A 121,896-nucleotide genomic window follows, 5' to 3' on the forward strand; every position below is an offset into this window, starting at 1 on the left:
AGGATTCCAGCTTGAAACTGATAGACAAATGGTCAAGGAATACCTATTAACTTGGATTGAGTTCAAATCTCCAGGGCCAGATGAACTGCATCCTAGAGTATTGAAGGAACTGGCTGAAGAACTATTGGAACCACTGTCTATTATCTTTGTGTAATTGTGGCGGATGGGTGAAATGCCAGATGATTGGAGGAGGGCTAATGTCCTTATCTTCAAACAGGAGGAACCTGGGAACTACACACCAGTCAGCCTGACATCAATCCCTGGGAAAATTCTGCAGCAGAGTATAAACCTGTCAATCTGTACACGCCTTGAAAACAATGCAGTGATTACTAGAAGCAAACATGGATTTATCAAGAACAAATCCTGCAAAACTAATCTTATTTCATTTTTTGATCAGGTAACCTCCCTGGTAGACTGTAGGAATGCTGTGGACATAATATATCTCGACTTCAGCAAAACCTTTGACAAAGTGCCCCATGATATTCTGATTAGCAAGCTAACTAAATGTGGGCTGGATGGAACAGCTATCAGGTGGATCCACAGTTGGCAGCAGAATCGTACTCAAAGAGTGCTTATCAATGGTTCCTTCTCAAATTGGAGGAGGTAACGAGCGGGGTACTGCAGGGCTCGGTCCTGGGCCCAGTGCTCTTCAGCATTTTTATTAATGACTTGGATGAGGAAGTGCAGGGAATACTTATCAAATTTGCAGACGATACAAAATTAGGAGGGATAACTGATACCCTGGAAGACAGAAACAAAATTCAAAAGGATCTTGATAGACTGGAGCATTGGGCTGAAAACAACAGAATGAAATTTAACAGGGATAAGTGCAAAATTCTACACTTAGGAAAAAGAAACCAAATGCACAGTTATAAGATAGGGGATATTTGGCTCAGCAATACTGTACGCAAGAAAGATCTTGGGATTGTTGTTGATTACACGCTGAATATGAGTGAACAGTGCGATGTGGCTGCAAAAAAGGTAAATGCTATTTTAGGCTTCATTAACAGAAGTATAGTTTCCAAATCATGTGAAGTATTAGTTCCCCTCTATTCGGCACTGGTTAGGCCTCATATTCAGTACTGCATCCAGTTCTGACCACACTTCAAGAAGGATGCAGAGAAACTGGAACAGGTTCAGAGGAGGGTAACAAGAATGGTCAGAGCACTGGAAACAAAGCCCTATGAGGAGAGAATGAAAGGACTAGGGGAGATATCCTCAGTCTTCTTTTCAAGTACTTGAAAGATTGCCACATGGAGGAGGGTCAGGATCTCTTCTCAATCGTCCCAGAGTGCAGGACATGGAATAATTGACTCAAGTTGTAGGAATCCAAATTTCAACTGAACATGAGGAAAAACTTCCTGTTAGAGCAGAACAATGGAACCAATTACCAAAAGTGGAGGCCTTCAAGAGGCAGCTGGACAGGCACGTGTCAGGTATGCTTTAATTTGGATTCCTGCATTGAGTAGGGGGTTGGACTCCATGGCCTCATAGGCCCATTCCAACTCTATGATTCTGTGATTCTTTGTGAAGTGCAGTTCTGTTACCTCTTCACATCTTTGGGTAGCTGGGAAAAACTCTATAACCCCACTGAACAGAGTACAGTTCTTTTCCACACTCTTCAGATTTGGGGAAGTTCCTGTCTTGCATCTCTAATGTCCAGTTCTGTTATTGCTGTTAAACCTCCATTGTTGAGCACATGAGTTTTGTATGTACTATGGGGACTATCTGGAAGAAAGTGGTCTCATCATTTAGAGGGTTTGGGGCACTCTGACTTTGGCCAGTTTATATGCCATATTTTTGGATCCTCAATAATGCCCATGCCTGTATAACATGCAGATTATTCATATGAATGAGCAGCGCATACTACTTGCATAATATATATGCAAAAAGAGCAGCAGTTCTTACTCAAACTCACAAAAAACATAGACTGAAGGAGGTAGTGGGTTGGGAAAGAAGTGCAGTTTTACTGAGAATTGTCCCTTGTTACCAGTCCTCCAAGGCTGGGGATGGGCAACCTTTTTCAGCCCAAGAGCCGCATTCCATCATGTGGAACCTTTTGGAAGTCTGCATACCACTGGTGGGTGTGGCCAGAAACAAAGATGCATGGAGCAAGGGATGTGCCTTGGGACATTTGTACAGTAGGCCACAGTCCAGCCATGCAAGATTTAAAAGTATCTTCTACACCCATATTTAAGGATGGACAAATCTGTCAATTTTGGTTTGTTTCAGTTTCTAATTTTTCCAGTCTTAAGTTCAGTTCTCCACATTTCCATATCAGTTTGTGGTTTTTGTAAAACAACAAAACTATCCTCATCAGCATTTTAGTGTGAATTTCTCAGTACAGGCATACCCCTCTTTAACATATGCAATGGGACCAGAGAGTATACTTCAAGCGAAAATAACCTTTAAGTGAAGCAATTGTCTTCACTTGTACTGCACGCAATCACCACTAGATGGCAGTGGCGTCATGTCAATAAAGTATACGTTATTGCAAAGCGCGCAAACGTTAAGCAGGGTATGGGGACGAATGGAGCATGTACGTTATAGCGAGGCAACGTTAAGCGGGGCAACATTAAGCGGGGTATGCCTGTATACACATTTTTGTATGCAATTTTGCCTAGTGTATGTGTTTTTCCAAAGCAATTTTCCATAACAGTGATTTTTTTCTATGCTGTTTTCACAAATATGTGCATTTTTAAGTACCGCTGTATGTGCATTTTTGTACACATCACTTACCTAGAAAACTGCATTTCAAAATTCAGAGAAGTGTGAATTTTGAAGGGTGCCTGCATGTCGGTTTGTACTGTTTTGGAAAGTGCAAATTAGGTAAGTTTGCCTTCAAATGCCAACTGAATGGCATTTCCCCCTCATCAGCACCCATACAGCATCCAGGCATGCAAGAGGCATGCTCACAGATGAAAGAAACATTCCAGCCAGGCAAAAGCACCTGAGGAAGGCTCAGAGCAGGGCTGGTGATGGGCAAGGCCTAGGGAAAGTCTGGAGAGCTGTATTTGGCCCCTGGCACTAAGGTTTCCCCATCCATGACCTGAGAAACTCATAAACAATAAACAACTTCTGAGAAACCATGCACATTTAGGGTTGCCAGATCAGAAGCATCCCAAAACCTGAGATTTTAGGGGCGGGCCCGAGTGATGTCACGGGGCGGGCCTGAGTGATGTCATGGGGCGGGCCCAAGTGATGTCATTAAGCTTCAATCACAGTTGCTTGGAGTGTACAATTAAAAAAAAATCTGACTGGAAATTAAGCTAGACATCTTAGCTAAAAGATGGAGCCTGGGGTGGGAACATTTAATCTAGCCTACTTGCTTTCTGCAAGAAGGGTTTAAGTGCCTTCAGGCCAGGCCAGTCACCAGAAGGCCACTGTAGGAAGAAAGGAGCCTAGTGTTGTGGAGATGTTAGATGGGAGCATTTGGGAGTAAAGATGGATGCCCCTGAAGGCTGGATTCTAAACACATGTACTAAGGGACTAAGTGCCCATAGAACTCAACAGGACTTACTTCTGAGCAGATATGGTTTGGATTGTGCTGTTGGTAAAGCTTGACTAGGGATCCTCTGCAAAGACATCCATATCCAAGCAGGGTTGGCAACCTTTTCTTTTAATGTGGCTGCTCCAAACCTCTTTACAGATTTGACCCTTCACTTCAGAAAGAGGTCTGAGAAATGATGCCCTCATCCTTCCCCTGTGCCCAGCAGAAGCTCTGGGCCAGGCAGGACACAGTGGCATCTCATAGAGGACACCCTCCCCTTTCATGGGGTGTATGATTTGTGCTGCCCCAGAGCAGATTTTGGGGTGGGTACCCCCGGTTACTTATTTTTTTCTATGTGTTTTTGTCCATTTTGATTTTGCATTGATGCACCCGTGCATGCCCAGTGCCCAACAGAAGCTTTGGGCCGGATGGGATGCATTGGCATCTCATAGAGGACACCCTCTCCTTTCCTGGGTTATATGATTTGTCCTGGCCCAGAACAGATTTTGGGGCGGGCACCCCCAGTTACCTATTTTTCCTGTATGTTTTGGTCTGTTTGATTTTGCATAGATGCCCTCCTCTGTGCCTTGCACCCAGCAGAAGCTCTGGGCCAGGTGGGATACAGTGGCATCTCATAGAGGACACCCTCCCCTTTCCTGGGGTATATGATTTGTCCTGGCCCAGAGCAGATTTTGGGGTGGGCACACCTAGTTACTTTTTTTTTCTACGTGTTTTTGTCCATTTTGATTTTCATAGATGCCCTCCTCCGTGCCCTGCACCCAGCAGAAGCTCTGGGCCAGGTGGGATGCAGTGGCATCTCATAGAGGACACCCTCCCCTTTCCTGGGGTATATGATTTGACCTGGCCCAGAGCAGAATTTGGGGTGGGCACCCCCAGTTACCTATTTTTCCTGTATGTTTTGGTCTGCTTTGATTTTGCATAGATGCCCTCCTCTGTGCCTTGCACCCAACAGAAGCTGTGTACCAGGCGGGACGCAGTGGCATCACGTAGAGGACACCCTCCCCTTTCCTGGGGTATATGATCTGTCCTGTCCCAGAGCAGAGTTTGGGATGGGCACCCCCAGTTACTAATTTTTTTCTACATGTTTTTGTCCATTTTGATTTTGCATAGATGCCCTCCTCTGTGCCCTGTGCCCAGCAGAAGCTCTGGGCCAGGCAGGACGCAGTGGCATCTCATAGAGGACACCCTCCCCTTTCCTGGGGTATATGATCTGTCCTGTCCCAGAGCAGAGGAAGGGAAAGAAGTGGTAAAATGTGAGTAGAAGTTGGAAGAAGATGAATGGGGAGGAATTTTGCAGTTAAAGAAATGAGGTAAAGTGGACAAGGGAAGCTGTGAATTTTCCTTGCCGAATGCACACTTTCTGACCCAGACTCTGCTTCCCCAATGCTATTTCATTATTGCTGTCTGAAGGTGCTATACCGCAACAAAACTGGGACAAAAAGACCCACAGAACATTTGTGATATGAAAGTTATGGAATTTCAGCAGGAACTTATAGGATATGCAAAGACTGAAAATGAAGCATCATCATCATCATCATCATCATTATTTTCCAAAGGAGCCCAGGGTGGCAGTATGACTGCACCTAAACTTTTGGCAGGTACAAATAGTACTGTACGCAGAATTGTATATGGCTACGCTGATAGCATCATGAACACAAATAATCATAAAGGATGGCTAGAGGAGTCTGTGATGTTCCTGTATTAATGTATATATGGTAAGTGCTGTTTGTATAGAAGATACATGGTAAGTGGAATGAAAGAGGAGGGGGGAGTAAATGAGCAGTAGAATGCTGGATGATTGGCTGAGTGTTAGGATAGCTGAGAGTATAAATGGAAGGATGACAGTTGAATCTGGGTGGACGTTGGTGGGTTTTAGAAGTGTTTGAGAGATGTTTGGAGCTGGGTGTTTGGAGGTGGATGTGAGGAGAGTGTGGAGTTCGGATTAATACTAAGACAAGTATCACAGGAATAGATGAAACCATATGCTTATGTGCCTTTATAAAGTAATCTTGTTATTTCTAATATTTAATAAATACTATTTTGGTTTACCGGTGGCCTGATCCTTGGCTGGGGAATATACAGACCAGAAGGGAGGGCAAGGTGCTTACCAAGGCTGAAGGGAAACTGTAACAATTGGTGGCAGCGGTGAAGGGAAGAATATAACACCACAAGTATCCAGAGCAACCCAGAGTTGTATGTTTTTTATATAAAGATCAAAGGGATTGGGTACAGCTTAAGCACACAGTCACAGAGGTAACCTGATAGAGAGACTCAGGCAGAGTCTCTGGGAATACTGGTTATAGGACGTGACTGGTGGTGCTGCCTAGCAGGGGGATCTGGTGAGGTCTGTGCTAGAGTGGAGAGAGAAACCATAAAAAAGGACAGTCCGGACTGGTGGAGTCCCTGGTGGTGCCTAGTGACAGGCAGTAGCCACGAGCAGGTAGGAACCTGACAGGGAGAGCCAGGGAAGGGCGTCACAGAGTCCAAGGAAATAATAATCCCCAATAAGGCAGACTTCAGCATGGGACTGGGGCATGTTAACTGATCTTGGGCTTGGGTCCCAACTTGAGTGTTAGGAAAAGAGACAAGTGAAGGAATAGTTTGGACACAGGAATGCATAGAATACATAGCCTGCAACTGCTTTGTTACTGATACTGACAAAATTGCTTTTAAATAACCCTATCCTTTCTCCATCTGTATGTGTTGAAACATGTTATTCCTTACAGAGACGCCCTAATTGCACATGCTCCAACTGTCCCTATTCTCCCCCCTCCCCAATATTTTCTGGTCTCCTTGGCAAAACACTGTCCATATTATCCCTTTTGGAAAGACTTCAGAGGTGCCTTTTAACATTGTTGTTAACAAATATCCATGATATTCTCTGCTCATTCCCCAAAGTATATGCAGGTTAAGGCTGAGCATCTGATCTCAATACTAGGAAAATATGCATTATATCATTATAGTTGTAGACCCTTCCCATTTTGTTTGTTGTCCAAACGTTTGTCCCTAGAGGAACTCTGTAGGAAGTAGAGGTAGAAAAAGCAGTAGAAAACAAAAGGGGAATAAAGAAATTGATTTTTTTTACACCAAAGGTTTTTATGCAAGTGCTGCCCTCCTTACTAGGAACAAGATTTATAAAAACATGTCTAGGATCATGCTGCGTAGGGTTTTGTGGGGTGGCAGTACGATCTTAACTCTCATGTGCATTTATGCACATGGACAAAAATATTCGATCCCTGCTTCCCACCCTCCGCAATTATTTAGATTGCAAATGTTTCTGGATATGGTTGAGTTGCAGCTGTTCTGACATGCATACAAACATAGTTATTGTTTAATCACACATTCTTAAGTTTAAAGGGGTGGGGGATTGTCATGGGAAGTGACATGGAAAGATTAAAGCACCCTGCTTCAGAAAGCAGTTCAGGGTGGATTGTTGCAGATTTAATGATTGTGACATGCAGCTAGTAGAGACGGGTTATGGAAGAGGAGAAGAGGAGTGTAGAACATACACAAGACTATCTCTAGCATTTCAGCAATGAAATGTAGGATATTATTTTATGAGACCTTACATTTTCTTTTCACAGAAGAAAATGTGTTCATTTAAATTCTACAAAATCACCAAAATGTTTGTTCACTGCTAAGGAATAGGGAGAAAAACTTTATAATGTATGTATTATAATTTATAGAAGTCACAAGACACAGAGTATGCTGGAGCTGTGTAAGGGACCTAAGTTGAATGGAAATGGACTGCCTTCAAATCGATCCTGACTTACGGCGACCCTATAAATAGGGTTTTCATGGTAAGCAGTATTCAGTGGGGGTTTACCAGCCTCTGAAGCTGAGAGGCAGTAACTGGCCCAAGATCACCCAGTGAGCTTCGTGGCTGTGTGGGGATTCAAACCCTGGTCTCCCAGGTCATAGTCCAGCACCTTAACCACTACACCACACTGGATCTCTTAGGGACCTAAGTTACTAATGTCTATTAATTTCAACAGGTGTACTCTGAGTAAGACTAATGCTCACTACAACCTTATACACTTAGCATTTACATCACACACCAATTGAGCATCCAAAGTGTTTTATGTGCATGATTTCAGAAGCCTTTGCAAGAATTATGCAAGGTCGGTCTATGTTACCCCATTTGGAGAGGCAAGATTGAAGCTGGGAGTGGTTTGCCAAAAGCCAGCTACTGAGCTTACAACCAAGGTGAGATGTGAACAAGGGGCTTCCTAGTTCGTAACCCTTAGGCATGACACTACACACCTCTAGTGCAATCTGTATAAATAATAGAGAATACAGGACAACAGCAGCAGTAGCAGTTATTTATACACATCAGTTAGGAGAAAGGAACCAACATGCTGCAGTAACTAAATGTATTCTGGGAAAACATGCAGGGCTTACACTGCTTCTTTTCACTGTAAACAGGGTTGTTGTTTTTCCAGAAAACGTGCAAACAATGCCATCTTTATGCAAAAGCAAAAACAATTTACTTACAAAATCTCTGTTTTAGAAATCATGCCAGGTAAGCAGTTAATAAAGAAAGAATTGCTCAAGTTGGCTTCTAGGAGTGCATTGCAACATAAATATTGCATTAGCCAAAATACTCCATATGGGATCATCATCTAGTCCAACGTTTTCCACCTCCATTTGCAACCCTATGCACAGTTTTATATGCAACACTTCTGAGTAAATATGCAAAGGATCAGGCTATAAATGAAAATAAGGTATGGTGGAAAATGGAAGCATTCCTTAGAGATAAATTGAGAATAGTGCTGTAGGCTGAGGGGAAACTAGATGTGATGGAAGCAGATCTGCTTATTACATCAGCCCATTGCTGAAGTTCTATAAAATTGAAAGCAAGGGGATGGGAAAAAGGAAGGAAAGGATGACTCCTTCCTTTCCACATGTTCCCCCAGAAATTTTTCTTTTATTCTTGATTCTGGATATGCCCTCAAACTTGCTAGGAGAAAACATCTGGAGGAAATTCTAAATGCATTAGTCTTGCCATCCTGGTGTTGATAGTTTTACTTTCTCCTGCCCTTGCTTTCTTAGTGCCACTTATCCCACCACTTCCTCCCATCCCTTTTGACTCTGCATCTAGCCTCGGCCACATGCAATGCTAAATCAAACTATGGATTAGTGTGAACAAGCTAGTGTGCTGGTGCACTCTTCCTCTGCTACTGCCATGTCACTGACAGCTAAGCCACAGTTTGGCTTAGTGTTATGGCTGAACCTGGTCTCATATTTTGTTTTTACCCCAAAAAACAAAAAGAAGTAGCAAGGCAGGAACAAACCTTGGCTGTAGCCTATGTTCAGATATAACACTAAGCCGAACCATGACTTACCTCTTGGTAGTATGACAGGAGCAGGGAAGAAGCAAAGTGGCTGAGATTTTCTCTGCTGCACCAGCACACTTGCTTGTTCACACTAAGCCATAGTTTGGCTTAGAATTATGCGCAAACTAGTCCACTGTCTTATTGGCCTTCCACTGCCTCCATTTTTCCCACTTGATGCATTTCTCCTTCATCCCTAAAGCCCACAGCTCTCTTTGCCCTCTCCACACACCCATCTTCTCTTTCTCATGTAACTTTTTCTACTTAATACATCTCCTGTTTCTTTTATGGGCACATTAGGTTTCTTTTCAATGATTTAGAAAAAAAAAATTTTTTTAAGTCCCACTTATAGTACATAATGGTAAAACATAGTTTATGGCTACATGCATCGTGATTTAAAACAAACTCAGGGTAATTAAACAAGCCGGCTTTACAACCCATGGTTTGAATGTGGCTTGTTTTGAACTGGCCAAAGTTTGTTTTAAAGCATCATCTCTAGTTAGCACACAATGACACACCAGGATTCTTTGATAGTAAAACTAAACACTATAGAAGAACTTCTCCGGACTGCGACTGTGTCCACATGAGGGCATTAATGTAAACATAGGCCAGTTTTTTCATGAGCACATTGGACACTGGTGGCTCCAATGTCAGTGGAACAATGAATCCACTCCAGCTTTTAATCCAAGCTTTCATGGAGCTGTCCGAGACATATAAGGTATATAATACATTTTATGTTATTTAATATATTCATTTTATTGTCATTTCCCCTTAATATATGCATTTTTTTGTATACACTGTTTGGGTGGTGAACTACTTCACAAAATTCAGAGAAGGGTGGTTATGTTTCAGTTCCCATATTGTTTTGGAAAGTGTGCATTAAGTAGTTTTGCCTTTAAATGCAAACTGAATCCAGTTTCTTCCGCATCCTTAGGGGGAATGCACCAAGGGTAATGTCTGTGGGTTCTGCCCCTCTTGGGCTTTTTAGGCATGGGCAAGCATAGATAGGACCACCTCAAGCCCCTAGTGACCACAACAGAGTGACCTGCCCTTTTAATCCCCTGCCGCCAATGTTCTGCCATAGCATTGCTCTTTTGGGGAAGCTGGAGAGGGATTAAAATGATTGCTTGCTTCCTCACTGCACACACCTGGCTCAGTAGGCATTTTGCCAATGGATGCCACCTGCTTGTGCCAGACCTGATTGTAATCTTGTTCAATGATGCACTTCCAGCCAAACTAGAAAAAAAGTTGCTTTAGATTATAGGAACTGGCCTTCTTGAGGTTATTGGGCAATGCAGTTTCTCATCTCTTCTTTCTTTGCGTCTCCCGCCAGATTTCCACTGCTCACATGCAGGGACTGCACTGCAGATGATAGAGGCTGCCAACCTTTTCTGCAAAAACAAATCTAGCTCGCTGACTTGTGGCCTGTTTGAAAGTTATGCCAAGCGCCTGTGGTTTTGAAAGCATAGAGTATCTAAACCTGTTATCTCATGAGATGCAAACCTTCATGCATTCCTGTTTGTTCCTACATACCCTCTATAACAAAGGTCTTATGGTCAGTTTTCCAGAACTAAACTGATCTTGGCTGTTACTGTCCATTTTGGACATGACTGCTGTAAACAAACAAAAAAGTATTAAGCTATGCATGTTTTTGGGCAGTATTCTCCACACAAAGTGGAAGTTTCACAAAAGCCAGTAGATTTTACATAGGTGTGTACATTATGGAAGAATGTTGAAATTCTCAGTCTCCTTGCCTTTAGTACTTTCCTGCTGGCAAGACTAATTCTCCTGTTAGGAGCTTAACCTTTGCAGCCAGAAATGTTTTATCAGTCCCCAAAACTCCAGCAGTTCCACACAGTGCTGATGAGAAGAGAAATAGCCTTTGCTAACTCATTATAATCTCTTGCCAAGTTAAACAAACACTGGCATGTGCAACGTGCCTCACAACCTTGAAGGGACCTCTCACGTGGATGACCCATGAACTTGTGACTCATTTCCATAAGGCTTTGGGGATCATCAGCTTATCCCTAGCACACATTGTAATAATCGCATATTACATATTTCCCATGAATGTGGCTTCTCCCCAAAAATATTCTTCTAACCACTTTGGAATATTTGTTATTTTCAAAGGACAAGACCTGAATGCATTCAGAAATTTTATAACGTGGCTGCTGCTGTACTGCATACTTAGTGGAGAGAAATTAGTGGTGTTCTTTTTTTGCCAATGATAATACTGGTAGGTAACTGTACAAAACTGTAAACATGTACTTAACTCCGTTTTCTGTCACACTATATAGACAGCATTTTTACCACTGAAAAACTGTAGAAATAGATTAGAGCAGAGCCTTAGAATGTCAAGTGCTATTGCTAAATATGGAATTTTATATTTCCTTTCCAGCAAGTAAGCCACATATATCAAACAAGTCATGTTAGCCTGTGCTTGCCTCATGCTTTTAATATTTTCCTTAACTGCATATTATAATTTATTTTGTTTCTCCTCTGCCATTCCTCCCATGACAGTCCAGGGTGATGAACAGTAAAGCAATACAGTGTTGTAGGCAAGCCTGACTATATGTACTCAGATGTAAGTCCTATGGAGTTCAGTGGCAGCCTGCCCTGGACCCTGGCACATGCACACCCCACCCAGCTACCTACCTAGTGGGCAGGTGGGTGGAGGGGCAAGCGAGACTGCTGGCAAGCAAGCAAGATGGTGGGCGAGCAAGCGAGCAGGCGGTGGGGGGCGAGCGAGATGGCGGGCAAGCAAGCAGGCAAGCAAATGGGGCAGGGGAAGGTCAGCGGGCGGGCAGGTGAGCAAGCAGGGGGAAGGCCAACGAGCAGGTGTAGGCAGGCGAGCGAGCAGCTCCCTCCCTGCACTACTCCCCCACCCTAACCCTTCAGGGGCCCCTATGGGCTGCAGGGCCCTTAGCCAGGGCCCCACCTGGCCACCCTTTCATGCCAGCCCTGTTCAGTGGGGCTTACTCACAGGTTGGAACGGGAGAGAAATTAACACTTATCTGAATTTTGTGATGCAGTTCTTCAACCAACCAATATTTATAAAAATGCATATATTGGGGGGAATTGTACATAAAAATGAATATATAGATAACATACACAATCATATTAGGAGAATTTTCTTGCAAATATGTGTACATTGCATACAAATATGTGTTTTGGAGGAGAAATTTGCACTAAATTTCATGAAGTTTTTTTTATAAAAAACGCAAATTGCTGCAGAAATGTGGAGAACTGAATTTAAGATTGGAAAAATGAGAAATGGAGAAAACTGAAACTGGCATGTTCCCATCCCTTCTCCATATATTACAATTGCAGCCTCGGTCACATGGGTTTCCTTTGAAATCAGTGAACTAAAGTTAGATACAACACACCGTATCTACAATAAGAGTATCTAAGAAATAAGTTTATAAAATAAAACATACAAAATAATACCAGCTGCTCAGGTACATTTTTAATAGCTGTCTAAGTGTAAACAACCGAGTGCATGTAGGTGTTGGCCATGTGGAAAGGTAACCATTAGTATGTCTTCAGTTTCCTCAGTGGAGTGTATAATGGCTGCAGAGGACACGTTTCCCATGCTAGGAGTACCTTTTTAAGCAAGCAACGTGCTTCAACTATGATCTGAGCCCACCTTAGAAAAGGAGTGGACAAGACTGGGACAAAAAAAGGGGGCAGGAAGGAGCATAAATCAGGGAAGAAGTTAAGCAAACTTATGAAATGTATGTAAGAGAATCATAGGCATACCAAAAATACCTTTTATCTATGGTAGGGAGGAAGGTGTCCATGTGGGCCTTCTCTGCTTTAAGAACCCAGATAATGTCCCAAAACAAAAATAGCATGGTTCAGTGGATGGAAGTAGATAGGGGTTCAAGTTGACTCCCTTGGTTATCAAAGTCATCCATGCCCTTGAGTAAGTCATAGAGGTTTATGAAATGAACTACCTTGCAAGGCCATTGTGATGGAAAGCCAATATTCAGTATTGTGCTAATTAAAACTTTTGTCATTTTTAAATGAAACAGTTAATGAAACTTAACCTTAAAATTAGATGAATATGAACGCAATTGTATGATGCAAGTGACTACCCCCCCAAATATTGTGACGTGCAGATCTCATCATAAACAGATTTTTAAATACACTGCTCAAAAGATGATAAAAAGGACTATTTTGCAAAAATATGACCAATCTTGTTTGATATCACTGTTACCAATTTCTTTCTTAGACATTAAGTAACCAGAAGAGGCCGAGTCACTGCATAAAGGCAAGTTTCTCCACTAAATAAACTGAAGAATTCACATTGTACAAATGCATCTCCTCCTATGTGGGCAGTGCACTATGTCAGGCCTCACTAATGTTTCTTTCCTCCAGCTCTCCTACCTAAACACAAACACTCCTTTCAAAGTCAAGTGCTGAACTCTCTCAGCAGTCGGCAGCTTTCTATTTTTAAAACCAATGTCACAGAGCAACGTAGGTGGTTGCGGAGTTGGATTGTATTAAATATTAAGACATGGCTTCAGCTGCTTGTGTTACAGCTATCATGCCACTGAAATAAAGAACTGTAGAAGCAAAAGAAGCAGAACACCTGTGCCCTCTCCCACAGTCTTCAGGGTTCGAATGTGTATATTTGAAGTTGGGTGGCCAGGACAGAATAGGGATTCTGTTGGTGTACCGCCCACCCCACTGCTCAACAGTCTCCCTTCCTGAGCTAGCTGGGGTAGTCTCAGGGTTGGTGTTGGAGTCCCCTCGGCTTGTGGTATTGGGTGACTTCAACATTCATGCCGAGACTGCTCTGTTGAGAGTGGCTCAGGATTTCATGGCCTCCATGGCAACCATGGGTCTGTCCCAAGTATTATCTGGCCCCACTCATGTCGCTGGTCACACTTTGGACCTTGTTTTCTGTGTTCAATGGGATGATGGTGATCTTGGTGTGGAGGAACTTTCTATAGTTCCGTTGTCATGGACAGATCACTACCTGGTTGGGTTTAGACTTACTGGGACTCAGAACCTCTGCAGGGGTGGGGGACCAATTAGGATGGTCTGCCCCAGGAGGCTGATGGATCTGGATGGTTTTCTGATGGCTCTTGGAGATTTTCCTGTCACCGTGGCAGGTGATTCTGTCGAAGCCCTGGTTGACCTCTGGAATGGGGAAATGACCAGGGCGGTGGACACGATTGCTCCTGAGCATCCCCTCTTACGGAGTGGAGCCAAACCAGCTCCCTGGTTTACCAGGGAGCTGGCGGCAATGAAACGAATAAGATGGGGACTTGAGCGACGTTGGCGGAAGACTTGGTGCAAGTCTGACCGAACACGGGCTAGAGCCTATCTGAAGGCCTACTCCGTGGCAGTGCGGGCTAAGAAGAAACTTTTCTTTTCTGCCACCATTGCGTCTGCTGGGAGCCGTCCAGCGGAGCTGTTTCGAGTGGTCAGGGGTCTTTTAAACTCTGCCCCCCAGGAGGGTAATATAGACCACTCAACAGCCCGCTGCCCGCTGTCAAGAATTTGCACGGCACTTTGCAGATAAAGTCGCTCAGATTCGCTCCGACTTGGACGCTAAAATTGATACAGTCTCAGGGGATGTAACTTTGGCCCATGCTTGTCCAATAATAATGGATTCCTTTCAATTTGTACAGCCCGAGGATGTGGACAAGATCCTTGGACAGGCGAGAGCCACCACATGTCTGCTGGATCCTTGCCCTTCCTGGCTTATCAAAAGTGCCAGAGGGGGACTGGCCGAGTGGGTGAGGGGAGTAGTTAATGCCTCTTTACAACAAGGCAGAATTCCATCACGCCTAAAAGAGGCAGTTGTACGACCTTTGTTGAAAAAGCCCTCCCTGGATCCCTCCATAATGGGAAATTATCGGCCAGTCTCCAACATTCCGTTTTTGGGCAAGGTAATAGAGCGTGTGGTGGCCGCCCAGCTCCAGAGATTCTTGGATGAAATGGATTATCTGGATCCATTTCAGTCTGGTTTCAGGCCTGGTTACGGGACAGAGACAGCTTTGGTTGCCTTGGTGGATGACCTTCGCAGAGAGCTGGACAGGGGGAGTGTGTCCCTGTTAGTTCTACTGGACCTCTCAGCGGCTTTCCATACCATCGACCATGGTATCCTTCTGGACCGCCTTGCTGGGATGGGACTTGGGGGCACCGTGTTACGATGGCTCCATTCCTTTCTGGAGGGACGAACTCAGAAGGTGGTGCTGGGGGACTCCTGTTTGACTCCTTGGCTGTTGACCTATGGGGTCCCTCAGGGTTCAGTTTTGTCCCCCATGTTATTCAACATCTATATGAAACCGCTGGGAGAGGTTGTCCGGGGGTTTGGGGTTCAGTGCCATCAGTATGCGGATGATACTCAACTCTATTTCCCCTTTCCACCTAAAGCCAAGGAAGCTGTCCTGGTCCTGAACCAGTGCCTGGCATCAGTGATGGACTGGATGAGGGCGAACAAATTGAAACTAAATCCAGACAAGACAGAGGTGCTCCTGGTCAGTCAAAGGGCAGATCAGAGAATAGGGATTCAACCTGTGCTGGATGGGGTTACACTCCTCCTGAAGACACAGGTTCGCAGTTTGGGTGTGCTCCTGGACTCAGCTCTGAACTTGGAGGCCCAGGTCTCGGCCGTGGCCAGGAGCTCCTTTGCCCATTTGAGACTGGTGCGCCAGCTGCGCCCATTTCTGCAAATGCCTGATTTGACTATGGTGATGCATGCCTTAGTTACATCCCGTTTAGACTACCGTAACGCGCTCTACGTGGGGCTGCCTTTGAAAACTGTTCGGAAACTTAAACTGGTACAAAGAGCTGCAGCCTGAGTGTTAACAGGGGCTGGTTACAGGGACCATACAACTCCCTTGTTACAACAGCTCCACTGGCTGCCAGTTTGTTTCCTGTCACAATTCAAAGTGCTGGTTTTGACCTTTAAAGCCCTATACGGCCCAGGTCCAGGCTATTTGTCAGACCGTATCTCTCTGTATGAACCTGCCCGGGCCCTGAGATCTTCAGGAGAGGCCCTTCTCTCAGTCCCAACACCCTCGCAAGTGTGATTGGTGGGGACGCGAGATAGGGCCTTCTCAGTGGCTGCTCCTAGGTTCTGGAACTCCCTTCCTAGGGAGGCACGAATGGCCCCCTCCTTGCCATCCTTCCGTCGGCAAGTAAAGACTTTTTTATTCCGACAGGCTTTTGGGATACGTGTTTAGGATTGGGCTTTACAAGGCTTGTTTTGTTGTTTTATATTATTATTTGTATTATTTTAAATTGTTTTTAGATTTTTAAGTGCTTTTTAAGGTTTTAAGGTTGTGCATTGTTTAATTGTATGTTTTTCTATGTTTTTAACTACATGTAGTTTTATTTGTAAGCCGCCCTGAGTTCCAGTTTGGAAAAAAGGCGGGGTAAAAATAAAGTTTCATTCATTCAACACCTTAGCACTGAGCCATAGGGTAAAGGGTAAACTGTAAACTAAATATTTCCCCCCTTTCTACTGTGGATCTTCTGTAATTGGTGCTTTTTACCAAGTTTTTTTCTTACATTTTGCTTATAATGCTAATTTGCCACAAGGTGGAAAGTGAGGCTTCATCTTCACTACACACTTAAAGGGGTATCATAACACTTTAAACAGTCATGGCGTCTCGCAAAGAACCCTGGAAACTGACGTTTGTAAAGGGTGCGGAGTTGTTATTCGACTCACAGAGCTACAATTCTCAAAGTGGTTTAACAATCAATCCCTCCTCTCAGTGAACTCTAGGAATTGTAGCTATCGGGGTAATAGGGGTCTCCTAACAACTCTCAACACCCTTAACAAACTTCAATTCCCAAGATTCCTTGGGGGAAGCTATGACCATTTAAAATTGTATGATACTGCTTTAAATGCATAGCGCAGATAGACTGGGCCCTAATCAGAAGCAGTATGACATGGAATGACTTGGCATCAATGCCAGTCTAGACGCTATGGAAATACAATACCAGTCACAAAGTTCAGTCATACAGTGGTGTTCACCTGGTAGAAAACTGACCTTTGGCACCCAATACTGGTCTGTAGTGCCTCCATTGTTAAAGTACTGATGGGACTCGTGCTCATATTTTAGAAACATTTTTTTCTGTACAACTATAGTGGATTTTACTTAATAATCTTGATATTTTCATAAAGATCAGAGGCAGAACAAAAGGTAACTTCCAGATCATAATGTAATGGCAGTGGTACCAAAGAATCCTTTCCACATCATATTCTTTTGAAGAACATATACACACAGTTGACATGGGGCTCTCTGTGTAGGTTTCCTTTTAGGCCATGTTCTAGGATGCAATAACCATGCCTCACCACCTTCCAAAAGGATCAGATATTGCACACTAGAATGTGCCCAGCATTCCCGTGGCTGTGAATTGCAAGAGAAGATTGTGGACGGACTGCTTTTCAGGGAAACTTGTTTGCCACTAGTTGTTGGAACACAGTTTGAAAACCAGTCTTTACTTGTGTTAAAAACTAACTCACCTCAGCATATGAAGTGGACAACTCAGTTTAGTTGGGCAGCACAAAATGTCAGACATCACATTCAGAAGCCTGAGGCCACATCTGCACCTTAAATTTAAAGCAGTATCATACCACTTTAAACAGTCATTTCTCCCACGCCCAGGAATCCTGGAATTGTAGCTCTGTCAGTGGAATAGCACCCTTAAAACTACAGCTCCCAGGATTCTTTAGTAACGTGCAGATGCAGCCTGAATTGCATAGTTAATAAGAAAAGAGAAAAAACTGGGCAACAGTGTAGGTATAATTCTGTTTACAGGAGCTAAAAACAACTTTATCTGTGATGGTTTGTCAATTTAGAGCTAATAGTCATACAAAAGGAGATCCTTTCTTTAAAACAGATATTTATAGACAAAATAAGCAGAGGAAGGAGAGAAAGAACTCTTACGATTTAAAATGTTTGCCTTGGTTCCTCACTTAAACCCATAATGTCAGGAGAAAGGAGGGTGGCTTACATTGAGTTCTATGTGTGGCCCTTACACAGATCTTACAGAACAGCTTGGAGAGAGGGGAGGGGGTTGTCTCTTTTAAACACCTTAATTTAACAAGTTGGCTTTCAAGGGAGAAAAACACACATATTGGAAGAAAGTGTTTTGATTTCCTTCTCAAAGAGTAAAGCTTTCCATTTCTGCCATCTGTTTCCTGACTTGGCAGAAAGTTTGCTGCTCCTTTTTTTCCTACCTGAACCTGCACAAAATGCTATTTTTAAATCATGGTTATAAAGGAGGAAACAGAATGGTAATTCATTTCCTAAACTCTGAAGAATACACTTGTATAAATTGCTGTTGCTGGCTAGAATTGACATGAAAACTTGTCCTTCTAAAACAAACTTCTATATCCCTTAAAAGTTTTTGCATCCTCTACTTTGCAAGAATTAACAGAAAGCTCCTGGTTCCTGTTAGGTAAGAGATACACCGCTATTGCCAGTGTCCCAACTTGCTTTCTCAGCTGACAAGAAAAGCCTTTCTGCAAGTATCTATACAGCCCATGTTCTGCAACTCAAATGCTGCAATTATAGGCACACTTACTTCCATAAGAGTTCCAGTGAACTCTGTGATACCTACTTTCCATGCATATAATTGGGCTACACCTAACACAATATCATATCCTTTCTGGCCAGGTTAGTTTCACACATTTGTGTAGAATGGACTAGGTGAAAACAGGTGAGAGAGAAAGGCTCTTTTACATATTCCTTTTCAGATGAAGCTTGATGCACAACAGACCTCCGGTAAAATAGGCAAGACCAGACATGGTATTCCAAAAAGCAGGATGATTTTTTTTTAAGGGTGGCAAAAGAATTTTCTGTCTTCCAGCAGCTTTTGCTACAAGCAGAGGGGGGGAAAAGAGCTGAAGGCGAATTCAAGATACCCACTTGAGATAATTTACTCTTCAAAAGGTGTGGCATAAAACCAAATCCCCTAGCAGAAGAAATGAGAAATGATTGTGCAATAAAGTTAATGATCTCTTAATATCTTTATTATGGAAAGAACTCTTCCACTAGAACTCACCAAGTTTCCAATTTAATAGGATACTGCCAAGCTTAATTTGAAAAGATCCACTTTATATATCTTGCTTGCATATTTAGAAAGCTTTGCTGGAGGGGAAAAATATTTGCTTAGGAACTCTAATCCAAGTTCTTCCCCCCAAGAGTTTCTGGCAATTTCAGCTTTGTAGAGCACTTCAGTGCACATTTTCAGAATCAGTTTTTGCTAAATGAAATCCTGTAGTCTTTTTCTGTAGCCTTTCACATGGAGCAGGAAACACCAAGTTTCCTTGCATTTATGTGTTAACCACTAAGGATACATGTAGGGCTATGCTAAATGTATTGTATTATATGCAGGCTGTAGAAATTCTAAGAGCAGAAGAATTTGGCAACTTGTATTAATCATGCAAATCTTTACATTAAGGGGGTCACCAAAGTTTCTGGGCAGATTTCAAATTTGAACTCCTCAGGGTCACACTTCCCAGCACACCTCCAACAAAGAGAAAAGGTGCTCACGCACACACACACTATATAGAGATACACACACTTTGTATTTTCATAAAGTCTGGGTAAAAGTCAGATCCTGTAGAATTAAAATGGATCCTCTTGAATTAGCATAATTTCACACAAGCATATTTTGGCAGGCTTAAAGGTAAAAGCTTGTTTTGCTTTTTTAAATAAAAATGGATAGTCAGGCAGTTAAATTCTGGACATAATACCTCATTTTGCCCTTCCAAAGTCCTGGATATTAGGAGTGATATACTGGTAAATTAGAACAATAGTTTTTTTAACTTATTCTGGTCTCCATAATGGGCAATGAGACTGACAGGAATAGTTCCCGAATCCTGTCTTCAGTGTTCCAGGAAATGGGAGTCAAAGACATGAAATCTTACACAAGATGTAGCCAAAGTGGCACCCTCGAGATGTTGGACTTCATTTCCCATCAGCTCTAGTAAACATGGCTGATGGTAAGATGGGACCTACAGTCCAATTTTTGGAGGGCATCATGTTGGCTACTCCTGCCTTACACAGAAATTGTGCTAACAATGAATCATAGAATAGTAGAGTTGGAAGAAGCCTATAAGGCCATCATGTCCAACCCCCTGCTCAATGCAGGAATCCAAATCAAAGCATTCCCAACAGATAGCTGTCCAGCTGCCTCTTGAATGCCTCCAGTGTCAGAGAGCCCACTAGGTAATTGGTTCCATTGTCGTATTGCTCTAACAGTTAGGAAGTTTTTTCTGATGTTCAGTCGGAATCTGGCTTCCTGCAACTTGAGCCCATTATTCCGTGTCCTGCACTCTGGGATGGTCGAGAAGAGATCCCAGCCCTCCTCTGTGTGACAACCTTTGATGTACTTGAAGAGTGCTATCCTATCTCCTCTCAGTCTTCTTTTGTCCAGGCTAAACATGCCCAGTTCTTTCAGTCTCTCCTCATAGGGCTTTGTTTCCAGTCCCCTGGTCATCCTTGTTGCCCTCCTCTGAACCTGTTCCAGTTTGTCTGCATCCTTCTTGAAGTGCGGAGACCAGAACTCGATGCAGTACTCAAGATGAGGCCTAACCAGTGCTGAATAGAGGGGAACTAATACTTCACGCGATTTGGAAACTATACTTCTGTTAATGCAGCCTAATATAGCATTTGCCTTTTTTGAAGCCACATCGCACTGTTGGCTCATGTTCAGCTTGTGATCAATGACAATTCAAAGATCCTTCTTACATGTCATATTGCTGAGCCAAGTATCCCCCATCTTATAACTGTGCATTTGGTTTATTTTTCCTAAGTGTAGAACTTTGCATTTATCCCTGTTGAATTTCATTTTGTTGTTTTCAGCCCAATTCAGCCTATCAAGGTCCCTTTGAATTTTGTTTCTGTCTTCCACGGTATTAGCTGTGCCCACCAATTTTGTATCATCTGCCAATTTGATAAGCGTGCTCTGTACCTCCTCATCCAAGTCGTTAATAAAAATATTGAAGAGTACCGGGCCCACGACCGAGCCCTGTGGTACCCCACTCATTACTTCCACCCAGTTCGAGAAGGAACCATTGATAAGCACTCTTTGAGTACGATTCTGGAGCCAACTGTGGATCCACCTGATAGTTGTTCCATCCAGCCCACATTTAGCTAGCTTGCCAATCAGAATATCATGGGGCACTTGTCAAAATCTTTGCTGAAGTCAAGATATATAATGTCCACAGCATTTCCACAGTCTACAAGAGAGGTTACCCAATCAAAAACCGAGATTAGTTCTTGATAAATCCATGTTTGCTTCTAGTAATCACTGCATTGTTCTCAAGGTGCTTACAGATTGACTGCTTTATAATCTGCTGCAGAGTTTTTCCAGGGATTGATGTTAGGCTGACTGGTCTGTAGTTCCCCGGTTCCTCCTTTTTGAAGATAGGGACAACATTAGCTCTCCTCCAGTCATCCGGCACTTCACCAGTCCTCCATGATTTTGCAAAGATAATAAACAGCAGCTCTGAGAGTTCTTCAGCCAGTTCCTTCAATACTCTAGGATGCAGTTTATTGGGCCCTGCCAATCAGAACTTGTTCAAAGTGATTAGGTATTCATTGACCGTTTGTCTATCAATCTCAAGCTCCAATCCTGCCCCTTCTACTTCATGTTTCCCGGAAGGGTCATAGACTCTTTTTTGGGAGAAGACTGAGCCAAAGTAGAAATTGAGCACTTCTGCCTTTTCTTTGTCATCTGTTGTCAGGGGTGATAGAAACTTCTCCCTGATTATTGCTCATGCCTTTCCCTAGGATAGTGGCCTACTGCTTTTGAGAATTCTTCAAAAAAAATCACAAAAATCAGAATCAAAGCCTGCCATGGTACTTTGGATTAACTGCATATTAGGAGTGGCAAATATTACATGTACATGAAGTAAAAAATATATCCGGTATTATTTTAGCCTTGCAGAAAGAGGACTGAGGCTGACAGATATTAGTTTACCTAAGGCGACTGAGTCAGTTCATGGCTGGCAAGATTTGAAGCTAGGGCTTCCTGGTTCACAGGTCAGTCTCATAGCCACCCTCTCTCGTGTGAAATAGATTCAACCAGTTCTTGCGGCATTTTCCAGCTTGGTTAACAAGACAATTAATTAAAGGCAGGCATGAAAATATTCCTTCTTTCCTGAGAACAGAGGTTATAGCCTGAACTGGTCCAAGAAATTTTAGGCTTGATTAAAGATGTGCTTCAAAATGAAGTTTTACCTCCCAATTTGTTAAAAAAGAGAGCGAGGAAGGATTTTCCTAGCTACATTTTCACTATTATTTGATAGATTTAGCTTATATTAGAACTCTACACAATACACCTCACTTTCTCCATCATACTTCTGCCTAGATCTTCATAGAAATGACAACTGACATTTCAATTACATTTGGTTTTTTCCCCTCCCCCTTTTTAACTGAATCTACAACGTTTTAAATACTATGGAAAAACATAATCAAAACGCAGATTGGCTATACCAACATTGGTGAAGTTACCAGTAGCCAGCTGGGTTTGAAAGACAGATAATTCATGCTATGTCATTGTTTGCTCTTGTCTGTGAAGAACAGGGTATGTAACCTTCAATGGTAAAAATTAGTGCAAATCCCTTGAAGATAATATAATTGTGTCTGTTTCCTACATAGTGTTAATTTAACATCTCTCTCCAAGCCTGTTATAAACTGCCCAAGAAAGCTGGCAGAAATAACGTTTATCATGTTAGACAGCAATGTAAAATCTGGTGAATCCCTTTATTAAAAACCCATCACTATCTTGAGACCATCCAAATTACCAATTTGGCTGCTAATTTAACAGGGGTGGGTGAGACAGTAGGCTTGTGCCCTGGAAGATTAGTGTCCAGTGATGTCAGAAAGGGATGTAAAACTGCATAAAAGATTAAGAGTTAAAAAAGAAAGCACAATTTAAAGTCTTTTAAATTATTTTAAACAAGATGCTCTTTGTGGAACTCTACAAAAACACTCTTTCCTACATTTGTTTTTTTTAAAAAAACAAATTACTTGCATCCAAAGACCCCAAATCTCACCCAATGTTACTAATTTAATGAGGGCAAACAGTTTTTCCACCAATGTGTTGAAAGAGCAAACTGCCTTACAAAAATGTAATTAATCATAAGTCAGTTTTTAAAGCACAAATAATACCAAACCAGTTCAACCTTGAACCACTGTGGATGCTCCAGAAGCCTGCAGAGTTACTTTTCAGAAGAATACTTTGGTTAACAGCTATTCAGTCTTAATCTTTAAAAAGAAAAGAAAGCAGTAAGATATATTCATTTTTACCAATATCACTAGAGATGCATTTCCTTGGCATATTGTAGGAATCCATATCTTAATTGGATGAGTGCTGCAGCTATTCAGGGAAGATTAGTACTAAAATCTGTACTAAGATTTTAGTAGCGGGAGCATGAGCCAGAATAGCCTCATTTTTGTGATGAATCAGGAAGAAGCTGCCTTTTATTCTTTACAAGAGTTGAGTCTTCTCCAGTCTCTTGCAGTGCCACCACGTTTTTAAAAGGGGGGGGATTCTCCCCTTTTGTTTCTTTCTTGTTAAGGATTGCAGATCAGGAATTAATTTTTTGCTGAGCGCTAGATAGTCTGCAGATCCAGTAGTTGCATGGCATCAGTGCATTGTAGGAAATGGAAGTGCCACCAGGCCTCATTACAAAGCAGCGATTGCTTCTGTACAGGCCATGTGGATTTCAGGTCAGCAATGACCTCTGAATTGCCTGAGCCCGATCAGTTTCTCCATAGGGCTGAATTCGCCTCCACCCTTGGGCAGGTAGAAAATGCTACATTTTGTGATCTCTTTCTCTCTCTCCCACCCCCACCCTCAAAATTAAACAGACACTCTTCCCCAACTCCAGTGAATCTGAAACAGCAACACTGGGAAAAGAACAAACTTCTCCAGGGGAGAAAATAAAAAAAACACGTAAAACCGTTCAGTAACTCTGTAGGTAATGCAGAACCATTTGACGGTGGAGGGGAAGAGAAAGGCACTTAGTAAAATATCCTAAATATCCCAATCCAGTCAGTTAACTCAGTGAGTCAATAACTTCAGTCTCGTGATCCAACTAACCAGCAGGGAGGGCTCTGTGGAGGAGGCTTTAGTGGAGGAGGTCACAGGTGGCTTTTTGGCTCCATCCCCCTGGAAAGGGATTGTCGCACTGTTGTGAAGATCCACGTTAACAAAGCACCTGCTCCCCCTGATGTAGTCTGCACCTCTCACTAACTGCCTTTCTGCCACAGGCCGTGAAAACTGACGCTGAAGTGGGGAACTCTCTTCAATAATGGGTGGGATTCTTTCATTGCTGAAGTACCGGCAGAGAACATTTTCACCTGTAATAACACAAAACAAACAAAAAGTAGGTATTTGTAAAACCTCATATTTATCAAACTTCACAGAGCCTGCTGTAGAACATGCGGAAAGGAGCATTTCAACACTGTCCTCCCTACATTTAGCCAAGTCCTTTCCTGTGGCCTGCATTTCAGGTGAATACTGTCTAACTGCCCCTCACAGATTTCATCCACCATCACACCTCTCTAAGGTTACTACAGCTTGCATCCTGCTCTTACCTCCTGTTTTACATACTGCTGTGCAAGCTGAGGATTCGTGTTTTGCTTCAGGGCCAAATTATAAGCTACATGCATTAAAATCCTGATGGTTGCCTCTCTGAGGAGCAAAGCAAGGACTTCGGGAAGGGGTGATTTAGGGCAGGGAAGTGGGTAGGGCTGAAGGGGATTGGTCAACCTTCACCCACCACTTCCCCCCAAAACCTCCCCCAGCTGCTTTCTGGGTATGTATCTTTTTCATAAACATCCCTCTGAAGCCCCATGGGAGAGAAATCAGTATGTCTGTATAGAGGGTTGCAGTGGCAGCAGAAAAGTAACTGTCAAAAGATTAAGTGTTGCCCTCTCCTCCACTCAAAATCACCCCTATCCCTAGAAGTTGAATCTATTGCATTTTCAATGCCCGATATTGGCACTTATAGCATAGATTGTTCCTCACTTGCTTCAAATATTTTAAAAAGTATTTTTAACAATCCTTCATCTGCTTCCGAAGATGTACACTGAATAATATATATTTGAGTGGCTTACCACTACATCCATGGATTTGTGGCATTCTGGAAGCCATTCAGAAGCTCCATGTGTCATCCATTCTTACAATGTGTGCATACATTTTTGTCAAGTCAGATATTAGCTCACATCTTGAAGGATAGATAAGTAGGATTGTGGCACAGCGGCAAGTAAACCAACTTGTACTGCAACCCAGGCTCAGGCTTCAAGCAATAGTCTCATTCCGTGGATAAAAGCAAACCAGTAGTTGCTACAGTCTTAGAAAGAAATCAGCTGGCCCATTGGTTTTTAAAAAACCAATGGTGGAATGGATCAGAAGAAAATAGGAGGCAAAAGATACACAGTACCTTGATGCTGTGCTTTGAAGTTCAAATAACAAATCTTTTGTTCGAGACAATTTGCTGGTCCTGGCCAAAGGTTCAGAGGAGCTCATAATAAGAACAATTTCACAGCCCAACAAGGGATGCAGTGACACTATAACCAGGAGCATCCTCCAAATACTTCTACTAGACCATGTTAATATAAAAATTATAATATAAAAATTGACCAACTAACACTTGCTGAGAAAAAACACTTATCGATCCAGGTGGGCCACCTGTTTACATGAAAAAAAGGACCAAAGCCTCAACAACTAGGATCCCCATTTCCAATTTTACAGGTACTCACACATAGCAAACACACAGGTGGATGATCAGCACCCATCAGGGTTTAATTGCACAGTGGGCCCTTTGCTACGAACATGAGCCCACATTGAGAAGTGCATTTAATGAAGCAGCTGTCCAACAGCACAGTTTCCTTACCTTTTCTCCCCATTGCTCGGGGCTTAGAGAAAGTTTCTACGGCTCCCAGCCAGTTACCATCTGCAGGCATGGACAATGGGCGAGGCTTTCCTAAAGACAATACAGAAGATGTTCCAAGAATACAGTACTACTGGGAAAGGTTATTAACGCAGCATTAACATTAAATTAGCTGATCTCAACAGTGGCAAAAATCATGAGAAGACTTTAACACAAGCTACTCAAGCAGGAAGAGGGTAAGTAAGAGCCAGTGTGGTGTAGAGGTTAAGGTGGTGGATTACGACCTGGGAGACCAGGATTCCCCACATAGCCATGAAGCTCACTGGGTGACCTTGGGCCAGTCACTGCCTCTCAGCCTCAGAGGGAGGCAATGGTAAACCCCCTCTGAATACCGCTTACCATGAAAACCCTATTCATAGGGTTGCCATAAGTCGGGATCGACTTGAAGGCAGTCCATTTCCATTTTTCAAGTAAGAGACACATTTACAATGCTAGCAAGCAAACAGGATGCCTAATAAGAACCACACCTTACTGGATCAAGTCAAGATCCTGATCTAGTTTTCAGCAGCTATCAACCAGATGCTTCTGAGTGCTCACAATCAGGAATGAAGGTGATGGTCTTTCCCCATCATATGCCCCCAGTGGCTGGTATTTGGAGGTAGACTACTTCCATTCATGGATGTTCCATTTAGCTGTCATAGCTAATAGACACTGGTATACGTGCCACTGGGTATAAATGTACTATTATGAAGGAGAAGGTGGTACTACTCCTCATCTTAAGCTCCACTAACTGTACAGTCCAATACATAGATACTTGTCCAATACATGTCCTATTAAGCCTAAATGTTAAGTCTTTTCTTTTTTATCTCTTCATTAGAGGTTTCTAATGATACATACTTTGACAACTAATATTAGCCAACTGGGCATTTGATATGTATCATTAAAAACTGATGACTTAATGGATTTCAACATTGCAAATAGTAATAATTAGTTACAGACATAAAATGCCATTGAAAGCAACAAATTCCAGCCCCCTTTTAAAAAAAGAGGGATGGCAAGAGTTCAAATCAGGGGAAGCTAGCTTTTTCTGGCCCAAGGGCAACTTTCACCCTTAGCTAACCCTCCGGGGACCACATACCACCTCATACTCTCTCATGCACACAGCCCCTCCCCCTCAGCTGACCTGGGCAGATAAGCTGGGGGGGGCTAATTTCCCCCCTCTCTGTTCAAATGACAGATCTGATTAATGGGGAGGGGGGAGAATTACATCCCTCCCCTGAAATCAGGGTACTGGCCTTTGCCCAATCCATCTTTGAAGTGTCTACTTTAATTTTTCTTTTTTTGCTTCTGTCACCAAAATTGTTGCGTCTTGGGTGAGGTAAGAAAAAATTGCTTGTGGGGTTGGAACAGACCCCTAAACTAGGGGTTAGCCACATTGATAGATGCAGCAATTTACTCACCATACGACTGTGTTTTTTCCCTCATCTTTGCAGGTAAAATATTTGTTTCCATGGAATAGCCAGGCAATGGATCAGAATCAGTAACTGTAAACCTTTGCCTCCTACATTCCTGATCCAGGAAAGAATTTGGAGATTCTGCACCTTTGGAACGAGGTAGGGGTTGCTTAGGTTTATTGCCTCCTCCACAAACAAAACTCCCCTTCTCATCCCTGCAAAAATATTGGATTCGATTAGCAATGTAAATATAAGGCACTGTAATTCTAGACCCATGAACAATCCTTAATACGATTTGCAAGTAGTGGCATTTTTTAGCAGTTCCCAAAATTTGGCAGAAAATACAATAAAGAAAAGAAAAAGAAATGAAGGCATCAGCAGCATTGTATGTATGCTGCAATTCTGCACAATTTCAGAAAAGGCATCAAATGTGGTACTAGGCCAAGAATTCAACTAGAATTTCACCTTTTTTTTTAAAGCAAGCTCCTAGACCTTATGATTGCAAGCAACAAAATGCCTGAAAGCATGTGGGCAATGCAGTGCCTTCACAGATGCCAGAGAGGTGGCTGAACAAGATTACTGTGACCAGAAGTGACTCATAAGCATTCTGCAGTTCACATTGTTCCTTCCCTAATAAATCATTGTAAAACAGTTGCAATTAGCAAATAAATTATGCAAACTAAAAGAAGTTATGCACTTTTGTTTAATTTCCATAATTTAACACGACACAGGATTCAGCTTTTGTTTGTCAAACATATTTGTCTCACAGAATTTCAAATATATATATTTTTAAAAAGCAAAGAATACAGAGAAGAGTTGTTTCAATCAGATGCAGATCAATCCTGACTCTGAATAGTACTAGCGTTTCCTATAGAATTTAGCTGAATGGATAGATGAGAATATCACTATTCAGGGACACAAAGAAATATATTTTTTCCAGAGGTGTAACTGAGTAAGGAATGAAAAAGTGATTTTAAAATCACACGCAGACATACACTCTCCAGATATTTAATAAGCCTATATTGAAACAACAGCTCTCAAGGATTGGGTGTCTGGATCATAGAGGGGGGAAAGGGGGATGAGAGCAAGCAAGCAAGTGAGGCCTCAAAGATGTTGAACTTCAATAAAGTGGTAAAATTTTCAACACCTTTTGTTCTCCAGAGGCCTGGGAATTCAATTCAATTTATTCAATATTTCTCGTAAGGCAACCATCACTCTTGAGGGGTGCAAGAATCCTAGACCAGCATGTGGCAGGGAAGGGTCAGCTATAGACATTCTGGACAACATTCTATGAACGATTCAAGAGCCAGGACAGCAAATGGGGATACAGCTGGATGTAAACTACTCTGGAAAATTGTAATTGAAGAGTTGTAAAGAAATGTTATTTACAAAAGGGGTGTGGGTGGGTGCATGTTCTGCCACCACTAGCCAAGCACGTTTAGGCCACTTCAGATATCAAGGTTCAAATATCGAAGAGCAGGACAGCCTCCCTCAAAGAGGATCAGGCAGATGATTGTAGACTACAGGTGCTTGAAGATATACCATCACCAAACCCTGTCACTTTGCTCCTGTTGTACAAAAGCTCTTGGCTTATAGTCATCTTACCACACACATGTGGAATTACCATCATTTTCTATCAACCAATTTCAGAGCAGGGTTTCTTTTTCTATTATATACCAAATTCTAAACTAGTAAGAACGGAAAGGCAAGGAGAGAATACAGAAACAATTAAAAGGTTTTTATTTTTGCCACACTTGGTACGTTCAAAAGATAGCCCTCAGTTAATGGCTTTCTGTGGTCATTCTGGTGTTTGCAGCACACAGCACATTCTTCTGGTGTGTGTGTCTGTTTTTCCCAACCAGCAGTAACACTGTTATATGCTTTCTGGCTGAAAAACTTATTAAGGTTAAAGTAAATCTGTGTAATCTTTAGTTTTTTCAAGCTAATTTGCACAAAGACTGTAAGCAAGCAAGCCCAGAGAAGGCTTTTTCTTTGAATCAGGTGAGGCCATGGAAGTCTTAAACTAGTACCTAGATGCTGTAGCAGACTGGATGGGGAGAATAAACTGAAGTTAAATCCTTAATAGGACAGAACCCTTGTGGGTGAGAAGTTCCCAGGTCGAGAACACAGATCAGTTTCCTGTTCTGGATGGGGTTGCCCTCCCTTTGAAGGATCAGATCATTGATGGGTGCTCCTGGATCCATCTTTGTCACTACAGCCCCAAATATCCTCAGTGGCTTGGTACACCAGCTACAACCTTTCATGGCCAGGCACAGGTTGTTCACAATGATCCATTTACTAGTAACCTTGAGACTGGATTATTACCACTCTATGAGGGACTTCCCTGTGTCTGCGTCTGTGTTAGCATTGCTTTTTAAAATAATATGTTTTTAACCCTTTTAAAAAAGATTTTTTAAAGCTTTTTTTAAAAATGTTTTTAACGTTTTGTTTTAATGTATTTTAAGGTCTGTTTTTATGATGTTTTAAAGTGTTTTTAGCATTTGCCGCCGTGGGCTCCTGCTGGGAGGAAGGGCAGGATATAAATATAAATATAATAATAATAATAATAATAATAATAATACCCTTAAAGATGGCCCAGAAACTGCAACTGTCACAGAATGCTGTTAGGAGTGACCTTCTGCCAGTATGTAACACTACTGTTAGAGGATCTGCACTGATAGCCAAAGTAGCTACTGGGCCAAGTTTATGTTTTAGGGTCGGTGTATAAAGCCCTGAACAGTCTAGGAATTGTTTACCCGAAAGACTGCCTTATCTTATATCATCCTGCTTGAACCTTAGGTCATGAAGTGAGCCCCTCTTGTGGATGCCACTCACCTTGGAATTTGTTTGATGTGTATCTGGGGCAGTGCTTTAGGGTGATGGCATCTGCATTTAGGAATATACCCCCCATGGAAATTAGGATGGCACCAACAATTAAGCTTTTTAAAAAATTCAACCAGGCTTTTTCAGGGTAGCATTACTGAATATTGTTCATGTTGGTTTTACAGATGGATTGAATTTATTTTTATGGTTTAAATTTTGTAATTTTTTTAATATACCACCACAATACGTCCAAGTGGTGAGCCGTTTATAAATTCTTTAAATAAATAAATAAATGGCGGGTGGTATATAAATCATATAAACAAGTAAGTCCAACATTATGAAACTGTTTGTTAAAGAATTAGGTAACTATTGGCATACCTAGGAGCATATGGAATAGTTGGCGGTGGAGGTATATAAAGATCCAGAATGGCTGGCTTCTCTTTCTTTAGTGAAGTCTCCATGGTGCTTTCAGGTGACTGGGTGGTAGTTGAGGATGAGCTGGTCTGCAATAAGGAAAAAAAATAGCTAATTGTTTATGTGACTCAGATGTACACTGTACAAGACACCCTTCACATCTACAATATGACACCATTGCTCATTTTCATCTTTCACTTGATTCATTGCATTGTTTCTTATTTTATTATTGTTTTATTTTGTCTACAGTTATTGAAAATAAGGCTTTATATAACACCTTAGGATGAATGGGGCCACACAGCTCAACTCTTGAGGAAACCAGTTATCTGCATCTATACCTATCTGGATTCAGGCCTGGGTTTGGGACTGAATCAGCCTTGGTCACCCTAACTGATGACCTTCATCAGGAGAGAGACAGGGAGATTATGACCCTGTTAATCTTACTCAGTATCTCAGTGGTTTTTGATGCCATTGACTATGGTATCTTGCTGAGCCAGCTCTGTGGGTTGGAAGTAGGGGGCACTGTCTTATAGTGGTTCTGCTCCTACCTAGGATCAGTTTCAGAGGTGGGAATGAGTGACCATACCTCAGAATCTTGGCTGTTTGATTATGGGGTGCCACAGGGGTCCATCCTGTCCCAAATGCTGTTTCACATCAATATGAAACCATTGGAGGATTTAAGATACAGTACCATCAATACGCAGATGACACCCAACTCTGTTTTTCCATTACACAGAATCAAGTGTGCCTATGCAAGTCCTGGACAGTGCCTGGTGGGTTGGCTGATGGCCTGTAACTTAAAAATGAATTCTGATAAGATAGAGGCATTGTAGGTAGGCTGTACCTGGGTCCAGGAAGGTTGCCCATACTGGATGGGGTACATAGTCTGGGGGTGCTCCTGGATATACTGCCCAGGTAGCAACAGTGGCTAGGAGTGCCCTTTTCTAGCTTTCGCTGATGCACCAGCTATGGCCTTTCCTCAGCTGGGATAACCTGACCCCATTGATCTATGCCAGGTGTGATGAACCTTTGGTCCTCCAGATGTTGCTGAACTACAACACCAGCAAGCATGGTCAGTGGCCAGGGATGATGGGAGCTGTAGTTCAGCAACATCTGGAGAGTCAAGGTTTCCCACACCAGATCTACGTGTTGATAACCTCAAAACTGAATTACTGCAATGTACTCTATGTGTTCTTCCTGTTGGTCTGAAAGCTGCAGCTTGTGCAGAGGGCTGAAAAAAAGGTTCCCACCCATGCTTTAATGCCACTGCAATGTCTGTCTCTGTCTCTCTGTCTCTCTGTCTCTCTCTCTCTCAAGGAAGCCTCAGACTCTATTCTGCAGTACCATGGTACATTGGCTAAGGAAAAGCAGATATCGTGTCTTAGGTCATTCTTGGTGAACTGGTGAATTTTTAGGATGTGGCCTCCAGATTATGGCCTAACACATTCATCATCCAGCTAATGTTTACTGGTATTATTTCTTAATGGCCTTCCACATATGTCCCAAGGTTAAGTACAAAATTCACTAATAGACAAAAAATCCTTGTGGTTTAAGAATGTACATATAGCCAACAGATATTTCTATCAAACTTTAAAAAGCAGGGAAATTGGGCAACTATAGTGAATGCACCAGGGGAACAGGAGACCAGACCTCTCTGAAATACTGTACTGCCCTACAAATTTGTAAAACTGAAAACACAATTTGGGTTGGTCTTTCACAGTTCAATCCACTTCCTATGTAGTTTGAAAGAATTTGGTAACATGTGCCCCTGAGCACATAGTGAGTGGTGGCCACACCTGCCATCTCTAAAGATGAAAAATTAGTTTTGTATGTTTGTTGGTGTTCTTCTTACTTTGCCTTTTTCCTGTGTTACTACTGTTTTTACAGATAATCTAACCTAGAAAATTATATTTCTTTTATTATTCATCCTAGAAATCTGTGTCAAATCTGTGTCAAATTTATTTTTATTAATTTCAATTGATTTTATTGATCAATGTCATATGATAGTGAAGACACGCTTTTGTGTTTTAAACTGGAGGTTATATTCTATTTCTATTTTGGGTACATTAACAGTTGAATCTGAAACTGCAGTTTGATGTAAAATCAAAAACTGCAGTTTGATGTATTACAGTAAGTTGCTACATAAGCAACAACTTTAGCTATGGAAAAAACAAACTTGGCCTGCCCAAGATGCATGTTTTCAGCCAGCCATGCTTAAACCACTTCACTTAAGGAAAGGTGGGCACGGTCAATTAAACACAAAGAGCACACCTAGAATTTTGCTAGAATATATTTCACCTCCCACTGGTTTATCTTGTGCAAACTGAGACACTCCCTCATGTCCACTGGAGGCTATTCTGTAGAATATTCCACAATTGGTTTTGGAGCTTTTTTAGTGTAAATTTTTCAAAGTGCTGCTGTACTTCACATATTCACAGAAACAAGCAAAAGAAAATGATTTACTATAGGAAACTTCACTAACATTGCAAAGTAAATCAACATATTTAAAGTGACTATCTGAAATCTATCGTCTTAATAATGTTGCGTCCTCCTACTAAAATAAGATCAGCACAGCACATGTCTTGTCTCTGTTATTTGGACTGATTGCTGGTGTTGCCACCACTCACCATATGCTCAGAGGCACATGTTACCAAATACTTCCAAGCTACACAGGAGGTGGATTGGACTGTGAAAGGCCAACCCAAATTGTGTTTGCATTTTGACAAATTTGTAGGGCAGTACAGTATCTCAGAGAGGAGGTCAGGTCTCTGTTCCCCTGGTGCATTCACTATAGCTCCCTGCTTTTTAAAGTTTGATAGAAATATCTGTGGGCGATAGGTATGTTCTGCAAGGTGTGTTTTTTTACCTATTAGTGAATTTCTCTGCTTTTTAATCCAGGAGGTAAGAAATGGGATCCTGTGCAAGTTTGCTGAGAATGGACTGATCATTTGCATGCTTATTGAGTTCAGTGGGATTTACTCCCCTGCAATCATGATTACGTGAAACTGACTACGGGTGGGGAAAGGAGGAGGAGGAAGCACATGGAGAGGGGAGCAGGGGGAAGGGGAGAGGAGAAAGAAGGCAGAAAGAGGGCAGATTTGATCATTTGCATGCTTAATGAGTTCATTGGGGCTTACTCCGGTGCAATCATGCTTAGGATAGGTGAAACTGACATTGGGGGGAGGGGAAGGAAGAGGGAGGGCTGGATTGGGCAGGGGAGGAGGAAGAAAGAAGAGGGGAGGGGAGGAAGAAGGAAGGAGGAAGGGAGAGGGCAAGGAGGGGAGGGGGAGGGAAAGGCACATCTGATAATTTGCATGCTTATTCGGTTCAATTGTATTTACTCCCCTGCAATCATGCTTAGGATAGGTGAAACTCACCACGGGGGGGATGGGAAGGGGAGCAGGTGGTAGGGGAGGAGGAGGGCAGGTGTGATAATTTGCTTGCATTCAGTTCAGTGGGATTTACTCCCGTGCAATCATGCTTAGAATAGGTAAAACTGACCATGAAGGAGAAGGAGGGGACAGAACAAGGAAGGAGTAAAGGAGGGGGAAGGAGGGGGAGGGTTTGATAATTTGCATGCTTTTTGAGTTCAGTGGGATTTACTGTACAATCATGCTTAGTATAGGTGAAACTGACTTGGGGGAGGGGATGGGAGGGGAGAGGGGAGGAGATTGGGTGGGCAGGCATTGGACAGGGAAAGCCCCTTTCTTCTTCATAAGGAAAACATTGTGAACAGTATCATTGTTTTTCAACATTCCCCCCCTCCTTTTATTCTACCGCAGGCACATGTAGTCTCCCACTCAAATTTAAACCAAAGCTGTCCCTGGCCACATCCACACCAGACCTTTATTTCACTTTGGACAGTCATGGCTTCCCCCAAAGAATCCTGGGAAGTGTAGTTTGTGAAAGATGTTGAGAGTTGCTAGGAGATGCCCTGTTCCCCTCACAGAGCTGAAATCCCCAGGAAAGGGGCTGACTGTTAAACCACTCTAGCCACTGTAGCTATGTGAGGGGAATAGGAGTCTCCTCTCAGCACCCTTCACAAACAACACTTCCCAGGCTTCTTTGGGGGAAGCCATGACTGTCTAAAGTGAAATAAAGGTCTGGCATGGGTGGGTAATAGAGTTTAATGTTAAATTTCTTAAATTAATTAAAATCAGTCAGGGATTTTTTTTTTACTTTTAAACTGCAGAAGATGAAGGTCAGATTATGGGGCAAGGACAGTAATAGGATTACAGGAACTGAACATGTCTGATTTTTAATTAATTTCAACAAATTATGAGACTACTGACAAAAAAAGACCAGCAGGGGTCTGGATTTTTTTTCTCGTTTTACACTTTGAACTCTTGATTCTTTCTGCCTGTTGTGTGTATTGCCATGAAAACATAGAGAGTTGTAAAGGAAGCATTTCTGAGTTCAGGACTATAAGTTTTGTAAGGTTTTGTTCTAAAATCTGCTTATGGGAAGCATCCAAATGGCATGGGGGGTATTTTCAATCTAACATTGCAGAATGCAAAAAATCCATGCTGGCTATAGTATACAGCCACTCTAAAGGACAGTTAAAAGCAGCAGCAGCAGCAGCAGAAGAATTCACAAACAATACAATATGGACAACTATGACAGAGACTGGGAAAGCTTGTCTCACATAGCTAGTCATCATGGAGAGACCTGCTAGCATGTTCTGGCAGAGCAACAATTTAAAAGTATACAGAAAGAAGTGATGAGAACTGAACCTGGGCTTATAAGCATTTATTAGTCAGCTTCCTCAAGGCATCAAACTACTCTCTCCCTTGACATTACCTGCCTGACCTCAAAAATCATCACCTTCTTCAAGCAACAATCCTCTTTTCCACACCCTGCACCTCTTCAACACAGAGATTTCACAACATTCCAATCCTGCTGATGTTGGCAACTGGCAAATGTAAACACCCCCATAAATGCAAAGCAAAATAATAACAACAAACCACACATTTCAGCTAGGCTACAAAAGAACACCCTGCTCTGTTTCAACAAACATAATCTCTCACAATTAGTTTTCTAGTCCAGCAAGAATTTACTGTTTACTTCCAAAATTCATCAGTCCAAAAGATTATAAGCAACTCAGCCCCAAATGGCCTTACTATATCTGCCCTGATCAACAGCATCCTTCAGGGATTAAAAGCATCACACGCTCTCTTCCTCCACCCACCCATTTTGTTCTGTTGGTATGTTAAAAAGGGGAGATTATTTTATGGAAGATTTCACAGATTCTTCCTCAACATTTACCCTTTCTATCCTACAAAGTAGTGGCTTCAAAACAATTTAAATTAATCAATGCAAAATTATGAGAATATATTACCACTGAAATTTGAGCTCCAGTGCTTTCACAGCAGCAATTTATATACATACATTACACCAGAACTCTAGTGCAAACACTGGCTCCCTATCATTTGCCAAACTCAATTAAATGTGACGATGCAAACTAATAAAGGCCTAAACCAGTTGGGCCCAAGAGACCATGTCCATTCCATATCCCATTACAATCTCTAAGATATGAACAAGAACACCTTCTTGGATTTGCCATCCATGGTCCAAGTTAAGTCTGCAAGGGCACATTCTAAGTAGCTGCTCCTCAATTGTGGATTTCTCTTCCTTGCCAAACTCTGAGCTTCTTCAAGCACAAAAACTGGTTTAAACCATACAGAAAAGGCATGCATAGTCCTTTCTGGAGTAAACCACTTCAGACAGAAAGGGGAGGGGGGAAATCACTAGGTATCATGTCAGGGACAAAGCTAAGCTAAAACCCAGTTTCCCAACATGCTTATTTACCATGTGCTTATCTACCACCTTTTAAATGGAAGATCATTAAAATGTGTGACCACTTATTTGCAGTCTCAACAGGTACCGTCCATCAAGGATGTTTGCATGTTTAATCAACTCAGACATTTGGGGTGCCTTTCTCAAGACCAGAAATACAGCAATGCATATTCCTACATTTTAAGTGGTTTTTTAAAAAAAGATATATATTTTTAAAAATATTTGAGATGGGAAAGAATACTCATTCAATAAATAAGTAAACAAAAGGGGACTGGTGTAAAGGATGTGGAGGAGAGCTTAGTATAACTGTATGTTACCTGAACAAGTGGTGGTTTCCACCGTAGGTTTTTAAGTGGAGCAGGAGTGAAATTAAAAGAACCTGTATGACGTTTCTTCACTAGTAGAGTAACTCCAGAAGGATTCTCACGGAGCTTCCTCACAAGGTTTTTCAGCTGCCACCCCACCTTCAAAATCAAGCAAGCAAACAAACATTTAAAGAGTGTCTGCTGCCCTAAATCAGAGGCATGTAGATCAAATCATCTTCCATGTAACACTGGTGAGGAAATAACTTTTCACTGCAGACTCGTGAGGTCTAGGTCTGAGCATGATCTAGAAGCTGTACAAGACTTCTCTGTTTGAGTAGGCTTTTGAGGTCACGGGTGGAGCAGTGCAGGCTGGTGGCTCCATGTCAGTGGGGCAGTGAAATCCTGCAAGTTTCAGCACCTTGGACAGCTTCTGGAAAAACCCAGGGTGGGTTCAACTGCCCCACTGACTGGAGTCAGTAGCCTCCACTGCATAAAACTGATATAAAAATATACCACCCCAGCTTCTGTGGAGGATGTTGCTATAGATGTGTGGAGGGTATGCAAAGAGAAAAATGGAGAGTCTTTTCTACCAATACACCTCGACCTGACCTCTTCCATCCGCCATAAATTGGTTCTACCTGTAGAAATTGGTAGTATGTTCCACATACATTTATTTAGTAGATTTTTATTTGACTAGACATGTGAAGACCTACCCTTAAATACCTCAGTATTCAATATTCCCTAATTCAATAGCATTTCTCAGGAATGTTTAAAAATTAAGCTTAAGGTTTTGATTGGGAATGTTGTTATGTGCCTCCAAGTAGACTGCGACTTATGGCGACCCTATGAATCAGTGACCTCCAAGAGCATCTGTCATGAAACACCCTGTTCAGATATTGTAAGTTCAGGTCTGTGGCTTCCTTTATGGAATCAATCCAACTCTTGTTTGGCTTTCCTCTTTTTCTACTCTCTTCTGTTTTTCCCAGCATTATTATCTTTTCCAATGAATTATGTCTTCTCATTATGTGTCCAACGTATGATAACCTCAGTTTCATCATTTTAGCTTCTAGTGATAGTTCTGGTTTAATTTGTTCTAACACCCAATTATCTGTCTTTTTTGAAGTCCATGGTATCCGCAAAGCTCTCCTCCAACACATTTCAAATGAGTTGATTTTTCTCTTATCCGCGCTTTCACTTTCGTACATAGAGATCCAATATACCATGGTCTGAATGATCCTGACTATAGTGTTCAGCGATACATCTTTGCATTTGAGGATCTTTTCTAGTTCTCTGACAGCTGCCCTACCCAGTCCTAGCCTTCTTCTGATTTCTTGACTATTGTCTCCATTTGGGTTAATGACTGTGCCGAGGTATTGATAATCCTTGACAAGTTCAATGTCCTCATTGTCAACTGTAAAGTTACATAAATCGTCTGTTGTCATTACTTTAGTCTTTTTGACATTCAGCTGTAGTCCTGCTTTTGTGCTTTCCTCTTTAACTTTCATCAGCATTCGTTTCAAATAATTATTGGTTTCTGCTAGTAGTATGGTATCGTCTGCATATCTTAAATTATTGATATTTCTCCCTCCAATTTTCACACCTCCTTCATCTTGGTCCAATCCTGCTTTCTGTATATGTTCTGTGTATAGATTAAATAAAAAGGGTGAAAAAATACAACCCAATCTCGCACCCTTTCCAATGGGGAACCAATTGGTTTCGCCATATTCTGTCCTTACAGTAGCCTCTTGTCCAGAGTATAGGTTGCACATCAGGACAATCAGATGCTGTGGCACCCCCATTTCTTTTAAAGCATTCCATAGTTTTTCATGATTTACACAGTCAAAGGCTTTGCTGTAATCTATAAAGCACAGAGTGATTTTCTTCTGAAATTCCTTGCTCCGTTCCATTATCCAACGTATGTTTGCGATACGATCTCTGGTGCCTCTTCCCTTTCTAAATCCAGCTTGGATGTCTGGCATTTCTCGCTCCATATATGGTAAGAGCCTTTGTTGTAGAATCTTCAGCATTATTTTACTTGCATGGGATATTAAGGCAATTGTTCGATAATTACTGCATTCCCTGGGATCCCCTTTCTTGGGAATTGGGATGTATATTGAATGTTTCCAGTCTGTGGGCCATTGTTTAGCTTTCCATATTTCTTGACAGATTTTTGTCAAAATTTGGACAGATTTAGTCTCAGTAGCTTGTAGCAACGCTATTTGTATGCCATCTGTTGCTGGTGATTTGTTTCTTCCAAGTATTTTAAGAGCAGCTTTTACCTCGCATTCTAAAATTTCTGGTTCTTCATCATATGGTTCCTCCATGAATGAATCTGTCATCCTGGCATCTCTTTTATAGAGTTCTTCAGTGTATTGCTTCCATCTTTTATTTCATCTCGGTCAGTCGGTGTATTCCCCTGTGGATTATTCAACATCCCTACTCTTGGTTTAAATTTCCCTTTCATTTCTCTAATCTTTTGGAACAGGGCTCTTGTTCTACCCTTTTTGTTGTAATAGTTCTCCTTGTCCCCATGTACTAGTCGCTGTATTGTTGCATTTAGAGTTCTGACTGTGCTTCTATCTCCTTTTGCTTTTGGTTTCCTTCTCTCTTTAACCATTTAAAGAGTTTCTTCAGTCATCCATTGAGGTCTTTCTCTCTTTTTAACTAGAGGTATTGTCTTTTTGCATTCTTCCCTGATAATGTCTCTGACTTCATTCCATAGTTCTTCTGGTTTTCTGTCAACTAAGTTTAAAGTCTCAAACCTGTTCCTTATTTGATCTTTACTGTTCAAATTTTAACTTTAACCAATGTGATTTATGACCAACCTTTTATAAATGTTCTAGCTGCCTTTAAAACATGATCTTGCTATTCTAGTGATGATTCCATTACAAAGTAAGCATCACTCCAACATAAAAAAAAAAAAATTAATTGAAAGAATCAGTCACTGGTAAATCAAGATAAAATCTGTCTTGCAAGCTGCTCCCACTCCAAAAATTGCTTGGCTAAAAATAAAGAAAAGGGAAATAAGAAATGCCCTTTACTCACCACAGTCTGGTGATTCACCTGGATTACTTCATCGCTAGCGTGAATTTTCTGAGACCTATCAGCAGGAGACTACAGAAGAAAAAAACAGGAACACTGCAGTTTTCAGTGCTTTGCCACTTAAAAACTACCCAACAGATGCCTACTTGTTTAAAACCAGGATGACCTTGTCAGAAAAGTAGCCTGTGACATTTCTGTATGAGTAACAGCTGCCACCTCCATCACTAGACAGTGCAACTATCGGTTAAACTAGCAAAATTATCTGTCACTGTGACAGGTAAAAGTGTGAGAGTACAAAGGGTTTGTCTAATACATAGTACCCAGATGATGGTGGGTCTGCGTCATGATATGTGGGTCACTAAAGAACAGTTTGCCTAGGTTTTTTTGATGGAGGGTAGGTTTTGCTATCAGCTCAACAATGTCTCAAAGGGCCACTTTTTGCTGTTTGCTCCTTTAGACAACTAACCACTTCCTTATATTGGAGATCATCACTGAGAGCAGCTAGTGGCGACCCCACTAACTGAGAATAATGCCTGTTTCTGTCAACATAAACTCACCTTTATATTTGCATAGCTATACCTTAGGTTCTATTTCAAGTGTTGCTCTATAGCAGCAAGTGAATGTCTGGAACTGGCATATTATTTTTATGTAAAACAAAAGCAATAGCAGGTCCCCAAAACTGTTGCAGACCAAACTGAGATCTTAATCAAAGAACCCTTAATCAGAGTTTAGATACTGAGTAAATAAAAGTTTGATCAAGGTCTTTGAGCTCACAAGAGCTCACACTATGCTGTGACTGTCTGCTACCAAAAGCAAAAGGTCAAGTTTTATAAACCTGGCCTGATGCAAGAGATCAAGCTGAACTGCAGTGTGGGCAGTTTCTGTATCATAACAAGGGTGAGTGATGAAACGCTTACTGAATTGCTCCTTTTCCCCACAGATGATAAAGGCACAGGAGTAATAGGAAAGCAATACAAGAAGCTGCTTCAGTTATACCATACATGGCTGTTTGTCCAACTAGACCAGGACTGTCCACTCTGACTGGGTTGTAAACAGACGCCTTTCCTATGACCTGCTACCAATACCAGCAATTGAACTTGGGACCTTTTGGGTGCAAAACATGTGTCCCACTACCACTGAACAACAGCCCCTCTATTAAATCTCTTTGTCAGGAACCAGCAAGTTTATTTAAAGGGCCAGAAGCTGGGAACAAAGACAAAACTCAAAAACTCAAAACATGGAATAGGCCATGTGGGGTGCTATTACAAGCTGCCAAGCCATCAAGCAAGGCAAAAACCACATAGCAAACCTTTTTTTTCTTTCACACTATCTCTCACATGCATGCGCACACACAACCAGTTTCAGACACTCTGAAATCCACAATGCTTTCCATAATTTTTATGTACATTGCTTAGAAACTTTGGTAATTAAGCAGTAAATAAATAAACAAAACTTATTTTAGACAACTTGCTATATTTAAAATATAATATAGAACAATTTGCTCACTGAGAACTTTGGGCAAGTTGCTGTTCCTGCCCCCCACCCCCACCCCAATGGCTCATAACTACTAGCAGCTGTGCATTCACTGTTGTGGGCCCAAGCCTGTGGAACTCCCTTCTAACTGAGATTAGACAGGCACGTGACTAAGACAGCAGGCATTTTAAGGTAGTGTATGGTTTTATGACCATTTTTTGTGTGTGATTTGTTAATGTATTTTATTGGATGTTGTAACTGTTGCTTTTTGTAAATTGCATTGTTTTTATTGATGTATTTTTATATTTGTGTGTGTGTGTGTTTTGTAAGCCGCCTTGAGGGCCTTTGAGCCAAAAGGCGAGGTAGAAATAAACAACAATAATAAATAATATTGTTTTATTTCCTGTATGGTTTATTTTTATGCACACCGCTTAGAAATGCTAATGATTAAGGGTATACAAATGTCTTAAGTAAAAGTAAATTAAAATAAATATATATTAGGAATTCCACGTTTTTTTTAAAAAATGTTACTGACGGATACAATCACTGTACATCACTTGTGTCTAAGGAAAAGGAAGATGTGTTACATGTTCATGGTCAGTTGATGATGGGTGTAATCAAGTGACAACATGCATGGGTGTAATCAAGTGACAACATGCATGGATTAAAACATGGATGGGGAACCTGAGGTCTTCCAGGTGTTCCCTGGATTAAACTGTTCTCACAGATCCAATAGCATTTTAATATGTAGTACCACTCCCTCTAATTGCAAACTCAGGTGGCAAGTGCCAAAAGCTACCTAGCCAAAATGGGGGCCCTGAGAAACAAGAGAGAGAGATAGCAGTATGCTTGGGAGAACAAGGATTGCAAAAGGGCAACCCAGCATGTTCAGCGGCCACAGAATACTGAGCGTTAGCTAGAAAAAAAACAGGAGGGTGAGAATGGAATGGAATATCTGTGAGGTGGGCATGGCTGGCTGTTTCCCTGACCAGAAGCATTCCAAACAGCAACATGTTGTTGTAGCCTTTTGTCATCTCAGATTTCAAGGGAAGCAATTTACATATTTCAGTTGTGAGTCCTTGGATAATAAATGGGAGCAATGGAAATGAGGCTTGGTCTGGGTTGCAAAAGAGTGGCAGACTATTTCGACAGAGTAAAAGGAACTGTTGCAAAGAGTTTTCTAATGCACTGTCATATTTCATTACTTGTTGAGGCACAGCTAGATGGCTACATGACACAGCCTGGGTCATGCTGAATCCCTATCAAATTGAGGGAAGAGATTCAAGGCACTGCATAGGCTGGGCAGGGATAGGGAGCTGATCCCTTATCCACCTGAGTTTTTCCTTCCGAAGTTGCTTCTTCTCAGTCTTTTCTTCCAGCAGGGGTGACCTCCAAAACACAGGCCGCACCAGAGGAGTGTGGAGATTCAGATGATGCCATTTCAGAAAAGTATAGGTGGGGGAGAAGGGCTTGGTTTCTCCTTCCCATTCATACTTTCAATCTACACAAACATACTGTACTTTATATAGGCAATCAACAGTTATCCCACATGGTCTATTGCTGCTTTGTCTAGTCTGGCCCTTACAAACCAAAAACACTAAGCTAGCCTTTCCCAACCTAGTGCCTCCAGATGTTGTTGGACTCCAAAATCCACCAGCCCCAGCCATCACTGCCAACAGTCAGGGATGATGGGAGTTGTAGTCCAACATCATCTCAAGAGAACCAATTTGGGGAAGGCTGCACTAAACCCACTAGGAGTTTTAGCAGAAAAAATAACATTTTGAAACCATTAAGAACAGTAGATGTTAAGACACATAATTTTAGGTATTTCTGCTGCTATCCCACTGAACACCGTACTAAAAAAACCAACCCTGCCCCGAGTACACATGAAACATTTCAGTTTGCATGTTCTTTACTGTTTTACTCATCTAATAAAAAGCTTGCAAATATAACTAGACATGTCTGAATCCCAGAGAAAACACTACATGCTCACTTCTGTGTATTGGAAGAGAGAGGTGCTAATAATCAGAGCTTGGAAAAGTTACTTTTTTGAATTACAACTCCCATCAGCCCAATCCAGTGGCCATGCTGGCTGGGGCTGATGGGAGTTGTAGTTCAAAAAAGTAACTTTTCCAAGCTCTGCTAATAATATTATATCCTAACAAGATGGTCAACTGGCTTAGTAACTTATCGGCAAGCAGCAGTTTGGCACCTAAATATTTACTTGGTTCTGTCCAGCACAGGGCACAGCCCTGCAGTTGTTTAAAACATCTCCCCTGCCATAAGACCACATTTATTTATTTATTTATTTATTTTATTTAATTTATATACCGCCCTAAGCCCGAAGGCTCTCTGGGCGGTGTACATAAAATAAAAACAAGTACAATATATAAATACAATAAGTACAATGAATCAAAAACCAAAAACAGACAAACAATACAAGAACCAAACGACGTCAAAATACAAAATAATGCTAAAATACTGTAAAATACACTTTAAAATGCCTGGGAGTATAAAAAGGTTTTCACCTGGCGCCGAAAAGATAGCAGCGTCGGCGCCAGGCACACCTCATCAGGGAGACCATTCCATAGTTCGGGAGCCACAACTGAAAAGGCCCTATTTCTAGTCACCACCCTCCGAGCTTCTCGATGAGATGGAACTCGGAGGAGGGCCTTAGATGAGATCACATGAGAGGAAAAGGTAGTAAGCTGATGTGCGACTCATACAATTGAAACAAATGCCTCATTTCCCCTGTTCCCTTATCAAGTGCAACGGAGGACAGGACAATCCCTTTGGGCTACCTGGGATGAGAACTGAAAGCTTCATGAGGAAAGACTCCCTCACCTGTCACCGTCTGACGGGTCTGACACATTCCTATCACGTGGAGTCAGAATCCGGAGGCAAAAACTACAGAAGCAGCCGCTTCATAAAAGGAATGAGAAATGGGGAAAGTGAGGCAAGATGTCTGGGAAGGCAGAGAATCTCCAGCCATAGCGAGCAACTCCCTTTTTTTTGACACAGAAACACCATTTGTCAAAGAATCCGGCTGATTGTCCAAGTCTAAAAAAGCATGTTGCACATACCAAGGAATATATTTCAGGATTATCAAAATCTGCTTGTAAAAGCTCACAAAGAACCAAAACAAAACAACCCATACAGCCCTCCAAGCTTGCATCATGGACATTTGGAAGATGACCGGAAAGTTCTTTTTGGGTCAGAACATTCCCACAAAAAGCAGGAAATCACACATCGTTAAAAACAACTTGGAAATCCTGTCACCTGATTGGAATCAGACACATCTCACTCCTCTTGAATAACTTTATTAGAGCTTTCGTATCTGCCATCTCAGGCTTTCCTTTACCTACACTATTGGAGAGATAGTGAATGAGAAGCAGCAACATATGATGTCTAGTCTCTCTACATCTCAATCAATGCTACTAATTGTCGATCACTTACTCCTCTGTATATATGCACTCTCCAAGAAAGGAAGTCAGGAATTTTCAGTTTCAAGTAGGCTCCAACAGACATCCAAATGTTTATGACTGCTAACATGTTATGTTCCCTTTAGAGGGCAAGAAATCTACAAATCTAACCCTTAAGCTGTATGTGCGAAGCAATCTAGGAACTATTATTTAAACTGTACTCAAAGTCACTGTCAACAGACATTCTGACAGATTTAAGTATTTGCCTGTGTAAAAGTTGTCAAATCTCTATGATCAGCTGCACAATCCATGTTTTATTCTCAACTCTGCCAAGTACAAGAGAGAGTCACTGTCTTTCAGTTCAGGACAAATTGTGTCTTCACTGTGCCTACAATTATTTTCCACATCCCAATCAACACATCCAACAAGCCTTTTCCTTTTGACCCTGGAGAGGCTTTGCAATTAAAAAGATCTGTTTCTGTTATCTTGAAAAAATGCATTTGTCCCAGGAAGCAAGTAGAATCTTACATTCTATTACTAGTCTAAACATCCTGCTGTTGCTTTTATGAAGGAGAGAGCACATTATGGAAGTACATATTTGCTCAGCCAGCATTTACATTAGAGCAAACACCATAAGCGCTTTACTCAACAATAAGTTCTGGTAATTCCAGTTATTTCAAACCCCAGTGGCATTCTGAAACACTCTTTTCTATTTGCATGCCGCAAACTGAACTAATGGGTTGATATTAGACAGGCAGACACCGCCAGACAAGCACTTGCTTAATTATTGCATTCAAGGATAAGTTAATGAAAATGTTGCAAAACCCAAATAAATAAATATATGACAACTTCAGAACCTGCTTTTAATCAAGTTTCTTGGATCCCATCTTATCTAAAATAGCTTTTATTATTCTGTTTTGACAAAAATACTTACATTTTCTGTTGTTCCAGTAACAACATGCAATCCATCATAAGTGGATTTTATGTACATTCCCTAAGACAGATAGTTGAAAAGATAAATTAAGTACAACAGTAATTATAACTAATTCACAATTATAGCAAGGTTCTGTGCTGACAATTATTTCTGAAGAGCAACTTTTCCCCATAATCCCACCTTGGCATCAGCCCCAATCATACACTGTTTTAACTGTGTAAACCAGAGGTCACCAACATTTTTTGGGCCCACAGGCACATTTGCAAAATGGAGAAACTGCTGTGAGCACCAGACATACTGCAACCAAGCACACACCACAAACTATTTTGTTGACTACAATAGAATGCTTCTTTCAAGTCTAATTTTAGTGGGGGGAGAAGCGGGGGAGGGGGCTATGGGGACCAGAAAAGTGCTCTGGGGGCACATGTGTGTCTGCAGGCATCACACTGAGGACTCTGGTATAAAAGAATCAGTGAGGAGGAGTCTCGCTGTGGAGAAGGGAAAAAGTCCATCAATTCCCATCTTATTTTCTAATGGGAATCGTGCAACTTAGTTGAATGGCAAAACTGACTTAATCAGGATCACAAGCAGGGTGTGGTCTAGACAATTTCACTTCTAAGAGAACCTGGAAAAAGGAACATTCTTGAATTGCAAGGTTTGAGCAGAGCAATCTTTTTGGATTTCCCCCCTTTGAAAGAACTGCTTTGGAATATATGGTTGATAAGAATGCATCCTTTCATATACTTAAAGCCAACTCTCTCCCACCACACATAGCTTGAAGTCACTGGGGAAGTGTACTATCCAATAGGTCTCTATGACTGTAATATCAAAAAATACACACTTGTTACTGGAAGTTACTTGTAGCTTTTTCCTGTGAGCAACACAAAGTGCTAGAGAAACTGGCAAAAATAGTTTGACCAGAGACCATGATCATGGAAGGGACAGACAGACACATAAAGTGTAAATGTGTACCTTTAGAAATGACCACATTACAATAATGTCTCTCAAAAACCTGCAGTCTTGGCTACAGACTAAGCAACCCTTCATAACAAATGTGTGACACACACAGGCTGCAGAATTCAGCTCTTTGTGGTGCTGAACATTTTGTAAGGGAGTACAAACCACTCTGAGGTTTGCAGAGTCGTTCAACAAGAGGAATTTCTTTATTATTGCCTAGTTTTCACCTTATTTATCTAAACAAACAAGTCTTTTAGGTTGAGACCTAGCCCAGTCTGCGTCTGTGTTAGAATTGCTTAATATGTTTTTTTAATAATGTTTTAAACCCTTTTTTAAAGTTGGTAGTTTTTTTAGAATGTTTTTAACGCTGTTTTGTTTTAATGTATTTTAAGATCTGTTTTTATGATGTTTTAAAGTGTTTTTAGCGCTTTGTTTGCCGCCCTGGGCTCCTGCTGGGAGCAAGGGTGGGATACAAATTAATTAAATAAATAAATAAATAAATACGATGATCCCTTTGTCAATTAGCATCTTGACATTTGCATCCTTGAAAATGTTTATTTTTATTAAATTTATTAGTTGTTCTTCATAAAATGAACACAAAGAGACATACCAAAAAAAGATTCAAACCAATATAAAACTAACAAAAATAAAAAGTAAAAAAACCAACAACGGATAAGATAGTGGAACACCCCACCCTGTAAAAGAGGCTACAATGTCAAAAGCCCCCCAAAAACCCTCCAAAAAATTAAGAGCCGAATGCCTGGGAGAAGAGGAGTGTTTTGCATAATGATGGTGCCAGGCGTGTTTCTGTGGGGAAAGTGTTCTATAAGCGGGGGCCACCACTGAGAAGGCCTGTTCTTGTTTTAACATTGTACTCCACCCTAATATTTTATTATACAACAATACAGAAACACTTTTATAAATAAAAATAATGGTACAGTAGGGCCCTGCTTATCGGCGCTTCACATTCCGGCATTCCGCTAATGCAGCGGCTTTCAATTACGGGAAATCCCCCATTTTAAAGCCGTTTTTACGCTTTTGCGGCATTTTCGCGTGACGCACCCCATTATACTCAATGGGTTCCGGTTTACAGCCATTTCTGCTTCACGGCGGCAGTCCGGAACGGAACCTGCCATATAACCGGGGCCCGCCTGTAGATCTTTACATTAGAAGTAATAGTTTCCATGCAGAGGTATCAATCTGGTACTAAGCTTCCCACTGTAAAAGTCTCTCCACTCTTCTAGGTATATAGGAATGTTCAAGGTGGGGGGATCCCCTGTTCTTCTTTGTAGAAGAAAAGGAAAGCTCCCGTGCACATGTGTACTTCAAACTACATATTTATTTTAACACAGAATGCTTGTTTGCACACCAACTTCATAGCATTAGCCTCCAAGGACTAGGCCACTTTAAAAGTATTTGGAAGATGATGAAAATGGAAGTGGGCTGCCTTCAAATTGATTCTGACTTATGGAGGCCCTATGAATAGGGTTTTCATGGTAAGCGGTATTCAGAGGGGGGTTACCATTGCCTTCCTCTGAGGCTGAGAGGCAGTGACTGGCCCAAGGTCACCCAGTGGGCTTCATGGCTGTGTGGAGATTCGAACCTTGGTCTCCCAGGTCATAGTCCAACACTCTAACCACTACACCACACTGGCTCTCATTGAAAGATGACAGCAGGCAGCAATTCAGTATTCTAAAGGAGAATTCTTACCAGGCCTTCTCCAGGTTTGATGTTGGTTAAATGAACCTCCTCAAGACATGCCCCCTGGCTCATCAAAGGATCAGTTGTTGATCGGATTGTCTTATCACAGATGCCATTTAGAACCTTGGACTAAAACAAAATAAGAGTGTGAGCTACAGGATTAACTTTTCTAATAGTTTTGTGTTACAAATCATAACCTCTGCGCCCTCCTCCAAATAAGGGGGTCACTGCATGCAGATTTCATAGGCCGCAGCAGCTGCCAGAAGTACCTTTCATCAACTTCATCTGGTAAGAAAGTTCTGGTCCTTTGTGACATATTCAAATCCTGCATCTGTAATTCAGGCCTTTGTAACTTGAAGCAAGGCCACTAATGAGCTCTACCCTTGTTTACAGCTGGGGAGCTTTGGATACTGAAGAACACAATGGCCTACTCCCTAAAGGGAGAAGATCAGAGCATCACATGCACCAACTCCTTGTTCTGAGTCCAGTTGTACATGACCTTTAAAGCCCTAAATAGCTGAGATTCTTGAAAACTGTATCCTCTCTTAAATCCTATGACTTTCATCTTCACTGAACAAGAATGTAGTCTTGATTTTTATCACTTATGCAACAAATCAGAAAAAAGGGAATACGTATGCATATGTTCTTATTGGCTGCTCTTCAATAAAATTCTTTCTCCCTGGAATCTCACAACAGTCCACATTAACAATTTTTTCAAAAGCATTTAAAGACCTTTCTGTTTTGAGGGGTTTAACAATCCATCCTTCTTCCCATGGAACTCTGAGAGTTGTAGCTCTGTGAAGGAAATAGGGGTCCTCCTAACCACTCTCAGCATCCTTTACAAACTACAGTTCCCAGGATTCTTTGGGGGAAGCCATGACTGTTTAAAGAGGTATGATACTGCTTTAAACGTATAGTGCAGATAGGGCCATATTTACTAAGGACTATGTCCCACTGAAATCAGTAGGAATTTAATAAGTTCAGAATCATGCTTTGAGATTCTGAGGACAAAAAGGAGAAATAGCGGTTGTGTAGTTCAGTACTGGAGCAGACACTTTGCATCTAGAGGGTCCCTAGCAAAAATGGAAGGCAAGCAGCAGATTTGTGAGAAAGATCCCCAAGACCATAGGCAACCACTGCCAAAGAAAGAATAGGCAGTGGTGGGATGAATCAGACTAGTAGTCTGACTCAGTATGCCAACACACACACGCATGCACACATAACCTTGTTGACAGTGTAAAAAAAATTAAAATCTCAATATTGCAGCAAAACTAAAAGTGCAATAACCACCACAATGCATACATAGAAGGAATATGGAAAATGGAAAAAATAGAATACTCCTTAATTGTTCTCCCTCTATTTGTGTGTGTGTGTGTGTGTATTTTTAGCTATTGTGAATTCCTAAGCATTTATCAGCAGCGGAAGACCTTATCAAAGAACACAGACCGATTCATGCCAAAAGCAGGAAGCGATGATTAACCGTTGCAAAATATAAAAAGCATGTCACTGAATCTCTCTTCCAGTCACAAGACTACTACACAAATATTTGGGAAAACTCCCCTTTCAAACCAAGCGTAATTAGAAACCGTAAGTGGTTTAGGTCTTCTGTAAGAACAAGGTGCATTTGCTGCCATGTTGATAGCTTTACTGTTCATGTCATGGGAGTACTTGGGCATTGATAGTTTGGGTGTTGTGACTTTTTCATGTGTCAGAATTCTAAGATATGCTTGCACAATAAAATTTGAGGAATTAATGGCAACTGTTTAGGTGAGCAGCAATGTCCACAACTGTAACTTTATTAATTCAGCAGAAAATTATAAAAAGTCCCATGTCTTGTTATATTATATAGAAGATATGAAACTGCAACAAAAAGCTTCAATGCACTTATTCTGTGTGTCACGCTACAAGTGGCTTCAGATCTCTTGCACTTCCTGATTCCCATGATTCTCTATCATCCAATAGGGAGCTTGTGCTCCTTCGCACAAGAGGCAGTGCATAAGTTCCATTTTGAATGACAGACAAGCATGGGATGCAGACATCACAGGGTACTGGTGCCTGCCATTCTTCCTGAACTCTGTTAATACACAAAGCTGCTTTCAAATCATTATATTATTTGATGAAAGAACGGTTTCGAACAGGAAGGAATTTTTAAACACAAACTTTTAGACTTACTACACTGAGAACTTTATCTTCCATTTCAGTCACAGGACAGTCCTTTAAAAAAAAGAAAACAAGCAAATATTCTATTAGCGGAAGATCCTTATGCAACAGTAAACCGACACTGTGACACTGCTGACTTGTACATCAAGTAAAAGATGTGTGGAATACATATGGCATTTAAATGCCTTTGACAATGATCCAGAGAAGTTTGCTCTCCATGCAGAAACAGGCTTGCTCACATGCAGCAACTATTCCATTTATGCAAACAGATAATCTGTTTGCAGGAATCTTATAGAAAAAGAGTCAAGCAGCATCCTGGAATCAGTTTTACATGCACACAATAATTCAGTTTGTTTTGGCAATACATCCCCATCTTCCACAATTGTTTCTGTTAATGAGAAATACAAATGGTATCACTTCTTGCATGTGTGGCTTTCTCAACCACAGCCTTTGCTCACAAGAGGTTAAATGATTTGCTAAAGAAACGGTGTCAAACCATTGGCCCATCTAGCTCTGTACTGCCAACACTGACCAGCAGCAGCTGTCGAGGGTATCAGACAGGAGGTAGGAGTCTTACTCAGACTTACCTGGAGATGGCAGGGTTTAAACCTGGGACCTTTGGCATGCAATGCCTGTGGTCTCCCACTGTGATTCAACCCTCTACCATCAACATATACTTTGAAAATAGTTGTTTTAAAAACACAACCACGTGGAACTAGACAGTGCCTTGCAAGAACAGAACACACTTCTGCTCACACAATGGAGACAGAGAGCTCTCATTTATGCCAGTTTCCCCCTCCAACAGCAGACTCCAGAATCAAATCCCACTCTGTTCTTGAAGGTCTTCAAGATTGACTTTTCAGTGGGGAGGGCGATGATCAGAAGCAACAGGCAGGAAAGCACTATTGCATGAGCAAAACTCCACTGTACTTCTTGACTCAGAATATTAAAAGCATTTCGTTGTGTGTGCTTTTTGAACAAAAAACAAAAAATCCTGGTGTTCTCAAGCCAAAGTATTATTTACTCAGCAAAACATACGGGGAAGACTTTGAAGTAAAAGAAGCTCATTTAGAAGATTATAGTGTTTTCTCTACATTTGAAGAAATGCCTAAGGAGAAATTTCAAAACAGGCAGTCTAGCTTAAATGTACTGAAGCCTTTAAATATTTATTATTCAAATCCAAGATGGGAAAGAGTATGGTCATGCTGTTAAATTCTGGGAAAAATAAAAGCCTCAAAAGTACTGCAGTGCCATTAGTATGGTTGCAGCTGAAGATACTCATTCACCTCTCAATTCACACACACACACACCCTTAGAGTAACTGGGTGACTGAAAGATGTGGAATTAATAGAATGACCAAGTAAATAATTCCAGAAAACAACACTAAATAATACTAACAACAACAAGCTGTGGGAGCAACAAAACCTGGCAAGAGCCTCCACAAACCTGTTGCTCTAATGATTTCTAAAAATCCCCAGGACTCCAATTTGTTTCTGTTACCAGGCTACATATAAAATTATATTACGCTTCCTTCCACACATCCAACTTTTTGCCCTCATTTTTGGAAATGTGGAAGGAACAAGGTCATAGGCAGACTGGAGGAGAGAGAATCTCACACACGCACACACTAACAACTGACCTTCTGAACAGTGGTGGTAAGATCCAAGCAGAGCTGAATGATTTTGTTCTTTGTCATAGAAAAGTCAGCTATCCCTGTAAATGGAGTCCTGTGGTAAGACAAGAATGTGCCTTTAAGGAAAAAAGAGGCCACACAACAGTAGTCATTACCACAAGCTTAGAAAATATAATAATAGGCCTACTATATGCTCCCATGTTTGATTGTCATTAAAAAAACCCTTTTAGTTAGATCTTAACTCTTTTCATGAGCGCCCTAGGCCAAAAGTGGTGGTTGCCACAGAGTCCTCCTCTCACCCAAGTCTTCTGATCACAGGAAAGGCAGGGTCCGTCTCACTTTTGTGGTGTAAAAATGGAAATGGACTGCCTTCAAGTTGATTCCGACTTATGGCAACCCTATGAATAGGGTTTTCATGGTAAGCAGTATGCAGAGGGGGTTTACCATTGCCTTCCTCTGAGGCTGAGAGGCAGTGACTGGCCCAAGGTAGCCCAGTGAGCTTCATGGCTGTGTGGGGATTTGAACCCTGGTCTCCCAGGTCGTAGTGCAACACCTTAACCACTTTGCCAAAAATGCAGAATCTTCTGCCTTCTGCAGAAGCCCTGAATAGCCGACTTTGAGGAGGACAAGTCGATTACTCTTTGAAGTAATTACTCCTTTTTGGAGAACCATAGGAAAGGGAACACAAGTCTCTCTTGCTGTTTCCCCCTCTCAGATGCCTCCCAAGGCATCAGGGAAGGCAGAATCAGTCAGAGCAACTTGCCCTGCTTTTTTCATTGCTCCAAAGCCCAGCATTAAAGGAGAAAGATGGCCCTACCTCCGCTACACTGTCCTTACTAGTGTAGCAGAGGACTCAGAGGAGGGGCTACACTTTGGTTTACTTTGCACAGGCCTTTTTCAGAAGGCAGGCAGCTGCACAAGTCTGCCTCTCGCAAAGTCGGTGCAAACTGAGAGACCAATCCCTTCCCAAAGGGAATTTATTCCACAAAGAATAAATAAATAAAATAGCCTCCTGATTCCCATATAAAGTTCCCTAACATAACCTAAAATGTTCTATAATGGTTTAACCCAATATTAACACAGTTTTCACAGACACACATCAAAATTACCTTGATATTTAAAAGGATAATTATGGCCTTCTTTAAAATGCAGGAGCTTTGGCCCCTGCCGACAAATTTTACAGGGGCTGATAAGGAGGAAGCAAACCAGGATGGGTCACAACAGATATTAGCACTGAAAATGAGTAATTGGTCCACGGAATTTAAAAATGATGTGTGATGGAATTATCATCATTGTTTCATATATTTACATACCTCGTAATATTAAGGCAGTCTCTAAATGGTTTACAAAACAACAGATGCAATAGATATAGATACACACACACACACACCAACGAAACTGAAAAATGACAATACAATACGGAAGAAGAAAGAATGAACAGAACAATCAACAGTTCCAAGGCCTGGTTCAAAACCAAAATCTGTTTCAGAAATTCAACTCATCCTGTCATGTCCACAATCACTCTTGTGGCATCTCTTCCTGTTACACTGTCACAGTTCTTAGGACAGTTAGCAGGACACAGAGATTTTGTGTTTATTTCTGAACCTCAAACAGTGGCATTATCTGCTCAGATACTTGTCATCTTTCAAGGCAACTGTCTCCAGATCAACCTTTGCCAACCTGGTGTCCTCCAGCTGTTTTGGACTACAACTCATATCAGCCCCAGCCAACACAGTCATGCTGGTTGAGGATGATGGGAGTTGTAGTCCAAACCAGCTGGAGGGCACCAGGTTGATAAAGGCTGCCATAGATTGCCAACATTAGCTAGGAAACAAAAGGTATATTCCTTGACTCCAAGCCCCTCTTTTCTCTGGGCTGCTACCCCCAATTCTCTTTTATTCATAAAGTGGGAAAATGCAGGCTGCAATCCTATGCGCACTTACTTGGGAGTAAGCCACATTGAACTCAATGGGATTTACTTCTAAGCGGACATACATATGATCACACTGTCAGTCATAGATTGACTGTATTGCATTGTTTTAATCTGGGTCATGAATGGCTGTACAAAGTGGCACACTTCTATGCAATCTATTACTAGGGCAGCATATGGGAATACAGTAGGGCCCCATTCATATGGCAGGTTCTGCTCCAGGCCCCCGCCGGAAAGTGGGGCCCTACTCAACTGTAGCATGCGAGCTCCCCACCCTACAGCTGATCGCGCGGGGAGCTCACGTGCTACAGCTGATCCCTGTCAGCTGGAGTGTGGTGGCTGGAGCTTCCCGCGTACAGCTGATCGCCCCGCTGGTGCCACCGTATTAGCGGAGCACCGACAAGCGGGACCCTACTGTACCAATTTGAAGCACAAGATAAAGGGTAGTTGTAAAAAAAGGGGGGAAAAGAAACCCAAGGAAGCATGCAAGGAGAAATGTGTAGTTGCTGGAAATTACAACGGGAACAATGTTGATGTATTCAGGTCCTGCTTGTGGGCATCTCATAGGCATCTGGTTGGCCACTGTGAAACCAGGATGCTAGCCTAGATGGGCCACTGGCCTGATCCAGCAGGCTCTTATGTTCTCATATGCATCCGGCAGGAAGAGGTATGAGGGAAGGCAGAGGAAGGCAGATATAGATCATAAAATATATGGATAGTCTTCCTGTTGTTTACGTTTAAAATTATACAAGATCGCATACCTGTCCAGCCACGTCAGCAAAGCCTTAGCAGCACCAATGAGCTCTACCACTGAGGTAAGGAATTCGTTAGGTGGTTTACGTGAGGTATTTCCATCATAATTTGAACTCTTCCTCCGGCTGCCAATGTAGTTTTGCAGATTGTTGGAAGAAGCGCGTAACTTAAGAACTAAGTTCTTCATGCTGTCCGTTTCAAGACCATAATTCTGTAGAAAGGATTTTAATGTTTAATTTATTTAAATGACCATAAATAGTTTCAAGCATGAGGTAGGCCATTGCATGAAGGTGTTGGTGGTTCCTCCATTTTCAATTCTTTGAACACAGTCACTGGGCCAATTGGTGGTGTCCTCGTCATTTGACATCTTGACAGATGATGTTTGAAACTCAAATGGCAATTCCTGGTGTTTTATAGCTCCTCACCCCACCCACATTCCCTGCAGAACTTAAAACATAGCACCCATCTCTTTTTTTCCTTCCCCCTTTTGAGCAGTTTGCTCAAGACCCCGAAAAGGAGATATACAGAACCAGCTTAGCTATTTTACTTTTGATTTGGTTCACTGAGAGTTGCTCAAAGTGTTGACTAAAGAAGACACGTTATGACAAAGTTAGAGTACTCCTCATCTAAAATGATTACACAGCAAGGTCAACACAATAAGGATTCTTCAATGAACACTTAGGTACATTAAAATATTTTCTGATGGATTGGTAAAGGCCCAGAGAAAACAAGCCAAGTCCCAATAAAGGCACTGAAAGCATTTAATCTTTTACAAGTAGGTGCTCAAAAACCCATATTCATTCATTATCATTGTATTCAAGGTGGATTGATAAGGCAATTTAAATCAGCAAGTTAAAATCAACAAGTTAAAATCAACAAGGGGGGGAAAAGGCCAGTTGATTTATTTATTAAACAAAGCTTTTATATTACCCATATATCTTTTGCACTACACAATTACATTTGATTAGAGACAAGGCTGGCAACTGTAAAAATTGTGACGGTCACATGCACAGCCACTAAGCAAGAACATTTACTGGAAGGCAAGGGCCACAATATAGTTCAGAGTTATGCATCCTGGGTTGTGGCCAAGTGCCCAGAGCTATTCATATGCAAGGATATGAATCAGTGGACAAAAGTACTTTATGACAAGGGTAGCCAATATGGTGCCCTGCAGATATTGTTGGATTCTAACTCTCCTCTGCGCCAGCCTGCATGCCTAATAGTCAGGGATTATGGGAGTTGGGCCCAACATCTGGAAAGCACCTCTTTGGCTTCCCTGGCTCTACGAGAAGGAAAGTAAATGCCCACACTGTTAGGATGATAGTCAATAAAATATTTAATCTATTGTGAAATGATATATTTATAATTCCAGTTTCACAAGTGAAATACTTTCCCTTTTCAAACAATAACATAAAAAGCAGCTTTTAATTTAGGATGTTTGTTATGTGATAAGGTGAGAAATGGAGTTTTAAGATATGACAGTAGAATTTAACATGCATTTTTGTATTACCCTCAGACTCCATTTTAAACCAACTTATTTTTTAAAAGGTGATACAATATAACTTTCACTACAGAGTCACATTTTATTTGTTTTTTAAATATATACCGCTTGATGGTAAAAAAAAAACCACCCTCTAAGTGGTTTACAAACGACAGTTAAAGACAATTAGAAACATTTTTCAGACAAATCAAGAACAGCAACAGAAAAAAAAATTAAACCACTTCAACATCTATGCATCTGGACAGGCTTGCCTAAACAAAAATGTTTTAAGCAGGCGCCAAAAAGAATACAGCAAAGGCACCTGCCTGATGTCAACAGGTGGGGAGTTCCAAAGAGTTGGTGCTGCCACACTAAAAGAACAATTTCTTACAAGTGCAGATGGATATTATGTGGCACCTGTAATAGTGCCTGTTCTGCAGATCAAAGTGCTCGAGTGGGCACATATGGGGTGGGCACATGTGGGATCAGGCGGTCCCGCAAGTTTTGTTTTTTAACCAATTTATTTGGTCCACTTCTTTATATTAATTCAGCTGCAATTAATTTATCATAGTTTATATGGTATCGCTAATTGACAACCACAAAAAGTGACAAAAGGATATAATTGCATTCGTTGGATATCATCTCCAACACAGCACTAAGAAAGGTTTGTCCTAAAGATACGTGTCTCAAACCACAAGACAAGCCTCTATGAAGAATAAAATAAAACAAAAGCCACACACAATAAAATGTTCTTGAACAAGCAGACATTGCTGAGAGAAAGTGGTAACATTGCACTTTTCTTTTTAAAGGGTTTCTTGTGCATATGTATATATTCTTCAAAACACTTTTTTTTAAAAAAAAGACAGCAACCTTAAACACACATTCAAAACTGCTCTGGGCATGAGAAAAAAGCAGGTTACTAATCATTGGCCTTCTCCAACTAGTGACCTTCACACAAAGAAAAACACTGGAACCATGATTTGACATTACATGCCCAAGTAGGCATGTCCTCCTCTCCCTCCCCTTCTATGCTGCATTTCTTTACTGACACATTTGATCCTAGTTTACAGTCCTAATTTTGCAATCCAAAGTTAATCAGGTTCGGATGAAATGGTAAACTATGGTTTGCCAAGAACAAAGTAGCAAGTTTTTCATGAGATAGTTCAAGAGCTATGAAAACATCAAACCTGAATGGAGCTGAGACCATAGTCAGATATGGAACCAGGGACTTGGGGAACTCTGAGTGCCTGTCCATTTTATAGTGTTAACATATGAACTTTAAAACCCTCAAATGTAATATAGCTGCTAATGGATAAGGGTTTCCCTCTCTCATCATCCTCTCTAAGAAAGGGTGAAAATGTTCAAAAGTAAGTTACTGTTTGGTCAAGCAAGTTGCAACAATCATATGGAATGGAAGAAAGTTTTCTCAGTTGCTGAATTCTCAGTGTCTGCATTCCAAATAATTAGGCATGCTATTATAGTTATAAAATGAGGATGTAATTGCATGATGAACTCATGTGCACAAGGATCAAAACTGAGAGAAACAACCCATTATTCTGCTCTATGGCTGCATTTGAAAATCATGCTAAACCATGGTCTAATGCGCTGTGATTGGGCCACAGTATGACTTGGGCTTATGTGTTCCCCCCTCTTCCCCCAATATGACTGGGAGGAGGAATTCAGAGTTTCTGTTTCTGCTTACCTAACCACACCTTGCCATGTCATCCAAACTTGGAGCTGTCAAGTTAACATTAACTATGATTTAGTTCAAGCTCACTTTGAAACTGGCTGGAAAAATACATGTTTCAAACCAGGGGGAGGGGGACTGGATCTGGTCAGCAGGCCAGACTGTTATCTTCCCCACCTCCCCAAGTTTGACAGGGCCATCCACCTGTCAGTCACCTGATGTTACAATCAAACCATGCAGGCTAAGGTAGAGCCTATGAATGATCAGCTGATTGTCAGGCCTTATAGAGTGGTTTGGAAGGGGCTTTGCAAGACCAACTTAGCACAGGACACCACAGACACCTGCACAACCCCTTTCAGCTGAGCCAGATCTTTGCCTGCCCCACTCCTATAAGGCCTTGCAAGCAAAATGGGGACCCCCACAGCTGTTTTAAGTTAACTATAGTTGATGTTAATAACGATTTTTCAATCCAGATGACATGGCAAGCCATGCAGAAACAAACGTTGAGGCAAAAGCTTCTGAACTCCTTCTCTCTGCAGCATCAGAGGAAGAGAAGGAGGGGAAGTGAGAGCCTAAGGCTCACTGCAGCTCATCTACATTTTGCTAATTCAATAGTTTATTTTTTTTTTCAATAATTTTTATTCAGATTTTCATAAAACATACAAGACGAAATCATAAAACATTCAAAGACAAAAAACAAAATCAAAAATAGTTAAACAAAAAAAAAAAAAAGAAAAAAAAAAACAAAAAAAAAAAATAAAGAGTAAAATATTGACTTCCCATTTGTCAAAGATCAAATCAGTTATAAGTCTATAATATATAACAATCCTGTCTCTTAAGTCATATTATAAAATCACTTTCCTCCAGTAGTTATCTTACTTAATCATCAAATCTCATAAACATTACTTTATTCTTTCCACAAAAAGTCAAAGAGAGGTTTCAATTCTTTAAGAAATATATCTATCAATTTTTTTTTTCCAGATAAGCATATCGATTAATCCATCTCATTACTAATTATGATAATCTTATTGTCATAACCATAGTCAAAATAAACATTTCAATTAATCCATCACATCAGAATCTGTTAGGTTCAGTAATTTCAGTAGCCATTGTTCTATTATCCCTATTAGTTCTATTTTCCATCTTCCATCTTCAGTAGTCTTGTTAAGTCCAGTAATTTCAGTATCCAATCTTCCATTATCAGTATTCCATAATAATCTTGCTGTCAAAGCCATAGTCATATAGTAAGAGTCTGATGGGAATTACCTCTATCCCAAATATTTTCTTGCCATCCATTCTGAATAGGTTGCTGAAATACTGCTGTAAAATCATATCTCTGTTCTTTTTTTCAAAATACACTGGGTCATCTCTTGAAAGTTTTTCCATTGTCACATGGCTGCAGTTAATTCCATAGATTTTCTCTATATTGGGCTCCATCACATCATTCCAGTCCAGAAGATTATCCATGCCATTGATAACTTTATCTCTAGAATCTTCATTAATTTCTTCAGAGATAACATTGAGTTCCAAACAATAGATTTTATTTCTAAAGTCCATAGACTCCAAATCTTGTTCCTGTTCCACGTTTGTTCCAATCTCCGGGATCTCCTCTCTCACAGGGACCCCTGTTCCAGTCTCCAGGGTCTCCTCTCTCACAGGGACCCCTGTTCCAGTCTCCAGGGTCTCCTCTCTCACAAGGACCCCTATGTCTTTAATCTCCTGTGTCTCCAAACAATAGATTTTGTTTCTAAAGTCCATAGACTCCAAATCTTTTTCCTGTTCCACGTTTGTTCCAATCTCCGGGGTCTCCTCTCTCACAGGGACCCCTTCCAGGGTCACCTCTCTCACAGGGACCCCTATATCTTTAATCTCCTGCTTCATTTTACTCAATTCAATTTTCAGCTCCTTACAACCCTGTCGCAGGTTTTGTTTCGTTATCTCAATCTCATCCATTATTTTCTGAAACATAGTTATTTCCAGATTCTCAGCCACTTTCTTAATTGCCATTTTAAAAGAAAAATATAGGAAAACCACTTCTTATTTCAGCAACAATTGGGTTAATACTCCAAACTTGGTGACATCACAGTATAAACAGAGCAGACAGCCTTATCTCTCCATGCTTAAGTAAACAAAATGCAGTTCCCAGGATCGAAACAATTAATGGCGGTCGTCAGGAAACAGATTCGTCAAAATAAAATAGACCAAAAAGAGAGTAGTCTCAGACAATATAATATTCTTCAAAATAAAAATCTGGAATAGAAATCCCTCTTCTGTGTATATCTTTAGAATGCAAATCCAGGACAGCTTTTTGCAACAAAAACAGAGATAAGCTATTAATTAGTGAGTAGCAGAGAGAAGTTATGGCTCCCCAGTGAGATGTCAAAAACCGATCAATCTGGCAAATCTCTTTTAAACAGCAACAATTTAAGTCAAGTAAAAGAAAAATATAGAAAGAAGGGTGCTTGCCTGTTAGTGCGTTCTCTCTTAGAAGATAAGATGAACGTTCGCTTTATCAGATAGAGCTTGTTGTTGAAAATCCGTCCCACCTTCGTCGGCTGGACCTCGTCCCATAAATTAATGAGATCTGGTCGTCCCAACAAAAATAGGCTTTGAGGTTAATCTCTTCGTTTCTCCCTACCCGGGAGAAGTTTAATCAGTCAAAAAAAAAAAAATCTGACTGATATATCTGAATAAGCTTCTTTTGAGGCAGGAGCCCGTCTCAAAAGCAGGCACAGGCTAAGTCACCCTTCCCGGAAGTTCCCTAATTCAATAGTTTAGTGCGACAATGGAATACTGCTTATATCATTTTGAAAAAGTGAACAGTTAAACTGTTCCATTCATTTCGATCTTGGTCATTCACATACATATAAGGGAACCATGCTTTTTTTTAACAGTGAACACTGCAAAGACAAGCTACCACTGAATCCTTAAAAACACACACCTCTTCAACTGACACAGCTTAAGTACTAACAACTACAAAGATACCTACACCATTTGCTCGCGTGTGTGTGTGTGTGCGTGTGTGTGTGTCCCCACAACTCCTTTAGATTTGGCTGAAGAGCAATCAAAAAGAGATGAAGGGTAGTATAAAAATGTTTTAATAAACAACAACCCTTTTCTCCAGTCAGAGAGGATGTCTTTAGATCGATGCTCATTAATCAGCATTATATGCTGAATATGGGTATGGGCTGCTTTTGCTATGAGAAGACTACGCCCTTCTCAAGTCTTTATTCCTCACATGTACGTGGGCTCAAAATGAATGTGGATTGTTGCCCCTCTGTATCTGCTCAAACATTTATTTGAAGCATCGTTTTTCTTTTACTTTTTTACATATACAAATATGATCCAAGAAGTTCGGGGCGGGAGGTAGAAGGCTCATGACAGACATCAAGGCAGGTGAATGCACATTGTCCACAAGTGACTTCTGCTGAATATCAGAAAAACCAGTTCAGTTCTGGGAAGTAGATGGCATATGTGTCTGAAGTGCAGCAGATATACTCTGTAGCATGTTTCCTTCTGAAAATGAGTGGAATCCAATGAGTGTTGCTCTGAGGCATCCATCAGTGGAACATAGAGGGAGGCAACAATCAGCAATTCTTCCACCTCCTTACAGCTCTCCCATCTCAGAATCTGTTCAGAGACTTGGGAGACATCCCTTAGCAGATGGGGGGGAGGAGGATGGGGGGTTTCAGGAGGAAGAGAAGGAACCACAAAAAATTGCCTCCCTCCCTGTTCTGCTGATGGATGCCTTTCATCAGCGGAGCAACGCCTGTTGGGTTCCACCCAATATGTACATCTAAGTATGTGTGTGTGTGTCTGTGTATGCACATGCATGCATGTGCGTGTGTATGTGAGAGAGAATGAATGAGCGAATGAATGAATATGGATGTAAGAGTTAGGTACACATATCCATAGCAGCAGCACTTTCAGGGACTTGTACATGTCCCAGCAGGCAGGCTAAAATAAGGTTGTCATGAGCATGACTGCCCAAGAACAACGCATCTAAAAATTTTGTGGAAATCCAATTCAGTCAGGAGGAATGATGGCCACAATGCACTCATGCAAGGAATGCTGTTGGACCACTTCCTTATTTTAATTTGAAAGAAATCCAAATAAGTCAGAAGGAAATTGGATTCCTGCATTGAGCAGAGTATTGGACTCAATGGCCTTACAGGCCTCTTCCAACTCTACGATTCTATGATTCAATGAAAACGAAGGACAGAAATATTTGTAATACCATTACAGTCAGGAAGTTACTGCCTTTCATTTAAAAGTTTAGAGACTACCATGCAATCTTAGAAACTTATTTCTATAAATAGGCTTTGTAAAAAAATCAACATGTTCTGAATCACTTTACAAGAATTCATTCTCACAACGCTACTTGGTCTTCAGAACTGTGTCTTCAGTTCACAAATAAGAAAACCTGAGATGGAGCAAAACAGGATATAGGATGTGAGTTGTGAATAGTCACCCAGCTGAGTTAAGCGTCATTTATTAGCACTGAGTACCCACTACTTTCTCAATCTACACTATTCAGGGAAACTGAATATTTCTAATCAAATTTCCAAGGATCTATAGCAAAATATACTAAATCATATGTTCTTAAAGAATTATCTCATGCAAAATGTGTGGCCAGGATTACTTTAAAAATATTATTTGCATAGGCAATTATATAAAACATCTCTAAAGCCCCTTTTCAGCTCAACACACCCTTTCATCACAGAGAGAACTGCACACATCACTGGGAACATACTGAGGTCAAACATTCCTGCCTTGTTAATCATTAATCTGAGAAGCTGTGGATCAAGTTGCCTTTGACAAGGTTTCCTAAAAGCTTATTATAGTTTACACAGACAGAATGCTGAGTGCAGTAACTCATGTATCCTCAACATGAGTCAAAACAGGAGACAGAAAAATTAATATTGTCCCCATGCATTTAAAATGTGGCACTGAAATAATATATTTTTTTAAAAACAACCATGCCCAACTCAATTATTGACTACCTGCAAAGCACTTCAGAACAGCAGCAGTACTTCGCCATTTTTTTTATTCAACTTTACAGCAGTTTGTCGCTCACTAATATATTATATTGGTCCATGGAATTAGAGAGTGAAACTGATCTGCCTTAGGGCTATCCAGCAAATTCATGGGTAAATAGGGATTAACCAGGTTCAACTCCAATCCTGTTCTTCCCCTTGCCAGCAACTATTAAAATACCACGAACGACACTTTAAAATTGGATGGAGGGTGACCTTGACCTCTTCCCACACAAGCACAAAGTGACCTCCATGACAGTTCTGATGCTACTCACTCCAGACCCCACTTTTATCCTGCGGTGCTACCCCTGTGGGGGCAGACTTGGTTTTACTGTTACTCTAGTCAGAGAACGAAATGGGATTTGCTTTCTTTTCCATCTCACAAAACTGCTTTCTGATACTGTTTACCCTCATGTGGCATCCTGGTTATGGAGTGCTTCCCCAAGAGACATTTGCCCAGCACTAAAGCCATCTTCAGATATTCTTAATGCATGTGAAGTAAACATACTGGGGGAGGGGTCACGAGTGCACTGTCTCCATCCATCCCCCACCCCACTGCTCATGGAGGAAGATAGTCTCAAGCAGGGAGACTTCTGTACTCGCAGAGCGTTAGAACCCTGACTTTCCACATCTCTAAAAGAGGCAGGAGCCTCCACAAGTACAGCAGGCTTCCCACAGCAGACAGCTGCCCTCCAACATGGCAACAGTGAGGCAGAGTTAACACACTCATTTCCCCCCACCCCCCACATATTAACATTAGTAGCACCTGAAGAAAGCTTTTGCCACAGCTTACCAGCACCAGGTGAAGACATTTTTTATTTGCCCAGTCCAATTAGAGCTTGTTATTTATGCCTCCCTTTTCCCTATTTTCCTTTCCTTTTCTTCTTTTTTAATATTGATGCTGTTTTTGTACTACTGTTCTTTTTGTAACTTCTGCTTGGGTCTATTCGTTGCATTTTTAGACTTGTCAGCCACACTGAAAAAGGTCTTTTGGACTCAAGAAGGAAATATAAGTCTAAGGTACAAGTACTGCTGTGTTGTGTAGGTATGTATATATGTGTACATACACGTTTGGGGTTGTATTTTAATAACCTGTTGCTTGTCAGCTGCCTTGAGAATAATTTCATTGAAAGGTGTAATATAACTTTTCTAAATAAATTAATTGTAATAAGCATTGGTCATGTTCAGATGTAACACTAAACCAGCGTCTCCCAACTAGTGGGCCACCAGATGTTGTTGGACCACAATTCCCATCTTTCCTGACCATTGGCAATGCTGGCTGAGGCTGATGGGAGTTGTGGTCCAACAACATCTGGTGGCCCACTAGTTGGGAAAGGCTGCACTAAACCATAATATTTAGTGCTCACACACATCCCCCTCCTCTGGCATGGTCACCTGAAGGATTGCTGAAGTTTCTGCTAGAATTCTATTTTAGCTTACCTGCAGCTTACCATGTTATCTGAACCAGGACAAACTCTGGTTAATCTTAACTAAGTTTAGTGAAAACAAGCCAACTTCAAATAAGAACATAAGAAGAGCCTGCTGGATCAGGCCAGTGGCCCATCTAGTCCAGCATCCTGTTCTCACAGTGGCCAATCAGGTGCCTGGGGGAAGCCCGCAAGCAGGACCCGAGTGCAAGAACACTCTCCCCTCCTGAGGCTTCCGGCAACTGGTTTTCAGAAGCATGCTGCCTCTGACTAGGGTGGCACAGCACAGCCATCATGGCTAGTAGCCATTGATAGCCCTGTCCTCCATGAATTTGTCTAATCTTCTTTTAAAGCCATCCAAGCTGGTGGCCAGTACTCCATCTTGTGGGAGCAAATTCCATAGTTTAACTATGCGCTGAGTAAAGAAGTACTTCCTTTTGTCTGTCCTGAATCTTCCAACATTCAGCTTCTTTGAATGTCCACGAGTTCTAGTATTATGAGAGAGGGAGAAGAACTTTTCTCTATCCACTTTCTCAATGCCATGCATAATTTTATACACTTCTATCATGTCTCCTCTGACCCGCCTTTTCTCTAAACTAAAAAGCCCCAAATGCTGCAACCTTTCCTCGTAAGGGAGTCGCTCCATCCCCTTGATCATTCTGGTTGCCCTCTTCCGAACCTTTCCCAACTCTATAATATCCTTTTTGAGATGAGGCGACCAGAACTGTACACAGTATTCCAAATGCGGCCGCACCATAGATTTATACAACGGCATGATGATATCGGCTGTTTTATTTTCAATACCTTTCCTAATTATTGCTAGCATGGAATTTGCCTTTTTCACAGCTGCCGCACACTGGGTCGACATTTTCATCGTGCTGTCCACTACAACCCTGAGGTCTCTCTCCTGGTCGGTCACCGCCAGTTCAGACCCCATGAGCGTATATGTGAAATTAAGATTTTTTGCTCCAATATGCATAATTTTACACTTGTTTATATTGAATTGCATTTGCCATTTTTCCGCCCATTCACTCAGTTTGGAGAGGTCTTTTTGGAGCTCTTCGCAATCCCTTTTTGTTTTAACAACCCTGAACAATTTAGTGTCGTCAGCAAACTTGGCCACTTCACTGCTCACTCCTAATTCTAGGTCATTAATGAACAAGTGGAAAAGTACAGGTCCCAATACTGATCCTTGAGGGACTCCACTTTCTACAGCCCTCCATTGGGAGAACTGTCCATTTATTCCTACTCTCTGCTTTCTGCTTCTTAACCAATTCCTTATCCACAAGAGGACCTCTCCTCTTATTCCATGACTGCTAAGCTTCCTCAGAAGCCTTTGGTGAGGTACCTTGTCAAACGCTTTTTGAAAGTCTAAGTACACTATGTCCACTGGATCACCTCTATCTATATGCTTGTTGACACTCTCAAAGAATTCTAATAGGTTACTGAGACAGGACTTTCCCTTGCAGAAGCCATGCTGGCTCTGCTTCAGCAAGGCTTGTTCTTCTATGTGCTTGGTTAATCTAGCTTTAATAATACTTTCTACCAGTTTTCCAGGGACAGAAGTTAAGCTAACTGGCCTGTAATTTCCGGGATCCCCTCTGGATCCCTTTTTGAAGATTGGTGTTACATTTGCCACTTTCCAGTCCTCAGGCACGGAGGAGGACCCGAGGGACAAGTTACATATTTTAGTTAGCAGATCAGCAATTTCACATTTGAGTTCTTTGAGAACTCTCGGGTGGATGCCATCCGGGCCCGGTGATTTGTCAGTTTTTATATTGTCCATTAAGCTTAGAACTTCCTCTCTCGTTACCACTATTTGTCTTAGTTCCTCAGAATCCCTTCCTGCAAATGTTAGTTCAGGTTCAGGGATCTGCCCTATATCTTCCACTGTGAAGACAGATGCAAAGAATTCATTTAGCTTCTCTGCAATCTCCTTATCGTTCTTTAGTACACCTTTGACTCCCTTATCATCCAAGGGTCCAATTGTCTCCCTAGATGGTCTCCTGCTTTGAATGTATTTATAGAATTTTTTGTTGTTGGTTTTTATGTTCTTAGCAATGTGCTCCTCAAATTCTTTTTTAGCATCCCTTATTGTCTTCTTGCATTTCTTTTGCCAGAGTTTGTGTTCTTTTTTATTTTCTTCATTTGGACAAGACTTCCATTTTCTGAAGGAAGACTTTTTGCCTCTAAGAGCTTCCTTGACTTTGCTCGTTAACCATGCTGGCATCTTCTTGGCCCTGGCGGTACCTTTTCTGATCTGCGGTATGCACTCCAGTTGAGCTTCTAATATAGTGTTTTTAAACAACTTCCAAGCATTTTCGAGTGATGTGACCCTCTGGACTTTGTTTTTCAGCTTTCTTTTTACCAATCCCCTCATTTTTGTGAAGTTTCCTCTTTTGAAGTCAAATGTGACCGTGTTGGATTTTCTTGGCAATTGGCCAGTTACATGTATGTTGAATTTAATAGCACTGTGGTCACTGCTCCCAATCAGTTCAACAACACTTACATCTCGCACCAGGTCCCGGTCCCCACTGAGGATTAAGTCCAGGGTTGCCGTCCCTCTGGTCGGTTCCATGACCAACTGATCTAGGGAATAGTCATTTAGAATATCTAGAAACTTTGCTTCTTTGTCATGACTGGAACACATATGCAGCCAGTCTATGTCCGGGTAGTTGAAGTCACCCATTACTACCACATTTCCTAGTTTGGATGCTTCCTCAATTTCATATCTCATCTCAAGGTCTCCCTGAGCATTTTGATCAGGGGGACGATAGATCGTTCCCAGTATTAAGTCCCTCCTGGGGCACGGTATCACCACCCACAATGATTCTGTGGAGGAGCCTGCCTCTTTTCGGGTTTCAAGCTTGCTGGATTCAATGCCTTCTTTCACGTATAGAGCGACTCCGCCACCAATACGTCCTTCCCTGTCCTTCCGATATAGTTTATATCCAGGGATAACCGTATCCCACTGGTTTTCTCCATTCCACCAGGTCTCCGTTATGCTCACTATATCAATGCTCTTCTCTAAGACCAAGCACTCCAGTTCTCCCATCTTGGTTCGCAGGCTCCTAGCATTAGCGTACAGGCACTTGTAAGCAGTGTCTCTCTTCAAGTGTCTTTGGCACTTGTGGTTAGGCCTGTGGTAATTTTGCTCTTCTGAATTTATATCCTGTGCCCCTGCTCTCACAATGCCTACTTCTAGGCCTACCCCTTTTAAAATTTCATCATTTCTTTGGTTTTTATCCCAGGGGGGAGGTTTATTCCGAACCGGACCTTTCTCAGCTCCTGTCGGGTTTCCCCCCTCAGTCACTTTAAAAGCTGCTCTGCTACCTTTTTAATTTTAAGTGCCAGCAGTCTGGTTCCATTCTGGTTCAAGTGGAGCCCGTCCCTTTTGTACAGGCCCGGCTTGTCCCAAAATGTTCCCCAGTGCCTAACAAATCCAAACCCTTCCACCCGACACCATCGTCTCATCCATGCATTGAGACTGCAAAGCTGGGCCTGTCTGGCTGGTCCTGCGCGTGGAACCGGTAGCATTTCAGAGAAAGCCACCTTGGAGGTCCTGGCTTTCAGCATCCTACCTAGCAACCTAAATTTTGCTTCCAGGACCTCACGGCTGCATTTCCCCATGTCGTTGGTGCCAACGTGCACCACGACCACTGACTCCTTCCCAGCACTGTCTACCAAACTATCTAAACGACGGGCGATATCCGCAACCTTCGCACCAGGCAGGCAAATCACCTTGCGGTCTACACGCCCATCACACACCCCACTGTCTATGTTCCTAATGATCGAATCACCCACTACAAGGATCCCTCCACCCCCTGGAGATATATCCTCGGCACGAGAGGATAGCTGCTCATCCCCCAAGGAATGGGTCCCTTCTAAGGGATCGTTTCCCTCTTCCTCAGCTGGATGCTCTCCTTCCCCGAGACCATCGTTCTCCATGATAGCAGGAGAGCTATCATCGTTGGAGTGGGACACAGCTATAACGTCCCTGAAGGCCTCCTCCACACACCTCTCTGCCTCTCTCAGCTTTTCCAGGTCCGCCACCTTGGCCTCAAGGAAATGAAGTTGTTCCCGGAGAGCCAGGAGCTCATTGCACCGAGAGCACACCCACGACTTCTGTCCAACAGGCAGATAGTCGTACATGCTGCAGGCAGTGCAAAACACTGGAAAGCCCCCACACCCCTGCTGGCTTCTTACCTGCATAGTTTTGTTTAAGGTTTATTACGTTAATGGGTTGGAGACTGCGGTTTAGTTGAGGTCAGGGAACAGACGGGCAGAGTGGGGGCCCTGGCCTCCTCGCCCTGCTGCCGAACTCGCTCTGCTGCTTAACTCGCCTTGACGCTTTGTCAGCTGGGGCTCCCTCTAGCTCGTGGAGCAGGCTCCCTCGCTAGGGTGCTCTGACTTTATATGTGTGGCTGGTTCCTCCCAGCTACTGCTGCCAGCCAATGATGTGTTACTTGAGGCTGATGGCTATCAGCTGGGGCTTAACACTTTAGTATTCTCTCAGGCTTCCTTCCTTCCTGAGCGAGGGGCGGGGCTGTTTAAGCTTTTGGCTGCTTTTAATCTAATCAAGGGGCTGCGCCTTCCAGGCAAGTCTTTTGTGTTTGTTGTTTTCCCACCTAGAACAGCCTGACCTTTCTTTCTAGGGAAACAGAGCTTGTGGTTGTGTTTCAGGAAGGCTGAAGCTGCCCTTTTTAGCAAGGACTGAGCTGACTCTCTCCCTGTATGTGTCGGTGGAGTTTCCTTTTCCCCCTTCTCTCCGACTGGAATTTAGCCTTGTTTACAGTGTCCCCTGAAGCTTTCCTGAAGCTTTCCAAATCATAGTTTGCGGTTCATAGTTTATGAACCATAATGTATCAAGGCACAACTATTGGGCGATGTAGGCATTACATGCCTTATCACTTTCTAAACACTCCCAAAAGGAGCATTAAGATGACAATAAAGGAGACATGGTAACCCTTCATATTCTCCCCTACACCCTGCCTCCAATGTAGGGTGGGATGTCATTTCCACTAGAACGTTTTGCCTAATGCATTAACCAAGAAAGATCTGGTTCCAAGGTCAAAACTCGCATTTATGAAGGAAATTAGGAGGAAATTGAAGAAGAGAGAACACATCTTTGAGTTCTGGCAGGCATCCAGCTCTGTTCATTTTATCCCCATGTTTTTTTTAAGTAGAATGACCTCAGGTGGCTGTCATAGCCATTATTTCAAGCAAGAGAGTATTCAGTAAGCTCGCCATTTTACCAGATGTGCTCTGCTTGCATGACACTAGAACCGTAAACCTAGCATGGAGGACTGCACTGACAGTTGCTTAGTTAAAACAGGCTCTCTTAGCACCCTTTTTAAAAGGTTATGTTTGCCACTGAAGAACTGAAGAGATGGGCAAGGTATTTAGGTCAGTTGTTCAAAACGTAACAGCTGATTTGTTACAGATCACCTAATCCCCACCAACACTCCCACTAGTTTATCAAGCACAAATTATTTCTGTTTCCCCACTTCTGAAAGAAGAGCACATTTTATACCAGGAGTTAAAGGCTCTGCCCATTTTAAGAACACACTCAAATACAAGAAGTGTTACATAATGGACGGAATGTAGCCGAGTAAAGGCAAAAGAGTGACAGAGAATTCTTTCCCACCATTCTCACTGATGAAACTCTAGACACTTTTGGCAATGGTTCATAGACTTTGAACAAACACATAGCCCAAGTGTATCATGGTCATAAAGTAAACTGTATTCAACACAATATCACTAATGCAACAAGAATTAATGGGGGGAGGGAGAGAAAGAGAGAAAATATCCTGGCTGATTCATAAACAACCTGTAATACAATTCTTCATATAGAAAAAAGGAGCCACCCGTATTATGAAATATTAGTTTTTCAATTACTGTATGTTGTTCTGTCATAACAGTAGTGTTGCCCCCAAATTAAGGGGCAGGAAGCTTCTCTTCTAAAATACTCATAATTCACATTCACCATGTAAGTATCACGTCACACAGAGGAACTAGGCCTCAAAAATACACTTAACTACTTTTAAAAGTAATTTAAAATCCATTCCCTCACAACAGGTATAGGGATCCTTTGACCCTCCAGATATTGCTGAACTACAACTCCCATCAGCCCCAGCAAGCATGGCCAATGGTCAGAGATGATGGGAGTTGTAGTTCAGAAACACATGGAGGGGCAAAAGTTCCTCATGCCTACCTTACAAGACTGGAAAAGCTTTGAGAGTATAACTTAAGACAGTGATGGAAAGCTTGCCACAAGTCAGCCCCAAAATATGAGATAGGACCACTCTAATGTACAGTTACTGCACATTATCTAGTCACCTTGTGCCTTGGGATGCTGTATCCCAAGGATTGTGAGCCTTTGGCCTTCCAGATGTTGGTAGACTCCAGCTTCCATTATCTTTATCCATTGGCCATAATTGCTGAGGCAATGGGAATCTGAAGACAATGGGGGCCACAGATCCCCTCTTCCTGGTGTACCTATAGTCTCTAAGCCATGGAGCAGACATAGGCCTAATTCTATGACTGGTGGAATTATGTCTCTGTCAGGCTCATGGGCTTCTCCTGCTCTTTTCCACACATTCCCACTGCCAATGCCACGGTCCACCCAACCGCAGCTTAGGTCATCTTAATATAGAGAGTTCTCAGACACTGCCATATTGGGCCTCCTCAATTCAAGTAAGAAAGGGTGGCAGGGAAGCAAAGAAAGTTAAGAATCTCCCCAACACTTCTCCTCCTGAACATCAGTAACCGCAGCCGTTGCTCAACTTGCATGTTAAAAATAAATACTGCAAGTTGTTCATCCTCATGATTACAATGATAGGCTTAAAAGTGTGTAGGCAATCTTGGAATGTAGAAGAAGAGCTAAAAGGATTCAGGGTATATGGCTACCAACCCTCCATCATCCCTTGCTAAGTCTCATAACCAACAGAAACAGGATGACATCATCATCATCATCACTTATTTATATAGTGCCATCAGATGCACATGGCACTATACATAAAATAAAACAATAAAACAAGTCCCTGCCCCAAAAGGAATAAATCTAAATAAGATAAAATGAGGACAACAAGGGAGGGGAAACAAAGAGAGGTCTTCAAAATACACATACTCTAGATATTCCAGTTATAGAAAATAAAAAACCTATACACATTTCTATCATTTAGATAGGTCAAAGAACAAACCTTTTTCTTAGCACAAATTTTGTGTTTTCATTCTGGATTTTTTAAAAAATGAGACAAAGTTAATACAGGGCATGGACTACAGATCTGACCATTTCAACTCAATCCATATATGAACCATTATTAACAGTCATTCCAGTAGGTCTCATTTGCTTTTGTTTATTAAACTATTTCTGTGCCTGTAGCCACTTACAAAAATTAACAGAATTGATTAAACACGAAGCACAAAATTAAAAATAAACATGGCAATCCGCAACAGAACAAATAGAAACAATCAAATAAAATTAAGCACAAAATGAAAAAAGCCAGGACTTTACTGGACAACAAAAAATTGCTGGTGAGAAACCCTGGTTCAGCCCCACAAGGAAGAAAGTTCCATAACGTGAATGCCACTACAGAGTAAGCCCAACCTCTGCCCACACAGCCTCACCTGTGCAGAAGATGGGACATCACACAGGAGCTTGTCCACAAGTCCAAGGACACAGGACGGAGGCATCCCTAAGGCAGGGATGGCTGAAGGGGAGCAGTTCGGCCTCATAAGCCAAGTTTTCTGCCCTCACCAAGATCCCACCAATGTTGGCCACAGTGGCCAAATGAAAAAAATTGAAGGAGACATGATGCTGGGGTGAGTGGAGATTTTCAAACATCTCCATTCAGCCCAGCACTCTGAAGGGGATGTAAATCATATCATTTCATGTGCAAGGAGGGGGAGATAATCCCATCCTCAACTGATCTGTATGGATCAGCTGAGGATGGGAGCTGCATGCATGTGTGTGCAAGCAAGAATGTGAGGTGGCCGCACCTACCACTGGCATGCACCCCTCGGAGGGTTGGCAAATTGTTATTGTGGTTCTTGGGCCACAAAGAGTTAGCTGATCCTGCTATACAGGGCCTAGAAAGTTTGGAGCTTTAAAAAAGATAATCATGAGATCTTTACCTGAGTGTAGAAGCATACAGGGAAACAGCAGAGGTGAGCTAAGAATGGTGCAACACACTTTTTGCAATTCATCCCATCCCACCTGCACAGACATGAGTTGCAGCATTATGCGCTAACTGAAGCTTCACAGCAGTATTCACAGGTTCCTCCTCATTAAGCCCACATAGAGCGCTTGGGAGTAGACTAAAACAGAAGGTTGCCAAAGCATGGGCACCTATGCTAAACCTCATCTGAGAGGACATGCCCAGCAGCTCACCAGCCTAAGCACCAGCAGTTCTAACCATCAGAGAATCTAGCAGAAACAAAGAACCAAGAGAATATCTGAGATGCCAAACCTTGTCCATAGAGAAGTGTGCATGTGACCCTGTCTAAGACAGTGAAAGCCAACATCCCACCAGATACTGTTTGGCTCATTTTCATCACTCATTGTCTCGTCTCAATTCAACTTGTTAACCCTCATCCAGTCCCAAACAGCATTCATGGATTCATTCCAGGAATCCACCGCATCATCACGAATATTCACCATAAAGGCAGCATGATTTCAAATTAGTATCACCAGCTGAACAGTTGTCCCTTGCAGAACTGCAAACTGCATTTCTGTACCAACTTTCCTTCCCTTCTGCTGTAAAGAGACTTGCAGCCCGATACTGGTCTGCATTATTACTCAACATCACTACTGATATAATCTGCTGTACAGCCCAGAGGATATGGTATATCCCTTTTAACTAATAATTCCATTAGTCAAGGTGAGAAAAGTGGGGGAGGATTTCAACACCACACATTTACATTCATTCTATAAACTGACCAGTGCACAGAGGAGATCCACAGCCTCTAAAACGAGCTCCTGATGTCCAATGCGGGTGATACCCAACTCTTCAAGATCCTGGTGAGAAATCTGTAACAGCTGAGCACCATTTATCTTCTCACGTTCAATTTTTTGTATATACTGCTGCAGGCAATCATCCAACCCTAAATAAGAAAGAAAATCATTATAATTGTACTTCTTTTACTATTATTTTTCCATTAGAAAACTTCAAACATCCAGCACATCTATTCTCTAGCTTAGTTATGCTTAAATAAAATGCTGAAAAATATGTCCCATATCCCATGCCCATCCATCATTATAAATGTTCTTCTGCCCTGGCTGCAAGCTTAACAGGGATTAGGAAGTGGCATTTCCTCCACCCCAATCCCCGTTTCCAAATCTGACCCCCACAGCATTGCTCTATTGCATATTTACCTGGGAGTAATCACATTGAATGCAATGGGCTTACTTCTGAGCAAATCTGCAAAGGATGGTGCTGTAAGGTGATATCTAGTGCATCTCATTAGGCCCATTTATTATTTCACAGAGCAGCATCTTAAAACAGACAGTTCTCAAACACTGCCATACCAGGCCTCCTCAATTCAAGTATAAGAAAGGGTGGCAGGGGAGCAGAGAAAGTTAAGAATCTCCCCAACATTCTCCTGCTGAACACTTAAGGACTGAAGGAAACTGAAAAACCTTAATATCTCATTTTCCAGAGTTCACCAGCAATAAAGTTTAACCACTTCACCACTGCCACAACAGTGTTACCTTCGGAATGACACCTTGTTAGTGCAGATAGATGAGCAGCAAATATCCCCTGCTTTTTTCTTGTGGGTGGGGAAAGACTAGAAAATCTGTGTCATTATACTTCTATTACACCCTTCTCCCACAACTTTAAAGACCCTATCCCAGATTTGTGAACAGAAATATTTTGTAGAAATTTGCATCCTTCCATTTCCTAGTTTTGGAACAGCTGGTAAAAGTCTTAAGGAACATTAGTAATTAAATAAAGTAGTATACAACTTTACCCCTGAAATACAACATAAATCTTGGCTAGCTTTAGATGGTGAAACATCATTAAATGCCTCCTAAACAGCACAAGAATCCTATTTAAGTGTGCAAAAGCAGGGGAAGGGCTACAGCTTAGAGGTAAAGCACATGGTTTGCATACAGAAGGCCCCAGGTTCAATCCTCAATGTCTCCACAGCTGAAGCTCTGGGAGGCTGAGGCTTATCAATGTGGACAATAATGACCTAGAGGAGCCAATAATCTTATCTGCAACGTGTTTGGGGCAAGTACAAACGCTTCATCTCAAACCTGTTATTAGCAAGTTACAGACATGTGCAACAAATTTATAAAAATTCTGGATTCTCCTATCTAAAATAATCCTCCACTAGTCCACTCAACAGGCTACAGAACAACTGGTACTTAACACCCATGCAAGAAAATTAAAATAGTTGAGTTTACTACTCAATTCTGGCAATAGGCTTCAGATCATAAGACCATAGGAAGCTGCCTTATAACCAAGTAAGACTATTTGCCCATCTCTCCTAGGTCTGATTACTCTTCCTGAGAGCCAGTCAGTCAAAGGCTTTTACCAACTGCTACCTGATCTTTTTAGCTGCCTATATTTGGGACCTTTGGCATGTAAAGCATAATGTACTTAACATTAAGCTACAGTTAATACCTATTTCCAGTCTCAGTAAAGGAGGCAATTCTGAACAAGAAATCCAGTGCTCTGTTTAAAAGAAATTACAAACTTGAGTCCAAACCGCAGCTATCACCTCCAAGCAGAACTTGGTATCTATTCATGCAGTTGTAAGAGATATCACAGTATCAGGAACACACTGAAACACTGGAATGCTAAGGAAAACAATGTGAGTGTTATTAATCCACTAGTTCAACATGAAAATGCTTCTTTGTTTGAATAAATTCCTCTGCAGGACAGCAATCAGATAATCAGAACCGGGACACCTAACAAAGAAACTCGTAACAGATCACTTTAGCAGAAACAACTTTAATTATTAGGCAAGTTGTACAATGTGCTGAAGACATTAAGATCCAGACAGACTACAGTCCATTATTAGGATGCATCTACTCCTTTACAACTTCACCAAGCAGATGCTTTACACCTGCCAAGTTTTATCCATTTCCTTGTCACTCCCATTAAAATACATGTAAAAAAATTGCTTGTGACTCCTGAATTCCTGCTAGGTTAAAGGCACAACAGAATGCTCAAGTTCCTGATGAGCAAGTAACATAACAATTTCTTGGCAACTTTAAGGAAAATTACATGCCTCCTTCCAAAAAAGCAGACTTTCCTAGCCTCCCAGAAGATTACACCCTTGCACTCAAGATTAATTAAACTCAGAATACTACTGCTTCCAGGCCTATATTTACTCACTATACTGGATTAGAGCCACCACTTTTCATATAAAACATACATCAAAAGAATGGAGAGAAAGAAGTCAATTTTAAATCACCCATAATTATTGTGTTACATATGCAATCAAATTACTGGGGGGGGGGGCTCAATTTACGCCCAATCCAGTTATGTGTTTTGAAGCACAGGCCACCAAGTTTCCTTGCTTCAAAAAAAAAAAAAAAAAAAACAGGTTCCCCTTTTAATTCATTCCCTCCAGGTAAATGAACTGGGGCTACCATGGAAGAAATCAACATGCACATCCAAAACTGCATTAAGTGATATTTGCTTCCAAGGCTTTGGTTTAGCTACTCCCATCTGCAGTTTTTTCTTCACATGCACTGCATTGTGAGATCATGGCCACTATATGCACAGGCTGCAGCATACCCACATACTGCTGAAAGACATCCTGGTACCTAGACATGCACTTGAACATACACATTCATCTAATCGTAAAGCCTGATTTGGACTGGCATGATGAGGCAATCTGGTTCAAAATAGGCCCAAGTAAAGTATGCATGAATCACCCGAGATGACATCACATTAGTAGCAGATGAACTGTGAATGTAAAGGAGTTCAACACTCCTTCAAAAAAGAAAAAAACCCTGAGATACTACCACCAACACCACTGCAGAAAACATAGTAGAAGGAGTCTATCTGCACAAACAGATATATCACTGAGTCAAACAACAATCTAGATGCATAGAATGTAAGACATCTTCAACTTGTATCTGCTACTAAGGATTTGAGAACTAAAGCTGCAACCCTAATCCCACTTTCCTAGGAGTAAGCACCATTGAATTCAATAGCCTTACTCCTGAGCATATGTGGTTAGGATTGTGCTGATAGGTACATGCTTATTTCTTTAGCAAACCATTTCCAGCCTAGGAATAGGATACAAAAGAGTGAAACAAATAAAACAGGAATAGATTACATGAGAAATCAAAAAAGTATTATCTAGGAGGGTGCTTCAGTGCTAAAACATCAAGAGAAAATCAATACATAGCAGCTGTTGTAGGAGGGGAAGAAAAGTGTCAGCCAAAGACATTTTGCTGCCGGAAGTATAGCCCAAATCTCCCACCCAACCACAGTCAACACATTAAAAAGTCTTGCGGGATCATTCAAACACTAAGTCCCACCTTGATCTATTCTACACAAATATGCTACAGTGCTGTTTGAAGTAGGTTGCAAAGCCAGCCCTGAAAGAAAGAAAAAGTTGGCATACCCAAAAGACAAAATGAAAAACAGGCCCTACAGGACCTCTATTTGTTATTATTTTGTTTTAGAATAGATGATATCTCTTCCGTGGTAAAACAGCTGTAGAGGAGCATTATCCTGCAGGAATTAAGTCATACTCAACAAGTTCTCTATCTAAGGGAAGCTTTACGCATTACAGGAAACAGCTTTTAGACAGCATCACAAAGAGGAATTTGTGCTGTTTGTTGAACTGCTTTTCACTACTTTTGTGACTATTATTATTATTAATATTTATTGAAATGTGGTGTTGGAGGAGAGCTCTGCAGATACCATACAAATTAAACCAGAACTATTATTAGAAGCTAAAATGATGAAACTGATATTCTCATACTTGGGACACATCATGAGAAGACATGATTCACTAGAAAAGACAATAATGCTGGGAAAAACAGCAGGGAGTAGAAAAAGAGGAAGCCACAAAGGAAGCCAAAGACCTAAACTTTCAAGATCGGAAAAAAAAGCCATAAGTCATAATCGATGTGAAGGCACATAACAAATTATTATTATTAAAATATTATTTATATTATTAACAGTATCATTAATAACATTAATAATAATTTATAACCCACTCTTCATTGAATGTATTTCAATCTCAGAGTGGGACTGAACAATAACTGTAAAAATATACAGAAAAAAGATAATACTACACAAAACTTAGAGAATCCATAAAAGCAACCCCAACCAATAACATAAACCAAGTAAAAAATTCATCAAAAAATAAATAAAACTGATGAGCAGTGAGGACTGTCCAAATACAGAACATTCACTTGACTAAAATGGCCTTAGCAATACTTCCTACCCCATCTTTTACAGTGCTGGGAAAAAGTATTTGCCCCCTGTCTGATTTTCTGCATTGTTGCGTATTTTTGGCACTGAATGTTGTCATGAGTGAACAGCACAAAATTTTGATACTTATCTCATTTATTTATTAAAGAAAATTAAGCAACACCCAATGCCCCCATATGAAAAAGTAATTGCTCCCTTAGACTCAAAACCTGGTTACGCCATCTTTAGCAGCAATGACTGCAACCGAACGTTTCCTGTACATTAGGGCCCCACTTTCCGGTGCTTCGCTAATGCGGGCAGATTTGAATTGTATCCATGTTCCATATGTTCGGCACTTGTTCCGTTTTTGCAGAGGAAAATTGCCAGAATACAGAGACATGCTGAGTGCACAAATTGATGGCGCCCGACGCCCTTCTTGGACTCAGCTGCTGAGCGCGTCACCAGAGCTTGGAAACGTTCCTTTTTTAAACTACAGTTGGGCTGATGGGAGTTATAGTTCAAAAAAGGAACGTTTCCAAGCTCTGACAACGTGCTCAGCAGCTGAGTCCAAGAAGGGCATCTGGTGCCATTTTACTGTCAGTGATTCAGTCTGATTCAGCATTTGTGCACTCAGTGTCTCTCTGTATTCTGGCAATTTTCTAAACGTTCAAAAGTTAAGGTTACAATATTTATATATACTGTATATAAATATATATAAAATATATAATATATAGTCTTCCCGATGAGGTACGCCTGGCGCCAACATTGTTATCTTTCCGGCGCCAGGATAAAACTTTCCTCTTTTCTAAGGCATTTTAATCTAACTTTAATTTTAATTTAGTTTTTAAAACTTGCTGTAACTGATTTTAGATCTTTCATCCTTTTATATGCGTCCTTGTTGTATTATATTATGGGTTCTTATTGTGTATATTTGTATTTTTTGCTGTACACCACCCAGACAGCTATGCTAGTGGGGCAGTATAAAAATCTAACAAATAAATAAATAAATAAATAAATAAATATTATATACAGTAATGCTGTATAATATAATATATATCTAATATACTGTACATAAATATATACTGCATATAATATATATATAATATACTGTATAAAAATATATAATATTTTTGTGTTAATTACAACGGCATCTCAGTGTAGTACTAGTGATAAAAGAAGGAGTTGTAAGCCTCTTACTTTAGCTGCTAAGTTAGAAATGATTAAACTAAATGAGCAAGGCATGTCTATGGCTGAGATAGGCCGTCAGCTAGGTTTGGCTCGCCAAACAGTTAGTACAATTGTGGATGCTAAAGAGAAAGTGTTGAAGGAAATTAAAAGTGCCACACCAGTGAACACAAAAGTTGTAAGAAAACGTGATAGCCTTATTGCTGACATGGAAAAACTTTTACTGGTGTGGATTGAAGATCAAACCAGTCACAACGTGCCTTTAAGCCAGGGCAAGGTCCAGGGCAAGGTCCTAAGTCTCTTCAATGCTATGAAGGCTGAGAGAGGCGAGGAAGCTGCTGAGGATAAATTCGAAGCTAGCAGAGGCTGGTTTAATAGGTTTAAGGAAAGAAGCCATCTCCACAACATCAAAGTGCAGGGTGAAGCAGCTAGTGCTGATGCAGCAGCTGCAGAAAGTTACCCACGTGAGCTTTCAAAGATCATTGAAGATGGTGGATATACTAAGCAGCAGATTTTCAACGTGGACGAAACAGGCCTATATTGGAAGAAGATGCCATCTAGGACTTTTATTGCTAAAGAGGAGAAGCCAATGCCTGGCTTCAAAGCTGCAAAAGATGGTCTAACTCTCTTGTTAGGGGCTAATGCAGCTCGTGATTGCAAGTTAAAACCTATGATGATTTATCACTCTGAAAATCCTAGCACCTTAAAGAACTATGCAAAAGCTAACCTCCCTGTTTATTATAAATCCAATTCAAAAGCTTGGATGACTGGCAATCTTTTCTCAAATTGGTTCATGGACTATTTTAAGCCTACAGTTGAGGCTTACTGCAAGGAAAAGAACATTCCTTTTAAGATTTTACTTCTTGCAGACAATGCCCCTGGCCATCCTAGAGCTCTAGGAGATATGTACAAGGAGATAAATGTTATTTTTCTAACTGCAAATACAACTTCATTGCTGCAGCCTATGGACCAAGGTGTAATTGCAGCATTTAAATCCTATTACCTAAGAAGAACTTTTGCTAAGGCTATAAATGCCTTAGACAGCAATACAATAGCTGGGCAAAGTGAAAATAAATTAAAAGCATTTTGGAAAGGCTTCACGATTTTGGATGGTATAAAAACTATTAGAGATGCATGGGAGGAAGTTAAAGAAACAACATTGAAAGGTGTTTGAAAGAAGCTAATTCCAACACTTGTGGATGATTGTGAAGGCTTTGAGAATCCAGTGGAGATAGTCACTACAAATGTTGTGGAAATGGCAAGGGAATTAGAATTGGAAGTCGAGCCTGAGGATGTGGCAGAATTGCTTGTCTCTCATGACGAGACCCTAACAGACAAAGATCTTCTTCTGATTGAAGAGCAAAGAAGGATGTTTCGCGAACAGGAGTCCCATCCTGATGATAGTCCTGCTGTGCCTAGAGAAATGACAACCAAGGAATTGGAAGAAGCTATCAACTGTATAGAAACGGGGATGGCAGCTTTTGAGAGGATTGATCCACATTTCAAAAATTCTAAAGTGAATGCAAGCCTTCTAAACGATACTGCACACTATAAAGAAATTCTAAGGGAAAGGAGACAGGAATTCATCAGGCAAAGTTCATTGCTTTCCTACTTTAAAAAAGTACCATCGCAACCTTCGACAGCAACAGCTAGCCTTGAACAACCTTCAACGTCAACATCAACAGCAAGAGCTTCATCCAAGTCTCCACCATCAAGATGAATAAGATTCATTGATGAGTCAGATGATAGAGACGGATAACTTGGGAGTCAGATGATGAAAATGTGCCAGCTCCAGGGGCAACAGCAAAGGCTAGCCACGCAATGAGAGCCAGCCGGCCTCACAACCCTAAAGGATGAAAGAGTGGACGATGCCAAGCATTTCTCTGCTCAGAGGCTGATCACCTTTGCGTGCACAAGAATAACATCTGCATCAGCCCCAACCTGCTCCTCAGAGCCATGCCAGGAGACACGGCAAAGATAGAAGCGCTGCAGACAACACACAAAGATTTTAAGGTAAGGAATGTGCGTGCACTGAGCAAGCGAGCGGAGGGGCAGTGGGTGAGAAGGCAGAGAGGAGGGCAAGTGGGCGAGGGGGGACGAGCCAGGGAGCCGGCGGAGGGCAAGCAAGCAGGCATGGGCAGGCGGGCAGCTCCCTCCCTGCAATCCGCAGCAGGAAGCCTGCCACGGAAAGGGAGCACTACTCCCCCACCATAACGAGGGTGAGTGAGCAAGCAAGGTGGGTGGGGAGAGAGGGCAATGCTATCAGCTGGAGTGGGGCGGCTGAGGCTACAGCTGATCGCGCCACAGGCTCTGGCTGAAAAATCACAGAAAAGTGGAACGTTGATCAGCTATAGCGCCGGGAGCTTCAGGGGCCAAGCGCTGTCAGCTGGAGCTCCCCACACTACCGCTGATCGATGCTCCACTTTTCGGCGGTTTTCGCTTTTCAGCGGAGGTCTGGTCCCTAACCTGCCGTATGAGTGGGGCCCTACTGAAGTTCCTGATCAGTCTCTCACAGTGGTGTGGTGGACTTTTGGCCCACTCCTCCATGCGGAACTGCTTAACTCAGTGACATTTGTGGGTTTTCGAGCATGAACTGCTCCTTCCAGGTCCTGCCAACATCTCAATGGGGTTTAGGTCTGGACTTTGACTAGGCCATTCCAAAACTTTAAATTTCTTGTTCCTCAACCATTCTGATTTAGACTTGCTTGTGTGTTTGAGATCATTGTCTTGCTGCATGACCCAGCTGCACTTCAGCTTCAGCTGACGGACAGATGTCCTGACATTCGCCTCTGAGACAAAGCAGAATTCATGGTTCCTTCAATGATGGCAAATCATCCAGGTCCTGATGCAGCAAAGTATCCCCAAGCCACCACCATGCTTCACTGTTGGGATGAGGTTCTTCATGTGGAATACAGTGTTTGGTTTTCGTCAGACATAACGGGGTCCATGTAGCCCAAAAAGTTCCATCTTTGACTCATCTATCCATAGAACATTATTCCAGAACTCTTGAAGATCATCCAGGTGCTTTCTGGCAATTTCTAGACGAGCAATTCATGTTCTTCTTAGTGAGCAGTGGTTTCCCCCTTGGTACTCTGCCATGAATCCCATATTTGCAGTGTCTTTCTGATGGTGGAGTCATAAACACTGGCCTTGGCTGAGGCGAGAGAGGCCTGCAGATCCCTTGATGTTGTTCTGGGGTCCTTCGTGACTTCCTGGATGATTTTACGCCTTGCTCTTGGAGGGATTTTGGCAGCACGGCCACTCTTGGGAAGATTCACTATTGTCCCAGACCTCCTCCATTTGGTCACTGTGGCTCTGACTGTGGTTCAGTGGAGCCCCAGAGCCTTAGAAATGGCTTTGTAACCCTTTCCAGATTAATATGCATCAACAACTGTTTTCCAGAGGTGTTCAGGAATTTTGTTTGATCGTGGTATGATGTGGCTTTGGAACCTGTGTGCTGGCAACTTCAATCTGATGGCAAGGGCCAAAGTTACTCAGATTTATATTGGGCAGGGCTAGCCGAAAGCAGACATGATAGTTTACTAAGATTTTCAATCTTCTGGCCCTAATAACCCCTTTCATTGGGTTGAATTAATAGGGGGCAATTACTTTTTCATACAGGGACACTGGGTGTTGCCTAACTTTCTTTAATAAATAAATAACAATTTTTTGTGTTGTTTGTTCACTCACCTTCCCTTTTCTCTAATACAGTGGTTCCCAACCTGGGGATCGGGACCCCCAGGGGGCCCACGAAGTAATCCAGAGGGGGCCGTGAACAGTAAAGAAATGAACTATTTATTAATTTTTTAAAAAGTCTTCACTCCTTCTACACTGTCTGCTTTCCACTGCAGCTGCAGATGACACCTCCCCCTTGCTCCAAACGAGAGGGGAGGCCTTTTGCTGAAGCGCCAGAGCGTCTTTCAGGCACACTAAGGGCAGGCATCCGCCTATAAAATACATGGCAGATGCCAAAGGAGGCTGAGGGTGGAGCTACCAGGAAGAAGAGGGGATTACTATCACTGATTCCCATCTCCTTGCACTGCCGCTACTGACAGCACCCTTACTTAGAATGAGAGGAGAGGGCTTTTTGTGAAGCAAAAAGAAGCAAGCCTGCAAAGAAAGGCTGCTTTCCCCCTTCCTTCCTGGCAGCCAGCCTGCCTCCCTGGGGGGAGGGGGTCACAAAAAATGTTCAGTTTATAAAGGGGGTCCCGTGTTCATAAAGGTTGGGAACCACTGCTCTACTATTAGGTTTTGGTTCAAGATCTGACAACATTCAGTGCCAAAAATATGCAACAATGCAGAAAATCAGACAGGGGGCAAATACCTTTTCACGGCACTGTACCTGTGGCAGCCTACTCGCTCTCCTATTGTCTCTCACCCAAAACAAGTCCCACCCTGTGCCAGCATGTCTAGGCCAGGGGACCTGAAACTAGATTCTAGTGCAACCTTCCCCAACCTGGTACCCTCCAGATATTTTGAACTACAACTCTCTTCAAACCCAACCAGCATGGGCACCAGGTTGGGGAAGGCTGCCCTAGAAGAAAGGAGGGGAGAGGGAATGAGAACAATTATCTCAATTACAGTGCCTTGCAAAAATAATCAGACCCCTGACCAATGCTCTCAATATTACTGAATTATAAATGGTACATTGTAATTTCATTCTGTATATTCTATTTTGAAACACTGAAACTCAAAATCAATTACTGTAAGGTGACATTGGTTTTATGTGGGGAAATGTTTGTAGGAAATATAAAAAACTGAAACATGTTGCTTGCACAAATATTCAACCCCCACACATGAATATTGGTAGAGCTACCAATAACAGCTTTAAGTCTTTTGGGGTAGGTATGTACCAGCTGGTATAGCACAGTGGGGAGGAGAGCCTGGCTGGGAGTCCACAGTCTGTGAGTTCAAATCCCCACTTGTGTCTCCTGGGTGTCAAGGGCCAGCTAAAGATCACCCCCACAGGGAGTGGCTCAGGGGTTACGTGCCCTGCCACCTGTGCAGCCGTGGGCAAGCTGCATAGTCCCATGGAGCCTAGTTGCCCCCCAGCTGGCAGTTGCAGGCAAGGAAGGGGCTGGCTTGTACAGCTGTGGCACGCTGAGCAGGCCCTAGCCAGCTGGGGAGGACTAGCCTCAGAGGGAGGCAATAGTAAACCCCCTCTGAATACTGCTTACCATGAAATCCCTATTCATAGGGTTGCCATAAGTCGGGATCGACTTGAAGGCAGTCCATTTCCATTTTTCATGTACCAGCTTTGCATACAGTGTCGGAGGGATTTTGGTCCATTCTTCTTGGCAGGTTCGCTCCGGGTTGTTCGGGTTGGTTGGATGTCGCTTGTGGACCGCAATTTTCAAACAGCACCACAGATTCTCAATGGGATTGAGATCAGAACTTTGACTGGGCCACTGTAGGACATTCAACTTTTTGTTCTTGAGCCACTCCAATGTTGCTTTGGCCTTGTGCTTGAATCACTGTCCTGCTGAAAAGTGAATTTCCTCCCAAACTTCACTTTATGAGTGAACTGAAGTAGGTCCTCTTGCAGTATTTCCCTGTACTTTGCTCCATCCATTCGTCCTTCGATTTTAACAAGATGCCCAGTCCCTGCTGATGAGAAGCATCCCCACAGCATGATGCTGCCACCACCATACTTCACTGTAGGGATGGTGTCTTGAGGCATGGGCAGTGTTAGGTTTGTGCCACACATAGAGCTTTGAGTTTTGGCCAACAAGCTCTATCTTGGTCTCAATTTGATGACAAAACCTTTTCCCACATTGCTGCTGGGCCACTCTCATGTTTTCTGGCAAACTCCAGATGTGCTTTCAGACGGTACTTTTTGAGTAACGGCCTCTTTCTTGCCACCCTGCCATACAGGCCAGTGTTATGCAGAGCTTTTGATACGGTTGACTACTGCACAATTACTCCACTCCCAGCCGCTGAACTCTGTAGTTCCTTCAAAGCGATTACTGGCCTCTCTGTGGCTTCTCTCATAAGTCTCCTTCTTGTTTGAGCGCTGAGTTTTGAAGGGTGGCCTTTTCTTTGCAGTGCCTGGGTGGTGTCATGCAGCTTCCACTTCCTGATTACTGATCCAACTGCACTCCCTGGGATAGCCAAACACTTGGATATTATTTTGTACCCTTTTCCTAATGTATGCATTTGTATTACATTATCTCTCACTTCTGTAGAATGCTCTTTGGTCTTCATTTTCCTTCACATCCACAGCCTGACCAATGATCCTTCAACAATGGAGTTTTTATCTTGACAATATTTATTTATTTATTACATTTATATACTGCCCCATAGCCAAAGCTCTCTGGGCGGTTTACAAGAATTAAAAACACTGAACATTTGCTCACAGGTGGAGGCCAATGGTAAGGTAATTGTGTCCTCAACACGGCACAACTGTTTCATCTGTGTAAACTGGGGGCTTCCACAGCACAAAGGCTGAATACTTAGGCAAGCAACATGTTTCAGTTTTTTATGTTTCTTACATTTTTTTACATTTCCCAACATAAAACGAATGTCACCTTACAATAATTGATTTTGAGTTTCAGTGTTTCAAAATATAATATCATACAGAACGAAATTACAATGTACCATTTGTAATCCAGTAATATGAGAGATTGGTCAGGGGTCTGATTACTTCTGAAGACACTGTGTCTCCTTCACATTAGGAGGGTTTCCTTAAATTATCTTCAGCTAGAGTCACTGCATTGTTTCCATTCTTCTTGGCAGAGCATTTCGTGTTCATTTTGACCTTTAAATTATTATTTTTTTGAATCCATAATCACAAGTGAAAAAAATCTGGGGGAAACAATGGAAACGTGTACTGGCATTTGAGTTTCAACTATGGATTTGTACAATACAGGCTACAATGCAGAGGAGTTTGCCTGTCCCAGCAGAACTTTCTTGGAGAAGGAGCCTTCCAGATTTATAACAAATTGGTTTGAAAGTAGCCCTGAGTTTCAGATGCTGTGAGCTATTTAACTGCTGATTTGGAGCAAGGGGGGGACACTGTTATTATTTTTATTATTATTATTATTTTAAAATATTTCTATCCCACTCTTCTACGCTATAATAGGGCACTCAGGGCGGCTTACAAAAATAAAACCAAACACGTACATAATAAAATTGTAAACAGTAAAATCACAACATTAAAATAAATTGAAATACATAAAATACAATATATACATACATATGCACACACATATATACATATATAGGGAGTGGTACTAAAGGGATTAAAGGTAAAATTTAACATAGAAGGCATAAAATCAGTGTCGGGCTCTACCTTCAGTCCCTCCCAAAGGCTCTCCGGAACAAGATCGTTTTCAGAAGTCTCCGGAAAACCATCAGGGAGGGAGCAGAGCAGGCTTCTTGGGGCAGGGTATTCTAAAGCTTGGGGGCCACAGCTGAAAAGGCTCTCTCCTGCGTGCCTGTCAGTCTTAACATCTTTTATTCCAGGCACGCAGAGGAGACCAGAGGCAGATGATCTTAAATCCTGGGCAGGTAAATGTGGGAGTAAGCGGTCCCTCGAGTATATTGGTCCAAGGCCATTTAGGGCTTTAAAGGTCAGGACCAGCACTTCAAATTGGGCCCAGAAACAAATTGGGAACCAGTGGAGTCGATAAAGTACAGGGGTGATATGCTCCCTGTGCCATGCTCCAGTTAACATTCTGGCTGCTGCATTTTGAACCAACTGCAATTTCCGAACCGTTTTCAAAGGTAGCCCCACATAGAGTGTGTTACAGTAATCAAACCTTGATGTCACCAATGCATTGTCACTGTGGCCAAGTCAACTGCCTCCAGGAATGGACACACCTGGTAGACCAGTTTGAGTTGGCCAAAAGCACTCCTGGCTACCGTAGCCACCTGATATTCAAGCACCATGGCAGGATATAGGAGGACTCCCAAACTGCAGACCTCCTCCTTCAAGGGGAGTGCACCCCATCCAGAACAGGTTGCAACCCCGTCTCTTGTGCTGTTTTTCCCTTGACCAGCAATACTTCCGTCTTGTCTGGATTAAGTTTCAGTTTGTTAGCCCACATCCAGCCCTTCACAGCCTCCAGGCACCGGTTTAGGATGAGCACTCCCTCCCTGCAATCAGGTGGTAGGGAGAGACAGAGCTGAATGTCATCAGCATATTGATAACATTGTACTCCAAATCTCCTGATGACCTCTCCCAGCAGTTTCATATACATGTTAAAGAGCATGGGAGACAGAATGGAACCTTGCGGTGCCCCACAGACCAACGGCCAGGGGGACGAGCAGTAGTCTCCCAGCACCACTTCCTGGGTCCTGTCCATCAGGTAGGACCAGAGTCACCGTAAAACAGATACCATGGTCATAAGAACATAAGAACATAACAACATAAGAAGAGCCTGCTGGATCAGGCCAGTGGCCAATCTAGTCCAGCATCCTGTTCTCACAGTGGCCAACCAGGTGCCTGGGGGAAGCCCGCAAGCAGGACCCGAGTGCAAGAACACTCTCCCCTCCTGAGGCTTCCGGCAACTGGTTTTCAGAAGCATGCTGCCTCTGACTAGGGTGGCACAGCACAGCCATCATGGCTAGTAGCCATTGATAGCCCTGTCCTCCATGAATTTGTCTAATCTTCTTTTAAAGCCATCCAAGCTGGTGGCCATTACTGCATCTTGTGGGAGCAAATTCCATAGTTTAACTATGCGCTGAGTAAAGAAGTACTTCCTTTTGTCTGTCCTGAATCTTCCAACATTCAGCTTCTTTGAATGTCCACGAGTTCTAGTATTATGAGAGAGGGAGAAGAACTTTTCTCTATCCACTTTCTCAATGCCATGCATAATTTTATACACTTCTATCATGTCTCCTCTGACCTGCCTTTTCTCTAAACTAAAAAGCCCCAAATGCTGCAACCTTTCCTCGTAAGGGAGTCGCTCCATCCCCTTGATCATTTTGGTTGCCCTCTTCTGAACCTTTCCCAACTCTATAATATCCTTTTTGAGATGAGGCGACCAGAACTGTACACAGTATTCCAAATGCGGTCGCACCATAGATTTATACAACGGCATGATGATATCGGCTGTTTTATTTTCAAAACCTTTCCTAATTATCGCTAGCATGGAATTTGCCTTTTTCAGAGCTGCCGCACACTGGGTCGACATTTTCATCGTGCTGTCCACTACAACCCTGAGGTCTCTCTCCTGGTCGGTCACCGCCAGTTCAGACCCCATGAGCGTATATGTGAAATTAAGAGTTTTTGCTCCAATATGCATAATTTTACACTTGTTTATATTGAATTGCATTTGCCATTTTTCCGCCCATTCACTCAGTTTGGAGAGGTCTTTTTGGAGCTCTTTGCAATCCCTTTTTGTTTTAACAACCCTGAACAATTTAGTGTCGTCAGCAAACTTGGCCACTTCACTGCTCACTCCTAATTCTAGGTCATTAATGAACAACTTGAAAAGTACAGATCCCAATTCCGATCCTTGAGGGACTCCACTTTCTACAGCCCTCCATTGGGAGAACTGTCCGTTTATTCCTACTCTCTGCTTTCTGCTTCTTAACCAATTCCTTATCCACAAAAGGACCTCTCCTCTTATTCCATGACTGCTAAGCTTCCTCAGAAGTCTTTGGTGAGGTACCTTGTCAAACGCTTTTTGAAAGTCTAAGTACACTATGTCCACTGGATCACCTCTATCTATATGCTTGTTGACACTCTCAAAGAATTCTAATAGGTTACTGAGACAGGACTTTCCCTTGCAGAAGCCATGCTGGCTCTGCTTCAGCAAGGCTTGTTCTTCCATGTGCTTAGTTAATCTAGCTTTAATAATACTTTCTACCAGTTTTCCAGGAACAGAAGTTAAGCTAACTGGCCTGCAATTTCCGGGATCCCCCCTGGATCCCTTTTTGAAGATTGGCGTTACATTGGCCACTTTCCAGTCCTCAGGCACGGAGGAGGACCCAAGGGACAAGTTACATATTTTAGTTAGCAGATCAGCAATTTCACATTTGAGTTCTTTGAGAACTCTCGGGTGGATGCCATCCCGGCCCGGTGATTTGTCAGTTTTTATATTGTCCATTAAGCCTAGAACTTCCTCTCTCGTTACCACTATTTGTCTCAGTTCCTCAGAATCCCTTCCTGCAAATGTTAGTTCAGGTTCAGGGATCTGCCCTATATCTTCCACTGTGAAGACAGATGCAAAGAATTCATTTAGCTTCTCTGCAATCTCCTTATCGTTCTTTAGTACACCTTTGACTCCCTTATCATCCAAGGGTCCAATTGTCTCCCTAGATGGTCTCCTGCTTTGAATGTATTTATAGAATTTTTTGTTGTTGGTTTTTATGTTCTTAGCAATGTGCTCCTCAAATTCTTTTTTAGCAACCCTTATTGTCTTCTTGCATTTCTTTTGCCAGAGTTTGTGTTCTTTTTTATTTTCTTCATTTGGACAAGACTTCCATTTTCTGAAGGAAGACTTTTTGCCTTCCTTGACTTTGCTTGTTAACCATGCTGGCATCTTCTTGGCCCTGGCGGTACCTTTTCTGATCTGCAGTATGCACTCCAGTTGAGCTTCTAATATAGTGTTTTTAAACAACTTCCAAGCATTTTCAAGTGATGTGACCCTCTGGACTTTGTTTTTCAGCTTTCTTTTTACCAATCCCCTCATTTTTGTGAAGTTTCCTCTTTTGAAGTCAAATGTGACCGTGTTGGATTTTCGTGGCAACTGGCCAGTTACATGTATGTTGAATTTAATAGCACTGTGGTCACTGCTCCCAATCAGTTCAACAACACTTACATCTCGCACCAGGTCCCGGTCCCCACTGAGGATTAAGTCCAGGGTTGCCGTCCCTCTGGTCGGTTCCATGACCAACTGGTCTAGGGAATAGTCATTTAGAATATCTAGAAACTTTGCTTCTTTGTCATGACTGGAACACATATGCGGCCAGTCTATGTCCGGGTAGTTGAAGTCACCCATTACTACCACATTTCCTAGTTTGGATGCTTCCTCAATTTCATATCTCATCTCAAGGTCTCCCTGAGCATTTTGATCAGGGGGACGATAGATCGTTCCCAGTATTAAGTCCCTCCTGGGGCATGGTATCACCACCCACAACGATTCTGTGGAGGAGTCTGCCTCTTTGGGGGTTTCAAGCTTGCTGGATTCAATGCCTTCTTTCACGTATAGAGCGACTCCGCCACCAATACGTCCTTCCCTGTCCTTCCGATATAGTTTATATCCAGGGATAACCGTATCCCACTGGTTTTCTCCATTCCACCAGGTCTCCGTTATGCTCACTATATCAATGCTCTCCTCTAAGACCAAGCACTCCAGTTCTCCCATCTTGGTTCGCAGGCTCCTAGCATTAGCGTACAGGCACTTGTAAGCAGTGTCTCTCTTCAAGTGTCTCTGGCACTTGTGGTTTGGCCTGTGGTAATTTTGCTCTTCTGAATTTATATCCTGTGCCCCTGCTCTCACAATGCCTACTTCTAGGCCTACCCCTTTTAAAATTTCATCATTTCTTTGGTTTTTATCCCAGGGGGGAGGTTTATTCCGAACCGGACCTTTCTCAGCTCCTGTCGGGTTTCCCCCCTCAGTCACTTTAAAAGCTGCTCTGCTACCATTTCAATTTTAAGTGCCAGCAGTCTGGTTCCATTCTGGTTCAAGTGGAGCCCGTCCCTTTTGTACAGGCCCGGCTTGTCCCAAAGTGTTCCCCAGTGCCTAACAAATCCAAACCCTTCCACCCGACACCATCGTCTCATCCATGCATTGAGACTGCAAAGCTGGGCCTGTCAGGCTGGTCCTCCGCGTGGAACCGGTAGCATTTCAGAGAAAGCCACCTTGGAGGTCCTGGCTTTCAGCATCCTACCTAGCAACCTAAATTTTGCTTCCAGGACCTCACGGCACCATTTCCCCATGTCATTGGTGCCAACGTGCACCACGACCACTGACTCCTCCCCAGCACTGTCTACCAAACTATCTAAACGACGGGCGATATCTGCAACCTTCGCACCAGGCAGGCAAAACACCTTGCGGTCTACACGCCCATCACACACCCCACTGTCTATGTTCCTAATGATCGAATCACCCACTACAAGGATCCCTCCACCCCCTGGAGATATATCCTCGGCACGAGAGGATAGCTGCTCATCCCCCAAGGAATGGGTCCCTTCTAAGGGATCGTTTCCCTCTTCCTCAGCTGGATGCTCTCCTTCCCCGAGACCATCGTTCTCCATGATAGCAGGAGAGCTATCATTGTTGGAGTGGGACACAGCTATAACGTCCCTGAAGGCCTCCTCCACACACCTCTCTGCCTCTCTCAGCTTTTCCAGGTCCGCCACCTTGGCCTCAAGGAAATGAAGTCGTTCCCGGAGAGCCAGGAGCTCATTGCACCGAGAGCACACCCACGACTTCTGTCCAACAGGCTGATAGTCGTACATGCTGCAGGCGGTGCAAAACACTGGAAAGCCCCCACACCCCTGCTGGCTTCTTACCTGCATAGTTTTGTTTAAGGTTTATTACGTCAATGGGTTGGAGACTGCGGTTTAGTTGAGGTCAGGGAACAGACGGGCAGAGTGGGGGGCCCTGGCCTCCTCACCCTGCTGCCGAACTCGCTCTGCTGCTTAACTCGCCTTGACGCTTCGTCAGCTGGGGCTCCCTCTAGCTCGTGGAGCAGGCTCCCTCGCTAGGGTGTTCTGACTTTATATGTGTGGCTGGTTCCTCCCAGCTACTGCTGCCAGCCAATGATGTGTTACTTGAGGCTGATGGCTCAACTATCAGCTGGGGCTTAACTCTTTAGTATTATCTCAGGCTTCCTTCCTTTGAAGGCAGCCTTCCTTCCTGAGCGAGGGTCAATCGTATCGAAGGCCACCGAGAGGTCCAGCAGCACCAACAGGGACGCACTCCCCCTGTCTGATGCCCAGCATAGGTCACTGAGCAGGGCGACCAAGGCAGTCTCTGTCCCATGGCCAGGCCTGAAGCCTGATTGAAAAGGGTCTAGATAGTCCGATTCATCCAGGAAAACTTGGAGCTGGGCAGCCACTACCTTCTCAATCACCTTACCCAAAAAGGGGAGATTAGAGACTGGACAGAAGTTGCAGGGTGTAACAAAGGCTTCTTTAACAAAGGTCTTATCACAGCCTCCTTCAACAATGTTGGCATAGAACCTTCCCTTAGGGAGGTGTTAATTAAATATGCCAACCAGTCAGCCACTCCCCCTCTGGCAGATTTGATTAACCAGGATGGGCAAGGGTCAAGGGAACAAGTAGTGGCCCTCAATTCTCCCAGAATCCTGTCCACATCCTCATGCTTTACAAGCTGAAAAGTATCCATAGAAAAATGACCAGAGGAAGCTTTGGAGACATCTGGCACAACTGTAGTTAATGAGGAGTCCAAGGCAATCCGAATGCGAGCATTTTTATCTGCAAAGTGCCTCGCAAACGTGTCACAGCGAGTGACTGAGGGCTCAGAGTCTAATGAAGGGCCAGAGCCCAAAAGACCCCAGACCACCCGGAAAAGCATAGCCGGACAACACTAAGCAGACGCAATGGTGGCAGAGAAATGCCCTTTCTTCACTGCCATCACTGCCACATGATAGGCTCGATCATGGGCTCTAGCCTGTGTTCGGTCAGAAGTAGACTGAATTTTTTTCCATCGTCACTCTAGCTGTTGTCCCTGCCGTTTCATCAGGCCCAAGGTTTGAGTAAACCAAGGTGTATTATGGGCCTTCCCTGGTGGGAGAGGGTGCTCTAGAGCAATAGTGTCTACCGCCCAGGTCACCTCTGTATTCCAGAGATTGACCAGGGCTTCAGCAGTATCGCCAGCCATGCTGGGAATATCCCCCAGAGCATTCACAAAACCATCTGGATCCATGAGTCTCTGGGAGCGGACCATCTTAATTGCCCCTTCACCCCTGCGAAGGTTACCAGGGGCACAAAGTCTAAACCTTGTCAGGTGGTGATCTGTCCATGACAACGGAGTAACTAAGCACCCCTCCACCCTCAGATCACCTTCTTCCTGTCCTGAACAAAACACAAGATCAAGTGTGTGTCCTGCCACATGCATTGCTCCAGATGATATTAGAGACAGCCCCATGGTTGTCATGGCAGCCATGAAGTCCTGAGCTGGACCTGTGAGTCTAACCTCTGCATGTATGTTGAGGTCACCCAGGACCATCATCCTGAGGAACTGCAACATCAACGCCGAGACCAGCTCCACCAGCTCAGGGAGGGAGACTGTTGGGCAGCTGGGTGGACGGTACACCAACAGAATCCCCACTCTGTCTCCCTGACCCAACGCCAGGCACACACTCAAAGCTGGAGGTGTTAGGGACAGGGTACCTGACAGGGGAGATAGATTTCCTGCAGACAGTTGCGACCCCACCTCCCCATCCCCTGGATCTAGGCTGCTGGAGTGCAACAAAACCTGGTGGGCAGAGCTGGGAGAGACCTTGGTCATTTAGCCAGGTTTCGGTAATACAAGCAAGGTCAGCGCATTCATCCAGGATTAAGTCCTGAATTAAAATGGTTTTATTAGTCAATGACCTTGCATTCATCAGCAGGACAGTAAGATCCAGGGAATTCCCAGCATAGTTACCAGTGTCCCAAGGGTTGGAAGGGGGACCAGAAGGGATGCAAGCATGAAAATGTCTTATATCCCTTCTCCTGTAACAGCCAGTCTGCCTCCCACCGCTATTACGTCCCCTTGCCCAGTATTACCTCAATGGCAGGCCCCCGACTACTCCTATCCCAGCACATGTTAAAAGAAGCCTGACACTAAAGGGAGGGAAGCCTTGGCTAGAGGTGGCTCTTCTGAAGTGGAGCTCTCTTCCCCACCCTCTGGCAGTTGTCTTCTCTCTTGTTAGCCCCCGCTGCCATCGCGGCTGGTGTTTTTGGCCGCCTGCGCGCTTCCATCTCTGCCGCTGCAGTTTGCACTTTGCCTTGGCGGCCCACGCTTCTTCGTCATCGTTATCATCTGGACTCTTTGAGGGTGGCGTTTTTTCGTGTGAAGAAAAGAGGCTTAGAGCTGGCGCCTGTGCGCACAGAGTGCGGGACTCTGTTTGCCATGTTGGTTTGAATTGGATGAGTGGGTGCATGTATGAGTGTATGTTGTGAGTGAGTGTGTATTTTTGTGTATATGAGTTTTTTGCACTTATAGTTTATTATGTGCCTGGGGAAGAGGTCTTTCCATCAAGTGGGGAGACTTGAGGGGGGCCCAATTGCCTTAGTGACGGGCAGAGGGAGGTATGGCGTTATGAGAAGAACGTGCCAGGTAAGGGGAACGTGGCCCAGACATGTAGTGGCTGTGCCTTGTTCTGGTCCTTCTCATACCCGCAGGGTTGTTGGTTGTCCTCTCAGCCAACTCTCAGATCTCCAGTTGCTGCTCTTAAATGCCAGATGGGTACATAATAAAACCTCCCTCGTCCACGATTTGATTGTGGACGAGGCAGCCGATCTGGCATGTATAACCGAGACCTGGGTGGGCGAACAGGGAGGAGTTAGTCTCTCCCAGATCTGCCCACCGGGGTACCTGGTCCAGCATCATGGTAGATCTGAGGGTCGAGGAGGTGGGGTTGCTGTGGTCTATAAGAGTTCCATCTCACTCACCAAGCACCATGTCCATGCAGTTACTGGTCTGGAGTGTTTGCACCTTGTGCTGGGCCAGAGGGACAGGCTGGGAATCCTTTTGGTGTACCGCCCACCTTGCTGCCCAACGGCTTCCCTAACTGAGCTGATGGAAGTGGTCTCGGAGGTATTGTTGAGATCCCCCAGACTATTAGTACTGGGGGATGTCAACATCCATGCCGAGACTACTTTGTCTGGGGCAGCTCAGGACTTCATGGCCACCATGACAACCATGGGGCTGTCTCAATATGTTAGTGGTCCAACACATATGTCGGGGCATACTCTAGACCTTATCTTTGCTACTGGACATGGGGATAGTGATCTGGATGTGGGGAGTCTTACATCTCTCCCTTTGTCATGGACAGATCACTGCTTGTTGAAGTTTAGACTCTCAGTGGCCTTTCCCCTCTGTAAGGGTGGGGGACCTATTAAATTGGTCTGCCCCCAGAGACTGATGAATCCTGAAGGTTTTCAAAGGGCTCTGGGGGATTTTCCGGCTGAGAGGACTGGCGCTCCTGTCGAAGCCCTGGCTAATCTGTGGAATGCAAAGATGACCCAGGCTGTTGACACGATCGCTCCTGCGCGCCCTCTCCTATGTAGAGCTCATACAGCTCCTTGGTATACTCCAGAGCTGAGAGCGATGAAACAAGATAGGAGACGGCTTGAGCGGAGATGGAGACGAACTCCCGACGAATGCAACTATGCGCTGGTTTGTGCTTCTACTAAGCTGTATGTAGGAGTGGTGAGGGTGGCGAAAAGACAACATTTCGCTGCCACTATTAAGGCATCTCTCTCCCGCCCAGCGGAGCTCTTCAGAGTTGTCTGAGGATTACTCCATCCAGGCCTACAGGACATAGTAGATACATCGGTGGCCCGCTGTAATGAGTTTGCTGAGCACTTCCAGCATAAGATCTTATGCATTCGCCCGGACTTAGACTCCCATTTTATAGCAGTTGATCCTAATGAGGTGTCCGGAGCACAGTCTTGTCATGTTTTATTGGATGAGTTTCAGTTGGTTCAGCTCGAGGACGTGGACAAGGTGCTTGGACAGGTACGTGCAACCACTTCGGTACTGGATCCTTGCCCCTCTTGGCTAATAAAAACTAGCAGGGATGGAACAGTTGGCTGGGCCAAGGAAGTGATAAATGCCTCTTTACGAGAGGGAGTGGTCCCGGGCTGTCTGAAAGAGGCGGCGGTGCGACCACTTCTGAAAAAACCTTCCTTGGACCCAGAAAACTTCAACAGCTACAGACCAGTGGCAAATGTTCCATTCCTGGGCAAGATCTTGGAACGAGTGGTTGCTAGCCAGCTCCAGGCGCTATTGGATGAAACCGATTATCTAGATCCATTTCAATAGGGTTTCAGGCCCGGTTTTGGCACTGAGACAGCCTTGGTCGCCCTGTTTGATGACCTATGTCGGGAGAGAGACAGAGGGAGTGTAACTCTGTTGATTCTCCTCGATCTCTCAGCGGCTTTTGATACCATCGACCATGGTATCCTTCTGGAGAGGCTCGCGGAGTTGGGAGTTGGAGGCACTGCTTGGCAGTGGTTCCGCTCCTACCTGGCAGGCCGTCTCCAGAAGGTAGTGCTTGGGGAACACTGCTCGACACCGTGGGTTCTCCAATGTGGGGTCCCGCAGGGTTCGGTTTTGTCTCCCATGCTTTTTAACATCTACATGAAGCCGTTAGGCGCGGTCATCAGGAGTTTTGGAGTGCGTTGTCATCAGTATGCTGATGACACGCAACTCTACTTCTCCTTTTCATCTTCTTCAGGTGAGGCTGTTGATGTGCTGAACCGTTGCCTGGACGCGACAATGGACTGGATGAGAACTAACAAACTGAGGCTCAATCCTGACAAGACCGAGATGCTGTTGGTGGATGGTTTCTCTGATCAGATGGTGGATATATATCCTGTTCTGGATGGGGTTACACTCCCCCTAAAGGAGCAGGTGCGTAGTTTGGGAGTCGTTTTAGACTCTTCCCTCTCACTTGAGGCTCATGTAGCCTCGGTGGCACGGAATGCGTTCTACCAACTTCAGTTGGTAGCCCAACTACGTCCCTATTTGAGTAAGGAGGACCTCACATCAGTGGTACATGCTCTGGTAACCTCGCGTTTGGACTACTGCAATGCGCTCTACGTAGGGCTACCTTTGAAGACAGTTCGGAAGCTTCAGCTAGTGCAAAATGCGGCGGCCAGATTGCTAACAAGGACCAAGCGGTCCGAGCATATAACACCTGTTCTGGCTCGCCTGCACTGGCTTCCAATATGCTTCCGGGCCAGATTCAAAGTGTTGGTATTAACCTATAAAGCCTTATACGGCACGGGACCACGATACCTGTTGGATCGCCTCTCCCGATATGAACCCGCCTGTACACTACGGTCTACTATGAAGGCCCTCCTCCGGGTTCCGACTCATAGGGAGGCCCAGAGGGTGGCGACAAGATCTAGGGCCTTCTCAGTGGTGGCCCCCGAACTGTGGAATAGTCTCCCCGAGGAGGTGTGCTTGGCGCCGACATTATTATCTTTCCGGTGCCAAGTTAAAACCTTCCTCTTCTCCGAGGCATTTTAATTTAAGTTAATTTAATTTTAATTTTAAATGTGTTGTAATCTGATTTTAGATTTTGTACTTTTTATATGCTCTGTTGTATTACTGTGTAATTTTATTGTATTTTTTGTTGTTCACCGCCCAGAGAGCTATTGCTAGTCGGGCGGTATATAAGTTTAATAAATAATAATAATAAATAATAATAATAAATAATAATAATTCAGCTGGCACCCAGGCCAGCAGGGGGTAGCAGCTGACACCTTAGGAAGTCTGCAGATGGAGTTTTGCAGGATGCCACAGTAGCAAGGTGTAGGTTCTGCTGGGTTTCTGTCACATTCCTCCAAACACACACATCACACACACAAATCCAAAGTAACTCTGGCCACACAAAGCTAAGCTGCCCTCCTCCGGGTGCCTACTCCAAGGGAAGCTCGGAGGGTGGCAACAAGGGAGAGGGCCTTCTCAGTGATGGTCCCCAAATTATGGAATGATATCCCTGACAAGGTGTGCCTGGCACCAACACTGTTATCTTTTCGGCACCAGGTCAAGACTTTCCTCTTCTCCCAGGCATTTTAGCATGTGTTTGAAATTGTTTTTATATTGTTTTAAATTTTAAAATTTTGTTTTAAATTGTTTTTAAAATGTGTTTGAAATTGTATATTTGTTTTAATGGTTTTGATTGCTGTAAACCGCCCAGAGAGCTTCGGCTATGGGGCGGTATACAAGTGCAATAAATAAATAAATAAATAAATAGTATGCATTGTGGCCATCTACCAGGACTTATTCAAGGTGATTATGCAGGACTGAGAGCCAGTCATAAAATTATTTCTCATATGCAAATGCTGAGCAGCAGCAATAAAATCACACTGTCCTGAGAAGTCTGCAGTGCATCTTGTCAAATTTTCAAAGCAATATAGCTTATGTAAGATTCAGGCTAATCCATATTGAGCTAATTCACAATTATATGGATCCCAAAATAATACATCTACGTCTCTCCTGTTCTCTTCTTTAACAACACAGAAATCGTTAAACCATCATTATCAATCTTCTTATTGTTTTTGCACAGGTGGAAGACTGCAGCACAGTGGGGGGGAAGTGAAATAAATTGTGGGCCAAGTCTAATTTATTTGTTAAAAAAATAGGTCTTGCTGCTATCTGTAAAATATATAAAACTAAAAGCAGGTAACACAAAATACAAAAACACAGCAAAATAAAATAAAATAATAAATAACAACAGGATAATAATAAGTAAATAGAGCAAAAAAGCAACCAAATTTTAAAAGCAGAAAATTTTACCAACACGAATTTTAAAAAGAAAGTGTTTCACAATAAAAATACAAATCAGAAGGCAATACAAATCTGACTTCCCACAACATCAGGTTTCAGCCTGGCGCATGAAGGCATTCAATGCCAAAGCTTGGCAGGTCTCCCTGGGGAGGACATTCCAGGAACTTCTCACCACCATTGAGAAGGCCCTACTCCTACTATGACAGAGCAGGGCCTGAGATGTTGAACAAGGAGGCAGCAGGAGCAGGCAGGGATAAGTCCTGTGTGGTACCTCTTTTTTCCTTGCTATCACAGAACTCATTTCAACTTCCTTTTGTCATACTTCAGTGGTATCTTTATAAATAAAAGCAGTAGATTGGATACAAAAATTTCTGCAACTAGCAACCCATGAAGAAATTCTGCTTTATAATCTACATAATAAGTCAAACTTCCAGTATATTTTGAGTGCATTGTTTGAACTCTTCACCGAGTAAAATCTACAATTAGAAGAAGTGGAAGGCACAATGCAATTCAGGGGCAGAGATTTCTCTAACTCAATGGCTGTTGATCTGGGACTCCAGCAGAATACTGACACTCATCTATTGTAGCCCTTATCTGAGCAGATGAACCTGAACACTGCATAAACACGTTAAACAATTGACCATGAGAAATGAAAATGTGTGTAAAGAAAAAGGGCATGAGGGCAAAGGGAGATGGGAAGGGGGAAGGAACAAGGTGTGTGTATGTATATACATATATACCAACCCAACAATTGGCAGAATGGGACCACTGATAAGACAGGGAGGAGGGGGCAAGGACCTAAGGACAGGCTCCCAACCCACCACTAACAATACGCACCTCTAAGCTTCACTTCACATGATGAGCTTTTAGGAGTTCAAATCGGCAGTACAGATTTCAGTCACATTTCACCAACCCCGTCACATTTGTCTGAAATGTAATCTTTCCACACATTAGCCATGCTATTAACCAGACTTAAACAAACAAACTGAAAACAAAAGTGTGCTCACAGATTTGCTCCAAACACCTGGCATTTCAAGTTTCAACAAAACCAGATACAAAGGCTGGCTTCGTTCAGCAATTGGATGCGGTATCAAATTGAACTATAAATAACACCTGCCCTACAGAGGCAAGCCTAGGCAGCCCTTATGCCACCACAAAACCACCTTAGTGGGTATTACTGAGGGCAATATCTAGTTAAAGCTGGTATACTTTAAAGCTGATCTGCCCCTACTGGAGGATGCAGCTGTCAGGACCTGATCTGGATATCTGCATTTTCCATGCATCCTTTAAAACTGAAGATGCTATATACATGAGGACAGAAGTGAGCTGTGAGCCTGCTTAAAAGGCCACAATGCATGCACTTTATACATATACCAACATATGTAATTGCCTCTTCTGTTTGAACCCAAATACAGTGAAGTGGACTTGAGCTTATGAAAGTTTATGCCTGATCCCAGGATACACTCTGAAGGCACATGAGGCTACCACCTTGCTGAAGCTAAGCAGGTTTGGGTCTGGTCTGTGCCTGGATGGGAGACCGCCTGAGAATCACATGTATGCTGCCTTGGATTCCTTGATGAAAGAAAGATAGAGCATACAAGTAAGAAATTAAGTAAATAATAAAATAATCTGTTAGCTTTTTAAGATGTCACAAGTCACTTAGTTGTCTTTACTTCAGGAGTAAGCTCTACTGAGCTCAGTAGGACTTACTCACAGGTAAGCATTGCAGTCTAACATGGCTATCTCTCTCTGAAAGTGATGGAAATGTATGACACGTTGCAAGTTCCTTCAGAATCTGGATTTCCCTGGTGTGGAATACAACATTTAGGAAAGAAAGCAAAATACACAAGCAGTTTCAAAGCATGTTTCAAAATACGGCTCTAACAACATAGCAAACTGAAAATATGTACTTGTGAAAACTAAAAGGATGCTATCACCTCCTTTTAAAACACAGGGTTTATTTCCTTGGCTGCCTGATAATAGTTTACATTTCACCCATACCACCCAAGGAAACTAGGTTAACACCTTTCCAGGCAGAGTTCTATTTATACACCTGAGCAAGTGCAAATAATATTTGGTTTTGGAGGTCAACAAATGCCCTAAGTTTAAAGTCAGACAAGCCAAAGTTTTACATTTTTGGAAGCAACACTGTAAGACCTGTTTATATTTCTCATGCATGAGGGCCTATGCACCATGAAAAGTTGCCTGCTGAACACTGTATAGTCACACCCCAAATTCTGAAACCTTTGTGTACAGCCTGCAACTAAAAGTGTGTGTTCTTTCAAAGTTTATGGATTTGTGTGGTTACAGGACTTGTTTGTGAGTCACAAGGGCTCCTTTGGTTGAACTCTCTAATAATTAATACTTTTGACACTTATTCCCACAGTGAAAACAGGAAGCCATGTTGCAATGTTGGCTCTTGGCTCCTTGGAAAATATGGAGCAACACCTGGGTTGGGCAGGAATACCTCCTACTGCCATGTGGCATTGTTTTGGAGGATTGCAACAAAGATCATTGCTCACATCATCATCATCATCTCCTTGCTTATTTATATGCACTCCTAGAGTAATAATGCATACATATACAGAGACTCAGAGTGACTGCTAAAACCACCCATAAGCCAGTTGGAACACAGGGTGTAGCAAGAGCGTATTTGCATGCCATTGACAAACTGTGAGACAGCTAGCTACAGCAAGTCATGAAAGATTCATAACTTTCACATGCAATCTAGCCGCCATCGACTAGTCTGTGAACATCCTGCCTGGGAAAAAAGACATTATCACTAGTAATTACACAGAACAGCTTGGCATTTTGGTGAGAGAATTACAACTAAATGAAACCAATTTAAACCCTAATTAGGGATATAGCCTAAGATGATACAAAACCCAAATACACTAAGGATAGTGATGAAGAAAGGTTACTTCTTTGCTACCATTGTACCTTCAAGTATCCTTCCAGCAGAGCTTTTCCAGATAGCAAATGGGACAGTAGGATCCTCTGACAAGGGAGTGAGTCTTGAATTGTTTTTTAATTCAATTCTGATGTAATCTGGATGTGTTCAATTGGTTTTATAAAATATGTTGTGACATGCCCTATATCATTTTACAGTGTAGGGTGAAATCGCAGAAGAAGGAAAGATCACACTGGTGCAGAGGTTCCAAAATGGCAGAAGGTAAAGCCACCAAAAGCGTAACCACAATCAGACACCCGCAATCAGGTGTTGGAACTTTTGGCCCTCCCTGGCGATTGGCCATGCTTTTTGGGGCCAATGGGAGTTGTAGTTCAGCAACATCTGGAGGGCCAAAGGAATCCCCACACCTGACCTAATAGCCTCACCTGCTTCGTGGTAGGGAAAGTCCACCACACACCCCCGAATTGCTTTCTTGCCCAGAAGAAAGTGTTGGGACCAAAGTCAGGTACTCATCTCTGACAGACAAAGAATCCAACAGTCTAGACCAGCATTTCCCAATCTAGTGTCCTCCAAATGTTTAGACTACAACTCTCAACAGTCCTGACCATTAGCCATGCTGGGAGGACTTGATGGGGTTGTGGTCCAAAGCATCTGGAGGGCACCAGATTGGAGAAAGTGGGCCTAGAACAGCCTTTCATACACTTTGGGTCCTGGATGTTACTGGACCACAGGTCCCATAATTCCTGATCACTGGAGTTGTAGTCCAGCAACATCTGGGGACCCAAAGGTTGGGAAAGGCTGGACGTTACTTAAGCAGACAGCTAGCTGCTTTAAAAAAGTCAAAACATCTTCTAATCTGCCCAACCTACCATAAATACATAACATTGCTCACACTTCAAACACTTTATTCCTTACAACCAGGCAGCCAGCTTATTGAGTTATGCCTTGCATTTGAGAATGTGCCCTGTTAGTTTCTCACTGTAGCTTTCCTGCAGTAGCACAACCGCCATTACTGCATGTATAAATCATTAGGTTCTCAGGAAAGTTCAGGACCTGGGAAGTGAATACTTTTGTGAATGAGCGCTGATAAAAGGCCCTGACATGTGACTTGTCTATGGGGAGTTAAAATTCTTTTCCAATTATCCTTGGGATTTATGCAAATACAATTCCTAACCAGCTAAAACTTTCAGAGAAATTAAGCTACCACACTACAGTGCTCCCACTGTGGCTGCTTAGATACCAAGATGATAAGTAGCTTAGCAATACAAGATTTGGATCACTTTGGAAACTGAATTTTAAAAAGTAGCAAAACAGCACTGTAAGTAACTTCTACAAATTGGGGGTGGGGAGAGAGAAAGAGGGGCAAGATGCTACAATCATCATGCATTTCAGCCATCATGTGACAGGAGTGGAAAGGGACTGGACTGTCATATTGCAGTGGCCTCACTTATCACAATCCTGCCACAGGTATGGCCGGGAGGTTTGATCCTTGAGGTAAATTTACAGAACAAGCATTCAGAAAGTAAAAGTAATCTAGCCCGGCACACTCAAGAATTAAAGCAGGACTGACTTCCCACTGCATTTCAGTACAATATGTCAACCTTGAATACTTCCAGCTGCTGTTTTCCTGAACACTTATCACATCAGCCGACCAACAGCAATCCATTTTTACTTAAGTAGTTAACTGTGCAGAGATTAAGGGAGCACCTTTTTACTCTAAGGATATTTTTTAAAATAAAATCTAAGCTACTGGTCTCAGCACATTTGGGTCAAGGAGGTTCACCTGCTTGCTTTCCTTCCAAAACAATGTGCAGAGTCTCTGTCTTCCAAGTAAGTCAGTCATTCTGTGTTCCCATACAAACTTTCTTTTATAACGCGTCAAGATTTGTCAATGTCTCCTTAAGGCCTGTTGAGTTCTTTTTGCGATTTTTTCATTGAGAGATATGAATTCGGTTTCCAAATATTAAAACCTGAAAATCTAGAAATCACCACATGCTCTAGAAAAATATCATGAATCCTCAGAGAGAGTGCCTGGCATACAAAAGATGGGATGCACTAGATAAATGTGTGCCAGTAGAAATCCCCACCCCACCCCCTTTTCTTTTCTTTTATTTTGCTGGCTTTGATTAAGCCCAGACAAATACATCAGACCCTCAGTGCCCCACAGGGGATAGAGCATCTATCTTATTATCTTAATTCCATTCCCCTCCAGCAATTCCTTTATTTGGCATGATATAGTAGAAATCCATGGACTGAAGGGGCTGGAGAAGTGATATGGCTATGTAATCTGCACTTAATTCAAAAGGTTCGATAGAAAAAATGGAAAGAAGGCCTTTATTTGTCAACCTACTTCCACAATCCCTTCACCATCAAAACTTACTTTTGCAGGGATGCCTTTGATGAACAACCCCAGCCCTACCTTACCTGGCCTCTCCAAGCATCCATCTCCCCAAGCCCCTTCCCTGGTTCCCATTCTGTCCATCTAACTTAGACTGTTAAGCCCTCTAAGAAATTGCAGCACTGCAGTGTGCATTGTCAAGTTTCACACACTGCAGGATCATGAAAAACTATGGAATGCTTTAAAAGAAATGGGGGTGCCACAGCATCTGATTGTCCTGATGCGCAACATATACTCTAGACAAGAGGCTACTGTAAGGACAGAATATGAAGAAACCGATTGGTTCCCCATCGGAAAGGGTGTGAGATGGGTGTATTATCACCCTATTTGTTTAATCTATGTGCAGAACATATACAGAAAGCGGGATTGGACCAAGAGGAAGGAGGTGTGAAAACTGGAGGGAGAAATATCAGTAATTTAAGATATGCAGATGATACCATACTACTAGCAGAAACCAGTCATGATTTGAAACGAATGCTGATGAAAGTTAAAGAGGAAACCACAAACACAGGACTACAGCTGAACATCAAGAAGACTAAAGTAATGACAACAGAAGATTTATGTAACTTTAACGTTGACAATGAGGACATTCAACTTGTCAAGGATTATCAATACCTCAGCACAGACATTAAACAAAATGGAGACAATATTCAAAAAATCAGAAGACGGCTAGGACTGGGGAGGGCAGCATTGAGAGAACTACAAAAGGTCCTCAAATACAAAGATGTATCACTGAACACTAAAGTCAGGATCATTCAGACCATGGTATTCCTGATCTCTATGTATGCATGTGAAAGTTGGACAGTGAAAAAAGCAGATAAGAGAAAAATCAACTCATTTGAAATGTGGTGTTGGAGGACAGCTTTGCGCAAACCATGGACTGCGAAAAAGACAAATAATTGGGTGTCATAACAAATTAAACCAGAACTATCACTAGAAGCTAAAATGATGAAATTGAGGTTATCATACTTTGGATACATCATGAGACAACATCATTCACTAGAAAAGACAATAATGCTGGGGAAAACAGCAGGGAGTAGGAAAAAAAGGAAGGCCAAACAAGAGTTGGATTGATTCCACAACGGAAGCCACAGACCTGAACTTACAAGATCTGAACAGGGTAGTTCACGACAATGCTATTGGAGGTCACGGATTCATAGGGTCTCCATAAGTCATAATCGACTTGAAGACACATAACAACTAGCATTCCTTATTGTGACAGAGTCCATGAATGTGTGTCAACAGTAAGAACTAAAAGGTCCAGGTGAGATATAAAAATGCAGCATTTAATTTTTTACAAGGATTACAGCAACCAGCTTCCCAGCTTCATAGTATTTTTCCTTGTGGGGTGAAAATGTGAACTTTAGGTTTATGAGATAATGCAGATCACATGTAATGGAGCAGGCCTAAAATGGCTAGCCATGTGATTTGAAGGAAGCATTTCATACACTTCCTTTTAAATATTTCTGATAAGACTAACCCCGTATTAAAAATTGGTCTTTTCCCTAAGATGTTGCTGGCTCTCACCAACTAACTGCCACTGTGTGACAAAGTTTTGTTTCCAGTCCACATTCCTTAGGCATGTCTCAACTAGTTCCTCTCAACTCTCCTTTTCTGGCAAAGAAGCTAATAAAGGATTTCAGTGGCTTACTATTTAGAGATAAATACACACAAATATACAAATATGTATCTTTTAATTACAGAATTGGGTTGAAATCCCTATGGATCTTATGCTAACCCACAGCCAGTTGATTTATTAACATTTTTACCCTGTTCATGGTTTTGAGACCAGTAGAGGTGGCTAACAGTTTAAGCTATAGTACAATTACTGCTTCAGAGTCCACAGACTCATTTCACACAGAGTATGAAGATTCAAGGCTGATTTCACTGGCCAAAATAAAATAATAAAATGCTGCTTTGCCTAAGATCAATGCAATGACAGCCAGGGTCAAATGTTTCCATGGTTAATTAGAAGCTTCCTTTGGGCAGTGAGGGATGCTGAGAGAGAGGGCTTCCAATTAAGTGCAAAACTCATCTAGCCATCGCTAGCAACAGTACAATATTTGGCAAATTGTTCCTACACAGCTGACCATTAGAAGTGTACCTATACCAGCAGGATTCAGTTGTCTGTATTATTCCCACAGTGCTGTCACCAGGATCAGGTGTTTCTGAATTTCACAGGAATTGCCCAACTCCAAAAAACAGCACAATGTAGCAACAGTCACGTGCTACAAATGCTCCCAGTTATACATCTTGCTCCTTAGCAGCAATTTTAAAAAAACCCACAGCCCATCAGCATAATCCAATGCAAATACAGCTAAAGGTTTGTCAGCACTAAGATGCATCCTCCTCAGCTTTAAAAAACACCATATTAACAGAAGAACTTCAGCCCTATGGGTATTGGGCACAGAAGAATATTGAGTGGCACATGCTAGTGTTAAGTAGCGAGGCACCTCCAAGCCATATAGTCCTTTTACATGAAAGTGATCTATCCTTAGAAGTGTCTCAATAGTATTAGTACCTGAACCAATTCATTAGCTTTCTAGAAGCTGATTTTAAAAAGCAAGACTAAGTGACTCTGGCCTCTTTTACATCTTCCACCATCCTATGGAAATTGGGGCTTGCATATCAAACCCAGAGCAGAAATCATCAGAAGTTCCCAGTCCTCAGATGGAGGCAGGATTTGCCCTGAAGTCTACAGCTGGAGCTAAGCCAGGTTGGCCCTCTAAGCTGTAAGCCACACAATGGGTGTTCAGTCAAGGGCCATATGCCAGAGGATGATGCTGGAGCTGGCAGTGGGCATGCCCCCCCACAAACACACAGACACAATGTTTTTAAAGTTGTTTTGTTTTAATGTATTTTAAGGTCTGTTCTATGATGTTTTTAAAGTGTTTTCAGTGCTTCTGTTTGCCGCCCTGGGCTTCTGCTGGGAGGAAGGGTGGGATATAAATCAAATAATAAATAAATACACACACCTGTTTGGCAGGATGGAAGGAGTACGCCTGTAATGGGGAAGACAGTGTGCGGAGAGCAACATCCCTCCACACCATCCTCCCATGTAAAAGGCAGCAAAATCTGGGGGAAATTCAGCAGTGAGGGCCAGCTTGGGCACCCACGCCAGCCAGTGAAGGCTGCTGATGGACACACATGGCCCATGGGATGGTAGTAGCCCACACAAAATAGTTAAAATGTCTAGCCTACAGTTAGTGCTGCAATTATAACTCTGATCTGGAATAAGAGTTCTATCTAATGCTCCTTTCTATAGAGACTCTCACTTGAGAAGCAACAAGGACTAGACAGCCAGGCCATCAACATTTCAGAGAGACCAAGGATAAGAGATCAGTAAAACTCATTCTGAGCAGCAACAGCCACAAAATACATTCATGCTTCGCTAGCCTACCCAAAACTTCCCCAACACAGCATAGGTTGAGGTTGATGGGAGTTGTAGTCCACAAAACATGTGGATGGCACAATGCTGGTGTACACACATATGAACAAGACAATCAGAATATAGACCCAACATGGCAGGACCCATGCTGTAAGTATCCTTTATTCCACAAACAATGGCCAAAATAGCTATAGTGCACTTTTCGATGCACTTAAGCAGCAATCAATATTAACTTCCTATTTTTTTCTTCAAAATGTAGATCCTAATACCATTATAACAAATTGCTTTTCAGACTCCCAAGTTTCAAAAGCAGTTTGCTATATGTTGACAGCTGTGCTCCTCATGGGTGTTAGGATCTAACTGCTAACAGAGATGTCTCTGAAAATGGAAATGGACTACCTTCAAGTCAATTCTGACTTATGGCGACCCTCTGAATAGGGTTTTCATGGTAAGTGGTATTCAGAGGAGGTTCACCATTGCCACCCTCTGAGGCTAAGAGGCAGTGACTGGCCCAAGGTCACCCAGTGAGCTTCATGGCTATGTGGAGATTCGAACCCTGGTCTCCCAGGTCATAGTCCAACACCTTAACCACTACACCACACTGTCTCTACTATTGCATAAAGTGACATGGGCCATCTCAAATGGCAGAGTATAATCAGAAGGAAGCAAATTGTCCATTGTTTAGCTCTTTCATTTTACCTATACAACATATTAGAAGCAAAACTTAGATTTTCTGCCTCAAGCAATAGCGTTTCTTGGGTCATCTGCTTTGTTGTTGTTGTTGCTTCAAAGTGAAGAGTGCTTGCGGGGTATAAAAGCTGTTTCTTCAGATAGAAATCTTATTGAGTTCAATGGGACTTACTCCCAAGTAACTGTGTATAGAATTGCAGTTAAAAACTTATTAAAAAAGAGCTATAAAGAAAAAAGGGGGGCTATAGTAAGATAGTAACAGTAGCAAGATCTAGGGCCTTTTCGGTGGTGGCCCCTGAATTATGGAATGCCCTCCCAGATGAGATACGCCTGGCGCCTTCTCTGTCATCTTTCCGGCGCCAGGTAAAAACCCACCTCTTCACCCAGGCATTTTAAAGTATTTTAAGCTTTTAATCTTATTTTTTTTTAGTTTTCTTTTACTTTGTTTATATAATGTTTATATTGTCTGCGCAATACACACTTGCTTTATTTTAAATATTGTGGTTTTATCATGTTGTACACCGCCCTGGGAGCTGCTAGCTATAGGGAGGTTTAGAAATGCAACTAAATAAACTAAATAAATATTTGAAGGTCAATATAATTTGTTCCTGCTCCACAGTACAAATAATTAGTCAAAAACTGCAACCAATTACTGCAATGTGGGAAAGCAGGGGATAACTTGTGCCATAACATACATACACCGGACATTTCCTCTGGTTTGATCACAGCCGAGGGCACAAGGAAGGATCAGGCAGAGCAAAATAAATGCTATCTCCCCACTACTACACAGATGACTTTTCTTTTCTGGAGACCCTACCACTGCCTTCCAATCTGAGAATAAGGCAATATGTAAACACATTAAATAGATATAAAGAAAATATCATAAGAAACAGAAGATTTCTCCTACATCCAAGAACCTATGGGAATGCACTTTTCAAAATATATTTTAACCAAGAGAAAATCCTGAAAAGACAAGTAATAAGAGTGCAGCTTAAGCATCCATACTTTCCCCACCCCTAGTTTCTTGGGAATTTCATAGAATCATTAAGCGGGAAGGGAGCTTGGAAGTCATCTAATTCAACCCCCTGTTCTTGGAGAATCTGCAATTCAGGAGGCAACAACAGCTTCCCCGGAAGATGGCTATCCAGCCTGTTTGATTTATTTCAGGGGTGTGTATCTGGGTTCTCAAATGCTAAAATATATGCAGTTTCAACATGGGTGTATGTCCTCTCAGAACAGACCATTGTAAGTAATTACTTGAAAGCCATCCTGCTTCCATCCCTACCTCAGTCTCTCTCATACAATTTAGCACAACTGGATCGAACTACAACTCAGGGTCAAAAAGGACTAACCAAGAGACAGATTGCATACCTTTTCACATTAGCGCAACAACAAAATTAGATAGAATTTTGGTTCATCTCAGAACACTAATGTGAAAAGCAAAACCTGAACTAAAGGTAAAATACCAACAGCTCTTCCTCCTCCACAATTGAAAAGAAGGAATTTTACTTCATTTCAATAGCAGGAAAGCATCTATATAAAATGAAATTAAGAAAAGCTGAAAGCATCACTTCAATTCAATACAGTTTTATCTCAATTGTTTTTTTAAAAAATCAATCTGACAACCTGGGTGGTTGCCCCTATTCAGAATTGCAACAGATAGTTTGAAAGAGTGTCCTTTCAAAGGCATTTCCTGGCCTATTATGCAAAAGCCCTTTCAATATATTTTTAACTTCTAGAAAACAAAGGAAATTCTTCTGAGCAGAATTAAACAGATCTCGCTTTCAGTATTAAAGGACAGAAACAAAGCATTTGGGAAATAGGAATGTAAAGGCACCCACGCAATTGGACTTAACATTACTTAGTACCTAGCAACACTAGTTAAGCACTCTCAAACAAGCACTAAGAACAGCACAAGCTTAAATAATAATAAAAGGTCTGGTGCCTCAAGTGGCACTTTTTCCTCTTTCAGTGTCCCATGCATGTTTTGCAGCTTGACAAAGCAAACAGCTGCAATGCCATTATTGCAAGGGAGGGAATTTATACTAATTAGCCATATGTACAACATGAGAGACCTTTCACAGTTACTGCAGAAAACATTTAGTTAAAAAAGCAGGACTTTTTAATTATTTTTTTTAAATGAGGAAACCATTTTTTAAAATCAGAGCCCTTTACAGAGCCATCAGGTTGCAGTGGTTAGCGTGTCAGATTAAGCCTGGAGAGTTTAAATCATCTCCATGAAGCTCCTTGGGTTACCTTGGACCAGTCATTCTCTCTTTCTAACCTACCTCACAGGGTTGTTATGAGGGGGGGAAACGGGGGGGAAAAGGAGGCCCAGATTGGCCACCCCTAAGAGCTGACTACAGATGAAATAAATACCATAGGGAAAGCAAAAGATAACAGAACACCTTGCATACAAGATGTGCTGAGTTGCCCTAACGGTTCAAAATGCTTTGCAGCCCCCCCCCTCACTCACTCTCTCTCTCTCACTCACTCACACACACTTATCATGAGAAAGTAAATCAAGCAAGAATTTCCCTCCTCTTCCCCTACAGGGATGCACTTTATATGCACTCACAGATGACTACCCTCAACTAAAAACACAGGACTTCTCTTTCAGAGCTTTACATCTTGAGGACTGGGCATTCCAAGGCCCCTGAATTGCCATCATGGAGTAGAATAAGCCACTGTTAATAGCTCCCCATGCTGGGTAGGTAACTTCAGAAGGCCTATATCACATAAGGAGGAACCCATTCTATGGCCAGAATTGCATCTCTCAGGAACTGGGGCCAGAGTTGACATCATGGACTGGCATTGTTAAGGACTGTAGGAGGCCCACAGCACTGCTGACCCCCAGACCCCCCCAACCCTGCTACGTCTATTCTTCCCCCCATTGCTGGCTGTTCACCTGCCCTCTCAAGCAAGCCAGCAGCAACAAGGGTGGAAAGAAGGATCAGCAGCCTCCACTTGCCACACTCCTTCCTACTTGGCAGTGAGGTGGATTAGGCCTAGAGTGAGACGGGAGGGGAGGGAAATGGAGAAGAGCTAAAACTTGTGAATCTGCATGTGCCACAGCCTTCCGAGTGGCCGTACCCTGTATGTGGACCTCTCTGCCCCCAAAAGTTAGGTATATTCCTCTCTACTTGTTCCGCCAGCATTTGAAGACATACACATGGCCAAACAGGTAGGGATGATGAATCCAACTAGATGTGGCAGGGGCCCACCACATTGGCTACCACAAGATCCACAGCCAGTAAACCAAGATGTGCAGCCACGTTAATACTTGCTCCTATGGCAAGAGGCAGAAAGACTGCGAAGCTACCTGGAGCTCATAGATGTGTTTCTATACTGAGAAAAGCCTTGCATCTAGACCAGTCATTCCCTACTACCTACTCCTCTGTAGAAAACAGGAATTAACATTCCTTTTTGCTTCTACTGGGACCCATTCCAGTTTGGATGGTCACCTCACGCTAAGCAAGAAGGCAATAATGACCATGTCAGCAATCATTTAGCACAAGATAAGTTTTGTTTGTTGCTATGTGCTCTCAAGTCGATTACGACTGATGGCGACCCTATGAATCAGCGACCTCCAAGAGCATCTGTCATGAACCACCCTGCTCAGATCTTGTATGTTCAGGTCTGTGGCTTCCTTTATGGAATCAATCCATATCTTGTTTGGCCTTCCTCTTTTTCTACTCCCTGCTGTTTTTCCCAGCATTATTGTCTTTTCTAGTGAATCATGTCTTCTCATTATGTGTCCAAAGTATGATACGCTCAGTTTCATCATTTTAGCTTCTAGTGACAGTTCTGGTTTAATTTGTTCTAACACCCAATTATTTGTCTTTTTCGCAGTCCATGGTATCCGCAAAGCTCTCCTCCAACACCACATTTCAAATGTTGATTTTTCTCTTGTCCGCTTTTTTCACTGTCCAACTTTCACATCCATACATAGAGATCTGGAACACCATGATCTGAATTATCCTGACTTTGGTGTTCAGTGATACATCTTTGCAACTGAGGACTTTTAGTAGCTATCCTTTAAAATACTTTAACTATGGAAGCAGTGAATCCTCTTGCTGGGAGGAAGGGCAGGATATAAATCAAATAAATAAATGAAATTAAAGAAACACACCTCTTTGAACATTTAAGGATGGAGTTTTATGGCACAGTAGTTAGGCCATATAATTGCACCAAACTTGTAGTCAGTCTTAAGTGTACATTTAGTTCACCCAAAAAACTTTCTTCAAAAAGGTTTCATTAATTCCCATGGTCTTAAAAAGAGTGCCAGACAACTGTCTTTTTTTAAAAAGGGGGGGGGAAGCACACAGATTAATGTCTTAACCCAGAAAAACAGCTAGGCCCATATGGTGCAGATCAGGCGGCTGGGTTTGCAGGAAAGTTTGGCGAGCATCTGAAAAATGTGGATACCAGAGCAACACATGCTCCAGATTAGCAACTGTGAACACAAACCCAAGGATGGTACTTATTACTGGATAATTATATTAGAGAGCACTCATCAGTGTGCACCTTGAGAGCAGATACTGCATATGCAAAAGTACAATTTGCAGTCTACGTGCATTAAGGCGTAATTTTAATATGACCCATAGGATATTTTTCTAGAGCAAACTCTCAGTAAAACAAGCCAATATAAACTTATGCAAAAACTGAAATTTCCAAGAGGAGCTATGTTTGCTTAGAAAGTAAACAGTGTCTTTTTTCAAGTTAGTGATTCAACTAGGGGCTATGCTTGTTGGAACACTTTTCAAAAGAGCATCTTTCAAAGGGTAGAGTATTTTGGCGCATCTTGAAAAAAGTGGAAAGCAGATGAACTTTAGCAAGATAAATCTTTTAGTTTTTTCCACAAAACAGTAAGATGGATATGGTCACTCCCAACCATTACCCCTAGTCTCAACATTCCTGAAGCATTTTGATCTGTGTGCAATGTTAATGTCACAGCATCTGCACACCAGGATTCCCTAGTAAATCCTCAAAGTGTGAAATGAGCCCAAGATCATGCAAGAAAATACAATGTGCCTCTTCCCCACCCTCTTTCATTCCAATGAGAGTGGGCCTACATGCACATGTGGTTTAATAGGGACTGAAGAAGAAGGAAGTGGACTGCCTTCAAATTGATTCTGACTTATGGCGACCCTATGAATAAGGTTTTCATGGTAAGCAGTATTCTGAGGTGGTTTACCATTACCGTCCTCTGAGGCTGACAGGCACTGACTTGCCCAAGGTCACCCAGTGAGCTTCATAGCTGTGTGGAGATTTGAATCCTGGTCTCCCAGGTCATAGTCCAACACTCTAACCACTATGCCAAACTGGCTCTCTTAATAGGGACTAGGGTTAATATATTAATTATTCCCAACCTCGTCTTAATGCAATATTGGTAGCACCGTATAGGTGGATGTGGGTTCTCCTTAACTTATCATTAAATAGTTCCCGCATTGTCTCTCAGATCCATTGATCAGACATTTAAGATTTCTGGGCAGAGCTGTGGGCCTCAAAGGCCTTCTTTTTTCTTCCATTCATCTGGACCTGGAATGACACCAAATGGAACAGACTGCCTTAGAAGATGGTGGATGTTAAAAGGGTTTTAAGCAGAACTGGATAGCCACCTATCAGCAGTGCTGGAGTAGTATATTTCCACACTGGCAGGAGGTTGGACCGGATGGCCTTTGTGGTCTCTTCTGGTTCTATGGTTCTATGAAATGCCACCATCTAATATTTGTTTTTGGTTTTCACTCTCCTTAGAAGCATGACAAGCAATCTTTTGAGCTCAGGAAGGGTTATTACAAATACATTTGATAGTTCCAGTAGGAGCTAGTAGTGCCCTTGCAGTAATTTATACCTTCTTCAGAATAACATATACCTTCTTTACAGAAAATTGACCTAACACATCATTTCCTCTGCACCCCCAAAGCCCAAGTGGTTTCTTTTCAACTCTCAAATATTATCTCAAGTTACTGTTTGACTATTAGTCTTTGTCAAGCTATTTTTAAAATTTTATCTTTTCTCCCAACCCCCCGAGAGAAGGAATAACATGATTAAAATGTAAAAATGTGGTTGGAAATAACAGTCTAAGACAGCACTGCCAAAAAAAAGGCAATTTTTCTTGGCTATAGATTAAAAATGAAATTTAACACCAAAGCAATTATCTTTGCTACTTACATGCTTTTAATTGACATTTGTGATGCCCAAAAGCAATGCAAGAGATTAGCATGTGCCCATAAAGAGTTCACTTTTTTTCCACCCTGTTGCCTTATTAGAAACTCATCAGGCATGAGTAACATTAGGAAACCTCCTGATGTTCAGCTGAGAGGTCAAATTTCACACTGAGAGGATTAAAAAAAAAGTATCCTCTCAGAGATGAATCCCCCCCCTTCAAAACACCACACATCCAACAGAAAGTTAAAACCACTAAATGTGGTTAGGTCAAGCCTTGATTAATTAGGGAAGGCTCAGCTAAAATAAACAGCACAAAAACACATAAACCAACTATAACTAAGCACACACTATAACAATAATATGACTTTTTTCTCCTAAATGATGAGGGCAGATGCATCCCTCAATTAGGAAAGTAAAGAAACTTTTTGGACATATGATAATAAAGAATGAAAGTGATAGAAAAGAAGATAAAGAATTTAAGAATAAAATATTTAAAATGCCAAAACCACACATATAGCATGAAAACTCTTTCAAAACAATGTAAACTAGGTTTACATCTATAGTAAATTTAGATGAGTGGATTCTTCATTTTATGGCTGTAATCCAATGCCTGTTTACATGGAAGAATGCGCAGAATGGCAGGCTATGACTGGACTGAAAGAGAAGCCCTGCTGTGTCCTTAGAGCACTTTTAGATTCACAGGATGCCACTTTCTCTCCTGAATGCAATCCTCTGCATTGAATCAAATGTGACTCTAGTGGGACCCCGATGTTCAAGAGCAGCTTAAAGATGTGATGGAAAGGGAGAAGGGGTGCAAATCTTCAGCATGTATACAAGTAGCCCTTGTGGATGTTGTATCCAATGCTGCGCAAGCAGAGTCCTGCAGTGGGACTTCCCCTTCCTCTCCTCTCCCTGTGCACCTTCAAAATCTGCTCGACGGTCCCCCAAAATCTGGAGCAGACTTTAAAGGTGTACAGGGGGCTGGAGCGGGAGGAGAGGAAAGGAAAGTCCAGCTGCATAAGCAGAAGACTGCTGCGCAAGCAGAATAGCAATATTAGATGCAACCCAATGTTTCTTAAGAGGCATGTAAAGAAGAAGCTTGCAGATTCCAGTCTTTATAACTTAGAAATAGAAGCATCAGTCAACCGCAGAAACGATTTTTTTCCCAAATGCACGGCTCAGGAACATATCTTGCAATTAGTCAAATTTAGGCTTGGGTCCGAAAACAAATTAAGGAAGTTCATGGAAGGAAAGTTTCCATCCACTCCTCCAGGGAGGAATCCAAGCCATACTTCTCAATCCTCAATGCCGACCAGAGGGACGGCAACCCTGGACTTAATCCTCAGTGGGGACCGGGACCTGGTGCAAGATGTAAGTGTTGTTGAACCGATTGGGAGCAGTGACCACAGTGCTATTAAATTCAACATACATGTAACTGGCCAATTGCCAAGAAAATCCAACATGGTCACATTTGACTTCAAAAGAGGAAACTTCACAAAAAATGAGGGGACTGGTAAAAAGAAAGCTGAAAAACAAAGTCCAGAGGGTCACATCACTCGAAAATGCTTGGAAGTTGTTTAAAAACACTATATTAGAAGCTCAACTGGAGTGCATACCGCAGATCAGAAAAGGTACCGCCAGGGCCAAGAAGATGCCAGCATGGTTAACGAGCAAAGTCAAGGAAGCTCTTAGAGGCAAAAAGTCTTCCTTCAAAAAATGGAAGTCTTGTCCAAATGAAGAAAATAAAAAAGAACACAAACTCTGGCAAAAGAAATGCAAGAAGACAATAAGGGATGCTAAAAAAGAATTTGAGGAGCACATTGCTAAGAACATAAAAACCAACAACAAAAAAATCTATAAATACATTCAAAGCAGGAGACCATCTAGGGAGACAATTGGACCCTTGGATGAGAAGGGAGTCAAAGGTGTACTAAAGAACGATAAGGAGATTGCAGAGAAGCTAAATGAATTCTTTGCATCTGTCTTCACAGTGGAAGATATAGGGCAGATCCCTGAACCTGAACTAACATTTGCAGGAAGGGATTCTGAGGAACTAAGACAAATAGTGGTAACGAGAGAGGAAGTTCTAGGCTTAATGGACAATATAAAAGCTGACAAATCACCGGGCCCGGATGGCATCCACCCGAGAGTTCTCAAAGAACTCAAATGTGAAATTGCTGATCTGCTAACTAAAATATGTAACTTGTCCCTCGGGTCCTCCTCCATGCCTGAGGACTGGAAAGTGGCAAATGTAACACCAATCTTCAAAAAGGGATCCAGAGGGGATCCCGGAAATTACAGGCCAGTTAGCTTAACTTCTGTCCCTGGAAAACTGGTAGAAAGTATTATTAAAGCTAGATTAACCAAGCACATAGAAGAACAAGCCTTGCTGAAGCAGAGCCAGCATGGCTTCTGCAAGGGAAAGTCCTGTCTCAGTAACCTATTAGAATTCTTTGAGAGTGTCAACAAGCATATAGATAGAGGTGATCCAGTGGACATAGTGTACTTAGACTTTCAAAAAGCGTTTGACAAGGTACCTCACCAAAGACTTCTGAGGAAGCTTAGCAGTCATGGAATAAGAGGAGAGGTCCTCTTGTGGATAAGAAATTGGTTAAGAAGCAGAAAGCAGAGAGTAGGAATAAACGGACAGTTCTCCCAATGGAGGGCTGTAGAAAGTGGAGTCCCTCAAGGATCGGTATTGGGACCTGTACTTTTCCACTTGTTCATTAATGACCTAGAATTAGGAGTGAGCAGTGAAGTGGCCAAGTTTGCTGACGACACTAAATTGTTCAGGGTTGTTAAAACAAAAAGGGATTGCGAAGAGCTCCAAAAAGACCTCTCCAAACTGAGTGAATGGGCAGAAAAATGGCAAATGCAATTCAATATAAACAAGTGTAAAATTATGCATATTGGAGCAAAAACTCTTAATTTCACATATACGCTCATGGGGTCTGAACTGGCGGTGACCGACCAGGAGAGAGACCTCGGGGTTGTAGTGGACAGCACGATGAAAATGTCGACCCAGTGTGCGGCAGCTCTGAAAAAGGCAAATTCCATGCTAGCGATAATTAGGAAAGGTATTGAAAATAAAAGAGCCGATATCATAATGCCGTTGTATAAATCTATGGTGCGGCCGCATTTGGAATACTGTGTACAGTTCTGGTCGCCTCATCTCAAAAAGGATATTATAGAGTTGGAAAAGGTTCAGAAGAGGGCAACCAGAATGATCAAGGGGATGGAGCGACTCCCTTACGAGGAAAGGTTGCAGCATTTGGGGCTTTTTAGTTTAGAGAAAAGGTGGGTCAGAGGAGACATGATAGAAGTGTATAAAATTATGCATGGCATTGAGAAAGTGGATAGAGAAAAGTTCTTCTCCCTCTCTCATAATACTAGAACTCGTGGACATTCAAAGAAGCTGAATGTTGGAAGATTCAGGACAGACAAATGGAAGTACTTCTTTACTCAGCGCATAGTTAAACTATGGAATTTGCTCCCACAAGATGCAGTAATGGCCACCAGCTTGGACGGCTTTAAAAGAAGATTAGACAAATTCATGGAGGACAGGGCTATTAATGGCTACTAGCCATGATGGGTGTGCTGTGCCACCCTAGTCAGAGGCAGCATGCTTCTGAAAACCAGTTGCCGGAAGCCTCAGGAGGGGAGAGTGTTCTTGCACTCGGGTCCTGCTTGCGGGCTTCCCCTAGGCACCTGGTTGGCCACTGTGAGAACAGGATGCTGGACTAGATGGGCCACTGGCCTGATCCAGCAGGCTCTTCTTATGTTCTTATGTTCTTCCCCATGGACCTCAAACAAATTCCCCACAATTATGGCAATTTTGGGGTGCTTTTTCTGTACTTCACAAACCAGATGTTATAAGGTACTCACAGAATGTAAGGTCAGTAATTCCCATATTGCAGAAAAAGGAGGAGGAGTGAGGTGCTGAGTCTGAAAGAATAGGCTTGTATGTTTGTGGCTATAGTAAGATTTGAACTGGGAACTTCCATGGTCTCCATTCTTAGGCACTTACAACACACTCATTCTGAGACATTATTCCATGAGCCCTTTCTACTAATGAACTATCCAAGACTGTATCATTCTTACCAAGCATGGGTTGCAGTGTTTAAATAAGTCACCACTTCAGCCAGAACTGAATGTAGCTCTTGTATAATAGATCACAAGCTAACTGGATCAGTAACATTTGCATAATTTATGCTTACAGATAACTTGCATTTTTGTCTTTCTGAGTTCTAGAACTCTGGATTCTTACAAAAGACTAGAAAGCATTTACAACTATGCCTCAATCTTCACAGCCTATGACAGAGGTAGCCAAAATGGTGCCCTCCAGATGTCGGACTACAACTCCCACATCTTAGAGCTGGCCCCAAATGCAACTCCACTTCTAAAAAAGTAAGAATACTTTTTGGAAATAGAAGTTCTTACCCATTTTCTTTTAACTTTCCTGCAAGCAACAAATGGGGTCAAACTAAAGGCACACACTACTACACATACTGGCTACAGCATAGTTATTTAGGTCCTAGGAATGCCAAGGGGTGGTGGGGTTCAGCAGCCTGTGACAATGACCAAACCCATGCAAAAAGGCTGAGTAACTGTGTGAAATTTTATGCACTTCTTTCAAGTTGCAAAAATATCCATATTTTTCCTTTACAAAAAATGCATTCTGTTTTCATCATCCTCTCCCTTTCTCCATTCTAAAAACATCCACAGTTATTGAAAAAAAATTAAAAGACACACGCACACATGCAAATACACATGCAGAGTGTGAGGCAGCTATAAGACAACTTTCTACATCCAAGTCAACTGATGAAGCCTCAAAATGGACTAGAATATTTTCATGGCCAAAATACCAGTCTAAATGTGAGATTGTAATAATCAGATTCTTATTAGCTGCCTTGCCTCCTTAGTGTCCTGAATAGGTTCCTAAGATTTGTTAAAATATTTTTTAAAACTTTTTTTAAAAAAACTTTTAATTTTTTTCGGCAACATTAGCCATTCATAAAGAACCAGACCAAATTAATTTATCATTCATTGCATGAAAGACCACGTAAATTGAAACAGATTGTTTAGGAGCGCCCACTCATCTTTCTTTACTAGACAAATGCATAAACAGAAAACATGTCTACTAGCAAAAGGGACAAAAAGAGGGGATTTTCAGTTTAACACCCACAAGATAAAAACCTCGCTGGGTCAAAAACATCTTTCCATGAATGTGGTTTTAACTGCACTGATTTCCAAAACCTGTCAAGACAGGAGAATCAAACCATGAGAAACTGGTGGAAAGAATAACAGAGAATGTGTCTCTTCTCAGCAAGGGATGTCCCAAATAGATTAGCACGTGCACATCCCTACATTTGTTCTTAAAGAACTCTTCATATCCAAGCAATGCTTCTTCAAGTTAGGAGCAGTGTTATAAAAATTAACTACAGCACCCTTTTAGCTTTAAAAGTTAGCTTAGTGTGATAAAAATCAACTTTCAGCACCCAGATTAGTTAGCCAGGGATGACACTAGGGTCCATAACTGCAGTCATCACACTAGACATAAACATACACGTGTTAACTGTCAGTTGACACAAAATGGGAAATACATGTACTGGAGGGCCAAACTTGTATTAAACTATGTTGAAGAGCTGTTAAACAAGAGGAGGGGATGAATGCATGGATGATCCACAGCCCAACTTGAAACCATTTTGAATGGCCCACTCCATGCCATCACACCAACTAATTTATAGGAGGTAAGTAGCTAGGGCACTCTAAAACAAAACACCAAAAGCCAAGCTGGCAGAGGAAAACTAACACAAAAGCTAAAAAAATTGGGTTCCTCCTGCCCTCGACTTGTAGCACGCTATAATCTAAGCAGATGATCACAGACTTCAAATTACGGTTAGGAATGATTGGGCACTGAGATGGTGCCAAGTATTCTTAGGATGTACTCCCTAGTGCAGTGGTTCTCAAACTTTTTTGGTTCGCAGCGCACTGTAAAACATATAAAAATTTCTGGCGCACTTCGTATACAAAATTAAAAATATATTAATATATTTTAAACTATGAATAAAAATAAATTATAGAAAACTATTACCCTATACAAATGGGTTTCTTCTCATTTTTAAAATATACTTTCATAATATTTGAGGCACACCTAGCCACCTCTTAGGGCGCACCAGTGTGCCTGTGCACACCGTTTGAGAATCACTGCCCTAGTGTTATATAGGTAAGTAAACCGAGTCAAGCTGCTCTAGCCCAGCCCTATCCCTGTTTGTCCACAAGTACGTCCTACAGAGGTTCAAGTGGGCTCACATCCAAGGAAATGTGTATGCAGTCTTAAAAATCTTCAATGTGAAGTGATAACAATTCATACCACCTTGTATAACTACAATCAATCACTAAAAACATCTGTTCAGAAGGAAGCCTGTGGAGTCTCTGGTATTCTGTAGGCTATACTGATTTATACCCACTATTGTGCGCAGAAAACCTTAGTGCCCTTTAACTTCGATTCTGTTCAAACAAACACAAGGTTCAATCAGTTTAAAATGGTAAAAGCGTGTCTTTCTCTTTAAAGACTAAAATATACCGCTATTCCTCTCGCTCATGTTCCCTGAACGTGCAAAGGAGATAACTTGGCTCTTAAATAACCCTTGCCAGGAATCCTTAGTGAATACTTGCTTTTTGTTTATGTGAACGAAACAACCCTACAGGAGGAGAGAAGTACTAACGTGGTGGTGAATTCTCATAGCCCAGGATTTCACGCCAAGCGGCAAAAAACATGACCAGGGCCGCGGCGGAAGCTTATTTGTTTGTTTACACACGAGTAGTTAGATTCCACCGCCCCCCGCCGTTAAAAACGTGTCTGTTGCTAATAGCCAAGGAACGAGATCTTGGAAATCTCTTTTCGGATTAAGAGCGATAGCTAATTGCAGGTATGATCTCTCCTGATGAGGCAGCTTGAACATGCCCTCATAGAAATAAGGGGACAGAAGCGGGCGGTGAAAATAGGAGTTGAAGGCGGGAGAACTGGGGAAGGGGAAGAGGGTTAGAGACGAACACTGAGCCCCCTAAGTGAAGAGGAAAAGTTTGGAAGAAGAAGGAGAAGCAGCCGAGAAGCCGTCGTGAACAAAAACTGCGCAGGAAAAAGAGCAGTCTCTCTCCCGGATCCAGGCTCGAGGAGCAGCCGGAGTCCCATTCTTACCCTTCGTCCACTCCACTACTTGCTTAGGGCTCCACTTGGTAACAGGCTCCATTCTCCTTCTCGATCCAGTGCTCTGAACCCCCTTGGTAAGAAGAATCCTGCTCTTCCCACCCACACACACCCGGCAAAGATCTCAAATCCAGAAGGGAAAACAGCACCGCTTTTCTCTCTGCCCCGAGCACGGATTTCCCCCTTTCAAGGTCCCATCGGAGCAGGCGGCCACCAAGGCTCCCGCCCCCCCAGGCAGCCCCGCTCCGCCCCTTTAGCCTGAGCCAGCCTCTGCCGCTCGCTTCGGCTCCACCTCCACTTGCTTAGAGCTCCCGCTGGAAAAGCTGCACAGGTGGCGCTCGCCCGCCGGTTCTTTCGTAGGCTTCCTCTGGCCTCTTCCCGTTGCTCAGGGTGTTTGGGTGGTTTTTTTGGGGGGGGGAGGTTTCCGCCGCTGTGCCCCCTGCAGGAGAGAGAAAAGGGCTGGAAACTCGACTCAGGTTATGGAGTAGTTTGGGTTTTTTCTCTCCACCTCCTCCTTTTTTCCCTTCCTTTCCTCTGTTCTTTCAAGCCTGAGCGCAATGTGGGGGCAGGAACGAAACTCCTGAAAGGCAAAAAACCCAGCCCAGACCGGCCGGTCGCCGCCGCCCACGCAAGCTTCTTTCTGGCGGGATTGTTTTGTGATAGCGCTGGAAGCGGTTGCCAAGTGTGCACATCACATCTGCCGACTTCAAAAGGAGCAAACGGGGGGAATGCACATCTATGTGTTCTTAAAAGGCAGGGTTGGGCTGAGGCCTGTAGCTCTCCGGATGATGGGCGATTGAACTCCCATCATTCCTGACCATTGTGGCTGGGGCTGATGGGAGTTGGAGTCTGGTGTCACCTGGAGGGCCACAAGTTCCCCACCCTAGGAGGAGAGGCTCCCACTGCTTCTCCCACTCATGGGACGGGGTGGCGGCGGCGGCAACTTTTAAAAAGTGTATGGATAATCTCCCCCAA

At 42.4% G+C, this 121,896-nt stretch overlaps 1 protein-coding gene across 2 annotated transcripts; it reads right to left on the minus strand.

Moving 5' to 3' along the window:
* Positions 1-22,759: 22,759 nt before the first annotated feature.
* On the minus strand, positions 22,760-121,683 carry CNKSR3 (CNKSR family member 3). 2 transcript variants are annotated; one of them, XM_061624177.1, is made up of 13 exons: positions 120,913-121,682; positions 73,095-73,258; positions 54,532-54,734; positions 51,847-51,934; positions 50,220-50,261; positions 48,057-48,176; positions 45,390-45,449; positions 39,564-39,632; positions 36,531-36,677; positions 30,382-30,506; positions 27,187-27,395; positions 25,730-25,819; positions 22,760-24,191 (listed from the first exon to the last, which is right to left on the minus strand). In XM_061624177.1, exons 1-13 carry the CDS (start codon positions 120,962-120,964, stop codon positions 23,893-23,895), a joined length of 1,668 nt encoding a protein of 555 aa, XP_061480161.1. In that variant the 5' UTR covers positions 120,965-121,682; the 3' UTR covers positions 22,760-23,892. The 2 variants fall into 2 exon arrangements, with proteins under 2 accessions (XP_061480161.1, XP_061480162.1); XM_061624178.1 differs by lacking the exons at positions 36,531-36,677; positions 39,564-39,632 and having other exon boundaries at positions 120,913-121,683.
* Positions 121,684-121,896: the final 213 nt, after the last annotated feature.

Source organism: Rhineura floridana, chromosome 4 (genome assembly GCF_030035675.1).
Source record: "Rhineura floridana isolate rRhiFlo1 chromosome 4, rRhiFlo1.hap2, whole genome shotgun sequence".
Taxonomy (NCBI): Eukaryota; Metazoa; Chordata; class Lepidosauria; order Squamata; family Rhineuridae; genus Rhineura; species Rhineura floridana.

Coding starts and splice junctions, on each gene's coding strand:
- CNKSR3 (XM_061624177.1), bottom strand. CDS start 120,964: ATGGAGCCTGTTACCAAGTGGAGCCCTAAGCAAGTAGTGGAGTGGACG. Junction 48,177..50,219: donor AAGATAAAGTTCTCAGTGTA/GTAAGTCTAAAA, acceptor ATTTTGTTTTAG/TCCAAGGTTCTAAATGGCAT. Junction 25,820..27,186: donor GGAAAAAACACAGTCGTATG/GTGAGTAAATTG, acceptor TATTGTCTTTAG/GAAAGCCTCGCCCATTGTCC.